This window comes from Pinus tabuliformis, chromosome 3_1 (assembly GCF_031772625.1).
Source record: "Pinus tabuliformis cultivar Carrire ecotype Pingquan chromosome 3_1, CPIR1, whole genome shotgun sequence".
NCBI lineage: Eukaryota > Viridiplantae > Streptophyta > Pinopsida > Pinales > Pinaceae > Pinus > Pinus tabuliformis.
Genome location: NC_142301.1, coordinates 237911995 through 238056173, shown reverse-complemented (window position 1 = coordinate 238056173; position 144179 = coordinate 237911995). Strand labels below are relative to the sequence as shown.

At 35.8% G+C, this 144179-nt stretch overlaps 1 pseudogene; it reads left to right on the top strand.

Annotated features, from left to right (window-relative positions):
* Window positions 1-63483: 63483 nt before the first annotated feature.
* On the top strand, window positions 63484-112173 carry LOC149186679 (glyceraldehyde-3-phosphate dehydrogenase A, chloroplastic-like; annotated as a pseudogene).
* Window positions 112174-144179: the final 32006 nt, after the last annotated feature.

The window sequence follows — 144179 nt, the reverse complement described above, 5'->3', positions numbered from 1 at the left end:
AAAAGTGCTGTAACAGCAGTCTTTAAAACAGAGTTTTACAACCAAAATGATTACGGCAATTACAATAATAAGAGCTAATCTTTAAGCGTTGGAGAACGCTTTATTTATAGGCACAGGGACAAACTGTCCTCTGCGTAAACTAAGCAACTACAGGCCTAACTAATTAACTACGCAGCAACACGCAGGCAGCTCCGTGCACATTTGGAGGAAACGGTCATCATGGGGAGTAAATCTATGGTTAGATCCTGTCCCTTGCTGTCTTTGTGGCATGGAGGAAGTGCCAGCTGTGATTCCGTGTCTCAGTTGCTCACGCAGAGCCGTGCCACCGTCTGGAACTTAACTGTTTGACCGTGGGTACTCCTGCGTTGACCGGGGGCATACGTGACTGATTTGGCCCAACCAATAGCATACGATCCATGTGGACATCCATACCAACATGCCCATGTGACTCGTTCCTGGAGAAGACACGTGGAGTATAGCAAACAACAAAAAGGCTGCGGAATCTCTGAACAGCTGCGGAATTGCTGAGTAGCTGCGGAATTGCAGAACAGCTGCGGATTTGCTGAACATGTACCAAAATTCTAAACAAACAATCAATCATTAGCACAGTCAATCAAATCATGTTAAAAGACATATAATGCAATGAATTGAACAAGTTGATGGAGGAAATGATGTCAGAAGAGAGAAGTGAATAGGGAAAAGCTGTTGGGAGGACAAGTAAATGAGTACAAGGTTGAGGCTCAACATACCCCCACTGCGAGGGTGTTGCATGTCCTCATGCAACCAAAATTTTATCATAATCTTTCAGTTCACATGTTCAGATGCCTCTGCCAAGACATCCAACCTTCTCCTTTTTCTTCCTATTGCCACATTTGTTCTTGGTTTGTTAACCAAGCATCTGAATTTCAAGTTGACCAAGGCTCTGCTCAATTTCCTGCATTTCCTCTTCAATTTCCTGTTCTTTCTTTGCCAAAGACCCAAATGAAGCATTGTGTTATCGTGGATCATCTTGTCCACGTTTCTCTGTTCTTTCAGTGCTTCATTTTCCTGTTTGATGTGACGGTTTAGGACCTCTAGCTCAAATACTTCTTGCTTCAAAGATTGAACCTGCTGTTCAAGGGGCAAGATAGTACTAGGGCCAGCAACAGATTGCTCTAATGTTTCTAAATAATCATATGCCTCCTGCTGGACAAGGTCAATGTCAGGTGTTTGCCTTGGCCTAAATTAAAATCCTTGAAAACTGCTTTCTCTCTCTTGCTGGAGAGGACTTTCCTCTCTTGGAGGACTTAGCTCAATAGCTAGCCGAATTGGAGTCTTCTCAGGTGTGCCCAAATCAATGAAATGGGACTGTTTCTCTTTAATCACACTCTTTTTCTGTATAAGTCTACTGCTTCTCCTTATTTGTAGGCTCGTACTTTTTGGTTCTTGCTGTTTTTGCTTTTGTTTCTTTTTGGAGCTGGCAGTTTCATGAAGCTGAGCAAGCCTATGAGCTAATGTTTGGGTATCTTCTTCACTTGAAGGTTCAGGTGAAGGGTATGACTCTTGCAAAATAGCTTTTCCTTTATCCTCCTTTTGTCTTTTTGTTCTGCTTCCCTTTTTCTTTTCCTTTTGAATAGTTTCTTGAACAGTTTCTTGGGCAATTTCTCGAAGAGTTTTTGTAACAATTTCTTGGGCAGTTTCTTCAACTTCTACAGCAGTGTCTTGGGCAGCAGTCTCTTCTTGGGTGACTATTTCTTTCCCTTTTCTTCTACTTGTTTTTGGCACCCTAGGAGAGCTACTAGAGGCTTCTGCTGCCTCTTGAAAATGGTTTCTAACAAGGAATTTCTCCCATGTATCCTTTCTGATTTTTAACTGCTCCTCAATCAAGATTTCAATGAGTCCATGGTGATATAGGTGGGGCTCAATGTTTCCCACATTTTTCTGAACAGTGGCACTCATTTTCTTCAGACTAGCCAGCAAGAAATAAGGAAGATTGATGGTATGTTCACCCATAAAATGCATCATTATCTTTGTATGATAAACATACATTATACCAAATCTGCCTTCACATGTTAAAAATTTCTGAACTAGCAAAAGTAAGGCAGTCCATTCCTTTTTAATGACACTTACAGGTATTCCTTTGGTGAAGATAGTGGTATCCATACCTGGATTTTTCAACATGTTCTTCCACTCCTGGCCTTCAACAGTTCGATTTTTGAACCAACGTTCCCCAGTATGAGGCAAAGCAGTTGCTTGAGCCAAGCTGCTCTCGGTGACAGTGAATTGTAGGTCTCCAATCTCCACAGCATTTGTTTTTCCATCAAACGACCGAGCAAAGGCCTTGGTGACTTCCTTGTGATATCCTTTGAACTTCTGAATAAATTTTAACCACTTGGCCTTCTGCAGGGCATTCTTCGTTTGTGGGTAACCGTCTAAGAACTTAGAACCTTTCGGCTCTGCTCTTAATAACTTGCCCATTTCGGTTACCAGCTCTCTTGCTGCTCTAACAGCGTTGTTCGAACACGGAAGAGAGAGCTTATTCGGGAAAACAGTGCTCAGCAGTGGGTATTACGGCTACAGCAGAATGGTCAGCAGTGGTTTTACGGCTACAGCAGAATGGCCGTGATGCAATTACGAAACTGGTGGTCAGGGTTTTGAGCGGAGAGGTGAGGAATAGAACAGAGTATGTTCACGGTGAAACAACGTGATGAATGAAACCGGAAGTGAAAACGGTGAGGGCGTAAATAACAATGCGAAGATGAGGTTATGCATGCGAGGAGCAGAGTTATGGGTAGAGGATACAACGGCCGAATCCCTGAACGTCGGGTGGCTGCGTACACTTGGCTGCGGAATAACCAATTGGAGAGCCGTGGTACAACAGTACACGTCACTCTGGTACGAAGAATTGATGAGAGAGAGCAGGCCGTATTAAGTTCAAATCACAACGATTAGGGAACCGTTAGGAAGGCAGTGAGGTGGATTACGCAGTGTAATGGTTGAGGATTATGAGGAGTGGACGGGGATCTTGTCAATCATTACATTACATGCCTCCTACCACAATCCGAAAACCATACATAAATGATATAACTGTTAGTTAGAAATTTTGAACATACCTTTGTATAATTGCATTTTGATCCCTAACCTTTGATTTATTGCTGCCTTTGTATATGCCATATGTCCTTGCTCTTTTAATGATGCTGGTGCTTTTGACTGCAGATTTTTTTCTTTTTGAAACAGAGTTTGTTTTCGTTGCAGGAACAGAGTGTATTAGCTGCGGAATTTTGATATCAGCTGCGGAATTGGCTCCTAGCTGTGGAAATTGCAGTAACACTTTTCTGCCTGCACAAAGAGGATTAAAACAACTTGACTGAATGGAATAGTCCTGAGAGGGAATTTATTGGTGAAAATACTGAAAGAAAATGAGGTGGAATGAAAATGATGAGATGGATGAGATGGATGAAATGGATGAGATGGATGAGACGGATAGAAAAAAGAGAGAAAATATAAAGCGTCAGGTGACCCTGATTTTCACTTCATATTTTCTGCATAAGACTGCCAATCCAAGATTGGTTTTCAGGCTTATACAAGAGAGATTTTTTTTTTTTTTTTTAACTGAAAGAAACAAAGATCAGGCTGATGGAGGAGAATAATTCTTCTCCACTAGCCTCATTGCAGAATCTTCTTGGAACAACTTAACAAATTCCTCTCTTGAGAGTGGCTTATGGTAGACTTTCAATCTATGGCCATTCACAATGAGAGGAGTCTGAAGCTCATCAATGGTCTTCACTCGAACTGCTCCATTTTTAAAGACTTCATCAATCTCATATGGCCCAAGCCAATGAGTTTGAAATTTTCCTTTGAAGTCCTTAAACTTGGAATCAAACAATAGTGCCCAATCTCCCTTCTGAAACTTTCTTTCTTTGATGTGTCGATCATGCCATTTAGTTCTTTGGTGCTGAACTAGATCGGTCCTTAGAATTGCATCTTGTCTTATTTCATCTAGCTCATTTAGCTGGTCCATTCTGTGTTTTTGAGCTTCTGATAGGCTCATCCCCAATTGAACTGCCATCTTGAAGGTCTTGATTTGGAACTCAATGGGGAGCAAGACTTCTTTCCCATAAACAAGTTCATAGGGAGAATGTCCTGTTGTGTTTCTCCATGTAGTTCTATAGGCCCATAAGGCTTCAGGAAGCCTTTCCGCCCAATCTCTTCTATGAAGATGAACAGTCTTGGTGATAATGCCCTCAAAGACTTTATTTGTAGATTCCACTTGACCATTTGATTGCGGATGGTATGGAGTAGATGTTTTATGCTTGATCTTGTATTCCTCCATCAGCTTCTCCATCAATTTAGATGTAAATTGGCTTCCTTGATCTGTCACAATTTCTCTTGGGACACCAAAACGAGTAAAAATATCCTCAAAAAGAAATTGAACAACTGAATTTTCAGTGGCAAAAGGCAATGCCTTGGCTTCTACCCACTTAGTAACATAATCAGTGCAAACCAATATATACTTCTTTTGCCTAGATGGTGGATTAATAGGTCCAACGAAATCTAGAGCCCATTTCTCAAAGGGTTCGATGCATACCTGTGGCTGTAGTGGCATTTCATTTGAAGGAGTTGGTCTCCCAACTCTTTGGCAGCTGTCACACCTTCTAACATACTGCTTTGCATCTTTAAAGAGAGAAGGCCAATAATATCCTAAAGAAAGGATTTTATAGGCTGTCCTCTTGTCAGCAAAGTGTCCGCCGCATGGTTCATCATGACATGCCTTAAGGATGTCAGGCATTTCATCTTCCCGAACACATCTTCTGATCATATAATCTGGCCCTGTTTTGAACAATTCATTAGAAATCCAAGAATAATGTGAACTCTCCTGAATGATTTTCCTTTTCTCATTAGGAAATAAGTGTAGAGGTAGCTTCCCTGTAACTAGATAATTAGCAATATCTGCATACCAAGGAGTCTTGGTAGTTACTGCAAACAAGTATTCATCTGGAAACTTATCTTCTACAGGAGAATCTTCGTTAGTGTTTTGGATTCTAGACAAGAAATCAGCTACTGTGTTTTGTTTCCCTGGTCTATCTAACACAGTAATGTTGAATTCTTGTAAAAGTAAAAGCCATCTTGTAACTCTGCCATTAGTAATAGGTTTGTTCATGAGATATCTAATTGCGGAGTGATCAGTATGGACAAAAGTTTCATAGCCGGTTATGTAGTGTCTAAACTTGTTGATTGCATGAACAACGGCTAAGAATTCTTTTTCAGTCACAGTGTAATTTAACTCGGTGGGAGTCAAATTTTTACTGGTGTAATAAATGGCATAAGGGACCAAATCTTTTTGTCCCAAAACAGCTCCTAGAGCTGTATCTGAAGCATCAGTAGAAATGTGGAAAGGGAGTTTCCAATTTGGCCCTCTCAAAATGGGTGCTTCAGATATTCTAGTCTTTAAAGTTTCAAAGGCAGACTGACATTCAGGATCCCATTTGAACTCACAGTCCTTGGTAAGTAATTTGAAAAGAGGAGATGCTATCTTAGTGAAGTTTTCAATAAATCTTCTGTAATATCTAGTAAACCCAAGAAAACTTCTAACATCTCTTTGGCAAATTGGAACAGGTAACTTGGAGATGACTTCTACTTTGGATCTATCAACTTTAATTCCATCTCCTGAAATATGATGTCCTAAAACAATTCCTTCAGTGAACATCATAAAACACTTTTCATGACTTAATGAAAGATTTGTTTCTTTACATCTAATTAGAACTTTTTCCAAATTTTCTAGTGCTTCTTCAAATGTATTACCATATACTGTGAAATCATCCATGTAGACCTCTACACAATCATGAATTAGATCTGAAAAAATTCCTAGTACAGCCCTTTGAAATGTAGCGGGTGCATTGCATAATCCAAAAGGAAGTACTCGGTAAGCAAAAGTTCCCCAAGGACAAGTAAATGTGGTTTTGTCTTGATCTTCAGGTGCTACCTGAACTTGATTGTAACCACTAAAACCATCCAAAAATGAGAAAAACTTTTTACCTGCTAAAGTATCTAATACTTGATCAATAAAGGGCAAAGGAAAGTGATCCTTCAAGGTTGCTTTGTTTAATTCTCTGTAATCAATGCAAACCCTCCATTTACTGTTCTTTTTGGGTACTATGACCAAGGGAGAAACCCATTGGCTATCTGAAATAGGGTAAATGAAGTTTACATTGAGTACCTTCTGGAGCTCTTCTTTCACTATCTCCCTAAGATTTGGATTCATCCTTCTTTGAGGTTGTCTGATTGGTCTACTGTTTTCCTCAATGTAGATATGATGAATGCAAGTCTTAGGGTCAATACCTTTCATGTCGGTATACTCCCATGCAAAAGCAGTAGAATGTCTTTGCAAGACTTTGGTTAGCTCTTCCTGTTGGAATTTTTCCAAGTTTTTGTTAATGTTTAATGTTTTTCCTGGAAAGATTTCAATGGCAGAACTACCAAATTCCTCCATAGAGAAAAGAGACATTTGTCTAGATGATAGACACTCTATGTCAGAATCCAACTGAAATTGTGTAGAGTCATATTCTAAAGATGGTTCGAAATTTTCTAATGTATTCAGAATTTTATTGTCTTCACTAATCTCAGAAATGGTAAAGACAGGTTGTATAGTATCTTCATCATCAACCCACTCATTATCTCCTATTTCTGTAATTGCTTTCGCTGGAGGATACAAATTGAACTTCTTTGTTGAATTGCCATCAGAAATATACATGTCCCCAGACCTACAACTTATGAAAGCATCAGCTGTGGCCAGCCAAGGTCTTCCTAAAATAAGAGGATGTCCTCCTAGATTGTTCTTGGGAGTTAAAATCATAAAATCAACTGGATATTCCCAAGAGTCTAGGGAGACTGGAATGTCTTCCAATACACCATCAGGTTTAATGATCGATCTATCTGCAAGCTGCAGTAAAGTAGGTGTAAAGAGAAGGTTAGGAAGTTTTAACTGGTCCATGGTCTGTCTACTCATAATGTTGATAGCAGCCCCTAAATCAATCAAAGTATTTGGTATTTCTACCCCATTGATATGTGTTTTGACGATTGGACTACCGGGGTCTACATATTTCTGCATGGTAATCTTTCCCATCATAATGTCTGCAATTTTTCCTACCAGGTGGATCTTTCTGGTATCTCTTGGTTTCCTTCCTGGTCTCTTAAGGCTCAACTCCTTTATTGTTTTTGCTAGAATGGGAATCTCTTTAATGGCTTGTAACAAGGGAATCTTGATACAGACATTCTTCAATTCATCTAGAAAATTATAGTCAGGCAACCAAATTTGCTTTTCCACTCCTTTGTCGATTTGTAACCTTTCAGGAAAAGGAGGTGTGGCCACAGATGTAGGTTGCTCAACTCTGGGAGTTGTGGGGGTTGATTCTTTTTCTTTTTCTTTTTGTGTGTTTGGGTGTTGAAGGGATGCTTCAGAACCCTTATTAGCTCTAAGAGATTCTTCCTCAGAAATGCTTGGTTGTTGAACATTTATAGAAGGTTGATCTAAGATTTTACCTGATCTGAGTTGTACTTCATTGAGAGGAACAATCATATAGGTAGGGAATGGTTGACCTTCCATCATGTAAGCATTTTGAGGGTTCCTATTATTGGGGTTTGGCAATGGCTGAGAAGGAAGTTGATTTGACTTCTGCTGGGATTGGAGCAAAAGTTGAGAATTTTGATTTTGTGGAGGAGGTTGTTGTTGTTGAGGAAATGGTAATGATAGTTGTTGACTTTGATTTGGAAGTTGTGGAGCTTGCTGATTCTGAAAAGATGGAGGATATTGATAGAATTGAGCAAATCTCCCATAAGGATTTTGCATGCTTTGCATCCATGCTTGAAAAGGATTTTGAGGTTGAGGCCAAGGTTGTTGCCAAGGATTCCAATTTGGTTGGGTTGAAAATTCATAGAGTTGTTAAACCCTTGATTTTGTTGCCCCTGCCACGGTCTCCTTGCAACAAAACAGAGAGATTCAAGTGTATTTGGATCTTCTTGAAAGACTGCTTTGAGTCCAGGGATTGAAGGACAGTCCTTGGTCTCATGAGTTTCTGAGCAAATTACACATGTTTCTGCAACGTGTGCATCCAAGGGACATTCCCTTAAAGCATGTTTCTTTCTACATTTCGGGCAAAAGATGGCCAAAGCCTCGGCTTCTGTTTTCTGTTTATTATGGATCTTAAGGGTGTCTAATTGTTCACTAAGACTCCCTAAGATGTCAATTTTGAATTCATCAAGCATATTGCCGATCTCAGCCCTACTTACTGATCCAGTTGCAGATTTATTTGCTCTGAGGAGGGAAGGATCTCTAGGCCCTTTTTGAGTTTTTTATTTGCCCCTTGAGAGATGGATACATAGCTCTGCTATATCATTGAGTGAAAGTTGAGATATATCTCCTTTCCCCATCATGTTCAAGATATCTATCCATTCATCTCTAATGGCTTTTAATAAGAGGGCTTTCAAGGTCTCCTCATCCAAGTTACTCGTTTTTGCTCTTTTCAGGTTATATTGAAATCTTTCAAGTAAATCTTCTAAACTCTCATCTTCTTTTTGTACCATTTTAAATACCTCATCCTTGTGATTAGTAGGCATACAATAGTCTAGGTACCTATCCAAAAATGTTTGTTTCATTTCATCCCAAGACCTAATGGATTGAGTGAGTAACCCCATGAACCATTTCAAAGCTTGATCTTTCAATGTTGAAGGGAACAATTTGAGTTTTTGAGAGTCATCTAGATAGTCATAAGTTCGACACACGACTTCAAACTCAAATAGAAATGTTTCAGGGTCCTCAGTTCTTAACCCATGGAAGTTTGGGAGGACAGATGGTGATATGTTTTTCATAGTGGCTCGGGAATCCTCATCAATGATAGGAAACCCAAATGAGTTATTCCCATCTCTATTTCCTCCAATGTGACCTCTACCTCCTCCATTGTTTCCTCCTCCTCCTCCTCTACCTCTACCTCTACCACCTCCTTCCTCTGTCATAATGGTTTCCCTAGAGACTTCAGAATCTTCTAGTTCTTCTACAAAGGGTGAATGAGGATGAATTTCTCCCTCTTCTTCAGATGATTCTACTTCTTCAATTACAATTGGTCTTTCTGTAGAAGAAAGGAAAGGATCTCTTTCTGATTCAAATTCAATAGAAGGTGTGGGAGAGTCAATTCTTGCCTCTTGAATTCCAGGAATTCTAGGGCTAGGAGTATCAGTGGGAGATGAGGGAGGTGTCTCTTGTCTATTCCTTGAAGCAGATGGACTTGTGAAAATCGAACTTCTGGCTGTAGCTAAAAACCTTCCCCTAGAATCTCTAGCTCTATGCATGTCATTTTTTTTTTATTTTTTCCTTCAAGTCAGGCTAATAATTCTTTTTCTGATCTTCCAGGTCACTCTAGGTGCAAGAAGAGAGCATACTTAAGAAACTATTAAACCAATAACTTTCTCTTTTCTGATCCTCCAGATCACTCTAGGTGCAAGAGGAGTGCATACTTTGAGAGGTTATCAATTTCCCTTTCTTGAAATTTTCTTAATTTTTTTTTAGAATTGGCTACCTAATTTCACTTCTCCGGCAACGGCGCCAAAATGTTTGGTCAATTTAGTGTTGTCTAAATTGCTATCATTAATTGTCAACCCGGGGCTCGTAAGCGGATGAAGTGATATGTACAGTATGTACTTAAGTAACCTTTCCTAGTTCTTTTTGTCGTTTTTAGATGATGTTTGTGGTTGATTTAACTTCCTAAGATGGAGTGATGGATTTATAAACAGATGAGTGTGTGTGTGTGTATGGTGATTACTAAATGCTTCTAGAACTTTTTAAAGAGAAAGCTTGAAAAGTGACTTGCAATGGAATTGAAACTTCGAATGAAAGCAAAGCATTAAACAAAATGACTAATGGCACTAGTCCACTATCTATGCTGCTGATAAGAACAAAAATAGCATCTATGTTAACTCAATGGAAATTGAAAAACACTACTTTAACTGCAAAACTTAAATGACAAATCATAACACTTCATTCTTTCTTAACACTCCGCCTCTAGCTGTAATTGTTCATGTGAAAAACAGTTAAGAAGAAATCAGTAATATGAGTCAAAAAGCTAATCAAACCAAGCTGCCACTCAATGATATTCTGGTCCAATAAAAGTTAGATAATTATGATAAGAAGACCATCGAAAAGTTAGTAAGCAACTTGTCAAAAACTTTAGAAAGTAAACTAGCAATGAAACTGTGTAAGCAAAGTAAAAATCAGCAGCTAAGACAAGACAACTTCAAATACCATCAGTGAAATAAAAACACACTATCCCGGGCTCTAACACACCTGCATAAACAAACTGATCAGTTCTAAAAAGTGCTGGAAATGTAAAGGCATGAAATCAAACTGTACATTATTATACATGATCAAAGAAATGAAAAATTGCAGAAATCAAACTATACATTATTGTACATGTGAAAATGAAAACAAAGAAAGGCAGGAAAATAAAATTAAATGCTACTGTACATAGGTTGTGATAGATGGGGGCCCTCCATCCACTCAACCAGCTAAAGATCAGCTACGCAAAGATGAGCAGAAACAATCTTCTTCTATTAAACCAGCATGTCAAAATACAGTGAAAAAGTGTTGTAACAGCAGTCTTTAAAACAGAGTTTAACAACCAAAATGATTACGGCAATTACAATAATAAGAGCTAATCTTTAAGCGTTGGAGAACGCTTTATTTATAGGCACAGGGACAAACTGTCCTCTGCGTAAACTAAGCAACTACAAGCCTAACTAATTAACTACGCAGCAACACGCAGGCAGCTCCGTGCACATTTGGAGGAAACGGTCATCATGGGGAGTAAATCTATGGTTAGATCCTGTCCCTTGTTGTCTTCGTGGCGTGGAGGAAGTGCCAGCTGTGATTCCGTGTCTCAGTTGCTCACGCAGAGCCGTGCCACCGTCTGGAACTTAACTGTTTGACCGTGGGTACTCCTGCGTTGACCGGGGGCATACGTGACTGATTTGGCCCAACCAATAGCATACGATCCATGTGGACATCCATACCAACATGCCCATGTGACTCGTTCCTGGAGAAGACACGTGGAGTATAACAAACAACAAAAAGGCTGCGGAATCTCTGAACAGCTGCGGAATTGCTGAGTAGCTGCGGAATTGCAGAACAGCTGCGGATTTGCTGAACATGTACCAAAATTCTAAACAAACAATCAATCATTAGCACAGTCAATCAAATCATGTTAAAAGACATATAATGCAATGAATTGAACAAGTTGATGGAGGAAATGATGTCAGAAGAGAGAAGTGAATAGGGAAAAGCTGTTGGGAGGACAGATAAATGAGTACAAGGTTGAGGCTCAACAAATCCTTTGATGACATACATACCTATGTGTACATTTTCTCCATGACCCATCTGCCAACAAAGTGTTGAAAAAATGCAGCAAGAATGTCTCAATTTAATTTTTTCATTGATTAAATTGAGAAAAAATTAATTTCCACATCATAGAAAAATTGGAGGTAGTTAACTGAGGTGACATAGAACTTGTCACTCAGTTAATTTGAATTAGGGGCATGAAGTTTAGTTGTGTGTAGTGATTCCTAAATTTTAGGAGCCTAGGTTGAGTTTGAGTTGTAATTAGTTAAACTAGTTCTAATTGTTAAAAGAACTAGTTGGTGGTTAGTTGAGTAGTGTGATCTCATTCCAACTCAGTGATCATCCAATTAATTGATCAATTAGCCCAAATTATCTCATGCGTGCAGAGAATTCGAGTTACCTAGTTGAGGTGTAGATTCCAAGGTAGTGTACTATCAATTGTAGAATATTCCAATGTGTATAGGTGGTGCATGCAATCAGAGATCAAACCTTATGTATTGTGCAGTAAATTGAGGCAAAAATACCTAAATAATACGATCCCTATTTCCCTAGGAGTTGCGCAAGGAAATAGGGGCTTGGAGGTCTTGAAATTTGGCTAAGTGTTATCCGGAATCAATTGGCCAGGAAGAGAGATAGGCTATTCAATTGTAGGTTGTTCTCGATATTGAGCAAGAATATGTAATACATCTCTATTCTATGATTAATGCAATGCATATAAGAAGGGGTTTTGAGCAGTTACTTTCCCCTAGATAAACCTTTGTGTATGTGTGTTATTTCTTATTACATGTTTATGATTTGTTTTTTAGATTGTGAATTGAATTCCGCAGAGTAGTAGAGTAGATTTGAGTCTTGTGATTTAGTAAATTTCATGAAAAGTTTCAAATATACACATAATTTGTACATGGTATTAGAGCAGGATTCACATTAGAGAATAAATTTCGAAGTTTTTTCTCAGAAGTTTTGAACTTATAGGATTAGTGTAGTAGAAATTATTTAGAGCTAGAAGGGTGGCTTTATATGGACTAAGACTTAAGTATTCCCTTGAGGACAACTCAAATTCTGTTTCTTGGAAGGAATGCATGGAGGTAGTGTTGGAAGACAATGGATTGAAGGAATTTTTTGAGAATGACATTCCAAAACCAGGATCAGCTGATGTCCAGGAATAGCAGAATGCAAGAAGTGCGTAACCAAGGCAAGGAGAATAATATTGGAGGGAGTATGGGATCATATTGTCACAAGTTTCCATGGGAAAGAAACTCTTTATCCAATGTGGAAGGCCTTGATAGATCTATTCCAAAGTAGCAACAACCACAAGAAGTCGGAGCTGAAGGATAAACTTTTAAATAAGATGCAGAAGAATGACTATATATTCAACAGAATCTAAGTGGGTTCACACAGTTTCATGATGAACTTGTAGGAGTTGGTGTTATAGTTTTAGATGATGATTTGGTAAGCCTATCCCTTCTAGGCCTTCCCAAGAGCTGGCATAGCTACTAAGATTCGGTGAATGGGATGGAGAAACTATCAAACTTGGAACGCTTATGGTATGATTTGGTATAAGAGGAAATAAGGCATAATACTAGAGATGGGACTTCATCGAAGGAAGAGTATGAATAAAATTGCAATTTGGTTGGAAAGGGGAAGGTGGGAAAAGGGAAGAAATCTCAATCCAAACCAGAATCCAACCAAGGGGGCAAGAATAAAGACTTGTCCAAAATAAATGCTTCCATTGTCATGAATTCGGGCACTATGCCATGAAGTTTCCACATAAAAAATCAAGCAAGAAGACCTTAGGAGGAGCGGTAAGTGAATCTTTGGCTTAACTGTTTGAGCTTGACTTCACCCTTATCGCATGCATGGCAAGCACAATGATGGTGAGCATTTGGTGCTTGGATAGTGGTGCCTTTTCCACATGACAGGGAATAGAAATTTTTTTAGTGACATGTAGGAGAAAGATTTTTGGATGCATATCAAGATGGGAGATGATGGAAGGTACAACGTGACCCAGATTGGTACATTCATCTTTCATAAGGAGTTGAGCTCCCCTCTCAGAGTCAAGGATTTCATGTTTGTTTTTGGCCTGAAGAAAAATATGATCTTTGTTGCAATGTTGGAAGACTGTGGTTACAATGTGATCTTCAGAAAAGGGAAAGCATTCTTGAGACACATAGCCACAGGACAGGTGAAGCACATTGTGGTTAATGTGAAGAACTTGTATAAGCTAGATGTGGAATACTGTGTTGCATTAAGAACGAAGATGGAGAAGGCGCGGAGCCATAATGTCAGTGAACTTTGGCATAGAAGATTTGGCCATTTACATCATGGCACCCTGAAGATTATGCAACAGATAACCATAGGCCTCCCCAAAGAAGCACTTGAGCAATAAGATACATGCAAAGGGTGTACCTTAGGGAAGTACACAAAATCCACATTCCATGATCGAGACAACAAAGAACATGCAGTCCTTGGAAGAATCTGCTCTGATGTTTGCGGACCTTTCTCGGCAGCCTCCACTGCCAAGCAAAAATATTATGTTATCTTTGTAGATGATTTCTCACGGAAGTGTTGGATCTTCTTCATGCAAAAGAAGGATGAGAAATTCTCCAAGTTTGTAGAATTCAAGGCACTGGTTGAGAAAGAAACTAACAAGAAGGTGAAGGCTCTCAGGAGCGATAATGGACCTAAGTACATTTCGAATGAGTTTAAAAGATTTATATGCAAAAGAAGGCATTCGGCGAGATTTGATAGCACCCCACAACCCACAACAGAATGGAGTGGTTGAGAGAAAGAATCGTAGTTTTGTGGGAGTAGCGAGAGCGATGTTGCATGACTAAGGCCTACCATTGCATTTGTGGGAAAAGGCATTCAACATATAAATATACTTGTAGAATCAGAGTCCTCATTGGATTCTAAGAATGATTACACTGAAGGAGGATTTCTCGAGGAGAAAGCTAGATGTGTCTCACTTCAGTATTTTTGGAGCATATGTTTACTTCCATGTCTCCAAAGGTTCTAGGAATTATCTTGAGCCAACAACTGAGTTGGGGGTATTTTCGGGTTACACAAAAACTCCTCACAACTACTCTGTGTACTTACCATCCCTCAGAATGACAGTTGTGCGAAGGGATGTAAAATTTGATGAGGAGAAACCAATGTGGTGCTCTCTTGAGAGGGAGCTTCAGATTCCACTAGTAGAGGAGCTTTTAGTTCTGAATGAGGAACCTCTGGAAGATGTGAAGCAACCATAAGTTGAGGAACAGAGAGTGGAGACAACCATTCAAGCAAAGCCATCCAGAGAAGGAAGAAAACAAATGAGAGAAGCTAAGAGGCTATTACGTGATGTTAGAGAGACTGCGGGAGCACCCACTTCACAATGCAGGCAGAGAAGGTCACTAGAACAATACATTGGATAGATGGCCCTAATGACTGAGCTAGTAGAGATTGCGTCATCCTATTTCGAGGAATAAGTAGATAAAAGTATATGGGTTGACGCAATGGTGTAGGAATGTGATTCCATTGTAAATAACAGTGTTTGGGAAGTGGTCCCAAGATCAACAGATAAATTAATTGTGGGTTCAAGATCGCTCTTCTAGGTAAATCATGCAGCAGACGGAAGCATAGAGAAGTATAAGGCCATATTTGTGGCCAAGGGATTCTCTAAAGTTGAGAGAATCAACTATGAGGAAACCTTTGCTCCTGTACCAAGGTATTCATCCATTAGATCAATTCTTTCACTATCTACACAAATGGGGTGGAAGATCCACTAGATGGATGTAAAAACAACATTCCTCAATGGAGTTATTGAGGAGGAGGTTTACATTGAGAAATCGAAAGGTTTTGAGACCTTGGATAACGAATCTCATGTGTGTAGACTCAAGCAAGCATTCTATGGTCTCAAAAAAGAACCCTGTGCTTGGTACACTAGGATCGACAGCTATCTCATAGGTTTGGGCTCCACCAAACATGAAGCAAAGGAAAACCTTTATCATATCTTGGTAGAAAGTAAATTGTTGATTATTGTCTTATATGTTGATGATTTGATTTTAACAGATGATGATAAGCTGATCAAATCTTGCAAGGAGGACCTTACAAGAGAATTTGAAATGAAGGACATGGAACTCACACACTACTTCCTCGGATTGGAAGTATGGCAAGTAGATGGGGAATTGATTGTCTCTCAAGGAAAGTATGCAAATGAGATATTGGATAATTTTGACATGGAGAGTAGTAAACGCATGGTGACACCTCTAACAATCAGTTGGAGGAAAGAGGATGCTACTTCAGGTGAAGTAGTGGAAGCTACCATTTATCGATAGCCAGTGGGTTCACTAATTTATCTTGTGAACATCTGACCAAATATGTGCTATGCAGTCAACCAGCTTAGTCAAGCTATGGTTAGGCCAACTAAATTATTTTTGAAGAAAACTAAGCATGTCCTAAGATACCTTGGAGGCACCACCTAGTTTAGACTATGGTACAGAAAGACTGAGGAAGTGAAGTTGTGTGGCTTCGTAGATGCCGATTGGGCGGGGAGTCCATCAGACTAGAAGAGCGCATTAGGAGGAATTTTAGTGTTGGGTTGGTAGCAGTTTCCTGGTACAACTAGAAGCAAACATCAGTGGAACCTAGCTCACTAAAAGAAGAATACACGGCTACCAGTGAAGCAGGATGTGAGGCGATCTGGATGGAAAATATTCTTATAACACATATTTCATTAAATTTGGAAGTATTCTATTACAAGGCCTTCAACAACATTCATTCTTTTGTAAATCGCCATATTAACTTAATTCAACATAAAAATAATTTAGTAATTTCAAATGAAGTAGAGATCATGAATAGGTCAAACATGAGTTGTTATGTACAATAGTATCAATACACAATAGGAATGTGAAATCAAACTCTTAGAAGCAATTGATTCAAGCTAAATCATGTTAGTATGTCTAACATCCAATAAAGATATTATAGTTATGGATAACGAACTAGATTCCTCGATGTTTGAATTTTGTGGCTGACAACTCTAAACCCCTTTCCCACAACCTATGGAGGATTTTTTGATTGAATGATGTTGATGAGAGGATCTTAGTGTAAATGGAAAGGACGTGCGTCCCTTGCATTGCATTGAAACTAGTCTACTAAAAACTTAGTAAAATGTTTTGTGTTCAATTTCCTACAGTCCCTTTGTGCCTTTATGAAGCACTAATGAGGGGGTGATCATTCGTCTTCATAGCATCCAGGCATCCATTATAAAAGTTATGCATTGTTGATCTAGGTATTTCACGAAGGTTAGGCACCATTGATCTATCTCCAATCAAAGCCAAGTACATCAAATGAGAGTTCTTAAATGGGTATTTGAGTCATTCCATTGTGATGGACAATGCCACAAATTGAAGTAAACAAGAATTAGCGGTCTTCTTGTAAGTAGTGGATGCAAGAGTTTTCAAAGATTAGTATAGTTGATGGTAGTGTGGATATTTATCTCTCCTTGTCAACATTGTCAAAACCAATAATAGTCTCGATGTAATAGCACCAACCAATTGTACGGAAAACCATGATCAATCATTACTTTCACTAAGAGGAGAAATGATAAGAATTTTTAATGAGGAAGAAATAATTGTGAAACATAAATCATGGATTTTAGTTGAAATTTATGTAAGTCCACGTGTTCTTTAATTATTAAATACTTAATCTAAATACGAATAAATTATCATTAATATATTGATTTTACATATTAAATATGTATTAAAAGGCATTCATCTATGACACTTGATTTTTCATGTAGTCTGAATAAACCACTTAAAGCTCATTATCAATTAATTCTAATTAGTTTTGTAAAAGATATATCTTTACTTACGTTAAGAGCTTTTTATCAAAAATAAATTACATTTATAAACTTATATCAATACATATAATTAAATGGAATTGAATAAATAGCTTCTAAGTCTTGTTGGATTCTATGAGATTATTTTAAGTACAAATAATTTATTTTAGAATTGAAATTTACAAAATGTTAATCTTGATGGGAAAATCATGTCAAAAGGTGCAAAAAATTTGAAGACATCCATTTGTGGCCCATCTCTTGAATGAGCTTAAATAGTCTACTTAATGCTCATTGTAAATTCATTAATCCATGTTTTATTTGAAAATGCATTTTGTTTACATGGATTTTTATTCTAGAAATAGCAATGTCACATTTATACATTCATATTAAACCACATGATAGTTAAATAAAAATCGATTAATGGTTTCTTGACTTATTGACTTATATGGCATGATTTCATATAGAAATAATTGATTTAAGAATGCACAGTTAGAAAAAGTTGTTGATTCAAAATAAAATAAACGAGTTAGAACTCATCAACAATTGATTTTAAATTATTAATTTTCTAAAAAATATATTTTTACTTACATTAAGAACTTGATTTCAAAAATAAATTTCATTTATACATACATACATACTAAGAATTTAATACATACTTATCTTGTTGGCTTCTATGAAATTATTTCAATTACAAATAATTTATTTAAAAATTGAAATTTACCAAATGTTAATAGGGGTGGGAAAATCAAATGTCGTATGTTGCAGAAGTTTAAATTCATTTATTTATAACTTGTATACTAAATGAACTTGAACGATATACTTAACATTCATTACCAAATAATTATTCCATGTGTTGTTATGAAAAACATTTAATTTTACATGGAGTTTTATTTCAAAAAAAAAGATGTCACATTTATACACTTATATTAAACCTCATGATAGGAAAATAAAAGTCGATAAATGGATTTATATAGGCCACTTAGAACTCATTATCAATTACTTATAATTTGTTTTTGTAAAATATATATTTATTTACTTACATTAAGAGCTACATTTCAAAAATGCATCACATTTATAACCTTCTATCAATGCATATAACCAAATAGAATTCTTCAAGTCATATTGGTTTATATGAAATTATTTAAATCACAAATAAACTATTTAAGAATTGAAAATGACAAAATGTTAATATGAATGAGAAAATCAATGTCTTATGGTGCAAAAATTTTAAATAAAACTAATTTTGACCCATCTCTTTAATGAGTATAGATCATCCACTTAACACATTGTTAATTAATTATTCCATGTTTTATTAAGAAGATAATTTTACATAGAGTTTTGTTTCAAAGCAATACAATATGACATTAATACACTCTTAATAAGTTAAGTGATAACGAAATACATGTCAATAAATCGATTCCTTATTAAATTATGTGAGATGAGATGATTGCATATACAAATAGTTGATTTAAGAATATATAAAAAAAGTTATGGATTAAAAATCAAATGCCCTACAATTTAACGAGTAGTATTCACCTATGAGCCTCACCCATTAGCCTAAAGTTTCCACTTAATACTTATTATCAACAAATTATAAGACTTGTTTTTGGAAGAAATGCATCATATTACACAAATATTATATATCACATTTATACAATCATATTAATGGACATAACTAAGTACAAGTCAATAATATAATCCTAGCTCAAATCATATGATTTCAATTTATTTAAAATACAAATTTACAAAAAAATAACTTTTAAGTAATGAAATTAGATGCCTTACAGTTCAAAGACATAATTCATCCATGATAGTGTCTAATCAAACCTTGATAGTCCACTTAGCAATCATTATCATTAATTATATGTTTTTTTTAAGAAATGCAAAATTATTTACAATAGATTTTTATTTCAAAAATTACAAATCACATTTACGCACTCATATTAGTGCATTTTATATGTAAACAATGAATAACTGACTTTGTGCCTTATTGATTTTCAATATGATATGATTGCAGTTACAACCATTAATTGATTTAGGCATATAAATTTATGAAAATTATGGATTAAGAAATCACATATCTTATGCTTCAAAAAGTTCAAATCATTCACGTATGACACATTTCCCATTGGCCTTAATAGTGAAAAATGCATTGTGAATAGTGAATAGTGCACATAACATTTATCAAGTAAATTATTATACTTTCTTTAGCAATAATTACACCTTTGTTTGCAAGGATTTCTATTTCAAAACTTATATTTCACATTTATATATTATGATTATTGATGCATATAAGTAAACATACGTCATTAAAAATAAAATGCCTCGATGGTCAATGCAAGATAATTTAAATGACAAACAATTCATTTAAAAAAGCACGCACACATCTTAGAAAAAATTGATATAACAAAGTCATTGCAAAAGAAATTATAAATAATAAGAAATATACATATTAATATAATTGGCAATTCCCATATATTTCAAAAAATATAAAATCATACAAATTGATTCAACAAAAACTATGTCTAAAATGTATCAAAATTTTGGAATGTACTTTTCAACAAATTTATAAAGGAAATTATCTCCATCCAATACAATGAAGTACATGTTCTATTAAACATTCGAATGTACTAATGTTTTTTATTGATAAGATGAAGTGTCTTAAGAAAGGGGAATAAAACTTGCATAAGCCAAGTATCTTGGTCTTTTCCTGTATAGGATTTTATCAACATGTGGTTTGATCGATAGATATCCAATGAATTGAGAAGTATGCTTTGTTGTATCTATTAGCAATACATTTGATTCTTCATAATTATCTCCATATTGGGACCACACATCAGTCAACGTTTTCTCATAAAATTGTCCTATTCTCCTTGCATCCAATTTTGTTTGCAAATGACAACGAGACCTATCCGGTGCAAATTTAAAGTCCTCTATATCAGTGTTTGATTTTTCTAGTACTTTTCGGATGTACTTGTCAGTGACATTTAATGTCCATATTGCGACATCATAATTTTTTAAGCAACATTTTCATACTTGACTGAAAAGGCCTTAAAAAATAGGACCCATCACCAAACTGCCAATTTGGTTCTCTTTGAATATGAAAATTTAGTTCATCTTTGGCATATGATTAGAAGAATACTCCTCCCATTTCAAATATCACCATCTTTTGACTTGTAGTAATGCTCATCTGCATCTACACTGCAACCACATGTATGATATTAACACATCTCCACTTCAGCACTTCATTGATTAAGGACATAAAAACCTACCAATTTAAAAATGATGTTAATATTTATTATGAATTATTTCCATTTGTATGCAAAGGGAATTTTACAATGAGTTAATAGTAATCACAAAATACAATTACAGTGGCCCCATTAAAATGAACAAACTAATGATATGTTTACTTTATACATACAACATAATACCTTTATTTAATTAGTATGGAATAAAAATATTCTAAGAACACATTGGCCCACCATTTAAATCATTGGTCTTAATACTTATAATGATTTCTTTAATTGCAATTGAAAAATATAATTACAATGGTCTAGTCAAAGTAAACAAATAAATTATACATTAATTTCCACATACAATATAATACAATTTTTAAATTTCAAACCTAATTATTTATATGCTAATTTCTAGAGTCTCTACCTTAGTTTCTTTTGGTGCTTCTTTTAGTACAAATTGTATGTTTATTGTTGGTGCTACCTACAACCTAATATAGTTTTTCAACTTACATGGATTAAAAAATGTTATAAAAATACAATGGGCCATCCTTCACATTACTAATTTCTAAGAGGTATAATGATAACTTAAACCAAAATTGAAACAAATAATTGTAATGATATAATTCAAACAAATATACCAGTTATCTATTAATTTTCACATTTAATGTAATCCATTGTAAAAAATTCTATAGCATGGGAAATTTTGATATGAAAGCATTAAATGGCCATTCAAATCAATAATTATTATCAACACAATATCTCACCAAAAATAAGGAAAATAAAAGTGTTTTGCTTTTAGTAATGACAAACCAAATCAACAATTATTTTATTAGTGGTGTGAAATAAAACTAATAATTCGTGATGTCATACATATAATAACATGAAATAGACATCGGTCATATTAAGGTACTTCTAAATGTAATTGAACATCTTTAAAAGTAGCTCGCACATCTGTAGCCTTCTTGAGTTTATGCAACATTCTCCATAGCACATTGATCAACCAATTATCCTCTTGATTTGTTCCAATGATTGGAGGGGCAAGAATAACATTTTCTTTGGGATTATCTTTCACGCTCTCAAGTGAACAATCCAGTATAATAGTATTGGTTGCATCATATTGGGTATGCATTTCCCATACTTTTCTCAATGATTGTGTGTATAACTTTGCTTGGATTGTTAATGACCTTATGTCCCTTTTGTGGTTTACAATCTTAAGAAGTCCACATAAACACAAGTTTATCTTGAATGTTTCTGAAACCAACTTTTTTAAAACTCTTGTTGTGCTTTCTTTCAAAGCTGTCGTCCAAATTGCAATGTCAAGATATTCATTTTTGAAACACATTTCAATAAATGTTTTTGCATGTGGATGAATCCAAAATCATTTTTTCTCTATTGTGTAATCAACATCAGTTCCCATTTTCTAAATATGCCCTTTGTTTGTTGCTTCATCATTGATGCTATGATAATAAAAAAATGTCCTTTAGTTCAAAAATAACTAATTTATTTTCAGTTATTTTGACTGCAACACAATGACAAATAATCTAGTCAAACCATTTTATTCATGTTATAAAAACTACTAAATAAATTGTTGAAACAATACACTTACCTTCAGTGGTTTTTTCACCATTTATAGATGAAATAATAAGTTCTTTTATCGTCTTGATAGAACTTGGAGTAAACATATAAAACATTCAATCAACTGCCAATAGTACTTCTTATTAAACATTCAATCAAATACCAATACGAAAAAAACATTAGTAATGAAACCTTTAAAAAGAAACACACCCACACACACCTTTAACACTATTTTGATTGTTAATTTTGTCCTTTCTATTAGTTCCTATAATAAAAATGTACAACGTTATCGTAGTTACAAGCATTAGAGTTCAAAGAATAATAAAATAAATAAGAAGACAAGTTATAAGTATTTGCTATGACATTATCTTCATATTTGTAACTTTGCACCTCATCATCATCTTTGTTACCTTTATTTTTCTCTAAATTAAACATATAAAATATTTTGAATTGTGAAAATGAATAAAATCATTAAATAATAAGGAAAACAAGTGGACAAATTATAAGTACCTGATATTATATTTTGTCCTTGATTAAAGCTTTGTTTCACATTCATTTGATCAATGTCTTTGTTCTCCTTGCTTGTCTCTATAATAAACATAAAAAAAAAATGTTATAAATTGTGACAATGAACAAAATTCATTAAACAACTATACAAAAAACGAATCATCTTTAATTGTCCATATAATATTTTGGTCTTGATTGTAGTTTTGTGGGACATTCCCTTAGTCACTATATTCATTCTCTTTATTTCCAACTATAATCAACAAATGAAATGCTATGATTCACGATAATAAAAATAATAATTTAGATTAAAAAAAAGAGTTACAATGATTAATACACATTTTTGTCCCCATCATTCCATGGTCATTGTCTTGATTAATTTCATTCTTCTCATAATTCCCTATAATAGACATCCAAAAATGTTATGAATATGGAAATTAAATATGAATATGGAAATTAAATAAATTCAAAAAGTAACAAGAGAAACAACCAAACAAATTATGTACCTGGTATGATAACTTTTTCTCCTCCTGTTTCCATTTCTAAACTTTTTTCAACATCATAAGCACTATATTGATTATTTTTTTGCTTCCCACATTCATCATTCTTTGTTTTAGAATCTCCATCATTAGTCATTTTAGTAAACACTTTGACAATTAAAAATATAAACAAAATATTATCCAAAGTATTATAAGAGAAACAACAAAGAAACTATAGTACCTGAATTTTCTAAGTAGTTAATAGATCCTGGATTTGATAGTTGAAAATATTTGTAATTATTCAACATGATTATCCTTTGTGACTCTGTTTTCACAACACATGCAATTCTTCTTCCATATGTACAATAAGCCTTGATTAAATTTGTCCCTTCATAAAGAGTAATAACCACTTTTGCATCACTACATTGTTGGTGTTTTTCCAATAAGTCCATTCAAAAATCATAATCTCTCTCATTTTCATCAAAAGTGTCTGCAAATGTGTGAAAGTATTTTGAAGCTTCCAAAATTTTTAATTCTTAAGTATAGAAATGTATAGTAAAAACTATATCATAACTATACCTGTTTTGAGACTTATATTCATAAATGCCACTAGTCATTTTATAGTTGAACTTGGAGTTCTTTATGGCAATTTCCAAAAACTTGTGTACATCATTACAAAACCAAATTTCTATTAAGAGAACTATAGTAAATTCATTCAACTCATTTTTTCCATAAGAAATCGAAAAAAAATCAATATTATATCCTTGTGGAATGGTTCTTTTTTCAAAGCAAGTGTATCCGGAACAATAAGGTTAGTATGTAAAACTGCTTGCAACTGACATTGGAAAAGAGTGCAAAAGTGTTGCCAAAATATCAAAGCCCCCAAAATGACAACCAAATTCAAAATTGTTGTCAACTCGTTGAACACTTGTTGATCCATTTATCATTCTATCAAGGACTCTACATGCTTGTGAGAAAGGGATTGTATCTTTGTATTATGTGTTCTTTTTACATAAGTAAACCCCTCCACCATGTTGCAAAAGTTGGAAAATATAATATCGTTAATTTCATAATTCTCAAGAATGTTAAATGTGGTAAAAGTATTCTCATTCAATTTCTCATCATGACTTTGACAATATGTAACCATTGCCTCCAATAATGTTCTGTTGGTTTTCAATTTAGAACAATAATCTTTTAATTTTGTGGCATTTGTTGGATGATTAAGTGGAATAAAAAACCAAATGGTTTCATCCAATAGCTTATCTACTACTGAAGAAATTTCTTCCATGGTTAATCCCTTATGGGCCGAAGAGTACATGTTGTCAAATAATGTAAACTATTTCTCTTGTAGTTCTCAAAATCAGGTTGACTTGGAGAACACTTTAACGTTCCTAGTTGGTAACAGTTAAAAACAGTGTACCATTTATCCCAAATAGGTTGATCAAGATATAAGAGAATTTTTTTATCAAAAAAAAATCTAATTGGACACTCGAAGAAGGTGCACAACATTTCATCATCGGCCTGATAAAATAATAAATATAAGCTAATCAACAACCATTTATTAGCATAATGTCTAACCATTGTAACAAAGTATAAACTAATTATAAAATTGTCATACCATTTAAATATTTTGGTGTCATGTTTCTTGAACATTCTTTTTCCTTGGATGCTTCCTTTGAATTCTCACTAGCTTCATAGTCTATGGTTTCTGATAATAATAAATAAATAAATAAATAAATAAGTAAAAAATTATTAACATAGTTTCGAATTATTGAAGAAAGTATGAATTTATAAATACTATAACTAATCGCGTCATTGTATGTGTAACAAAAATGAACAAGAACAATAACAAGTGTAGAACTCACAATAATAGCTAATCATGGTGTTGATTAGATTAAAGGAACCCCCAAATAATTTATTATGTTCTTTTAATCGTGACTATAGGCAAGTCATCACCTACTAGCTTTCCTTCTAGCACGAGCATAAACACATTTCCAAAAAACATTACATTGTGAATAAATAAATAAAACTGTAGAGACTACAACAACATCATATTTACAGAAAATTTATCTTTTATAGTCATGTATATTCTTATCTTGCTTTAGAAACCATAAAATCAAAACACAATGAAAGAACATTAACTATGGCAATTATTATATTTTCTTCTAGATCTTCGTCTAGCACAAATAAAAAACACATAACAACATTGCAAGGTGAAAGAAATAGAGAATGTGATAGAATTACTTCTAGCAGAAACACAAGCATATTGCCAACACGAATGTTGCAAAGAAAAAGAAATATTTGTATCCTAGATTTCTTTTTATCACAAACACATGGATATTGCCAATAAAAACATTGTATGGTGAAATAAATCTAGCACATGTTAGAATTATTTTGAGCATGAACACATGCATATTTCCAAGAAAAACATTGCAAACCGAAAGAAATCTAGCACAAGCTAGTTTTCCTTCTAGCACAAACACAAGCACATTGTCATTAAAAATATTGCCAAGGCAATGGAAATGTAACACATGCTAGACTCCCTTCTATCGCATAAAAGAAGATTGCCAACAACAACATTGCATTGTAAAGTAAATGTAGTGCATGCTAAATTTCCTTCTATCACAAACACAAAAACATTGTCAATAAAAACATTACAATAATAATCTTTCTTGAGACATCTCCATGCTTATGTAATTTGACATTGCCTTTTAGAGACAATGAGGTTTTAGTCCATGCCTACATAAACTATTGTTACAATATAAAAAATGTTAAACCCTCAAATGATTAGAAGGCCCTTCATATGGAATATGTGGCCTAAGAATGGGATATGGTACAAACATAAGCATGTTTCCAACAACAACATTGCATTGTGAAAAAAAACATTCTATATTACCCTCTATCACAAACACAAGCACATTGCCAATAAAAACATTGCAAGGTGAAATAAATATATCGTAAGTTAAATTTCATTTTAGCATAAAAACAAACACATAACAACATTGTAGGGTGAAATAAATCTAGCATGTGCTAGAATTACTTTTAGCAAAAATACAAACATGTTTCCAACGACAATATTGCAAAGAAAATTAAATGTAGGACATGCTAGATTTATTTCTAGTACAAACACAAGCACATTGCCAATAAAACATTGGAAGGGGACATAAATTTAAGCATTGCACACTTCCTTCTGGAGGACAAAAAAAAAAACTCATATCAGCATTGGTAGGTGAAAAAAATCTAACATGTGCTAAATTTGCTTCTAGCACAAACACAAATATGTTGTGAACAACATCATTACAGCAGGGTAAAGGAAAATCTAACACATGTTATATTTCTTTCTAGCACAAACCTAAGTAAATAACATTATTATATGGCTAAATAAACCTAATACATGTTGGATTTACTTCTAGCACAAACACGAACATATTACCAATAACATAATTGTAAGGCAAAAAGAATCTAGTACACACAAGATTTTCTTCTAGCAAAAACAAAAACACATTGCGAATAATAACATTGTAAGATGAAAGAAATCTAATGTGTGTTATATTTCATTCTATCATAAACACAAGAACGTAACAACATTGCAAGGTCTCATAAATCTACTATGTGCTAGATTTACTTCTATCACAAACACAAGCATATTGTCAACAACAACACTGCAAGAAAAAAAGAGATCTAGCGCAAGCTAAATTTCCTTCTAGCATAGACAGAAGCATATTGCAAAATAAAAATATGCAAGACAACATTTGATTTCCTTCTAGCACAAATAACTATATTGTCAAAAATAATATTTCATTGTGAAAAAAAATATAACACGTACTAGATTTCCTTCTAATGCAAATTCACAAACATATTGCCAACAACAACATTACTAGACAAAACAAATCTAACACATGTTAGATTTCCTCCTATCAAAAACAAAAGCACCTTGCAAATAAAAACATTACAAGGTGAAAGAAATATAATGCATACTATATTTCCTTCTAATGCAAACATAATCACATAGCAACATTGTAGGGTGAGAGGTGAGCGAGAATGGAGCTAGGGTTTACTTTACGTGCAAACGGATCTCAGGTTTCGACAGCCACTTTTGGCTGCTTGGCGAGCCCGAAGAATAGACACGAAGACCCCTGTGCAAGGAAGAAAGGACTGGGCCGGGCCTGTGCAGCCACTCCTCTTGACTTACCCAGCAAGCTCCCTACGGACTACCCCCCGAGGTCATCCTCATGCAATCGCTCGTTGTCCCAGATGGTTCCGGCTCCCTGACGACTATGGCAGACATCAAAAACTGGGCAGCTTCGAACACAGGAGACGGATTTTGATGGGGTTCTGCTTTTCGATTACACAGACAAACAGGCTCGGCCTTCTCTTGCCCAAGGCTGACTGCAAGGGGTTCTGCGGTGGCCACAGGTGAATTTAGCGCTCCTGTCACCCTCCAAAATATTAACGCCCCTGAGTTCTTTGTGGCGGTAGGGGGACTGAACCATTGCGGGCTCCCCAAGAAGCTACAGGACAACCTTTGTTGCGATGAAGGGTTTTTGGCATACCCCTGCTTGGTTGGGCCCAAGACACTCTGTTCGGTCCAACTCTTGGAAGATCGACCCTCACCATCCTGCACGAATAGTCTCTACCTTTAAAGGTGGAGCTGCCTCCTCGCCCCCGAAGGATTAGTCAGGACTTGTGAACCAGGTAAGCCCATTCTGTTTTCAATTTTTTTTAAAAACTCCAGATGGCTTTTCAGGCATACTTTGGGTCAAAAACACAGACACAGTTCTAGATCTAAAACAATGCATCATGTCGAAATTCAGATACCCTGGCCATTCACAGAGCTTGATTTTTGAAGGAAAAATACTACAAGACCAACAGCCTTTGTCGCTATATCATATTCATGTTGATTCCACCATCATTCTAAACCTGAGAATGCACGGGGGGGCTGCATCCAAGGGTAGAACAGGGCTGGGAGGCAACACACAGTTAGGTTCAGGATCAAAACAGAAGCAAGCACATGAGGGTCTATCATTCAAGAACATTCTACAGGGGAAAAAGAAAGCCCCTGAACCATCCAAACAGGCAGGAAACACTCCAAACCCCTATATAGTGAAGCAGCTGAATTACAACCCAAAATTAAATATTGATTTGCCAGAATCTGATGAGCAATGTGCCTCCCTTGAATCTCTAGAAATTATTTGTCGATTTAACTGTTTCTGGCCAAAACCAGTAGAGCTCTTCCATTGGATTTTAACAAACTGGTCATTAGAATGCGACATCCACCTCTTCTCCAAAGGATTCTTTGTTGTAAAATTCCCATCCCCTGAAGCTAGAGACAAGATTCTGCAGGAAGGACCATGGTTCTGGGGTTCAACCGGCCTGTTTACCACTCCCTGGTTCCCAGACTTCGACGCAAACACCATGGTCGTCTCCAAAATGCCAGTCCGGGTCCGAATGCACAACTTTCCCCTTCATTTCTGGGAGGACAGAGTTCTGGTTGGTATTGGCAACAACCTTGGACAGTTCATAAAAAAGGACTCCCAAAGAATAGAGGAAAGAATTTTCGCCTACGCACACATATGCGTAGAGGTAGACCTCAACAAAGGACTTTCGGACAGCATCCAATTAATTCACAATAAGCGAATTTGGACACAAAACTTGGATTATGAGAACACAGCTTTTAGATGCAAGAATTGAAGACAAACAGGGCATTTACACAACATGTGTCCAGAAGCCAAAAAGGACACCAGAAGGAAAAAGAATCTCAGGAAAAAACCCAAAGGTTGGCAATACCCCCCACTTGAAACTGAAGAGGAGCATGAAGCTCTGGATGAACCATCCCCACAAGAGGAAAGTTAGAATCCAATGGAACCTGTTACACAAGGGAGATCTCCACAAGACTAATCAGATGCAAAGAACCACAGGGTGCAGGCCGACTTGATCCCTGACGAGGGGGACATCAGTGGGAATAAGCACAACCACACATCAGATAACTCAGATTCTGACAAGGACATCGCCAAATTGGAGGCAGGAAACCATCTTGCTCTTGTCTCTTCGACGCCATCCCAAGGGGAATGGTGCAGGGTAGAGAAAAAGAAGGGGCGAAAAGGTTAGCTTCCCCCACCATGTATTTTTATCTTGTTTCTTCTACTTATCTCTTGCCTATCATTTGGTCTCCGACTTGATGATGCGGTTTCTAGCCAGTACAACATGTAATTTTGTTATTTATTAATCAAAATTATGCTTTTTTTCTGGAAAAAAACATTATAGGGTGAGAAAAATTGCAATATATTTACTTCTAAAACAAACATATAAATATTTCCAATGACAACATTACAGGACAAAACATATCTAGCACAAGCTAGGTTTCATTTTAGCCCAAACAAAAACATATTAGCAATAACAACATTGCAAGGTAAAAAAAATCTAACATGTGTTAGATTTCCTTTTAGCGCAAACACAAGCACATAGCAACATTGTAGAGTGAGAAATCTAGCATGTGTTAGATTTATGTCTACAACAAATACAAGCACGTTGCTAACAACAACATTGTAGAGTATAAAAAATCTAGCCTATGCTAAATTTTCTTCCAACACAAACACAAGCACATTTCAATTTGAAAGAAATCTAACACATGCTATATTTTATTCTAGCACAAACACAAGCACATAACAACATTGTAGGACTAAAGAAGTCTAGTGCATGCTGGATTCATTCTATCACAAACACAAGTAGATTGCAAGCTAAAGGAAACAAAACACATGCTAAATTCCTTCTAGCACAAGCAACCATATTTCCAACAGTAACATTTCATTGTAAAATAAATCTAGTGCATGCAAGATTTCCTTCTAGCCCAAAGATAAGCACATTGCCAATAACAACATTGCTAGGTGAAAGAAATCTAATGTGTTTTAGATTTCCTTCTTGTATAAACACAAGCAGACAAAAACATTGTAACGTGAAAGAATTATAGCACATGATAGATTTACTTCTAACACAAACACAACCATGTTGACAACAACATCACAGGGTAAGGAAATCTGGCGCATGCTACATTTCTTTCTAACACACAAAAGCACATCACAGGATGAAACAAATCTCCTGTGCTAGAATTCCTTCTAGCACAAACAGAGGAACATAACAACATTGTCCCTAGGGTTAAAGAAATATAACACACTAAATTTAGTTCTAGCACAAAATGAAGTATATTGTCAATAACAACATTGCAATAAAGAAATCTAACATGTGCTAAATTTCCTTCTATCGCAATCACATGTAAAATTCCAATAACATTGCAAGGTCAAAGAATTCTATCATGTTTCTTTCTAGCACAAACAACCAAATTTCAAACCACAAAATTGCATTTTGAAAGAAACATAGTGTGTGCTAAATTTCCTTCTAGCTCAAACAAAAGCACATAAAAACAATGTAAGGTGAAAAAAATCTAACATGTGTTATATTTACTTTTAGCAGAAATGCAAGCACATTGCCAACAACAACATTATCAAGCAAAGAAAATCTAACACATGCTAGATTTCATTCTATAATAAACTCAAGTGTACTCCTAATAACAACATTGTAAGATGAAACAAATCTAACAAGTGTTAGATTTCCTTTAGCACAAATAATAACATAACAACATTATAGCTTCAAACATATCTAGTTCTTGTTAGACTACTTTTAACATAAACACGAGCATGGTTCCAACAACACTGTAGGGCAAAACAAATCTAGAATGTGCTATATTTTCTCCTAGCACAACCACAAGCACATAACAAAATTGTAGGATTAAATAAATTCAACACATGTTAGATTTACTTTTAGTACAACCACAATTATATTGCCAACAACAACATTCCAAGGTAAAACAAATTTAACACAATAGATTTTCTTCTATCGCAAATATAATCATCTTAGCAACAACAACATTGCAAGGTACAATAAATCTAACATATGCTAGATTTCCTTCTAGCACAAATACAAGAGCATAACAACATTGCATGCTAAAAGAATTCTAGCACATGATGAATGACAAATATTATTTTTTCCTCCAAAAACTTATTGAGTTTCATTTTCATTTGTTATTATATTGTTGAATACCTATCTAAGAATGTTTGTTGAATAGGATCATAAAATTATTGAATTATATCACATCCTGAATGATTTTAGTGTCATGGATCTTTGAATCAATGTAATTCTAGGAGAAAAAAATCTGTATATTCCTTGAGGAAATGAAAAATGTAGCCCTCTCAATAGGCATGTATCTAATACCTAGATTAATATTTGTGGGTATTATTTGTTACAGATATTCATTACCTGATATTGCATTGCGTAGGTATTGGATTTATAGTTTGTTTCCCCCTTGAACTTATCTTCCGAGTCATGATACTTCTCCATTCGAACCACATATTTAAGAAATAAGTTCTCACTCTTTAGTTTTGCATCTAGAGACAATGTATTAATTTGATCACAATGTCAATTTTCATCAATGGTGATCCCCTAAAAGTATCTCCCTATGTGAGGAATTCTAAAATAGGGGCATCATCATGAAAAAATATCTAGTTTGTAATATTGTTTGGTATAGAAGGCCTAAAAAATTGTTCATTAGAAAACATGTCCATAGAAAATTTTCCCAGTGGTATAAATATAGGAGTTGTGTTTGAAAGTAAATTTGCATTTGCATTTTGACTTCAATGTACATAATTAATATTGAATGTATCAAAATTAGAAATAATAATCCATGCCTCATCTATATAATTCTTAAGGTGATTAAAATACAGTGAATTGAATTTCCTAAATGTTTGATAACTATTTGTAAATCCCTATCAGTTGGAGCTATTTAACTTCCAAATCTATCACTTTTTTAAGACCTTGTATCAAAGCCTCATACTTAGTGACATTATTTGTGCATGGGAAATCCAAGCGACAAGACATCAAATATTTGTATCCTTTAAGATCTCTAAGAGTGCATCTAGACCTTTCACATGAACTCGACTTAGAGCCATCAAAAAATAAAAACCATACATTCTAATTTACATCTAAATTTACTAATTTTGAAAATAACTTTGTACATGTTCTTGCATAATATATAGATTATTTAAAAAAAGCTAATTTGAGTGAAAGATCTTAGATTGATTACACACATCTACAAAAGGTGAACATTCAACAATAAATTTCCAAAAAAGAGAGTCAAAATAGTAGTTTAAAAGTGTAGAATTAAAGAACACATTTGAATCATTCAAATTAGTGATCGTGTGCTTCATATACCTCTTGCTTGTTATTTTAATTTGATTAGTATTGTCGTTATATGGAAGCCAAATATGTGACCATTCTATCAAAAAAATATCCATTTATTTTTTCAAACCAACCGTAGCTTAGTAATAAAGCATATGACTCAACCACTATTTTGGATTAGAAAAAAGTTTGAGAAGTACACACTTTAATTCACTAGCACTTTAACATTTGAGCATTCTAGTTGAACTTTGGGTGAGCTGCAATAAGTGGTAAACTTTTCGCGACTGGATCTCTGAATTGTGCTACTAGGTTTACACAAATTCAAAGGTGTAAAGTCATGTTGTTCACAACTTTAAAAAATAACAATGACTGGAACCCCGACATCCAATGTTCACATTACACGGGCAAGGGTTGCAAAGTCCATGTTGAACAATCCCCTTCAATCTCTTCCACCAGCCCAAAGTAAACCAAAAGGAAAGCATGTAGGAATGGAGTCAAATATTTATGGATCCAGTGTTGTTGTTGAACCCCTTAAACAATGTGCAGTGTTATCAAATGTGTCTAATATCTCTAAGGAAGCACCCTTGATTGATTGCTTGAAAAAACCAAAAGCAATTAAGGTTGTATCTCATAATGCTAATGCCAAGGGGAGAGGCCGAGGATTTCCTCGAAATAACAAGAAGATTACTCGAGAGTCAAAGATTAAAAAAGAGACTTCACCAGCTATTTGTAATGTTGACAATGCATTTGCTGGTAATGCAATCGGTATTGATAAGGAAAATCTTGTATCTCTCTCCAGAAAGGAAATCATTTTCCTTTTCTATAGGGAAATCCCTTTACTAGTGAGGGAAGGATATTCCTTTCCTCTAACTCAAGGAATCACCTACCCTGTATAAAATGAAAGACCTTTTCTTACAAAAGATTAGAGAAGTATAAATCTCAAAAATAAATATAAAAGTAATTTGAAGAATGAACTTGAGAATTGGATGAAACATGTGCTTGAGAGGATATCCTAGAAAGAAGCAAAGCATAGTTAATCATTAAAAAAGAATGACTTCTGGAGACAAAAATTATAACTACCGCTACTACAAAAAAAATACTTTTGGGGGGTCGTAATCTGCCCCAAAAGTGGGAATTAAAAGCAATATTAACATTAGCTGCAATTTTTTAAAACCTCCATCACACCTCCTCCCCCCTGCCCCTAAAAGCATCACCTCTAAAATTCAAGCCTTTTAGGGGCGGTTTTTTAAGAGATATGAACTGCCCCCAAATGTGTCACTTTTCAAGGGGGTTTCCAAACTTGAAAAGTGACTTTTGGGTGGAATTTTTTAGAACCCCCCTCCCTTCAAAGCATCACCTCTAAATGTCAAGCCTTTTAGGGAAGGTTTTTGAAGAGATAGCGTTGATGGGTAGCCAAAATGGTTGGTTGAAGCCTATCTGCCAAGTCATTGGCCCTCTGTTATGAGGCGTTGGTTCAATTCTCCTTGGCTTCGTCAGGGTCAAGCCCCAAAAGTTGGGTCGATTAGGCATGAGGGCCCTTCATGTGGGCTAGACTAAGGGCGTTGTGAGGACAAGCAAAAAGGTTTTTTAAGAGATATGAACCAGCCACAAAAGTGACTTTTAGGGGTGATTGAAATAGCCCTCAAAAGTCATCTTTCAAGGTTGGTTGTAAATCGCCTAAAAAAAGTCACTTTTGGGGGCGATTTGAAACCCCCTCGAAAATTGACCTATGTGGGAAATTTAAAATCCCCCTCATAGCAACGTACAAGGGCGGCTTACAACCCCCCTTGTAGCAACTTATGAGGATGGTTTAAAACCACCTTGTTGCAAAGTTTAGGGACGTTGGGCGCCCCCCTCGTACTAACTTTTGGGGGCGTTAAGAGCCCCCCTCGTGGCAACTTGTGGGGGCATTAGAAGGCCCCCTTATAGTAGACTTTACATACTTTCACATTTAGATAGGCCCCCTTATAGTAGACTTTACATACTTTCACATTTTTAGATAGGCCCCCTTATAGTAGACTTTACATACCTTCACATTTTTAGATTGTGATACTTTCAAACTGTTATGTTGGGCACGAGTGAAGAGGATCAAAAAGTTGGGTAGTTGTATCCAATTGAGGTTGGCTTACATGATGCATCACTGAATTCATCAAATCAAGGAGAGTTTGCAAATCACATTGAATCAGCTTTGCACAAACCTTCATTCGAGCATACAATCATCTCTTTGCATTCACTCCATAATGAAAGCACTGAAGAAAATGGATGATGTCATTGAATATAGTGTTGATCCTGATGTATTCTATGGGAATTTTAGGAGGTGTTTGGGAATGTTCTTTCTGTTTTTTTTATTTGCACTAAAGGGCATGGCATTATCAAAGCATGAAGGGGAAAAATCTTTGCATATTTCCCAATAACAACCAAGAAAGTTGAAGGACCAATCCCTCCTAGCCTCATCCCTTTACCTCTTTGTGTTATGTTTCCTTGCCAACAAACCCCTACGCTTTATTTCGACAACCTTTGGCAGGGTATCACTGGTAGTAGAGTTTGTTTAATTCTCAAGGAGCTTTCTCTCCTTAACACAAAGACATTCAGGTATATTTCCATATAATGAATTTTCATTTAGTATCCCGCGGTTGGTTTGGTCTCTAACTCTTTGAGTTTGTAGTCTATTGGGTTGTTAGTCCATCTATCATATTTACTTTCCCTCCAAGTGCAGCCCTCAAGTCCAATATTTTCCCTAATGTTTTTTCTCCTCACTCTTTCGTCCCGAGGGAGAAATGCAAGGGGTGGTCAAGGTCGTAGCCAGGGCCAGGGTTGTGGTAGTGTTATAACTCAAGCTCAACCTTGAACTACCCGAAATCAAGGTCGCAGAAATAACAATGATTTAGACTTGGAAGAAACTCTGTCTTAGCAAACTAATGCACACCCACATGCTCGTTAGATTATTTTGGGTTGGGAGAATGAATTGAAGCAGGAAACATATAATGAATTGGAGCTAAATGAATCGCAGGATCTCATCCCTAACCCAAGCCATACCAAAGGCCGATACACCCAGTTCCGCAGACATTAATGTTCATAATGATAAACCTTGTGACTTATTTAGCTGAAAGTCTAAAATATTGCTCAAGCACCCTACTCCCAACAACTAATTTTACTTTGCTGATCATAACATGATTGTTTCTCATTAATTATCACTTCACAGTTTTCTTTGGAGATTGAACAAATGCAAATGGAATACAAGACCATAGCAATCTCAATTCTGGATTTGAACATTTAGAACTCACTCTTTTTGTTTGTTTCTCACCAATTATTCCAAAGCCATTAGATTTCTATGCTGAAGTTTTAAATATCCCATAGCTTCCATGAGAGAAAATAGATTTATGTACTGAATTTGCCTATGGATTTTAAAAATTGAAGTTGCCTCGTCTTATCAAGCAACCTAGCCATATCTTCCACCTCATACCCTTCTCAGGTAACACTCAATTTAGGCGATTTCTTCAGTCTCATAATGCAGCAACAAATGTCTCTCTCTTCTCATGAAACACACACCTAATTTAGGCAATTTCGTGAGTCTCATAATGCAGCAATAGAAATAGATGTCTCTCTTTCACCAAGTTAAATCAATAAAGAGGTAATCCAATTTGTCCAAGTGTCTAACTTCAAACTTCAGGGATTAACTCATAGTGTGTCATCCTTATCTCTTCACATACCCTTCGTTGCAGTTAAATCAAACCAGTCTCAAGCCATCTAGGAGATCCTGGAGACACACCTCCACCCACTGATCCCTTTGGAATTCCACATGCTTTGCAAAAAAAAAGTGTTTCCTCCAACCACTATCATGATTCATGGGTTTTGGCAAGCAGGCACCTAGGAGAGGACATATGTAATAACAATCCATTTACCACACAATAAAGCATGGAAAGAGTACTATGATCAAGCTTCACAGTTTTTTGGTGCTAGCAAAGGAGGTTTCCCATAGTCTACTACAACTCAAAGTGCATCAGAAAATTTGATATATGAATGAACCTATGCTTCATAGATTTGCATACATACATAATCAATTATAGGCATGAGGTATACAAATCAATTTACAACAACTCAATTTTGGATACATAAATTATTATCTTTGGATATTCAAACGAATTTATAATTCCTTGTGTATATGTTTTCATAGTTATTCATGTTCTTACTCCAATTTTTTGAAATATTTTTGGATGTTCCAACGAAGTTACAATGTAATTTTTCACAATTATTCATATTGTTACTCAGACTTTCTCAAAACAAACTATATAAAAAAAATTGAAACATCAATATTTATAGTGAACACTCCACTTAGTCAAAAACAGATAAGAAAAATATCTTACCCTTGCCTACAGGATTGGAGGGTGGGGTACTTTCAAACTTTGTTACATGGGAAAAAATGACATCATACTGCACATGGGTGCATATTCAATTTAAACCTGGGTAGTTATTCACATCACCCTGGTTAAATGCAAAGCCTAATCAACAAGAAATGTTGCATCAAAAGTAAGTGCAAAAAACCCAATCCAGATTCTGTTATATGAGGAGAGATAGAATCGTTCCATGTTAGGAAGAAATGATAGCATCGTTGATCCAACAAGTGGTACACTAAGCCCAAGATAAATACCATTACTTGGAAATTGATGGTGACCATAAACTTCAAAGGGGGAGGTTTAAATCTCTAAGATCAAGTTCAAAGATTTGCATTACAAAGGAAGCTACAGTACAAGACATTGTGACCTTGGGGGTCAGTTTGCAAGTTGTATAAATCAACTTCTGAAAAAAAGATAGTCCTGTAGGGTGTTACTGCAGGTTTGGAGAGTAAATTTTTGAAGGTACAAGGTGATGGTTTGCAAGTGGAAAATGTGTGATTTGTTTCAACTCTTGGAGAAGGGTTTCTTGCAAATATTTTGCATATTCTCAACTTCTTTGCATTCAATTGCATATTCTCAACTTCTTTGCATTCAATTGCATCTTCACATATATGATATGTCCATAGAAACAACCTCAAAACCCCGTGAAAATGTTCATACTAATGGTGAATATCATATTTAAAATCATGTTACAAGTTTAGGATCCATTGCACGAGGAGATAGTGGGGATTGGGGCTGCAATAAGTATAACGATGTCTACTAAGGGCCTTACACCTGCACAAGGGAAAATTGTTTGCATATACAAGGTAACGGTGTAAACATGTGAATCACATTTGACCCCCATGTCCCCCTGTTGTGTAACACAACCCTCCCCCCCACCCCGGTATTTTTTATGTAGTTTGACCGAGTCAAAATGATTTGAGGACAGGATAAGACAAGACATTAAAACATCTCTACCATACTGGTCTAGAGAGCGGCTCTTAAAGCAACTAGAAATATCAGGGTTCATGTGAAGCACATCTTAGCAAAAATAGGGCTTTCCCAAAACCCAACTTCCCAATCCCATACATTTACAACGATTATCCAAATTTTCCTATACTTTTCACACATATATATTCCCATCAAAAGTTATGGCATTCTTATGTAGACCTTGCACATATATAACAACAATGTACTTTCTATATCTAAGATTTCTACTCTGACTTCTCTGTAATTTCAACCTATAACAATCTAACTTTCCCCTTCCTAAACGTAACAAGTATCCCCTTATTTGGATCTGCTAGTGGAGGTATGCTCAATTTGCCAAGCCCTGTTGCTTTTAGTCTCTCCCGACAGCGGGAATTTGCATTGGCTGAATCTCTGTGAATTTTGCATCAACTGAAATGAAAATTGGACCCATAATCTTCCCAGAGGTCTAATTTGCTATGGACTAGGTTCACTTTAATTTTATCTTGGCATCCCTAATAGTTTTAGCACTAGGTAGTAACACTAACTTGTATTGACTGCACCTCCATTGTTCTTATGCCTGAGGAAAGTTTAACCAAAGATTGTCACCAGTATCTTCTATCCAAAATTGTAAGCATCACCTAAAACTGGAGGTGGTCCCTATAAAAAATTCACTTATTGCTTGAAGGTGTCAAAACAAGAAACCCCTGCCACAAATTATCAAAAATGGAGCACACATTGATAGAACAACATAATAAACCCAACATAACACATATATTTATGAAATAACAATAAAATGGCATTATTCGTGAAAGAACAAGTGAGATAAATAATGATTACATAAACAGTGGGAGGCACCACTTCCAAAAGAGATGGGTTGCACGCTGCTTGCCTTGGGAATGTAAAGAGGCACCCTACCGCAGAAAATAGGTGTGATCCTCTGATAACAGTTTTCAAGAAACTAAAGCATCAGTGTCCATCATTTTATTGCACATATGATGGCACTCAATGTACAAAAAGGGTTGCCCTGTCCCAGCAATTTGGATAACCACATATAAAACATGTAGATTTAGATTGACTCTAAATAAACCTGCCGAAACAGTACCCGTGTATAGCACATATCATGGACAGTTTGATTAATGCCCAAGATTCGCCATGTTGACTTCAGGAGTTCAAGGATTCCAATTAGACAACTTTTAAGCAAACTAGACAGAGAGACTGATCAAATACAATTCATCCTATGTAATGTCTATTAAGAGAGATTGGTGAACAATGTATGCGATTTCAAAAAATATATGTTTATATCACATCCAATAGCATGTCAAGTCTTGGCAGAATACAAAATAAATAGAAAGCATCGAACACAATATGGTGCCTAGGTCAATAGGAGCTGGACAGGAACTCACATCATCTTTACCAGTACTAAGAAACTGCTAAGGTTTATTGACATTCTCCAGCTTATATATATACATATATGGGACCTAACAAGCCCTGTAAGTAGTTACTAATCTGTAGAACATGATTCTCCATAGAATCATGAGTTCTAGACCTCACAGGAAAATAACCAATCATTTCATAGCAGTGACCCAAAACATTTGTCACAAAAGTATGTCTGTGTAACCTCAACTACCTTAAAAATTAAAACCATCTAGTATGGGTTATATGTTATCAAGCTCGCCATGAGTAATATTACACCAATTTATCACTACCATAAGAACAAAGGTCATACTTCTTGCTAATATGAAGCAGAGTTTTGAGAATTCAGAACAACAAGATAGAGCAAAGCACACACTCAGAGATATATTGTCACCAACATACACATCAATACAACAACACTCATAGATGTATTCATATATGCTATATCACACAGTTGTATACATTTTTTTTAGAAATCTAAGTGTCATCAAGACGTGATCATCCTTGCACCTTAAGAAGATGTGTCTCATGCAGTCATTGGACACAGTAACAATTTCAGGAATTATAACATAAGGTCAGCTAGAGTGATAGACACGTATCTCTGGGCGACTAAGCCAGAGACTGCAACTCTCCTCCCAACCTTAGATTGGACTGCACAGTGGTCCTCCTTGCAGTCCAATAACCCCCAATCCAGATTCTAGAGCATTGTGAGAAACCTGCTGATGGTTTGCTTGGCTAGAACCAGGTCCCGATAGGGCTGACCCCCTCCACCCTCCAATTACATCATGATACTTAATTTATTCGATCTCACATCCATTTTTGAGACCTTATAAAAGCTTCTACACTCCCAAGAGCTATATGTCTAAGTGTCATCCAAACCAGGCTTGGATATACTGTCATGTCAAGATGAATGGGCTTGCCACTGTATTTTCTATTAATTTTTGTTACATTAGCTCTGCATTCAAATACTTGCCAGTGAAAGTAATGTGGGTTGACTGCAATTTTAACCCGGACTAGGAAAATGGCTGCAAGGCTGCATTTATTTTCCATATTCGAGTACATGGAGGCATGGCTTGACCCTACCCTCCTCCTTCAGGGCTCCTGATATTTCTCAACAAAATATGGCAGTGAAAGTTTGCTACCTATGAACAATGAATGAAACCAATATCTAGTGGTAACAACAACCTCCAAACACATTAGAAGGCAGTGAAGTTACAGGGCTAACCTGGGCATGACAAGGGTCTCTAAGATGCATTTGGTGTGGTGAGACTCCCACAACACGTGGAGATATTTCCTTAACAGAGGCTGATCATGATGCTAGCTTGGTTCAAGGTTCATATACTTACTCTGTTTGTTCTGCTGCTAGGTATGCATATATATGCTCTTAGGTATACTACTAGATATACTACTGGAACTAGAACTGCTAGTGCTGCTTCAAAAAAAAATTAGTGAATTAGCAATAACATAGTAGTGAGCTTGAGTGGACCCTCAGGGGGACTCTACACCAGCTGGGATCCGTCCAAGTTAGATATCAAGCACACTTTCACAACCCATCACTGGATACTCTACACCAGCTAGGATCCGTCCAAGTTAGATATCAAGCACACTTTCACAACCCAACACTGGATATTCACTGAGTTTGGAAGGAAATAAACTTTAAATAGATTGCAGATCTATTTGATTGAGAAATATTCGGAACAACATGCAGATTTAATTACACTACAACACATTCCTTGCTGAAAAATGATCCTTCAAATAGAATGCAGATCTATCTTATTCCCCACTATTTTCACCATCTTCCCATACACTATCAACAACTCGCAAAACAACAAGGAGATCAATACTTTTCATTTCCAGAGAAATACCACCTACCACATTATCAATAGTTTCAAAAGGGAATCAGTTTCTTTACACCACAGATGGAAAAGTTCCTTTAACGGGTACTCCTTTGGGGATCCTATTATTAGACTTTGTGGGTGGTCCATTTATTGGAAACACCAAATGAACCCTATCAAACTTGCAATCTGTGCCTCCTCCTTGTAGAGTTATATAAAGTGTTGTAGAACCTTTCTCATAATTCAACCTAGCTAGTTGTCTGCCACTGCATTTTTACCTCAAGATATCACTTCTTTGGAAATGGCTCTAAGGTTTGCATAAAATTATGAACCCATAGTTAAATAGGAACCTCCTATATCTCCTAATGACTTCGCAGCAATACATGTATCCCATTGGATTGGAAGTACCACCGAATTGTAGGGGTTGGTTGACAGAACTGGATTCCAAAATGTCATTACCTAGTGGAGCCCCAATTTCTGGTAGGCCTTTATCATTAAGTACCTCTATCATATCATGCCATGAGTGAAACTTGATTTGATGTGCTTACCCACCATTACATGGGGGTCTTTTCCAAATTCATATACATTGTTGCAACCCTTTGCTCAGGCACAATCTACTCCACCACTTGTTCCAAAGATTCTTTCATGGTGTCATTTGTGCCATTAAACTCAATATCTTCTTAAGCTCTGCACTAATCCACCTAACTATTTTCAACATCATGCAATGGCAATAATATTTTACAGTCTATTCAAGAGTGATTAAAATCTATATTTATCTTTTTCCATAGATCAGACACTGACACACAAGACAGAGTTCTGAGTCGTCATTGTGCTCATACAAAATAAAAATTCAACCTTTCTTAGACAAAGGCACAAAAAGAGTTGACAATCGCAGGCATAGTAGAAAACATATTCACATTTAGGATCACTTTTGACAAATGAGGTCCATTTGCAGAGTTTAGTTACTATCCATAAAGGAGTACACTGGTGATAAAGCTCGGTATAAGGTCATACTGAGTCATTAGCAAAAGCCTTATGGCTATCTCTCTGGAAGGAAGTACTTTTGACTGCATCCTTACTAGCACTGGAAACTTCTGCATCATATGTAGGTCCATATTTTATAAGTGCCTTTGTACTTTTTCTAGATGGAAAGAAACAATTTGAAAGTCAAGGCTATGTGCTAGTTTGTGCAATTTTTGTGGAAAAGGTATTAGGATCCTTGTCACAGCGACAAGGGCATTACAAACAACGCCAGTTAGCTTCACGGACTAAAGCAACATTAACAACTATTATATACAAGAAGGGATTGTTGCTCTCCAGTCAGTCAAGACAAAGGCATACACGTGGACAAATTATCAACTACAAGAGTACAAATGTTCAAAATGTTGGAGCTTTTTGTTGGCATATGCATGGTATTTGGATTTTACCTCTTCAAGTTGTTATGACCTTCATTATTCTACATCAGAGCTTGGGCTTGACAACATTTTCAGGGTTGGCAACCTCATTGGCAGTTACGTTGCCAAATTTCCCAATTACAAAATTGCAACAAAAATTCCAAAACAGAATCATGGAATAAAAGGACAAAAGTACTAAGGCCACATCGGAGACATTAAAAATTAGGAGGATCTTAAAATTGCTGGCTTGGGAGACAAGATTTCTTTGGAATCTAGAAATTTTGAGGCAAGCATAATGTAGTTGGCTATAAAAATACGTTTACGCATCAACTATCACAAAATTTCTTTTCTCTGTTACACCCACATTTGTCTCTGTTTCAACTTTTGGTACATGTATGCTTATAGGAGTGCCTTTGATAGCAGGGAGAATTCTTTCTGCACTTCAAACCTTTGAGAATTCTTGAGTTGACTGATATGTATACGAGATATAATTAGATATGTATACTTTAGAAAACTACAAAAATAAATATACTTCCAAAAGTTACAGAAAGAATTCTCCCTGCTGTATTGACTGATACGTATACTAGATCTACTCTCCACAATATTGGTGCCTATGAGTGTCTTGGTATTTGGATGGATTTTCTACAAATCTACAAGTCAGGAGCATTCATGTTCTGAATGCTAATAAACCTAATAGCATGGCAGGGGCTAGTGAACCAGGCAGAGAGTAAACCCCGCAGGTCAAATGTTAAATGTTTGGTATGTTCTATGCTTAAGAGCAATTTACTTCAATTTTCTTGTTAGCCCAATATCAATTTCCAGTTTAGCAATCACATCAGCATGATAGTAAAATGCAGATAGAACATAAACACAAACATTAGAATACAAGCCAAGACAAGAGGACACAAGATGTGGCACCAGCCAGGGACAAACCCCAATGTGGGGAAACCCTTGATCAATTTTTCTTATATTCTTCAATAGTTCAGCACAGAGAGAGATGGTACTAATATACAAATCTGATATTTTATGACAACAACAGTAAAGCCTTCACCAGAGAAGTCAATGTTGGTCAAACAAGACAGAATCTTCCTCTGAAGATCATTCATATGGCACCAACAAGATTCTCATTAAACTGAGCCAAACATGGTCAAACCTTGACCAAATACATCTCCCAGAATGTTGTTGTCTTTGTGATGCACTTGCTGTCACTTCTTCAAGAGTTAGGGAATCAACCTTCAGCCCTCATTCTTCACACAATCAATAATGCAGGCCTTCTTAAGCTGCAGTGTATCAAGGTGAAACTCCACCACTGCCACGCTTTCCAAGTATGGTTTGATTACCCTTAATGCAACCCTTAGAACAAGATTTGTTGCTGGCTATGGCCTGCGGCCTAGCCCAGCAGCAAGTTAGGCCTATGGTCCTCCATCAAACAACTTACAAACACCATCAATGCAGTAGTATCTAGCCTACAAGAACTCGACTTGCTGTCAGCACATTCTAGCACCCAATCCGCATATGTATCTAGCCCTACGCTGATCTGTTCTGAACCAATAGGGAAGATCCCTTCAACATACCACCTCGCCTTATTCCTGCAGCTCCCCTACCTTGCAAACAATCCTGAAACCATGCCTAGGAACAACCTATATCACTGCGCTGTAACATTAAACTGTTACACCTTTCTTGTTCTGGTTCATGGAAGCATTAAACTGTTACTCATCAGTGTTTGAGTCTCTAGATGCTACACTTAAAAGGAATATCATAGATCATATGAATATTGAAAAATAATGCCTTGCCCGAGACATAGTGAACATAATTTCTTGTGAGGGGGAAGAAAGTATTGAGAGGTATGAAGCCGCACGAAAACAGGGCGCTAGAATGACTATGGCAGGCTTTAGTGTGTATCCTCTTAGTGCTAATGTTAAGGACACAGTTAAATCTTTGCTCCATCAATCATACTGCAATAGCTAAAAGACTAAGGAAGAAGGAACTATGTATTTTGGATGGTTGGACATCTGCTTGGAATTGAGAAGCAAGGACTGTAAGAAGGTTCTTATACAATAATTTCTTACAATTTGTCAATACCATTGCAGAAACTGCATATGACTTTCATGTGTGTCAGGGAAGAGTTCAGAAATTTGCTTCCTTACGAAGGTAGAGAGGAAAATGCTAAGGCTTGCTAAAATCAACGATATGCCTGTCTGCACAGTGGGAAACAAGATAGAGACAATTACTATTTAACTTTCAGGAACTTATGCTTGACTAGCTAAAAATTATTGGATTTTTTTTCTCATGATCTTGAGTACAGACTCTCATAATCAACTAGATGAAAAATCAAGTCTATCTTTCAAATGTTTGAACCAAGACTGTATCACTGATATTACAGCAATAAAATAAATAATTTCAGTTTATAGAAAGGTAGCACAGTGGCAACATACTTGAATTTTTGGGGTGCTTCGAACAATGTTGTCCTGAAGATATGATTCCAGGTTGTTTGCAATTTTTAATTGGCGCGGTTAGCTCTAATTTTGAAACTTTGTTGGCTCTGTTGCAGGTATCATTTTGCATCAATTCTTCGCCAGGCATTTTTCTTGGACTCGCTAAAGGAGTCTCATTTTCCGCATTCTTCATGTGAGTAAACCTTTGATCCAGCACTGGTTTTCCATACAAACTTTCAAAGAGAGAAACTGGAAGTTCAAAGCAGGTTACAAGACCTCCTTATATAACAGACACAGGTGATAATGTGGCAAAAGTTCTGAACTTCAGCCGACGCTAAAGAAAACAAAGAGCTTATGTTTGAAATCTGTAACGACGTGCTTGGACAGCCTATTCCTCTACGTTGCTATCTTGTGAAGGATAGTGTTTCCCTCCATTGGTCCATTGGTTTTGGCTTCTCCAGACACTAAAGAGCATTAGAGATTGTATTCCATTGCGCAAAGATGCGTTGAAAGGGAAAATCTGCCAGAGCATAGTATTTCATGTTGAGGTCTCAAATTCTTGGTTCCATACAAATAGAAACCGCCAAAAGATATCTACGAACCAGCTGAACATTACAAATTTTCAGTCTCAGAACGTTGAAGTAAATCTGTAAAGAATGTGGCATTAGATTTCTTAGCTTAGTGAAAGCCCTAATGTTCTATCCTATTTGTCAGTCATAAAAATCTCACAAAAACCTGTAAAGTTTGTGCCATTGTGTATGCTTAGCCTCTAAAAGCCCTAGCTTTCTATCTTCTTCTGTGTAATTTGAACATAACACCATCAAATACTAGAATAATCAATGTCCATTCTCAAATAACTTTGAAATGTGGAGAACTGAGACATAAATCATTCAATCAAATTACAAAATCATGATCCTTAACTCAATGCACTTCTTCCCAAACTCTGCTGTTTTTTTTAAACAAAATTGAGCACAGCCTCCTCTAGTCCATTTATAGAGAGCCTTAATTTATGAAATCTTGCCTGTAAGCCAAAATAGAGTCAAAAATTTCCATTGAAAGCTCAGAATAACTGAACTGGAAAGAACCCTTGAATATATCTTAATGATATTTTTTTATCTCTGATTCTTCCGCTTAAAACACTGTTTTGAGCATGGCCTCTTTCGACAGATTTAGTTTAGAGAATACAATGGATTATTTAATGAAATATTTCCAGAAATCCGAAATATGGCCAATTTTTCCAATCAAGAACTCAAAATAACTGCATCAGGAGAAAGCTTATACGATTCATGACGACGACAGGAAAAATAATGGCGCTTTGCAATTTTAGCACCCTTTTGCAGAAAATTACCTTTTCTGAACTCGTTTTGACGGTGAAGAAACACAAATGAATTGTTGGAAGCCATGCACGAAGAGATCTAGTGGCTCAGGGATCGATTCTAGGCAATGCTTATGCGATTGCAAACCAATATTGTTCAGATGCGGGCTTGCGAGGTCGAGGGATACATGCAATGGCGGCAAACTACCAAGAGGCTTTGAATCTAAGGGCAGGATAGGATGTTTACTGTCCAATCATGTCATCGATGACCATAGATTTGTCTTTTAATCAAATGGATTTTCAAAGAATTTGGAATATTTTACAAATTTTATTATTTAAGCGGAATAATTTGTTTAGTTGGATGTTTTTTTTTGGGAATTGGACATTGCACATTATTTAAGGAGAAAGACCATTGCCATACTAGGGTTTACAAGTGGTTTTTAAGGCTCAGTAATAATATAGACTATGAAAATGTACAAAACCACCATCAAGTGCTTTTAAGGTGAATAGTTGGCTTAGTGATGCTCATGAAGACCATTTAAGGGATGATTTTTAGGGCCTTAAACATTGTTCAAGGATGAAAACTGGTTCATGAGGGCCCAAAAGAGGTGTAACATAATGTTCATGGTCCATGTATAAGTTCCCAAGCCACTTTAATACAACCCCTAAAAAGAAAATATTTTTCATAGATATGTTGTATGGAAAATGTTTAATATTTTCCTTTAGTGACTAATTCATATTGACTGCTACTATAGATTTGGGAATATATAGCATGAAAAAGTGTTCAAAAATTTTCATGTTATATGTTGATGCCTATTGCTACACTTGTTATCTTGCAACCTTTATTCTTCTAGAAATATATAGTTTTCTCATATAAAACCTCAAGCCATAGGCTTGGTAACACCCTTCAAATAATCTTTACTCTCATTTATTAAATATTTTGTATTTCCACTTTTCAACTTCATTCACAAAGAAATAAAAATCTAGTTAACAATGAGTAAAATCCATCAAAAGTGCTACCTAAAGTCGTCGTTATTTTATCTATTAGATATGATGAAACTATTTACGAAATAGAAGATATCAATATGTGACATAGTAATCATGACCATTTATGGGAATTATTACCTATAATTATTCATCTCATACATTAGTTTGTTTCAATTACAAGAGATATTGAATAATCAACCCATGTTCATTTACCAATGATATAAAAAATAAGATGAGATTCTAGTTTCTTCTTTAGAAATTCTCATTTTGGATAGTCTTGAGTAGTGGTGTTTTATTTGAACTTTGGTATTGTTTAATTTTATATTGTAACTTCTCTCCTATACATATTTATTTCTCCTAAAATTGCAAAGAGGATCTTTGGACTACATGCACATATAATTGAAATGGATGAAGGTGTCAAATGGGAGGCTGGTGAAGAACTTGCACTTGCAACTTTAATAGTGGATATTAACCATGCAAGATTGAGTGGTTAATATGTTGAGAAGTATCTTTAGTCATTGGAATTTAATCTTCAAGTCAGAGGGGCCATATAAGAGCTCCACCATTTTCTATTGCACATGTTTAGAGATATTAAATTCTACATGAATTGAAAATTTTAAAGATTTGTGTCCAAGAGATCTTCAAATAAAAGAAAACGACATAGTTTCTTTGCAATGTGAGCATTTATTCATCTATAATTAGGCTAGGTTGGCATAAGATTTGTAGGGAGGATATCTCAAAGGAGAATGTTGTTAAAAAGGTCTATAAAGAACTTCAAAAGAGGGTCTTGTTAAGCTTATGGATCCCAAACTTCAAAACCCCCCAAAGAGAAATTTTAATCTCCCTCGATAGTAGTGTGACCCAAGTGAATGGAGGGAAGCTTTACAAAAGAGAGCTAGAAATATTATCAATTCAAGTAAAGCTTTTAAAGGTTTAATCAACAGAAAGACATGTCCAGGACCTCAGATTAAATATCAACAAAGATTCCTGAGTGAATAGACTAATCATATTTTAGGCTAATCAAAACCAACATTTCATCCTGTGACAAGGCCCCCTAAATGGCCAATAACATCATTAGATAAAAACTCCCAATGAGGGAGAGAATTCTATAGTAATTGGATCCCCTTTTCCCCATCTGCCATTGATTCTTGTATAATGACAATATGAGGGTAGTGAACTTGATTAAACTGTTTATAGCTAAGTTTTTTATATGGATGGCTAGTGCCTTGCAATTCAAGGATAAGATTTTCAGTTTGAAAGAGATTCAACGCTTGAAGCTCTAAGGGGAAAAATGATATATATATATATATATATATAGAGGAAAATTTCAAAGTTTGCATATTTATGGTCCATTGACAAAAAGGATTTTCCCCTTCTCTTGGGGACATTTAGATGATAATCACTATGAGGCCCCAACCCTCTACTAGAGTCTAAAAAAGGAATGTTTGATGAGTCAAAAAAGGGGGAAACAAAAAGGAGAGCAGAGCATCATACACTGTAACAAGGGGGGAGGCTAAAGAGGAGGAGGGTAGGAAGGAAACAAAAGTAATAGGGGGAGAAGGGGGAATATAGGGGAGGGAAGGGATGAAGGAGAACATCAAGGAGGAAATAGCAAAGGAGAGTCCTGGGAGAAAAATTAGGTTGTCCCTAAGATCCAAGGGCAGGAAAGTGATTCATGGAAGGACACTAAAGCACAAAAACACAATAAGAGATAAATAAGGAACTAGAAAAAGGAGGTTGTTGCTTGGGGAGGGAGGGCCCTACTATGAGGTTGGAGGAGCTTATCTGATAGTGTATAACAAAATCGATTGAAGTTGAAGATCAGGAGCACTCTTCATTGCATGACACAAGGGAGAAAAAGAGGCTCGAGATTATGATATTCGAGGAGTCGCTTGAATGTGTGGAGTGTTGAGAGGTTTGTCATTGATGCCAAAGAAAGGGCCATTGATGGATTAGAAGTAACCCTTAATATGTTGCATGTCTCATGAGTCTTCTTGAGAAATGTTCAAGCCTTCTTAAAAGACTGCCACCAAGGAATTCATTATCCCTGAAGTTGACTATAATCCCTTGCCTAAAAGAATTCAGGATCACACGGTGTGCTGAGCAAAAGCTTCAAGGCTCTCATAATTTGTACCTTATATGAGTCATCTACAAATTTGTGAGCATACTTTTTAGATTTATGCATAAACCATGTGAGGGACATTGGTTTGTTGCAAAAAGAGTCATGAGATACTTAAAGGGGACTCAAGATTATGGGCTTAAGTACACCAAGGTGGATGACTTCTATGTTGTTGCACATTCTAATTCATACTTCAATGAGGACAAGGAAAACATAGTATTAACTTCAGGATATCTCATGAGTCTTGGATCAACAATGGTCTCCTGCATGGGGCTTCACTCAATGAACCTCTCACATCTCACATGCGTTCGTGGCATACTAAATGATACCCCTAATTTGATTACATATTGAAAAACACCTGTATAAATCACATTATATAACCCCATTATGAATGAACGTGGTATGGTATTGCTACCCAAATGAAGCCCTCGTGGTCTCCTAGAGGCCATGTAAACAATCAGTTTCAATAGATTCAACAACAAAAGAAGAATATGTGGCATTTGCAGAAGCAACAAAAGAAATTGCGTGGCTGAGGAAAATAATTGAAGGCTTGCAAGAGAAACAAGTGAACTCAACTCCTTTACATTTAGATAATACTTCTTCATGGAGAAAATTTCAAAATTTGCATATTTATGTTCCATTGAAAAAAAGGATTTTCCCCCTCCCTTAGGGACATTTAGATGATCATTGCTATGAGGCCCCAACCCTCTACCAGAGTCTAAAAAAGGGATGTTCGACGAGTCAAAGAAGGGGGAAACAAAAAGGCGAGCAGAGCATCATAAACTGTAACAAGGGGGAGGCTAAAGAGGAGGAGGGTAGCAGGGAAGCAAAAGTAATAGGGAGAGAAGGGGGAATAGAGGGGAGGGAAGGGACGAAGGACAACATCAAGGAGGAAAGAGAAAAGGAGAGTCTTGGGAGAAAATTTAGGTTGTCCCTAAGATCCAAGGGGGAGGAAGTGATTCATGGAAGGACACTAAAGCACAAAAACACAATAAGAGATAGGCAAGGAACTAGAAAAAGGAGGTTTTGCTTGGGGAGGGAGGGCCCTACTATGAGGTTGGAGGAGCTTGTCTGATAGTGTCTAGCAAACTCGATTGAAGTTGAAGATCAGGAGCACTCTTCCGTGCATGACACAAGGGAGAAAAAGAGGCTCTAGATTATGATATTCAAGGAGATGCTTGAATGTGTGGAGTTTTGAGAGGTTTGCCATTGATGCCAAAGAAAGGGTCATTGCTGAATTGGAGGTAACCGTTAATATGTTGCATGTATCATGAGTCTTATTGAGAAGTTCGAGCCTTCTTAAAAGACCACCACCAAGGAATTCACTATCCCCTGAAGTTGACTATAATCCCTTGCCTAAAATAATTCAGGATCACACAATGTGGTAAGCAAAATCTTCAAGGCTCTCATAATGCGAGGAAGCAATTGCATAGTAAAAATGAAATAGAGTATGAATAGTGTAAACATGTGTGTAGATCAATAAATAATAAACATATGTATGTCTATGTGTTGATTGTATGCATATGGTATCACAATCTCAAAGATGTGTATGGTGAACTCTTATCTAGTGGGTATTTGATCCGACCTAGTGAAGGCAGAGGAGCATTAGTCATCATGGTTGATCACATGACTTAGAGGCTTCAAGTGTCCTTGAAACACTTTGTACCTTACACGAGTCATCTACATTCTTTGCATAGAAGATGACAATTGAGGTAGTGAACACATTATCTGATGATGGTTGGATGTGATTGTCCAAACATGGGTTGGGGGATGTCACTATTTGTATAAAGTCTTTGTCAAATTACATAAACCTATATCATCGTTAAATAGCCTATGTTCAATAGACATGAGCATCTTGAGTGTAAAATCTTCCCTACTTTTACAAGAGGTTTATATGGTAGACATCTTGAAGGAATGATTTTGATTAAGTTTTTGTTTTGTTTTTTTTTTTTAAAGTATAGTTAAAGGCTTCAACCTAAGAGGATTGATGTCCTCATATTGACCAGGTTGGTGCCTGGATTGGCCTAAGAGGTTTTTTGTCCTCATTCAAGGTTAGCGCCTCGAAGAATTAAAAAACTTATATTACAAGTTGGAGCCCATTGTTATAAATGAGAATGAAAGTCCTCACTATATTTAATACAATTATTATTTTTGTTCTACTTCTTATGTTCTGGCTTAACCTTTTAATGAACATAATTTGACAATTATAAGAAGTATCAATTCACCCCCCCAGTATTTCGAACAAGGGTTGAGACATATTTGGACATACCAAAGCCCATGATTATGTTGTTTATGTGATAGATAAGTATTTTCCACCTGCATGTCCGCTGAGACCCTCTCTCTGGCACTGTAATTCTATAATGGTTAGAAATGGCAACAAAACTACATGTACAAACTACTTGCAATATGTTTCAACATATATTTTTCTAAGTTGATATTCAAATCTGTCACTAGGAAATTAAGAGATTTTGCACTGATTTTTTCAAACTATTTATCATTCATAATTTTAAACCCTCATCATATAGCCTATATCAACAAGCTCATCTGCTCTCCAAGGTCACCTTCAAATAATTAGGAGGTCGAGAATAAGGGAGTGTTCTCCAAATAGATTTGTTGACCTGAGAGTGCAATGTACCAATTGTGCTTTCCACATACTCTCGAGGTGGGACATTCCTTCAACCAATCTAACAAACTCTTCAAAATAGAAACATGTGCCAAGATGGTAGCTCTCATTTAATAAATCCATATCTATTTATAATGAGGTCATGATAAGCTCATTAGATTCTACTTATAATGGTTGTTCCAACTTACACCTCAAGCCTTGAAAATGCTCTTTCTAAATTCAACTTAGCTCGTAATCCTCCCAACATTGCCTCAATTATGGTGGATGTTTAAGGGTTTAAAACAGGTCTAGATTGGTGCATTTCTATTCTTAAACCGCTTGATTCATCTTCCAACTTATGTTGAATCCAATGATCAATACTAGCATAAATGATTCCCTCCAAGAGACTCCCATAAAAGTACTTAAAGCTGGGCTAGTGTTTTCATTCCCTCCAAAAATCTAACAATTTTGAAAATACATCTCAATTTTTTAATTTATATATTTTACTAAAAATATATTTATATTATCAAGATATTTTTTTTTAAATATATACAATTAATATATATTGAATCAATAAATTTTGATTAACCCATTAAATTAAACAAAATAAAATAATTAATAAATATTAAATCATTAGATCCTAATTAACACATTAAAATTATGTAATTATTACATAAATCAAAATCGATCGGGCACTTTTCAAACAATTTGGTGGGAAATTTTCAAATTTCAAGCGCTTCTAGAACAATTTGGTGTTGAAGCATTTTGGGACACTTTTCAGCAAACAGATAAACTGTTCGAGGAGCATTAGCTGGTGTACACATTTACAGATAGATGATTAACTTCACTATCCTCAGGAGCATTGTGGAGCATTAACAGGTGAGGTGCTTCTGGCAATAACCCTTCCACACCATAAGACATGTTTACAAGCTATGTAGTTACAACCATTCCTTCTACGAGGCCCAATCTTCCATGGATTTTGCAAGGCGCGATCTTCCATGGTTTTTGCCTAAAACAGGTATTTTTTTTCTTCTTCTCAAAAATTAGCTCTTTGAATAAATTATCATCTCCAGTAGGTGAAAATGGAAAACATTTCTCCGGTCTTTCCTTGATAAGGATTACGCTTTTTCCCTGCATAAAAAATAGGTGGTAGAACTGCAGGGCACTTCAATTGACAAATTTTCCTTTAAGTTAGATTGAATACACAAGCAATTGCTCTAGTAATGGGAAATTTAATGCTCGAGACAATAACAGGGGTCAAACTAATTGACCCGAAGTTTAACCTTCAAAACTAGGACACCAGACAACCTGAACTTTAACCCTACTTTCGGAACAGGACACCACGCAGAAGACACACCGGTCTAGATATGCTCTTTAGTATTCCATGCCAGCCATACCATCTCTCATACCTGGGACTTCCTTCTTATCCTTTAGAATCACAACAATGATGCACTCTGTTGTGGTTAACAATGAAGACACACTTGCAGCATCAACCAAAATAGCTCTGATCACTTTCAGGGGATCAATAATCCCTGCCTTCACCTTATCAATGTATTCACCTTAGTCAGCATCGTAGCCAAGGTCAAGATTATATTGCTCAGTAATTTCCCAACAACCACTACACCTTCCACACCAGCATTTGCAACAATTGTACATGAAAACATCTTCAATCGTATATGCAGTTTGACCTTCCTGAGGCAGAGTTCGTCATTTTTTCTTGAGGCAGGGTTTGGACCCTTTCCTGAAGTAATTTGGGCCTTCACTTCCTTATTTTTATGTGATGCCAATTCATGCAGATCTATAGACTGAATTATAACATCCTTGACAATATCTTAGAGATCGTTTTCTTTCAAAAACAATGTTACCTTGGCTTTTGATGACACCTATCTGGAGGCACCATCTAATTTGTCCTCAAATCTGAGACTTGATGCTGCCATCTCTGAGATCTATTTTACAAACTTTTCAGATATGAAAATAAAACAACAAAAATATACCCGCAAGAGTGGTTAGTCCTTCAAGCAACAATAATGAAACCCTCTAACTGCTGGTCTTTGATTTTGGTAGTTGATCTATTGTTGTAAACCCTTGAGGATCTCAATTAGAGATGATCCTCTTATACCATGTAAAATTTTTCTAATTCAAGAGGACAATTGTCCTGTGTTTCTTTCTCAAATAACTCAGATCTTGAATTACTTTAATAACTGAATAAAATTCTGAACATGCAACAGTCACACATATAACTGGAAAACCTAAATAGTGGACTCAGAATAGCTTTTCAAGTACACACATAATTCTGTCCTTCAAATCAGCTTATCATTAATGATCGAAACTTACAAGGACACGTCAAAACTGAGGCTTTCAGCTTCTTGGACACTTAGATCTGCTCTATCTCCTTGTTGGATACTCAAACCCACACTTTACTGAATTTCTATACAACACTGTTCAATATGGATTCTGATCTGACCTTGGCTCCTCTCCTGTGCTTTGAATCTGCTCAACTGATCTTTCTCTGATCTCGTCTTTTTGATGTTCAAAAATGTTTGCATACAACTTCTCTCATCTTGTTCTGTTTATGCTCTCGGACTCTAATTGAGAAAATTAATCTCCCTTATCTTAGAAACTAATCTCTTTAATCCGAGCAACCACCTTTTCTCAACAATTATGTGTGCAGCTAAGATTAGATCAAATAAAAATCACTAATATTCTGAAAATATCTAGAAAATTTCATTTAGATTTTTAAGAGTTAGGAGATCTAGTGAAATTATCTTTCACTTTTATTTACTAAGTGAAATTACAAGATGGTATTATTTCACAGTTTTACTAGGTGGTCACCAAAAGTTGTCTTGAACCACTTCTCACACATGCACACCTTACATGTGTAAGAAGTTCCTACATGAGTTACACTTATCGACATACCCTATATACCTTGTACCCAGTTCCAAATCAAAGCAAAGGTCTTAGCAGAATGCCATTTCTCACAGGCTGCTGGTCACACTGGCTTCTTTAAGACATATAACAACAAGAGTAACTTCTTTTAGAATGGGCTCTAATAAGAGGTGAAAAATATTTGTTGCTTCATGTGAGACTTATTAGAGGAATAAAACGGAGATTGTGAGAAGTTCAAGACTAATGTATGCCTTGCCCATTCTAAATAAAAGGTGATAATGATAATCCATTAACATTGTCTTTAGAAGTTTGCCTCAGGCTGGAGGGAGAATCTCCATCTTTGTTATTTCTAGGGTGCTACTGACAAATTCTCACACGTTGTTGAACTATTCATGCCACATGTTTATAGGCTTCATGGATTTAAGAAAAATCAGTTTGGAGTTAGAAGAGCCAACTAGGTTTAAAGAGAAATTTAAGGCTGAATGGCAGCTTTAGGGTAACAAAAATTAGTGGTATTAATTTGAAATTTTAACAAAATAAAGTTTATTGTGTAAAATTGGTTATCCCACATGCAAGAGATAAGTGAGATTGCTTGAAGGCTTTAGACGGGCTCTTAAGCTTGATACAAAAGTATATTTGGGAATGTTTTCATGTGGGTAATTTGTGAGAAACAGATTCCCAGGTCAAGTGCAGTGTCCATATTCCTCTTGGACAGGCATGGATTCACATCTAAATCTATCTAGGAAAGCATTTTGGGGTAATGCTTAAAAAAATGTGCCTCGAGTGGCTTCACCATGGAGCAAACTTTCATTGGCATAAGGTGTGAATTTTGAGGGGTATTTATTGGCGCCTAAGTAACCGGATTCATTAAAAAGGGGCCATGTGTTCGAATCTTGCAAATCGGACACGATTCGTTGGGGATTCAAATCCCATAAGGGGACATGTCGTGTCCTAACGGGACATGTACAAATCCCGTACGTGTCCCATTAGGACACAACGTGTCCCAATTCTGGGATTCAAATCCCCAAAAATGAAACCCACTTAGGTACACACGCAAGCTTGGGCAACTTTAGCAAGATAAATACAACCAAATGGATCGTTCTATAGTGTTGCAAGTTAACTGCATTCCATTGTAATGTTCCCATAATGGGGATGGATATGCTTGCTGCACAATGATAACAGGAAGCGTCTTGTCAAAACAAAATAAAGTTCACTATGGGTGGCTATTGGCCAAAGAGACCACTGACCACAAGCTAGGAAATCAGACTTGCATCGATACCACTTGTGAGATAACCCTGCAATATCATAATACGCCATGGAGAAAAAGGGAAATATTATAGTCCAAAGGTTAAAAAGGAAAGAAATTATACAATATTTGTAAAAGATACAACATATTACATGCAGACAAGAAGATTATCATATATATAGGATATGACAAACCCAGATATCCTAATGGATGCAATTCTACACAATAGTTATTTAAAATAATAATAATTATTAGATATGTTGCATCAAACTAAGAAATATCAATGTCAATTTCAATAGGTTATTATATGACAAGGAATACAAATGTTGAACACAAATAATACTTGAGGTCCTCAAAAGCTCTGTCTAGCCTAAGTCCACATCTATATGCATGTTTGCTTTTGGTGAATTGATTAGATGGATGAGCACTATTCAACACCTACATGAATTCCTTTAGAATTTATTAGAAAGCCAAGGATAAGAGATTAATGTTTAGCTACAAAGGTATTGGCCTTGTTCCCATTCATCCTTACTCGGAATTAGCAAATCCAAGGAACCATAAAAAGAAACACTAGCTTGGATTTATCCTTCATCCATCAATTGAGTGATTTGCCTCTCTAATTTGGCATTCTCCATGATCGAAGTACAGTAAACAAATACATTAGGTTACTATGAGTATCATTAATGAGAATTTGTGTAAGAAATATCTAATTTTTAATATATATATATATATATATATATATATATATATATATATATATGTATATATATATATATATATATATATATATGTATATATATATATATATATATATATATATATATATATATGTATATATATATATATATATGTATATATATATATATATATATATGTATATATATATATATATATATATATATATATATATATATATATATCTGTATATATATATATATATATATATATATATATATATATAACGAATCCTATGTGTCTTGTTTTGGGGGGTCAACGTGTCCAAATCCGACACTTGAATCCCCGTATCCTACGAATCCTGAATCCCTGTGTCAGGTGACTTAGATTGGCACAAGGTGTGAAATCTGAGGGGTATTTATTCTGCCAAAATTGCTCAGGACATGCACCATGGAGCAGAGTTTCATTGGCGTAAGGTGTGAACTTGACGGGTATTTATTCTGCCAAAATTGCTCAGGACATACACCCAATCTAATCCCTTTAGATCAAAGTGAGAATGGAACCCTGGTGGACAACAAAGCACTTGTTCACCTCACCAGTGAGTCAATCGTCCATTGGCAGGAAAAGCCATTTTATCCTATATATTGTTGAAGCATTTTCTTTTTCATATTAATAAAGGCTCTGTTTTGAGGGTTTTCCACAAATATTTGAATGTCGTTCTTCTTTATTGTCAAATATTCAACGTTTTATTCCAAAATTTAGAATTTTTTGTTTGTTTGTTTGTTTTGTTCAGATTTCAGGTATTTCAAAACATTTTTTTTCCTGGGGAAATGTATCATAATTTTCATTATCAAGGAAAATTACATGTTGTAAATGCCATAGGCATATGCAGAAAAGTGACCATGGTCATCTGAGAATTGTTTTGTATTGTAGAAATCTATACAAAAAACCCAAAGAAGGGTGTGCTGATAGTATCTGATCATATACATTATTATTTACATATTCAATTTTTTTTCAAAATTTCACCCATGGTGATTACTGTTCTATAGACAAAAAATAAATAACATAAATAGATACATTACGACTTGTCAACCCTTTGCAGTACCTGATCGATGTATGGTCTATGGAAATATTGGTAGATCTGTTTTGGTGTGTGCTCCCTGATCAACCATTCCCCTCTAGGATGATGCGTTGCCACCTTTGAAAGCCAGTCTGCAGGTTCATTGTGCTCCCTGTAGATATGAGCACATGAAACATGATCAAAATTTGTTTTTAAAAAGAAAACATCATCCAATATGGTTCTTAGTGTATACGCATGGCATGTAGAAATGCATTGAACCAGTTAATAACAATCTTGGAGTCCCCATAAACTTGTAAATATCTACAATTTTTTTTTATAGCAAAATATAAAAGATGAGGAAGTGTAAGGAGCTTCGCAAAGTTATTTGTGCCGTCTCCCAACCCCATATAAATATGGAAATAATGTGTTTCAGATATATGGAGGATAATGCCACCGCCACAACCCTGTTCCTATGTTGATTTGTCGAAATAGGCCCAAGGGTATGCTTTGTCTATGACCTCCGAGATGATGGTTCGAATCTTGGCAACTTGTTCATCAACCAGAATTTCCATATAACCGTTAGAAATCTTAGGAATAGTCAAAGGCTAGACTATATGATTCCCACGAAATATGTTGTTGTTCCTTCTCATACATATGTGCGAGCACACCATTAATGGAAGATTTCGGGATCTTGGGTTTGGAGCTTCAGCCCACCATCGGTTCCAGGTATTTAGTATACCATCGCCAATCCAAGTAAGTGATAAATTAAGAGTATGTAACACCTGTGCCTAGACCTGTTCTGTTGTAGGGCAGGAGAGAAAGAGATAGTGATTTGATTCCTCCTCCTCATGACATAATACACACCATGTAGGTCCCTGAAAAGATCGTTTTCTGAGATTAGTTCCGGTTGGGGTTTTGTCCATAATGATGTTCCACATCAAAAGACGAGTACCCGATGGGCCTTTTAGCTTCCATATGCTGCTCCACCAGTTATCCAAAGAATCAAGTTTATGGCTAGCATGGATAATAGGATATCCATCCTTTGGAGTATAGATCCCCTTCTGTGCAAAACCCCAAAGCAGTTTGTCATCCTCATCCCTTAGTCTGACATGGGATTCAATTAAAGCCGCCGAATATCTCCTCCACTCCATATGCCACTGATCTGGTATATCTAGGTTCTCCACTGTTATATGTAGTGGTGTTGTATAGGTCCTCGATCTGTTTGATGTTTGCCACTCCATTATGATTTAGGAAGGCAATCAAGCCAGGAGGGAGATGGTGTGAGTTGCCGCAACCAATCCATGGATCAGTCCCAATGTGGATAGACATGCCGTTGCCGATTCGCCAAGTAAGATCCCTCCAAATCACTGATATTCCTTTCCTATTCCAAGTAGTTAATATTAACCAGTGCATGACTGTGTGCAACCATATGTATTTATAGGTAACCACCTTTGACCAAAGGCTCTTGTGCTTCAGGAGAAGCCATCCTATTTTGGCTGCAAGTGCTTGAGCAAAGGTAGAGAGGTTCTTGAGGCCCCAACCCCCCCATTTTTTGGGAGTTGCAATTCTACTCCATTTGACCCACACATAGGGTTTTCCCTCCTTGTGACCCTTCCATGAGAAGTGGCAGCAAACTTGCTGAATCCTTTGTAATATACCTGGGGGATCTAGGCCAGAGACATCTAGAAGACTGGTGTTGCTTCCAGAACCGATTTAATGAGCACCAGTCTACTTGCTTTGGATAGTAGATGAAGGCTCCAAATATTTAATCTTCTTTCCACCTTGTCAATCAACCAGGACCAATCTGCAATTTTGTATCCATCTGCTTTTATCCTGAAACCCAAGTACTTCAATCGATCCTCCATTGTCAGGTTTTGGAAGAGGACGTTTTGGAGTGCATGATAGGTCTCCTGTTGAGTACAAGCTGAGAGAGATATAGTGGATTTTGCCCCATTTATTTCCATCCCTGTTGCGGCACAAAAAACATTCAGCACTTCAGAGAGAGTGTTGTTGTCTTGAATGCCTCCATCTAAGAAGATGAGCATGTCATCCACAAAGAGCAGATGTGTTAGAGTGCATTGCTCCATGATCTTGAGACCCTTGAGCCTCTCGACTCTTTTTTCTGATGCAATCAGCTTGCTTAAGCCTTCCATCATAATAAGAAAAAGCAATGGGGAGAGAGGACACCCCTGCCTGATTCCTCACTTCGCCTGAAAGGAATGGGAGACTGATCCATTGATTAAGGTTCCAAAGGATACAAATGTAATGTAACACATTATCCATCTAATAAAAACTAGTAGAAAGCCCAGGTGAGTAAGGATCATCCTTAAGAATAACCAACTGACCCAGTCAAAGGCCTTTGAGAGGTCAATCTTGAGCATCACCCCTTTAAGCTTCTTCTGTTTGATGGAGTGTAAGGCCTCTTGTGCTGTGTCGGTGGCCTCAAAGATTTGTCGATTGTGTAGGAAGGTAAACTGTTCCGAGGAGATGTTGCCTAATAGGACCAGCTTGATGTGGTTAGCAATCATCTTCGCAATAATTTTGTATAGGCAGTTGCATAGGGATATAGGCCTGAAGTCATTGAAGGATGGTTGGGAGTCCATCTTGGGAATGAGGGCTATATAGGTGGAATTTATAGGTTCATACATTCTGCCCGATGAACGAGATTCCTCGATCACATCGGGTAGATCCGGTCTAATAATGTCAAAGAATGTAAGATAGAATTCCATGGACCAACCATCTGGCCCTGGACTTTTGTCCTTCTTAAACCACTTCAGGGTGCCCTCCAGTTCCCCCATAGTAACAGGTTTTATGAGATCCTCCACCAAGTCAGGTTCCACAAATCTGGGAAAATTCCCTACAATGCGAATGATATCAGCTAGAGGTGTGCCTGGTGGGGCTTTGAACAACTACTTGAAGTGAGTGTTACCCGGCCATGCCAGTTGATTATAAGTTTTAGCAATTAGACCTTGTTTCGTAGGCATTTTCTAGATAATATTGTTGGATTTCCTTCCATTTGCAAATTTATGGAAGAATTTTGTATTTCCATCCCCCGCTTGTAACCAAATTGCCCTGCTTCTGAGTCTCCAAGTTTCTTCCCGATCCAGCAGAATCTTTGATCTCTGGGTTTCCAAGTTCACAAGGTGTAGTTTTGCTATTATAGAGGTGTACCCTCTTCCCTGTTCATCCGTTAGAGTGGCCAGCTGATTTTTAGTGTCACCAAGGGTATGTTCCTCCTTAGCCTTTTTCCTTCTGGCCCAATCTATGGATAATCGCTTGAGTTTGATCAGGTTACTATAGAAACCCTCAGCCTTCCTCTGGAAATTTGGTAAGGGATGGGCCTTCAAAAATTCCGAAACCAACCTGACATATTCAGGGTCCTTTAACTAGGTCGAATTAAACTTAAAAGGAGCCCTAGGTTTTTTGAAGGAGCCAGCCACTTCCAGATAAATAGGGGAATGATCCGATATTCCTCTAGTGCCCACCCACTGTCTGAAATTTGTGAGGGAAGTAAGCAGATCTTCATGAATGAGATACCTATCTAGTCTCCTCCCCATAGTTGCATCTCCAGTCCTTCTGTTGTGCAAGGTTGGCAGCTTCTTGTTCATAGGGACATCAATAAGACCATGTAGCTCCAAAAGGATGCTGAGTTGATCCGAGAGTGGATCCAGCTACGAGTGGTGTCCCCAGAATTCTTCATGTCCGATGGAGAAATTAAGATCTCCCCCTAGAATAGTGGATTGGTCTATCCGGGGATTCTCAAGGAGCTGCTGCCAAAAATCCAATATATTGTGATTGGGTGCATAAATGTTCATAATACAGAGATTTTTGCCCAATTCAGCGGAAAATATATTGATACCCAGGAAACCTTGACCTCCCCAAGCCGATGTAACCTTGATGGTTTGAGGGTTTATCCTGAGAGCTAGACCCCCGGATCTCTCAGCAACATCCAGGGCTTGAAAGTGCCACCTTGGGATGATAGTTAGAAGGGTCTTAACAATCAGCTTAAAGCTACCTAGAGTTTCTTGAAGAAAAATAATGTCACAAGGCTCACAGCTCAAGAGTCTCTTAAGGGATGATTTTTTAGAGGGACTAGCTAATCCCCTACAGTTGAAGGAGAGCCTCTTCATGGGGGAACATTGCCAAGGGTGTTTGGTGCTCTAAGTACCCTTTCAATGGTGTTCTGTCTACCCTGAGCTACATCATCCCCAACAATCTTAATGGCTTTGGACATCTTGGAAGGCCTCCCTTGAGTGGGTTTATGCTCAACATTTGAGGGTGTGATACCCAATCCAAGCGAGTAAGGGATTGCCTGGTGGCGGGAATAGAGGTTGTAGGAATGTGGACCTGAAGCAGATGGCGAAATAGGATTGTGTTGGAGCCCCTGTCCAAGGACAGCTGGGGGGTGGTGGAAAAGATAGGCAATGGGTGATCAAGTGCACAGGTAATGGGAGAGGTAACCAAATAAGGTGAAGATGCAGATGATGCCAATGAGAAAAAAATATTGATTAAAATTCAGTGCAGAGGATAAGGGAGAAGAAATTCTACCCGATGTAGGAGCAACCTCCACAGTAGACCGGCATCTAGTCATAGGAGGGGAGATTGGCGACATCTGGGAAGCGTTGGATGGCTGAGCAGTGACCCTAACCACATCCTTTGAACTATCTAGACCTGTGGGCTGCTCATCCATAATCGGGTCTTTCGTCTAGCGATGTTTGGTTCCCTTTGTAGCAGCCGGAGTAGTAGGCATGAGCAGTGGGTATTCTTTGAAAAGATGTCCAACCTTATGGCATCATCTACACCTCAATGGAACACCTTCGTAACCAAGATTTTGTCAGCGAGAGAAATACCTTCAATGTAGGGTAATCTTTTCCTCGAAGCCTTCTTTGGTGTCCAAATGAACCAGGATGCGAGCCATAGTCATATTCCCCGACGTTTCATAGGACTGATCATGTTCCAAATAGGTACCTAGTGTGTTGCTTATGCGCTTAAAAATGACTGGAGTCCAGTATTGCATCGAAAGGCTTGGTAATCGAACCCAAATCGGCCCAGCTCCCATCTGTTCCCTCTCAGGATCAAATAAGGGATCCCATCTTTTCAGCAGAATAGGGGCTAATTCGATATGCCATAATCTAGAGAGTATCTAGTATGTGTACTCTTCCCTGTGGAAATGAAGGGCAAACCATCCTCGCGCAAGCACCTGCATGGTGGGTAATTCTTTGAGTAAAGAACCCCAAACCTCCAAGGTCCAGAGATGAAGTCTCTCCACAGTATAGTTCCGCCCCCGAACTCGGCCCACCAAGACCTTTGTGGCTATATTAGCAACTTCCCCCATCGAGAGGTCTTCGCCCAAGGATAGGTTGATGTCCATATCGATAGCTTTTAGGCACCTTCCTTTCTTTAGCTTGCCAGATCTTCAAGCCGTTAGATTGTCCCAAAGATATCCTCCTATGCCCTGGTTAACCGTCTGTGGTGTGGATGGGGTCGATTTAGGGTTTGGTACCGGGGAGCTGAAGCATCCAGAATAGATAGGGGTGCTGGGAGATGGGCCACCAGGGTTAAGGGTGCTACCAGATAGTGTAGGGACAGGGTAGGTAGCAGTCCTAGGAGGGGGGATGCCAGAGGTGGAAGGGTTGTAAGGCAAGGCAGAGATGTGGGGTAGATGGGGCAGTGGCACGTCGAAAGTGGGCAATGGTTGTAGGCAGGTACCGAGGAGATTCAAGGTAGCTGGGGAAAGCGGTGGCTAGTCCAAGCCGGAGGCATCTTCGATGTTGATATAGGGTGGAGGATGGGGCACAGATGGCCCAGGTCGGTCCAGTGCAGAGCTAGGAGCTGACAAAGGTCGTAGAGATGCAGCAAAGGACCAAAGCTTGACACGGTGTGATGGCGAGACCAAATGACCTCATGGGGATTGGGGTCCTCAGTATATCCCACCTTGTCCAGGTCCATTGCAACAGACAGGAAAACAATCGATGGTGGTTACGGACTGCGAGGAAGGCGGGAGGACCACAGGAACGGAAAATGCTAGAGAGCCCGCGGGAAGGAGGTAAGGTTGGACGGAGTCTGGCGAGCTGTGGAGGTTAACCTTGACTGTCAGGTGCCTGGCAGCAGTGCCACATTAACTCCATTATCGCCGACCATCAAAGCTCTGCTAGGGTTTCTTTTCCTCTTCATTTTCCGCCATCTTCAAAATAATTATTTGTTTGTGTTCTTGTCTATATTTTTGTTTGGAATAATTTATAAAGATACAACAGTCAGGTGGTTTCAGATTTTAGTTGTTTCATCAAGCATATTCCAGTATAATACTGTTTTCCAGCTTTGTTTATCAGACAATATTTGTTCAGGAACCTAACATGTCATATTTGGCCATGATATAACTGTTTACTATTTTAGTATTACAGTGACTTGATCAATGGACATAAGGTGCTTGTAAGAGATTAACTGCATACATGAGATACATTTTGGGCCTGTTTGGGTACACCAAACTTTTTTTATAAGATATTCAATACCTGTTCAGGTACACCAAACTTTGTGTATAAGATCTCCAATAAAGAGAGTTACTTTACTTCATTGTTACTCTAGAATGAAGTCTTTTCTCTTAACCGTCATTAACTCTATCAGTATTAACTATTTAACATGTTCTTTAATTTGTTTAAACCATCAACAGATTGTTGTTGTAGTTGGTGCATTTTTAGTGGGAAGATACCATTTTGTTTGAATGCTTTATTTAGTTTATTTTTTACACAAATGTTCTTATGAACAGTATTTCTATGGATGTCACGGTTTGTTAAAAGTGAGGACTCATAAATAGTGAGCACCTTATTCACATCCACCTACTCATTCTTTAAACTTTATATTGAATCACAATGCATGAAATTCCAGGGATGCTCCTCGTTTTAGTGCTCGTTCTGATTACCGAAAGAACAGGGATCTTGGCAATGATACAAAATTGCCTGTTATGAGGAGCTGCAAGTATTTTTGGCATGCACTTTCAGGATATACGACTGGTTTGATTGCTGCTCTTGCTGCAGGAATCTTGACACGATTACCACAACCTGCACTTCCATATTTGGTATTGATTAGCATCATGCACTTTAAACTGGATAACTTGCAAGTTAAAAATATATTTCTTTGGCATCTTCATTGTGCTCTGGTATTCCTCAGTTACAAACTAGAAAGTTTTCATGTCATTGCCTATTTTGAGAATATGAATGAACTTGCATAGATTCACCTTGAGAATATCTTATTGGGAACCTGTTTTAATTTTTTCTTGTCAGTTCACTCATTTATTTCTTCCATTTTCTTTTTAGTATCCTTAGATGAAATGGCATTTTTTTAATTTTTGGAATGGGTTATAGTTGTTAGGAAGTATTGAATAGTTCAGAGAATTCCTTCTTTCATGTATGAATGTAGTTGTTTACCTTTGGACACATATTAATAGAAAGTGTATTCTGTCTCCAATTAAGAGATTTCTGGAATTGCCTTGCACTATATTATAATCAGTATTTTGACCTTCAATCAAAATGAACAAGTACGTCTTCCATAATTTTCCAGAGTTCTAACATTAGAAAATACTCTGACTGCATTTGATTTCATGTATAAAATGTATTTTCCCATTGGATGTTACATGGTATTTCTGATGCCCACCTCTGGTATTGTTGTCATTTGGAGTCAATGAGTTTACACCAGATTCTTTGTTTAGAGACTTGAGGTGTTTGGATGTTTCTAATATTGTGTAATTGCAGTGATGAATGGAACGATAAGTTTGACCCAAGTAATGGTAGAAAACTTTTGTTTAAGGTCCATTTTTGTCGATTTAACTTCATCCTATTGCCATTGAAAAATTAGAGCCTTCAAGGTCACGCACATTTGATCCAGAAGACTAATAATACCCACAAATGGTCATTTCTCATTCAAAAATTGAACACACAGTGAAGGGAATTAGAAAGATGGAACCTGATTGTTTTATAGTGGTCCACTATAAGTAACGTCTTAGAGTCTGTTTATGAAATATAATGCCCAGAAATTGATACATAGACACAACACTTCATAACGGTGCTTGTATCACCATCAAACCCTAAACCCCATAAGCTGAGTGGTCAGAGCAGCCAGATCTTGTTTATGACTAGGTTGAGAAAACATCCTCTTGCTGGTTTCAAGATCATTTTGACCTATATCATCGATCATTCCAGAGTGCACCTTTTCCAGGCCCCAAAATTGTCCCTCAGCGTTGAATTCACGTGGATTTGTTAGAGGTTCGTTGTCTACATTTCCTTTTAAAAATCTAGTGCATGAATGATTGTCCACATGTTCATGAAGAAGAGAACATCTTTGCATTTGATGTGGTCCAGAGAGAAATTTTTTATTTGGTCAAGTCTGTATTCTTCATCAATTATTTTCTTGACATCGTTTTCATTCTCAGCACTGTAGTTGTATATGTCATCGAGGGTTTCATTACAGGTTTCATCAATCTTCTGGGTTGTCCAACTTTGTTATTGTCAACAATAGAGCCATCTAGAGGTGGAAATGGATCTGTATGACTGAAAGCTTCAATAATTGTGTGTTTATAACATACCCTTTGTTCGTCTACCAAGGAATATCCAATGGATCTGTATGACTGAAAGCTTCAATAATTGTGTGTTTATAACATACCCTTTGTTCGTCTACCAAGGAATATCCATCACATATGTCAATAACATTTTCTTCCAGATCAGTATTGACAGTAAAAGGAAGAGACTTCCCTATCCCATCAAGATTGAAGAATAAATTCAGATTGTAGGCATAAAAAATAGCAGGACTGTCGGATTCCATGATATAGGATCTTTGAGGATTGAACTATAATATTAATTGTTTCTTCACTCAGATAATAATAATGGTCACATTATTACTTTGCTGGCTTTGAAAAACCTTGAGTTTATTGACCTCAAACTGTAGGAAATCATGATTACTTCCATTTATTTCTTATACGATCATGATTAACATCAAAGTGCAACGTGGGGGTTACATTACTCCTCAAACTCACAATGAAATGTTGAGGTGCCAAGTATATTAGCATGAAAGTCTACAGCTCCCTTAATTTTAGTGTCTATGAAAATAGAATTAGTGTGATTGAACTATATTTCTGTGACCTCAAAAGTGTTTTCAGGATTTAAATTATCAGCAAGGGAAGCATGATCTTCATCATCCTTTTCATATGGTTGATCTTTTGGGGTAGAAACATGGTTTCTACCTGTCTAGAACTGCATATGGGTTGTATCATTGGTGGAAATATTAAAAAATTCTTCATTTCCTCTGTTTATCACTTTGTCATGTAGGAAATCATGACTGGCATCCTCACAATGGTGAAATTTTTTATCATGCTCCTTGTTTTCATGCAAGTCATTCATAGAATCTAGGACAAATACATCAACACATAGTTGTTCTTTGATGAGGATGGGGTTTATTGTGGGGCCACGTTGGTCACAAGTAGCCTATCCATCAAGAACTAATCTTGTGAATTTGAAGTTTCTTTTTCAGTGATACTGTTATCATCTTCAAGAGAGGTGGGAGCTTCTTCTTCTTGTACGTCTACCACAAGGTCTTGAAAGGTATTTTCATATCATCGGAACCCAGGGCCCCAATGCTCGAGAAAACCCTCAATTAGACCAACAATAGAAGATATTCCCTTTGGACTACTGGATCTAACCCAAGCCTTCTGTTTTTCCTCAAGATAGTATAGAATTAACCTCATGCATAACGTATATATATTCTTTTGAGAAGAGTATATATATTATTTTCAACCCGTGTCCTTGCCTTGCAAGACCTTGAGAGGGGTATATAGATTCTTCTCAATGGAAAACAGTTTCCGTTTGTATGATTGTTTATGATCTAATCATCTGCAGAATATCATAGTGCAAGGATTGTTAGGGGATCTATATTCAAAAGAAGGCTTGAAGATAATATCCACTATCAAATCAACCAAGGGTAGGCTTAAAAGATGAAATTGAAAAACATTTTACTTCTTAATTCTCCCTACAAAAGAATTTTCAATTGCAAAGACTAAGCACAAAGAATATTGTGTGACTAGTCTTTGACCTTGGGTAAGCTAGCTGCTACCCTCTCAAACATGATCAATGATGATGGTAAGTCTTGGGATTAGACAGATTCCAATGTGAATTCTATAATGCTACCTAGTACTTTGTCAATCCAAACATGTTGTATAGGTTTACAATGAATCCATCACAAGAGCAATCATTGAGAACCAATAATTTAAGTTATTGATGTTATGCATAACAATTGTTGTTAAATTCGATATTCTGCCAGCATGCCATGCAAATTTTGTTTCTCAATGTGTATTCATGTATTAATTCAACTGTTTTCAAACTATTTTATGTGATCAATGATATGCAGAGGAACTTTCATGGGTGCTTCAGATCCTAAAAGGCTGAACTTGCATACACAGGAGTTTATATATAAAAGTGAAGATATGACAGGAAATAAATTCTGTCATGCTCTAATAACCAACTAGGGTTTTGGTGAACAGCCTTTTGAAAATATAGTCTAATGGTTCTTTTATGTATTTGTATTCCTGTAGCAGGATAGTTCCAACAGGATTTGATTTAGACAACTTCCAAGAAAGCCATTAAGGTAATTTTTACATGTATTAGCTACAACTACAGACTATTTTAGCACACTTTGTCTTAATGCTCTTTGTTTGTCACTAAGGATTAATGAGGATCACTGTTTCATTGATAGCGTTGTGCACAAACATTAATGATTAAATAGGTTATTTTAATGATACCACAGTTGTGCATATTTGTTGTGATTACCCTTTTGTTCCCAAAATTGGTTAGATCTCACCAAAATCATCCTACACCTTATTCATCTTTCCACTTTATTTTCCCCAGCAAACAATTCCCTATCTAATGCATAAGGCTTATGGTGGGTCACACCATCTTTAATGACGTGAATTTGTGTCATACATTATGACAATACTGTTTCTTGTGTCACTTTAGCATAGGTGACATATCTGTCAGAGGTTGACTGCAACCAGGAAAAGCCATTTTGGGATATTGTGATTTGATGTGAGCTATTATAGGAAAGGTCCTGAAGGGCTTGCCTTGGTTCTGTTGTTAAAATGTTAGGTCATTAAAGTAATGGTCAAATTTTGAAATTAGTGTACATGAAACAATTGTGTGTGGTGTAATTTGAGGGTCTGTAAAATGGCAAGTCAATAAGAGGACAAACTTGGCTACATATGTGGTGAGAGAGAGATTATAGGAAGTGAAAGGTTATTGGGAAAATAAAGAGTCATAGGAATTGGAATGTTTAGTGTTAAAAGCTCTATTATGTGTTCATGTGCTTCCAAATCCATTTTCTTTTGCTCTGTCTTTGTAATAAAATTGTCAGTGTCTCATTTCATAGTGTTTTTGTCTTATTGAATGATCTATGTGATCCAGTTCCAGTGATAACATGATGCTAATTTGCTTCAATTTTGACCTGGCGTCAGAACTGAAGCATGTGTTTTTGGAAAGCAGAAGATGGATAGCTTTGAAATATCTAAATTGAGAGAAACACAAATCACGAGTTAATTCATAGCGACATTTGTGGTCCTATCAAAACAAAATCACTTTGAGGATCAATCTACTTAAGCATCTCTACCATGTGAGCCCTAGAACTCTTGTTTCTAGGAAAAAGCAAACTATAAAAAATAACAGTTTCTGGGAATCTATTGAAACTGACTCTGTAGCAATCCCTAATCACTATAAAGACCTAGATACACCTGTCATCAAATATAGACCCTGAGATATATTGACTGCTCAACAGATTATGAATCTCAACAATAGATTTTATTCAAGGTTGAATATGCCAGATGAACGTATTGTACTTCTGGAAAATTGAAGCCCATACATCATCAAGATGTACCCTGACTGTCATACATAATCGTACTAATAGTAACATATTCTGACTTCCCAGGATATCAAAGAAACTGCTTTAATATTCTATACAGTTGTAGACATATGGCAAATACTTTGAAAACCTTGGTAGCTTTGCTTAAGCTATTAAGCAAGCCTTCGAACTTCTGATCAACAAGTCTTCCATCTTTCATCTTCTTGCACATACATCTTGTCATATGAGTTATCAATATTGTAAATCAGCTATACAGAATTTTGACAAATCTCACTCAAAGACAAACCCTTTGCACCACGAAGAACATCGACTTTCAATCTTGATGTGCATTGTACTACCCTGCAATCGTTATTTCACAATTGTGTATGCAGTAGTACTGACTCATGTATAGTGATCTCAATGTCAAGACTTTCACAATTCTCAGCCTTTGCAAAATGCATACAACACTTACTCTCAACAAATGTAACTACCTGAAAGTATTGTCAATAGAATATCTGGAGAAGCAATTGAAGTGACCTTTCGAGCTATTGCTTTAGAGAAAATGACTTGATATTTCAATCTCCAGAAGGGATATAGCAATATTCAATAGTAGTAAGCCACCAATCAATTATGATCAAGTGAACAAGGTAATCATCATAGTGTTCCAAGGGTGATCTTCACAAGATGAGAAGCTGAGGACATACTACCTCAAATTATATTCTTCAGATTTGAGCCACAAAGGTATTTCAACTAATAAAATTAGATCTTCAAAGATTGACACAATACAAGGGTGTGATCAACTTGAACCCCATATGGTGCTTCTGTCATTTATCTTCATCCTCAGGATTGTGCCATTTATATTTATATCATATACCATCAGCTACAGGGTTTACTGTGCTAAATACTTAACCTTGTCAATGTTACTTCTATGCAAGGTTCTTGTCAATTTATAACCTAGATCTAAGGAGATATATCATAGATACTGATTTCAGGGCACTAAGATAAGGTCGTATTATGGGAGCAAGCTGTCTCTAGCTAGATTATAGTTCAGACTACTTCAAATAATAATCACAGGTGAAAGCTTGATTAGTAAAAAGTTAATGAAATCTGAATTATGTTATACTACGAGGTTACAACAGTACAAATATGTTATAGATGAGAATTGTAGTCACTATCATGGGATTTGCAGAGTATCAATTTCCATGTGTCATACCTTATCCATCGTATCATGGCCAATATGTAGTTTAAACAGACCATTTTACATATCAAAGTGTTGTGTAGATATAATGAGTCATTGTCATGTGACTGGAGAGATCTGTAGTGATTCTTATGAACACCAGGTGGGCCAGAGTTTATAGAATGCAAATCATAACATGTGAGTCATAGAAATAATGCAGGTCAAGGATCTTAAAGGGCTGAAACACTTCTGTAATGATGAACCGGGATAATGCCAATTATTGAGAAGGTTTGATGGCAAACTGTTACAACCTTGTTTATTTGCTCTTGGACCCCTACCTGACTGTGGCCTTCCGCCAAACACCTTTGTTCCAATTTGCTAATGGTTTGGACTATTATTCAAACAAAAGATAAGAGTCACAGTTTCCCATCCAAGAGATCGAAGGCCTGTGGCCTCCTGCCAGCATTTCGACCTCTTGTCCAAGGCTGTCAAGGCTTGCGACCTACTTGTAACACACAGCTAGGGCTGTGGCCTGCTGTAGGAGAGAAAAATCCAACTATGACAAGCCCAAACATCATGCAGAACTCCTTCTCAGATGCATATTCCTAGGCTGAGTGACTTGGTGCAAAGTCACTACAATATATGTCATTTATAGATCAAAAAATGTCAAAAGATTTGCCTTGTATGGATCATACTAGAATAACTAAATTGTTTCAGAGATATGGGAATGACGACCTTATATTGTTTGACCTGTCATAGATAGCATACCAATGCCAAGCAAAGAAATTACACATTATATATCATAAGTGGGATCACCCATGACAATCTTTACTTCAACCTAATCTAGGTGAATTCGAGGGGCCTGCTCTCATAATTACTTTTGAAGAGATTGTGCTAAGTATGGAGGAAATATGCATTCTCCATCTTAATCCTCCATGGAAACTTCGAGGTCAAACCCTTAGCTATGGCTCAGGCTTACTGAGTTGTTACCTGCTATGTGACCTTCCATTGATAGTTTCTGATGGATTTATTTATTTATTTGATCCTTTGGGTTTGGACCTTAATACGTCTTTGAACCCTGGTCATTTTATACCTTCAAGATCACCAAGTGCAAAAATGTATTATTTACGAGGTAAAGATTTGCTTGGGAGGTTCCAAGATCAATTTCTTCCACTTTCTGTTCGCAAAACTCTTTCGTGGGGCTCATCTGATTCTACAATTATTTGTATACCTTCGAAGTCTAACTCTACAAAAGACGTTGTTGAAAGTGGTGATCAGAGAATCAAATGATTACTTAACAAATTTAAATATCATGGTTTTGTTGTATTGTTGGTTTTTATGTCAGTTGAACAGGTGTTATTGTCAACTCGAGAAACAAGATTATCATTTCCATGACAGAAATATGATGTCTCTGTGGGTCCCATATTTTCCATTCTAAGGAGTTTATTTCCAGAAAAAAAAGTGGAGAAAATTTAAAATATCAAATCTATTTAGTAGCTCAAGTGTTGCGAAAAAATTGCATACTATAGGTGTACGCATAGTTGAAGATGGGAGCAAAATTACTGATAAATGGCTTGTTGCCATTACCCTTGGCTCCGGAAAGACAAGTGTGGCATTGGACAGAAGGTATATGTCTTACAACTTGGCTCAAATTGTTGGTGTTGCTACAAATGTGTCCCAGAATGGAAAAACTACGAGGGTTTGTTTAGATAATTGCATCTTATCCCCCCTTCCATTGAATTTCTTAGTCAGCATGCTAGTGACGATCATTGTATGTTTTCTTATATGCCACAATGCGGGGCGATATCTATTTGGAAATGAAACCTTTGTAATTGCTTTAGGAAATAAACATGACACACACAATCAACTTATTTCCTCTTGGAATAAGGAATTGATGGCTTTTGTTCACGATTCCTATGTGGAATTAATGGTGGAATTTCAAAGACTTAGAAAGGATCCTTTAACTTCACCTGTGGTCTTATCTATTGCTCAAGTTGTGAGTGGGATCTTGCAGATCTCTACTGATAAAGTTTATTCATTTTGGCCACAGGAAGCCTAAAACACTATCTCCTAATCAACTTGAATCTATTGAAGGTTTTATGAGTACTTCGAAAATTCCAAATGTTGAGTGGCAATGTCTGATAAAGGGAGTTATAAGGCCTTTTTACTCACGTCTTGTTGAATTACTTACTTGTTAGGCAAAAATGTTGTTGTTTGGTTGTGTTTGTGCTATGCGTAAATCTAACACGTGTTAGATTTTCTTCACCTTGCAATGTTATTGACAACATGCTTCTATTTTGGCTCGAAGAAATCTAGCATGCATTAGATTTTTTTTCACTACAATGTGGTTGTTGGCAATATGCTTTTGTTTGTGCTAGAAGTAAATATTGCCATGTGCTAGATTTCTTTTATCTAGAAATGTTATAATGTGTTTGTGTTTGTGCTAGAAGGAAATCTAGCATACATTAGATTCCTTTCACCCTTCTGTGAGTTTATTGACAATGTGGTTGTATATGTGTTAGAAGGAAATCTAGTGTGCACTAGATTTCTTTCACATTGCAATGTTGTTGTTTGCAATTCAATTGTTTATGCTAGAAGGGAATGTAGTATGCGTCACATTTCCATCACCTTACAATGATGTTATTGGCAATGTGCTTGTGATTGTGCTAAAAGGAAATCTAGTATGTGTTAGATTTCTTTTGCCCTAGAATGTTGTTGGTAATATGTTTGTGTTCTTGCTATAACAAAATCTAGCATGCGCTAGATTCTTTAGCCCTACAATGTTATGTGTTTGTGTTTGTGCTAGAAGGAAATCTATCACACATCGGATTTCTTTTGTCTTGCAATGGTGGTGTTTTTGGCAATATGCTTGTTTGAGCTAGAAGTAAATCTAATATGCGATATGTTTCTTTCACCGTACAATATTGTTATGTGCTTGTGTTTACGAGAGAAGGAAATCTATCATGTGTTAGATTTCATTCACCTTGCAATGTTGTTATTGGTGACATGTTTGTGTTTGAGATATAAGTACAAATAGCATGTTAGATCTAATTCACCTTGCTATATTGTTATTTGAAATATTCTTATGTTTGTGATAGAAGAAAATATAGCATGAGATAAATATCTTTTACCCTACAATATTGATGTTGGCAATATGTTTGTGTATGGTGGAAGGAATTCTAACATGCACTAAATTTATTTCGCAATGCACTATTGGTGTTAGAAATGTACTTGTGTTTGTACTAGAATAAAATCTAGTATGCAATAGATTTCTTTTGCAATGCAATATTGTTGTTGGCAACGTGCTTGTATTTGTGCTAGAATGAAATATAACTTGCATTGGATTTCTTTTTCAATGCAATATTGTTGGAAATGTACTTGTGTTTGTGTTAGAAGGAATTCTATCACACGTTGGATTTCGTTTGCCCTACAATGTTATTGTTGGCAATGTGCTTGAGTTTATGCTAGAAGTAAATCAAGCGTATGCTAGATATCTTCCACCCTGCAATGTTGTTTTTGACAATGTGATTGTGTTTGTGCTAGAAGAAACTCTAGAATGTGTAAGATTTCTTTTACTTTACAATGTTTTTGTGAGTAATATGCTTCTATTTATGTTATAAGGAAATTTAGCGTGTGGTGGATTTCGTTCACCTTATAATATTGTTATTGGCAATGTGCTTGTGTTTGTGCTAGAAGGAAATCTAGCATGTGCTAGATTTATTGGACCATGTAATGTTGCTTCTAGAAATATGCTTAATTTTGTAGTATAAGGAATGATATTGATTGTTAGCTTTCATTTGAGGTGCAATGTTGTTGTTCGAAATGGGCTTCTACTTTTGATAGAAGGAAAGCTAGCACATTATATTTCCTTCATAATGCAATGTTGTTATTAGAAATATGTTTGTCGTTATGCTAGAAGGAAGGTTAGAATGTGTTAAATTTCCTTCATCTTGCAATTGAAAATGTGTTTGTGTTTGTGATAGAAGTAAATCTTGCATGCGTTAATTTTTTTTCACAATGCAAAATTATTGTTGGAAATGTGCTTGTATTTGTGTTAGAAGGAATTATAGAATGCACTAGATCTTTGTTCTTGTGCCAAAAGGAAAACTATCAAGATTTCACCCTCACCAAGGTTAGTGCTCTGATATTGTTCTTTGCAGTGCATTTGTGATTATGCAAGAAGGATACCTAGTGATTACTAACATTCTTCTGGACACCATTACACTTATGCAACCAATGCTCTAGGAGTGACATTGTTTAAATAATCACAATGGTTAGAGTTATAGCTTTTGATGTGCATTTTTATTGAATTTGGAACAATTTATGAAGATCAATGATAGTGCAAAATAATCGTATATAAATATATGTTATTGTTGGCACTACATTTGTGCTTGAGTTGGAAGGAAAGATAACGGTATAGCTTTCCTTTTGGTACAAACACAATAATCCAATCATAATTATTTGATCCATGGAGAAGAATGTGAGATTTGTATAATTTTGAAGTTTATGAATAAATGTCTTATTGAGGTATACTATATTTTTCTTCCAATGCAATTTCTTTGCTTTTAGAATAAAAATGAGAATTATCTAGTATTTACAGTAACAAAAATTTTATTTGGAAGAAAACCTCTAGTTTGGCTTTCGATTATCAAGTTCAAACATCAAACATCTTCACTAAGTGAAATATAAATATAATTTCTCCTTCTCATGGGGATTTTAGGCATCCTATGTAGCATCGATCTTGGAATTTCTTATATTTTCCAAAGGACCATGTTTTGGTTCTTCAGCTTCTACAAATTTCTTTAGATCATTATTCATACACATGCATCAAGACTACAAGTGTCATATCTAAAATTAAATAGGAACTTGGTGGTTTGATATGAGGTTATATTTTTCATTCTATGATATTATCTACATCTCTAATTGCCCAGTCTTCATATTCATATATATATATATATATATATATATATAATATATATATATATATATATATATATATATATATTTGTGTAATTTGTATGTAAAGTAATTTTTGGTAGTAGGCACTAGATGGTGGGAAACAATGTTTCATTATATATAATATGACTACCATACTATTTAAATTATTGCATCTATATTACTTTTTTGTAAGTTGTTTTTTTGTGAAAATATAAATTCACACTTTACATGGTTCAACCTTTTGATTACATGTTACGATTTAATTTTTGTTACAGAATTGATACAAGCTACAATGGAAAATATAATTTTGGCAAAAGGGGACTATGTTGATCTCCTTATTAGTGATCAGGTCATTGGGCTAGGAAGGGTCAAATTTGCAGAGTCTAGAACTTATTATGTTGGAGAAAGGGTTAATGCAGGTTATGTTACAATTTTGATAATTGGTATCACTCAACCACATTTGATTGATGAGGATGTTAATGAAGGGGACATACATCCATGGAAGATCATAGATTTGAGACACAACATCGGTAAATCAAAATATTGAGGCATGTGAAAAATATTATTGATAATATAGTAAATTTTTTATTGAGTAAATACTAAACTTATTTACATTCGTTTATAGGTGCAAATGTTTCTTCTACATTTTCTATTGGAGACAAGGTAGATCTTCTGCAACATGGATTGAAGTTGGGTGAGGGCTCCATATTAAATACAAAGCTTGGGCATAAAGTGCATAGAAATATGGTAAATAAAGGATGCATAGTGGTTAAAATTGAGAAGGTGTTAAAACATGATGCTCCTCTACCACATCCAACAGGATTTGAGCATACATTAGGGGGTACATTGGAATCTTATGAGATTTGGCTAGAATCAGATTTGGAGCCTCACTGTCATGATCATGCCATAAATATTCCCCAAGATAGGGTTAGATTCATATGTACAAAGGTTTCTCTTACACATGAATGCATGGGAATAAGCATGTGCATTGCCAAAGGAATGCTAGTTAATGTCTGCGAGGAGCACATTGTTGAGGGTGAAACACTAGGTGAAATGGACTTTGGTGTTTTTTTGGAAGAGATAGATGGAAATTGTGAGATATAAAGAATTGGGGATAATTCTATATACTGTTTGGTTAGATGGCCAATAAATAAATTGGTGGACAACAAAGGTGTGATATTAAGGGTCAAGGAAAAGTTAAAGGAGCCACCCAAGGAAATGGTGATATGGGATGTTATAGAGGACACAAATCCCTTAAACAAATGGGATGGGTATCTTTGTAATGAAAAAGATAGAAACTCAATTGATATGCATGTAACAAGGCAATATAAAAGGATTAAACGAGTTATGGCTACAAAAAAAATTGCAAAATGTCAAACAAAAATAGATGAAGTGAAAGCAATTCGACTTTTGGCAGCAGGTGTATGTTGTAGAAAAGATTGTCTTCAACATGTGGATAGGAAGGCCATTGCAGGTGCTAGGAGAGGTATGAGATAAATAAATAAAAATGGTATTAGGGAGTTTGTCTTAAATTCACTCATGTCAAACACAGTCATGTGAAAGAGCCATGGCCATGGCCTACCACCTATTGCTAGAAATGTAAAGGACATGAGATTTAATGGGAATATTATTTGTAAGAAAGCCTGGTATAAGATACATAAGATTCCTCAAAGCACATTTTATAACTACCAACATTATTTCCAACATGGATAGATAAAAATTATTCATGGTAACACCAACACATGCAAAGCACGAGCTCACACAAAGGCAGCCATAGAAATATTGCACAAAATTGTAATGGATAATTCAGAATTCTCACCAAACAAAACACGTCAAGTTGAAGAAGATGGAACATACTCTCCTTTAAGATTGCTTCCTTCGACTTATACACAAAATTCTTTGTTAAAAGAGATCAATGAGGCTCTTCAAAAGCTCAATTACCCATCAATATCACAGTCAACAATAAGCAAGATCTGGGATACTAAGTTTCGAGAAGTGGCATTATCGAAGAACACCAACTTCAGTAAATGTGGTGAATATATTGTGTTGAAAGCACAAATGAAGTCAAATACTACAAAAGAGTTGGAAGAAAAGGCACGAGGTAGGTTGAACAAACATAACAAGATTGTTATGTGTGGAAGATAATGCTACTATGCCCACATAATTATGTTAGAGCAGTTTCCAAAGGAGTATATGAGCATTATCCATGATAAAATGGACGAAACAAAGACTTCAATCCCAAGGCTACGTGTCAAATCAAAATCTATTGTAGGAACAAATTTAGGTTTGTCATTGACAGGTATGCTGACACATGGGCATAAGACAAGAGGTTTTGGTCATTTCTCTTTACCATTTGTACATATGGGATCACAATTTACTATTACATCCCTTGCAAAGTGCTTAAGGGACCTTGAAGACCCACAAATGGATATGTATGGTGATCTACTTTATGAAAGTGGAAGTTCAAGAAACCCACTTACAAATGCATTACTTAACACCTCTATTTACTCAAAATGTCAAGTGTACAAGGATGATTTTATAGCTCATCGAAGATCAAAAAGTCAAAATATTGATTTTAAACCTCTTCCTCGACATTTGTTGTTACAGTTGGACAATGCAGCAAGTGATAATAAGAATCGCTATCTTTTCATGTTTCTATCACTTTTAACTGCACTAGGTGTCTTCATCACTATTGAGGTTGGGTTCTTGCCTGTGGGGCACACTCATGAATACATAGATGGAACCTACAGAAGAATGCCTTCCAACCTAAAAAGTAAAGATATATATTCTTAACCTGAAATGATGGATACATATCGCATAATTGAAGAAAATCGAGTGTTTCCACCTATACTTATTGACAAGGTCTATGACTTCAAAAGTTTCCTTAATGGATACACCAAGGAGGGAAAAAATGCACTAGTTGGACATCTTAATGTCTAATACTTCCAATTTCTTGTACCCAATGATGTTTCAATACTAAGGTACAAAGAATCAATTAGAGATACTCAGTGGTCAGAACAAGTTGAGTTATGGAGATGATGAAGGTTGACCTATAATTCCCATAGGGAAGACATCTTTCTAAGCTTCCAAATAGAATGATGTCTATTTAAAAGAACTAAACGAAGGGATAACATCATACATAAAAATGTGGAAAGACACTATCGGGAATGAGGATTCACCAACTGTTACAGAGGAATGGAAAAATAAAGTAGTGTATTGGGAAAGAGTTCTTGATACATTAGATGGAATCTATAATGATCATAGAATAATAGATGGAAGTGATTCATCTTTTGAGGATTTCTGGCCCAAGAGAAGGCAAAGCATTGATGTTGATTGTAATGCACTCCATGTAATCTCAAGTATTATGGATGGAGATTTTGATAATGCGATAGATGAACCAATATATGTTGGATCCAAATGAAAAAAGCCAAAGCCAACATTCAATCCAATGATTGATGTTGAGAAAGGAAGGATGTTGCTAGTTAGATCAGGAAATGAGGATGCATGAGAGATGATTTGGATGGAAAAATCCATCTCAGATATCTTTAGGGATAATGAAATTGAGAATCTTCATGTAAAGGTTGACTAGTGGAAGCCTATGTCAGGGAAATACAATGGAAATTTTTTAGAGCAATATTGGATACCAAATCCTGATGACACAGAACTTGGTTCTATTCTAATTAATACCATAGTGTGGGCATGGATGCCAAAGAAAGAACATTGCAAGAACAAATATCTTAAGATTAGGTTTATATGATTCATGAATGTAATTTTTTTTTGAAGGATCTATTAATATACATTCAAATACACTTTTCAATATTTGTTGTATATAAAATATTACCTTCATATTATTTTTTGAGTTTTATATTATTTAGTATTTCAATGTAATCATGTGTTGATACAAATTACATGACATTGCCATAAAATATTTAAGTTTTCAAAGCTTTATTTGACCAACATGACTTCTCACCATATCAAATATGCATAATCAAATTCAATAATACACTTAAAAACATCTTCTAAACTTGGTTTACTAAAACAATAGTGGGGTACCTAATTAGTATTTTATTTAATATAAATCATTTAAACACTTAATGAATAGATGCTAGACACTTGTAATAATGTTTGAAGTGAGTTTTCCTTAATATTCCTTATTATAATTGATATAAATCAAATTTGCTATTTTGTTGCACTTTAATTTATAAAAAAAAAAAAAATTGATCATTGAACAACACAACTAGACTTATAAAATATTTCCTCTTATAGATTTTGAAGTGGTGCCAACATTGTACTATTATAATAAATTTGTACTCAACTTAGGAAAAGTAGCTAGTGTCAATTTAAAATGGTCAATAATAGTAAGAAAAACAATATTAATATATTGTTAAAAAACTTTATAGGTAAGATTTCTTTTACAAAATCTATTATTCATGAGTCAAATTTAATACATAAATATAAATATTAATGATAATAGAAATGATGTAAGGAATCTAAGTTTTAGATGAATGTTAATATGTTCTTTTCAATACAATATCCTTAAACACTACAGGAATAAAAACTAAACATTTGTAATAAATAGTTTAGTCAATTTTCTCTCTTTCCTTTTGTATTCGAAAATAATCAAATTGTGTTACTTTGTTACTATTCTAGTTCGTGATTGATTTTAATCATTAAAATGATTAGTAATTGAGTCGAGAGGCTCATCCTACAACCCAGTATGAGGAGATGTGTAAGTTTGTCTGTCCGTTTGTGCCCCTTTAAAATAAAAATAATGTTTAAATAGAAAAATAAAAAAATGAATATGTTGTAAAGTAATTAGAAGAAAAAAAATGTGTGAATTAGATGTTTAAATATTATACTTTTAAAAAATATTTCAACTAGAGATTCAAATAAACTATTTGAAGATCTATGTTAACTAATTTATGTCAATATCAACTTCATATATATATATATATATATATATATATATATATATAAAGTTTTTATAGTTAAAATTTTTATTGGTCTTATGTATACTCTATTTAGCATTCAAAAATACAGTTTCAACAATGAAAAATAACACATTGTATTTTGCACTCTAAAAATGTTTGCACGTGAAGAAATTTGATCCCTACATTCGTACTTAAGATGGATCTATGTTGGTATATATTGGACACATTACTATGATCATTTGTCATTAAATAATTTTATACTTAATATGTATCTTGCATATTAATCTATTATTCATTAAGTAAGCCTCAATCAACTTAGTTTTTAACACAAAAGTACAAATAATAAATAAAAATAAATTATGCTACTACTCACATTCAACATTTAATTTGATCCTAAAAAAATATTTTCTCCTCAACTCTAAAATGGTGCAAATTTCCTACAATAGTATGAAATGATGATGGTGATAATGATGATTATCATCCACTAAGACCAAATATGGTATATAAGAAGGCAAAAAGGTATTACCCAAAATTATTTCGAATTTTATTGTTATGCTCAAAAAGCATTAAAAGAAGTGTTTCAAGCTCATCATAATTTTGTTTAGTTAAAAGATCAAGAAGGTTGGTAGCGTCACAAGTATTTTGAAATTTAAATCCAATATGAGTATAAACTCGATGATCTATGAGATTTTTTAAATCTTCAACGATATTACTAGTGTTGCAAAGGTGATAGACTTTTAAATTGTGCCAACATTGTCTTAGTAATAATTGTAACTTAACACATACATGATATTTAATATATCGGATTATCATTAAATGGGTTAATAATAGAAAAATACACATCATTCTTTTCATAAAACAACCTTAACAACCTTATATTTTAATACAAACCATAAAAATATTAAAATAGATAATGTAAGGAATCCAAGATTTAGACATGAAAGATTTGCTTTTGCAAGTTTATATGAATTTGTTTAATGAAGTTTATCATGATAATTTTTTCACAAAAAATGATGAATATCTACATTAAAATTAGCGAACTAAGTGAATTTCTAATTCCCCATTTTGAAAAAACTTAATCTAGATAAAGTTATATATTCTAGATCCACTGAATACTTCCAAATTTAATGAAATATGTGTTTATAGGTTAATGCTACAGATCTGCTTACACTTAAGTATTGGATTAGATTCCTGATGTTTACAGTTGGGTTTAGCAGATATTGAAATTCTTTGGGATAATTATCAGTTCATTCAAAAATCAATAATTAGAGCATTGTGAAATTGACATGTTCAGCACTTAACAGGCTCCCTTAGGTCTCAATTATATTACTTAAATGCACTAACTTTAATCAACATGGTCAATTTTTTATTTTCTATTTATAGTATTTTTGTTGCTTAGGTGAACTTGGTGATGGGCCTCTAAATTAGACATAGATTAAGGCCCATGCCTCTAAATTAAGCATAAATTAAGGCTCATCTAACCATCCTTCAACATATTAAACCTCTCTCTTTGCATTAGATAATATATTTTTAACTTTAATATATTCATTAGGAAGGTTTATGAATAATTGTATATTTGTGCCTAATATTATTTACTTTTGTGGAATATTATGAGAATATTGGGCAGATTATGAAGATTTAGAGGAGGAGATAATTTAGGGACTTCTCCCTACTACAGGAGGATCACTATTAAATAATAAATCAACAAGATATTATGGAATTATGGCACAGATTGTGGAACTCCAATGATTGAGAAAATCTAGGAATGTGTTCCCTCCCATTTAATGCAGATTCCTAGTATTGGGAACCAGATCCACTAATCAAGAGATTTTGGTGGGGAAAGCTTCTTCCATTCATGGAGAATGATTCCTAATCATTTTGTATAAGTACCAAGTCGAATTTTCCTCTAGGGATATATTTTCATTAGTTTCCTTGTGGAGATAACTCGTATTTCTACAGCTCCATTGTATTTTCTTGCAGGGATGTAATTATATTGATGAAAATAATGAAGATTGGTGTCATGCTCAGCTTCTAAATCTTGTTCTCCTCGGTAGGTCTCTGATTTTCCTTGGGCTTGGCCATCCCATGAGCCTCATAGCCCTTTTGTATCATTTTCTTTCCTTCTTTTCACTTGTTCTTCACAAGGATCTCTTGTTTTTATTTCTTTCTATTCAACATTTAGTATTAATGATTTATTATTGTAGGATTGGGTTAAATGGATGATGTATGTTATTTTTCAAGATCAAAAGCATCATTTCATCCTTGGAAAATATTTGGAAGGTCATAGTAATCATTGAGCTACTTGGATTAGCTTTCTTACTCCCAAATCTAGATTTATGGAACTCCTTTGTGGCAAAGAACAATAAATTTCTGTTATTTTTTAGAGCATGCTAATGAGCTATTGGAAATAATACTGAGAAGGGGGGCGGGGGGTGGGGGGCGGTGAATTAGTATTATCAAATCAAACACTTTTCATTTTCATACTCAGATACATATACTCTACTTAAGTTATGGGAACCTGCGTATATACCCAACTGTGTCTAAAGCAACCAACGTATATCAGTAAACTTATGATTCAATTAATCCATTAAATGTTGATCTTTAATCAGTGCATCAGAACTTTATTAACCATAAGAATAGTAAGCAGGTGCAGTAAAACAGAATAGATCATCACACACATGAACACAAGATATAAGGTGGAAACCCAAGGTGGGTGAAAACCACCTGCTGCAATTCGTCTCTATCTTCTTTTAATAAGAAACTTATTTTTACAATATTTATGTACTGGTACAGTCTTATACCAGTATGCAGGCTTTTACGTGCAGAAGGCTAGAACCTTCTCTCATTCTCCAGCTTCTCCTGGAAGGGAGTTACAACCCCCTTAGGTCTTGTACTAGCTGATGTACTAGTAAGTAGGCGCTAACCTATAGAAGGCTACAACCTTCTCTTTTCTTCCAGGGACTACGTTCCATAAATTTTTAGACTGAATCCATCAATAACATCAATCAAACATCAAATGTATCTGCATCAACCAATCTCCTTTGCACCAAACAAAACTGAATCAAACTATCACTTCTCTGAATGCTGTAGCCAGAAAATAGTTACAGTAACGTGTTGTGGTAAAAACACAACCCCCCCATTATTGGTTCGTTGAACTCAAATAATGGGGACCCTTTCTATAAAAATTTTGGTTAAACACCTTTTTGGATTTTTATTTTAGTTGATTGCCTTACGCTTTTGTTAATTTTTCGTTTTCCTTAAATTCTTGTTTTGATTGCTTTGTTAGAATCGATTTTTTATAAGCTTCCCATTGACGCTTGTTTCGCCTCATTTGGTCAACTAGTTTGAAAATGGCACTCCTTTGAAGTCTCATCATTTATCTAGCCTGGGTTAAAAATGCATAAAATGTACAATATTGCATTTTGTAGATAAATTTGTTCAATAATGCATTCATTTTAAATATTAACCCGTAGTGAGTTTTTACTAACATTTTTCCATATAGCCAAATCATGAAGCAACCGGATTTTAGTAATTTACTCCAATAAATTATTAATCTCGAAAAATCATAATTTCAAAGTGGCTATAATTTATTTTTCATTTTATTAAAAATAGTTGTAGTTTATAAAATAAACCAAAATAAAAAAAATTAATCTTTAATATTAAATCTTAAATTAATTAAATTAATTATTATTCAAAATATAAGTAATTTAATTAAATTAAAATTTAATATATAAAAAATATATAAAAAATAAATTATAATCGCATCGGAAGCATTGATCGCATCGGGAGCTTTCAAATGACATGTTTTTAAAAACCCTGATGGACCCATACCCCCGACGCCGATGGCCGATATCGCATCGGGGACATTGGCCTTGTAACACTTTTGAAAAACCCATACACTCATTCCCGATGCCGATGCGATTCCCCGATCATTAACAAACATTAGCGTAAGTTTTATTACACATGGGTTTTAAGTTTTGTGTTAGTTTGAGATTTTTAAAAACACTCATACGCATGAGTGAAGTTAATAAGTAGTGGTGTAGGTTAGTATTTTTTTAACATTAGTTTATATATTAACATGTTATATGTAATATTATATTAATTAAATTAATTAATAATATGTAATATATTATATTAATTAAATTAATTAATAATATTTAATATTTAATTAAGTTAATTAAAATTTAAATATCATTTAGATTAATATCGATTAGTTTTTAATTAGAATAAATTTGTTTATAAATCGCTAATTAGATATCAGTTAGTTAGATTAATAAATAGGTTATTAATAATTAGTCTAGTTTATAATTAACAATTAATTTATAATTAATTAAAATTCTAATTTATGATTTAATTTTTAATGAGAATTTTGATTTTTAGCCCAGCAACAGAATTTCCAGATTCATGCCAGAATTGATCCATCAACGTTGGAAGCTCATAGAATGAGTTATACTTGGCCAAATGAGGCCTAGGACGGCTCATTGGAAAGAGAAAATCAAGGAGAATATTTCTGAGGAGATTTCATTAACAGTTTGATCATTTGTTGGGCCAAAAATCAGGCAGAAGATCAGGCTCCGAATTTTGAAAACAAAATCAATTTTCTGAGTTATTTTCTTCAATTTCATTTGTCCAAAGCCTCTTCTAATTGCAGATCCATTGGTCAATAATATCCTTTGCCAATCAAATCATTCCAAGCATCAATACAGAGCTTATATTTTATTCTCAATTATTTATTTGAATAGAATTTGATTGAATTTGATTTAAAGGCCAGCGATGCTATTTTGATTTTATGGTTGCATTTTAATTTATTTTTATTTCTTTTTGCAGGAAAACAGTGGAAGAAATATGGAGAAAAAGATCTTAGTCAATGAGAATGCTCCAGCAATTGAAGATCAGAATTTTGAGCAAGTAAAATTGGATTTGGCAGATTTCTCTTCACCAAACTTTCCTCTCAAGAATTCTTTCACAGACAGTATAAGTAATAGATTGCAAAATGGAATAGGGGCTGCTCTCCTCTGCAACTTCAGACTTTTGAAAGCACTATTGTAATAGAAATTCAGAGTTGTAGGAGAGAGGAGAGAAAATCTCAGATCTGGGGATTATTGAGGATTTTCCCTTTGTATTTTGAATTATACATGAAGGGCAAAGTTTGCACTATTGTGACTTTAGCTTTGAAAGTGGAAGTTCAAGCAATGTAAAGGGATGTTGGAGACCAAGGACAGAGAAATGGATGCAATAAATTGGTATTTCTAATACTATTGTTTCAAATATCAATTTTATTTTTGTGGTAATATGAATGTGTCATTTTATTCATGTTTGTGCACTATTGTCAAAATGGGTAATTTGTGTCAATCTTGTTATCATGTATCTCTGTTTTTATGGATTAATTTCTCATTTTTGAGTAACTTTTTACTCAGAAATCTGTCTTATAAAACTGATTTATTGAATGATGTTGTGTTGTGAACTATTTTCACATATCATTATTCAATTATTGGATTTACTGATTTAATAATTAATATCATTTTTGTGAACTACTTCTTGAATGTTATTGATTTATTATTTCAGTTAAAAGGTCTCAATAGAATTTGTTTTTGATATCCATAATATCAGTTAATTGAATTACTTCATTAACATGATATTCATTATAAGCAAAGCATGTTTAAATCCCAATATTTCAATTATCTTGCTCTTAGTTGGGTTAGATCTATATCTACCTAATTAAGATAGGATTTAGATTAGTTTCTTTTGCTTGCATCATAGAATAAGCTTGCATTTAGAGTAAATTCTACATTCTTTTAAGTCCTCTCCTCAAAGAGGCAAAATTTTAGTTGTGGCTTGGCTGAACCCAAAATCAGCTTAAGGGTCATTCTCTTGCCTGATCAGCAAGAAGAAGTGATCTGATATCCCTGTCTATTGGTAGGTAAAGATACATCATAAACCAATAGCAATAGGGAGAAGGTAACTGGACCTAGTTGAACAGTCGGAGCCACCACACCAAACGGAAAAGGAGCTGCTTTAAGGTCCGGACCGGGTGGTTATCCCCCAATGTTGTTGCAGCGATTTTCGAGGCATCAACATTTTTGGCGCTAGAAGGAGGGCCTGAGAAATTTGTCTATTGGAGTCTTTTCAATTTTAATATTTTATTTATTGTGATGGCTCCTCTTAAGCTTCCAATTTGGAGTTGTATCCATGGACGTGCATCTTCCAATACTCCACCCGAAGTGGTAAGACTCTTATCTCAGGAAAATTTTAATGGTAAGAGAAATTCTTCTGCTTTTAACCATGTCTTTCAATTTATTCAAAATGTTTCAAATTACGATTTTCAAGGAATTGATGAAGGCATTTTATGTAGAATTTTTACTCTCACATTTGCGGCAAAAGCCCGAAACTGGTGCAAAACTCTTCCAGTTGCCTCAATCCATAGCTGGGATCAATTTGTTACAATTTTCATTTGTAAATTTGACGGCTACGATTATGAATAGGTATGTGAAGAAATTAAATATCTACGAAGGTTTAAAAATGAGTCTGTTAATGATTTTCATATTCGATTTCACTTGAATTGTTTAAGATTTAAGGACGAAGATAAATCTACGGAAGAAGAATCATTAGATTGGTTTAAATATATTTGTTCTCTTCCAACCATTCCCAATCCATATGAAATTCATTCAAGCTTTGTTCCATCCCCTTCCAATACAAATGAGAGTCCCAATTTGGATGTGCAAATAAATTGTGATGAAGTGGTTTCACAAAGCTTAGAAGATATTTCTAATCAAATGCAAGAAGACAACAACAATAATTTTGGAGAAAAAGCCGCCTTGAAATCTGAAAGCTACTTCGAAGTAAATTCAGAAAATCAAATCGCAAATCAGCAAGTACAAGCAGCAATCAAAGTAAATAAAATGCAAACTGCTGTACAAATTTCTGAATTTCTCCATGATGAGCAAATGCCAAAATCAGAGAAGCAAAGCAGCGTTCTTCAAGAAAGCATATGCACGCAAAGGAATGATCTGCAATCTGAAATTTAAAATGAGCATAATGCACAAGAGCTCTCAAACAAAGACAGTTTTAAATGCATTGTTTCAGGTTCACATTTTTCCCTTTATCCTGATATTTTCAATCATGGTAATATTTTTCCTCCTGGTATTAATGATATTTCAGAAATTAAAGAGGATGATTTAAATAAATTACCATTAAGTTTTTATCAAGATAGAGAAGCAATTAATGATCATTCTTTTGCCATTAATGAACATGAGATTTTTGTTCCTCCTTGTTTTGGTATATTGGATGAAATTGAACGGAATTCTAGAGAGTCTTGTGAAGTCATTTATGATGATTACTCTGATATTGAGGATGTTGATTTCAATTATTCTCAAGAGAATCCTCATGATAAAATTCAAATAACATCTGATGATGAGGAACGCTTCAATTTAGGAATTATCTCAACTAATCCTCATTTTAGAGCAACAAATTATCTTCATGATTTCACCATTCAAGAAATCATTCCAATTTATGATTCATATCAGGATCAAACTCCCATTCCTATTCATAATCATAATTCGTTTTCTATTTCACAAGTTGGAATTCAAAATTATTCAAATTCCATAATTCTGGCCATCCCTTGTGAAAATGAAATCATTTCAAAATGATCCCAAATGTGCTGTAACATTAGTTGTACAAATAGTGATTTCATTTTAGTTTTTCTTTCACAGCTATTTTGTTTAAACTTAGATTTATTTTCTGATTTTATTTTGCAAAATTTTCCCACTTTTTGCTGGCATATTGAACACCTTACTATCAAACACTCAATTGATGCATTGCCCAATTGGGAAATTCAAGTTTCATATTATAATCATCAGCATCGAAAGATATTAATATTCCAATTTATGTCAATGCTAATGTTTCATCAAAAGCTTCTATCTTTTCAAAGGCAATGTCAACAAGAGAATGTATTTTTGCAATCTGGCCAGCAATTCAATTCAATTAATAAATTACCATTTTATTTAAAAGGCTTCCATCCATTTTTCATTGACTCATTTGAAAATTGTTTCGAAATTTTTCCTTTAAGGAAAATTGTCAATGATTTAACATTTGTATATAACACTAACAAATTTTTTCAGATCAAAGAATCTAAAAGCTTATCTTCACAATCTGGCCTGTTATCTCTTCCTTTGAACATTTCTCAATCCTTAATAGAAATCCATCCAAATTTTTATGATCCAATTGGTAGTCAATTGGAAAGGAAATTTCAGGAGAGAGAGATTTTAATTAAGTTCCTAACATCAACTGTACATTCTGATTTCATATTTATTTTTCTTAGTTTAGTCAAATCTGTATTTTTATTACTAACATTTGAACTGTACATAAACGCGGGAATAAAAATGAAAGAATGGTTACACTGGAAATATGACTATACCTAGTCATTTTCATGTATATGGTTAGAATAGGAGTAGAATTAATTTAGTTAGTTTGTTTTATGTAGTTAATTTATTTTCAACAGTTCTGTAGATTAAAAATAAAACAAAGCAATCAGCCATTCTCATACATGTTCAGTGAAAACATTTTTCCCTATCAGAAAATTTTAATTCTTGCTTTCTTTTTTCTAATTTCTTACAGCAATACCTCTACTCTGCCTATTCTGAATAATCTCTTGATTAAATTCAATTATAGTTGCACTTGGTATCAATTGCCTCAAAGCCACTTTTCTTCATTTCGGGATTTCCTTCTAAGATTTTCTTTTGAAATTTATATGGTAAGGATTTGAGGATATAAAAGCTTCATGATCCCATTATCCCATGAAATGTATGACTGTCCATGATAAGCTTAATTCTAATTCAATCATTATTAGTCAGTCTAACCTTTCATGGTAATCATATGAAGTTCATATTATCTTCCTCAAAATTTTCCAAACTCTGATCTTAAGGATGTCCATTTTGCCAAGTGCACACATTCAAATCTGTTTTGATATTTTTCTACAATTAATGGCTTAATCTCATTCTAATCTTTAGTTTATTATCTGATGTTGTAAAATGCATCATATTCATTCACTAAAGACATTATTAAATAGTCGCTATAACAATACAGATTCCTCTCAAGTTATTCAGAATAAGTAGAGGGAATAAATTGCTGTCTCAATTCGAAAGGGAAGTTTATTTTTATATTTATTTCTGGTAAAGTTTATATTTCCTGAACATGAATAAACAGATTTTATTTAGGCTGATTGCACATTTAGATTTAGAATAAATAATGAGATGATTTTGAACAAAGTCAAAATTTTGATAAATCAAAGGAAGAATTTGAAGATTCGTAAGGTAAAATTCGCAAACAATTTCCTTCCAGGTACGCATTTACAAGTTCATTCTCATCTCTTATTAGTTTCTCTTTTCCTTAGTTTATTTTTGATTCGTGTTCTATTTTATTTACAGGTTTTCATTGGTTTTCAAAAACTTGAAGTAAGCAGTAAACCCATTTCAAATTTGCAATAGGCTCAGGGAAATTTTATTTGTGATGCATTAGAATTTAAGCATTTTTTAATTTTGCTTTTATTCACTTAGAAAACCCAATTGACATTCCAAGGAATATCATAAGACCATTCGCATCATAAGATTTCATCAGAAGTAATTTTTAGCATTTCTTTGCTCATCAAAGACCTCCAATGTATTATCTTACTCATATGCCATATCGCATTTCGCATATCGGAGGTTTGCAAGTGAAGTATACTTCCATGATCAGTGAATCGCTGATCTCCGATAAATGACTTTACCGATATTGCGATGACCACATAATTATGGACCCGATATGAAATTCGAATCAATTTTATAAAAACTATCGCATCCACTCAATCGAAATAATGGTAGGAGCATAAATTTAAAGCGGTCGATGTCTCGGATCCGATATGTTATCAAATTTTCATCATAAAGTTATCAGGTCCACTCTTCATCACATATCGGCATATCTAATATTGTTGCCGATCGCCGACTAGACACGTCATTCATCGCATATCGGCATCGCAAGAATCATATCATGTTATATCGGGTACCAAAAGTTTGCCAATCGCTGATATCGCAATCGCTTCGTCGCATTGTTATTTATGCTTACATCAAATCTCTGATTCTGCGATGTACGATGCACGATGTGGGAAGCACAGTGTAAATATGCCCCGACCCCCGATATAATATTTCTTTAATGATGTGATCGCTCCATCTCATAGCACAACTTCTCATCGCATATTTTCATATCGGCGATTCGCCGTTGCAACCTTTGATGCAATAGCTTCTAATGCATGCCTTTCAGCCATTAACATTTAATCGATATATGGCATAGCGACAAAAATGAAGTCTTGCAAATTAAAATTCAAGCATGGTGAAGAAACATGTTGTGTGGATCATCCGATGAGGCGATGTGTTAAAACGAGCTTGGGTAACCACTATGGGAAAAAGGCAATTGATGACAAATTTGCAGGATACAAAAAATCATTTCAATTTCTCATACATTTTAGTTTTAAATATATAATTCCATAATTAAAAATGGAATTCAAGACCTCTATCTTCATATTTAAATTTTATTATCTTGGATTTGGTCTTGATTCTGAACAATTTATCAAATCATGGAGTTTATATGAAACGTATAATATTCTGAGGAATAGTCATTACTGCAAATTCTCATTCTCATCCCTGATGCATTTCTTATAATTTCAATTTCCTTGAATACTAAGCATTCCATTTTTACATTTTACCGCTTACTTTAGTTTAAATAAAATAAATAATGATTTTGGGTTATAGGATTTTGGTTAGTGTGACTTCTTCAAGTTTTTAATGTTAATTAAAATAAGGAGTCAGCTAGTTTGGAGAAATTGATACCTTTCAGGTAAGATCAAAAGCAATTATCCAATGGTAAGATTCATGTACCCACTTTCATTAATTTCCATTTCATCACTCTAGTTTCATTTTTGTTTTTAAATTATGCTGATATAAAACTCTGTTTTGCAGCTCTCCATTTGAAGTTTCCAAGCCTCCGCCAGATCATATTTTCGAAGTCCAAACTTTTCTCCAAGTTTTATTTCAATAAGCAGCAATAATCTTCATCAAAACAACTACACGAGGAAGTTTCTGAACCTTTAGTTTGTTTCTTTAAGCATTCCTTTTATTGGAAAACAATTAAGATGATGCTTGGAAACAAGAAGATTCATATTAGACAGAAGGTATTCATTGTGGCTGAATTTTACAATCACTGTTATCTAAAAGCCTAAAGCATTCACAACTCTGCAAGGTATTTTTTTCTAGATCTCAACATAAGAAGGAATGATTACATGCTTATTTTCTTTTTCTTCATATTGTTAGAGACATTGGTATAAACATTCTTATTTGAGTTTATCATGCTAAACTTGGATTTTCCTTCCCATTTTTAGAGATTTCTTTGTTTTTATTTTTGTTCGCTGATTTCTTTTCTCATTTTAGCATAAGAATTCTTTTCCTTCGGATTTCAGCTTTGATTTTGGTGACTTTGCCATTATTTATATGGAAGGCCTATTTGTTATCTAACAATGATCAGCATACGTGGAGAAAAATTGTTAATAGTCACCTATTAGCTGTTTCTTAAATCTCTTAATGAAGTTTGATTTTCTTATTATAGAGGTAGACATACTTAAGGAAGAGATTACCAATCAAGAGAAGTTGGCAAAGTATCATAAAATCTGAAAAATTTCTTTTTCATCAAATTGTAATCATTTTGAGATTTCAAAATTTCATTAGGATCTTTCAGAGTTCTATTATCAGTCAAGAAAAGTTATTTTTAACCAAGTAAAGACACTTTACAGCAAAGCACCTTTAACTCTGAAATTGTCATTCTTAACTCTTAAGGAGTCAATGATTCTCCCTGTCCCAAAAAGTCTTATTTTTCTAGAGTATAATCCAGAAATATATTCAAACTTAAAAGATAAGAGGTCTCATCATGAGCCTGCTTACCATGATCATAGGGGAAAAATAGGCTGACATTACCAACATTGCTAAACAAACCAGGGTAATGACTTATAATTGCAAACAATTATAAGACAAGGGGTCTCATCACGAGCCAACTTGTTCAGTCCGATTATAGCCAGTGAGTGGCATTGTCAACTATCTGGCCACCAAACCAGGACAATGGCTTTTAAGATTTATAACAAAAATAAAATTCAAAAAAATAAAAAATAAAATAAACATATATAAATGGATTTATCTCTAGATCAATAATTCTTAAATAGATGGGATTCTGAATCAGTTATGATTAAAAGGTAACCCTGCCGAGATTATAGATGTTTGCTGGCAGCAGTGGCTCTACCTATGACAAAGGAGTATATTTTAAAAGCTAAGCTGTAAAGTGACCCCTGCTTTATCTCTACAACTAATTAAGGACTGATATAGAGTTTTGAAATATTTTAATTTATGAGAAATTTTAAGAAAAATTACAGTTAGATGACTCTGGTTTTTATTCAGACTAACGAACCTAGTCAAGCATTTCACGCAAAATTTTCTCTTCTTTAATTATTTTTACTTTAATTTTAGGAAAATCTCATTCATAACAAAGAGAGATAACTGGTTCTTCTCCCCTGTGTCGCCATTGTTGTGGTAAAAACACAACCCCCCCATTATTGGTTCGTTGAACTCAAATAATGGGGACCCTTTCTATAAAAATTTTGGTTAAACACCTTTTTGGATTTTTATTTTAGTTGATTGCCTTACGCTTTTGTTAATTTTTCGTTTTCCTTAGATTCTTGTTTTGATTGCTTTGTTAGAATCGATTTTTTATAAGCTTCCCATTGACGCTTGTTTCGCCTCATTTGGTCAACTGGTTTGAAAATGGCACTCCTTTGAAGTCTCATCATTTATCTAGCCTGGGTTAAAAATGCATAAAATGTACAATATTGCATTTTGTAGATAAATTTGTTCAATAATGTATTCATTTTAAATATTAACCCGTAGTGAGTTTTTACTAACATTTTTCCATATAGCCAAATCATGAAGCAACCGGATTTTAGTAATTTACTCCAATAAATTATTAATCTCGAAAAATCATAATTTCAAAGTGGCTATAATTTATTTTTCATTTTATTAAAAATAGTTGTAGTTTATAAAATAAACCAAAATAAAAAAAAATTAATCTTTAATATTAAATCTTAAATTAATTATTATTCAAAATATAATTAATTTAATTAAATTAAAATTTAATATATAAAAAATATATAAAAAATAAATTATAATCGCATCAGAAGCATTGATCGCATCGGGAGCTTTCAAATGACATGTTTTTAAAAACCCCGATGAACCCATACCCCCGACGCCAATGGCCGATATCGCATCGGGGACTTTGGCCTTGTAACACTTTTGAAAAACCCATACACTCATTCCCGATGCCGATGCGATTCCCCGATCATTAACAAACATTAGCATAAGTTTTATTACACATGGGTTTTAAGTTTTGTGTTAGTTTGAGATTTTTAAAAACACTCATACGTATGAGTGAAGTTAATAAGTAGTGGTGTAAGTTAGTATTTTTTTAACATTAGTTTATATATTAACATGTTATATGTAATATTATATTAATTAAATTAATTAATAATATTTAATATTTAATTAAGTTAATTAAAATTTAAATATCATTTAGATTAATATTGATTAGTTTTTAATTAGAATAAATTTGTTTATAAATCGCTAATTAGATATCAGTTAGTTAGATTAATAAATAGGTTATTAATAATTAGTCTAGTTTATAATTAACAATTAATTTATAATTAATTAAAATTATAATTTATGATTTAATTTTTAATGAGAATTTTGATTTTTAGCCCAGCAACAGAATTTCTAGATTCATGCCAGATTTGACCCATCAACTTTGGAAGCTCATAGAATGAGTTATACTTGGCCAAATGAGGCCCAGGATGGCTCATTGGAAAGAGAAAATCAAAGAGAATATTTCTGGGGAGATTTCATTAACAGATTTGATCATTTATTGGGCCAAAAATCAGGCAGAAGATCAGGCTCCGAATTTTGAAAACAAAATCAATTTTCTGAGTTATTTTCTTCAATTTCATTTGTCCAAAGCCTCTTCCAATTGCAGATCCATTGGTCAATAATATCCTTTGCCAATCAAATCTTTCCAAGCATCAATACAGAGCTTATATTTTATTCTCAATTATTTATTTGAATAGAATTTGATTGAATTTTATTTAAAGGCCAGCGATGCTATTTTGATTTTATGGTTGCATTTTAATTTATTTTGATTTCTTTTTGCAGGAAAACAGTGGAATAAATATGGAGAAAAAGATCTCAGTCAATGAGAATTCTCCAGCAATTGAAAATCAGAATTTTGAGCAAGTAAAATTGGATTTGGCAGATTTCTCTTCACCAAACTTTCCTCTCAAGAATTCTTTCACAGACAGTATAAGTAATAGATTGAAAAATGGAATAGGGGCTGCTCTCCTCTGTAACTTCAGACTTCTGAAAGCACTACTGTAATAGGAATTCAGAGTTGTAAGAGAGAGGAGAGAAAATCTCAGATCTAGGGATTATTGAGGATTTTCCCTTTGTATTTTGAATTATACATGAAGGGCAAAGTTTTCACTATTGTGGCTTTAGCTTTGAAAGTGGAAGTTCAAGCAATGTAAAGGGCTGTTGGAGACCAAGGACAGAGAAATGGATGCAATAAATTGGTATTTCTAATACTATTGTTTCAAATATCAATTTTATTTTTGTGGTAATATGAATGTGTCATTTTATTCATGTTTGTGCACTATTGTCAAAATGGGTAATTTGTGTCAATCTTGTTATCATGTATCTCTGTTTCTATGGATTAATTTCTCATTTTTGAGTAACTTTTTACTCAGAAATCTGTCTTATAAAACTGATTTATTGAATGATGTTGTGTTGTGAACTATTTTCACATATCATTATTCAATTATTGGATTTACTGATTTAATAATTAATATCATTTTTGTGAACTACTTCTTGAATGTTATTGATTTATTATTTCAGTTAAAAGGTCTCAATAGAATTTGTTTTTGATATCCATAATATCAGTTAATTGAATTACTTCATTAACATGATATTCATTATAAGCAAAGCATGTTTAAATCCCAATATTTCAATTATCTTGCTCTTAGTTGGGTTAGATCTATATCTACCTAATTAAGATAGGATTTAGATTAGTTTCTTTTGCTTGCATCATAGAATAAGCTTGCATTTAGAGCAAATTCTACATTCTTTTAAGTCCTCTCCTCAAAGAGGCAAAATTTTAGTTGTGGCTTGGCTGAACCCAACATCAGCTTAAGGGTCATTCTCTTGCCTGATCAGCAAGAAGAAGTGATCTGATATCCCTGTCTATTGGTAGGTAAAGATACACCATAAACCAATAGCAATAGGTAGAAGGTAACTGGACCTAGTTGAACAGTCGGAGCCACCACACCAAACGGAAAAGGAGCTGCTTTAAGGTCCGGACCGGGTGGTTATCCCCCAATGTTGTTGCAGCGATTTTCGAGGCATCAACATAACCAGACACCAATCCTGAACCCAGAACACTGCAGCAATAAACAGAAGTAGCTAAAACATATTTTGTGAGACGTACGCTACTTTAATATGTGAAACCTGCGTACGCTTCTGTATTAAGGCAAACCTGCGTATACAATGTTTTGAATTACTGGACCCACGTGTATACGCGCCTTTGCTATGCTGAACCTATCTATAGATCTATAAAAGATAATTTACCCTTTTCAATTATTCAGACATCAGTTATACCCAAATTATGAGATTTATAGATCAAGTCATGCGGCAAATATAATAGATCAAAATCACACCAACATACTTCTCTTCAAGCCTTAAGATCATCAATAGAACTTATCCTTCTCCTAGCGCTCAGGTTCCTCCTTGATTTATATCTAGCTATGCACCATAACCCAATGACCAGTATTCTAGATCTTACACTTCATAAGATATTCAATTCTTGAGTGAATACCTTTGCCTAATGATCTCCTTCCCCTTTTTATAGTCTTAGGCCTTACTCAATACCATGGTCCAAAACCACTTAGAACCAATACCTGGGTTCAACACTTCAGATGCGATACCGTGGTCCAAATCCATAGGTCCAAATACCATGGACTAAAAATAAGTTTTCCCACATGTACGTGCTTTTCCGTGCATGAAAGTGCGTGCATACGCATACGCGACTTTTTATCGACTATCCCGTGTGTATATCCGACTTGGTTAAGTAGAAACTATGTATATCTCTTTTTCTTTTATTCTGAGAGCCTGAACATGTGATATGTCATCTGAGTCAGTTGCCATCGAGGACAACACATGTGTCATAGTGTCAAACCTGTGTCATAATGCCAACAATCTCCCACTTTGGACTTGATGGCAACCCCAAGTCACTCAAATTCATTCTCCCCCTTTGACATCAAGGGAAAAGGGTTATGCTCCCCCTGAATACATGCCGAAATCTCTGCTCTCCTGTGCTGTCCATTCTCCCCCTGACTGTAGGCAAGGTCTTAAAAAAAGATGTTCTACAAGAAAGAACATGACTGTATACATTATAAATGACTTTCCTATCACCAAGGACTCATATATACATCCATCTCCCAACCAAGTGGGGATATACCAATATTGATTCATCCACCCAACCAAGTGGGGATACACCAAAGGTTTACACATGATAAAACAAGAACATTACATCATCCATCCTAGGCATAGTGGGGAAACCAAAATAGGTTGTTACATGACCTTGATAATAAAAGAAATACATGACATAGAGACGAACTATCTACAACAAGACTATGATAGTTATCAACAACTATCATCAGCAACATCTGTCAATCATCATTCAGAGCAGCAACCATGTTCTCCCTCAATACCTATTCCACCTAAAACCAAAAACAACTGTGAAATTGAACCAAGATCTTCTAAGATAATGCCAACAATGCATTATTAGAAGTATATGCTCCCCCTGAACCTATGCCAGATGGTCTTTGTCAAACCCATGTCAGACTCTTTTATCCTAAGTCTAGCCACTATTTTTCTTCAAACCAACATATACGTGACTGTACCCACAGAAACTAGCATATGTACGTGGATGCTCCTCATGAATCTCGTGTACAACCCCTTTTCTTTGAAACAGATAAGTTTGCTGAGGTATTCAAATGTCTCCCTGGGTAGTGGTTTGCTGAATATATTAGCAACCTGTTCCTTGGAGGGAACATACTCTAGTTTGACCTTTTGTTCAAGCACTTCTTCCCGGAGAAAATGATATTTGATAGGTATGTGCTTGGTCTTTGAATACATGAATGGATTCTTTGAAATAATGATTACACTTGTATCATCACATAAAGTGGAGATAGGTGGAGTACAAGTGATTTGAGAGTCTTGCAACGTTTGCATCATCCAAAGGAATTGTGTACAGCAAGATGCAGCAGCCACATATTTTGCTTCAGCTATAGATAATGCAATTGAAGTTTGTTTCTTGCTGAACCAAGATACTAATCTGGAACCCATAAAGAATGCACCACCACTAGTAATTTTTCTGTCATCCATGCTTCCTGCCCAGTTTGCATCTGTGTAAGCATGAATTGTGAAATCTGTATCTCTAGGATACCATAAGCCATAGTTTTGTGTTCCTTGAAGATATTTGAAAATCCTTTTAACCACCTGAAGGTGTGCTTCTTTTGGATTTGCCTAGAATCTTCCAACTATTCCCACTGCATGCATGATGTCTGGTCCGGTACCTGTCAGATAGAGAAGACTACCAATCATGGATCTATAGGTTGGTTGATGTACTACTACTGAATCATCATTTGCACTAAGGCTGCATCCTGTTACCATAGGGGTACATACTGGTTTCGAATCTTCCATGCCACATTTTTTCAAGATCTGCTTGAGGTACTTGGTTTGTGATAGAAAGATACCTTCTTTGTTTTGTTGGACTTGTAAACCAAGAAAATATGTCAGCTCACCAAGAAAGGACATTTCAAATTCTTTCTGCATCACCAAAGCAAAGTTTTGACTCATGGCTTCTTCATTGCTAGCAAAGATGATATCATCAACATACACAAAAAGTATTATCAATTTATCATTATCAATTTTTATATATAGATTGTTATATGCTGATCACTTTGAAGAACCTTGTTGATGAAGGTATTTCTCCATACGATAATACCAAGCCCTTGGAGCCTGTTTAAGACCATAGAGTGCCTTCTTAAGTCTGCATATAAGTTTTGGATCATTTCCAAGGATGAATCCATCTGGTTGCTCAATATACACTTGTTCTTCTAAGTCTCCATTTAAAAAGGTAGATTTCAAATCCATTTGATATACTTTGAACTTTTGAAAGCTAGAAAGAGCAAGGAACATTCTTATGGCGTCAAGTCTAGCAACCAGTGCAAAAGTTTCTTCAAAGTCTATACCTTCTTGTTGAGCATACCCTTTACAAACAAGTCTGGCCTTGTTTCTAATAACATCTCCATTTTCATTCAGCTTGTTTTTGAATATCCATTTGGTCCCTATGACATTCTTATCATTAGGTCTAGGAACTAATTCCCAAGTGTTATTCTTTTCAATCTGCCCAAGTTCTTCATTCATGGCCTTGACCCAACTTTCATCTTTGCATGCTTCACTTACATTTTGCGGTTTAGTGGAGGGCCTAATCTGTAGGCGATCAATGAATCACTCTCCGGGCGGGCATCCCCCACCTTGCTTACGGTCACTCAATGCTAGATAGCTTGAAGCTTCTGTTATAGTTCTTCTTGTTTGAACCCCTGCCTCTTTCTACCCCAAAATTTGAGTCTTTGGATGGTTCTTCTGAACATACCTGGATGGAGTCTTTTCTTCTATTCTTATGTATTCTTCTGGTGCCTCATAGGTTTCTTCTTCATCATTAGTCTGATTTGAAGTTGAAGGATAGTTCTCTTCATCTTCAAAATATTTGGTTTTTATCTGCTTTGGATTGTCACCTGCTTCTTTAACCACTACATCAATACTTTCAACAACTTTTTCATGTTTTTTATTGTAGCACTTATATCCTTTACTTCAGGAAGAGTAACCAAGGAGAATGCCTTCATCTGCTCTAGGTTCAAACTTGCCAAAATTTTCATCAGTCCTTTTGATCTAACATTTGCTTCCAAAAACTTTGCAGTATTTTACCGTAGGAGTCTTACCATACTAAAGTTCATGAGTTTGAGTGTTGTTTACCAGAATGTTTGTTTTATTGAGAATAGTAATGGCAGCAAATGCAGCTTCACCCAGAAGGTTGCAAGAGTTCCAAATTCATCAAGCATATCACGAGCCATTTGTTGAAACTTTCTGTTCATTCTTTCCACTACTCCATTTTGCTGAGGAGTCCTTGAAGTAGAGAATTCCCTTCTTATTCAATGTTCTTCACAAAAGTCGAAAAATTCATCCGAGTTAAATTCCTCTCCTCGATCAGACTGAGGCATTTGATTATGTGATCTGATTCATTTTCAACCAAGGCTTTGAAAGCTTAGAACTTTTCGAAAGATTCATCTTTATGCTTCAAAGTCCTATCCAACACATCCTGGAAAAGTCATCAATGAACAATATAAAGTATTCTTCTCCTCAAGGTGACTTTTTCCTTGATGCACCACATAAATCAGTATGGACAAGTTCAAGTCGCTTACTAGATGATCCTTCCTTCACAGGGAAATTAGTTCTGGTTTGCTTACCAAACTAACATGATTTGCATATTGTATTGTCTAGAATTCTGATGTCAAGGAGATCACGAACTGCCTGATATTTACATGCTTCCCTTATCTGGGAGAAGCTTAGATGCCCGAATATTCTGTGCCATAGCCAGTGTTCATCATTCTTGCTTAGATAGCATTGTTGTTGTCCTCCCTTGAGTATGTATAAATTATTTGGAGTTCTTATGCCTTTGATCACTATTTCTCCTGTATCAAGCTCATGAACAATACATCCATTTGATCGGAATATTACCTCATTTCCTTGATCATACATTTTGCTAACAGTCAATAGATTATGCTTTAAATGATCAACATACATAACATTTCCAGCTTTGACTTTTTGTTTCAAAAGAACATAACCTTTACCTTTTATGACTGCAGGTGTGTCATTTCTGAATGAGACCTTCCTTTCCTTTTCTAAGGCACTATATGACTGATGTTTTTCTTTATCACCTGTCATATGTTTCAAGCATCCACTGTCAATGTACCACTAATTTTCCTATCCTTCCACATATAAGGCTATACCACATCTTTCTGGTTGCGGTTCTTTCTTTCTCCATGTTTTGGGACCCAATGAAGGTTTCTCCTTCTGATATGTTTGCCAAAACTTACTCCTGCATTCAGAATCTTCATGACCGTAGTTGTTACAAATAGAGAATTCTATTTCTTTTTCAAGAGCAGAAAAGTTATTGTGGGTCCTCTTCATCATCCCAGTCACAATCCTTTGATTTCGTGCTTCTCGAGCCATGATGGTCTTGTAGTCAACACATTGAGTAGCTTTGTGTCCAAAGTTATGACATGAAAAGAATTGGCCATTAAAGAAATTCCTACGATTATCAAATCTACCATCCAGGTGATTGTAGTTTCCATTGACATTCATTCTTGAGGCAAATTGAGAATGATTTAACTGTGGTTGGCTGTAGCTTCTGATCATCCTTGAAGTAAATTGACCCTGATTTAATTAGTGATCTCTGTTCATCCTTGAAGTAGATTAACCCTGATTTACTTGGTGATTTGCTTTATGCCTTTGCTGACGATTGTCAACCTGTTCACTTCTCCTTGCTACATCAAGATAACTTTTGGAGGTGGATGGCTTCTGTGCTTGAGATGCTTCTTCAGAATATCAAGACCTATCTTGATTAGAGGAGAATGCTGCACTTTGATAATCTCATTTAAAGTTTCAGATCCTTTAGCAAATCTAAGATTAAGAGCTTTTGTTCTCTCAATATCTTTTCTAAGTCCCACAATTTCACATTCTAACTTTTCATTATGTTTTTCCCTTTCAGCAAGTTGGAAGGTCAGAGTGTCTATGATAATATTCTTTTCTTCTAAACAGATTTTAAGTTTAGAAATTTCTTCATAGAGGTCATCTTCATCTATAGCATCCAAGAAATCATCATCCTCAAAAGCCATCAAAATTCTATAATCATTACCATGTTCATCTTCATCACTATTTGAAAGTCCATCGTTGTCTTCATGTGTATAATAACTCTTCTTACTTACGTTTTGTTTTCTGTTCCATTTAACTGGTTCCTTACCTTTATGAAGCTTATCTTTATGAGGACATTTGGCAGCATAGTGACCGACTCTTCCATAAGAAAATCATTTGAAAGGTAGCTTACCTCTGAATCTTCCAGAACCTCGTTGAAGGTTCTTGAAGAAGTTTGATTTTTCCTATCCTTGTGACATATGCCCTAACTCATTGTAGTCTCCTTTGAATGTGGCTTCTCTCATGTCTGATGGCCCCCCTTTTCTCATTTCGAAATCAGTTAGGATTCTGTGCAACTGTGACATCGTAATACTCTGAAGATTCTGATTTTCTTCTATGGAAAAAACTTTTGATTCAAACTTAGAAGACAAGGATCTTAGAACCTTTTCAACTAAAGTAACTTCTTTTATCTCTTCACCCAAACTTTTCATGCAATTAACAATCTCATCTATTCGTAAGAATTAATTAGCCACACTTTCATCATTGTGCATTCTGAGATATTGTAGTTTTGCATGTTTTACCTGATCGTCTCCTTCATAGCTTACGATGATCTTGTCCCATATTTCCTTGGCGGTTTTGAGCTGCATAACCTTGACGAATTCTGATTGAGATAGAATCCCCAATAGAGTATTGACAGCCTTTGCATTTGTTTCATACTACGTTTTACCAGCCGTATCTATAGGAGTTGCTGATGGAAATGTGTATCCTCCTTCCACAATATCCAAAACTTCTGCAGCAAGAGATTGAAGATAGGTTGTGGTTCTTACCTTCCAATAGACGAAGTTGCTCCCATCAAAGATTGGTGGCCTGATGGATGCCTCTTTTTCGTAGTTGCTCATGATGATAGATCTTCCTTCAAGCGATCAAGCTTCTTCTGAAGGACCTGCTCTTATACCAATTGTTGGAAATAATACTGAGAGGGGGGGGGGTGGGTGAATCAGTATTATCAAATCAAACACTTTTCGTTTTCATACTCAGATACATACACGCTACTTACGTTATGGGAACCCGCGTATGTACGCAGCTATGTTTAAAGCAACCAACGTATATCAGTAAACTTATGATTTAGTTAATCCATTAAATGTTGATCTTTAATCAGTGCATCAGAACTTTATTAACCATAAGAACAATAAACAGGTGTAGTAAAACATAGCAGATCATCGCACACATGAACACAAGATATAAGGTGGAAACCCAATGTGGGTGAAAACCACCTGTTGCAATTCGTCTCTATCTTCTTTTAATAAGAAACTTCTTTTTACAATATTTTTGTACTGGTGCAATCTTATACCAGTATGTAAGCTTCTACTTGCAGAAGGCTACAACCTTCTCTTGTTCTCCAGCTTCTCCTGGAAGGGAGCTACAACCCCCTTAGCTCTTGTACTAGCTGATGTACTAGTATGTAGGTGCTGACCTACAGAAGGCTACAACCTTCTCTTTTCTTCCAGGGACCACGTTTCATAAATTTTCAGACTGGATCCATCAATAACATCAATCAAACATCAAATGTGTTTGCATCAACCAATCTCCTTTGCACCAAACAAAATTGAATCAAACAATCACTTCTCTGAATGTTGTATCCAGAAAATAGTTATAGTAACTAGACACCAATCCAGAACCTAGAACACTATAGCAATAAATAGAAGTAGCTAAAACATATTTTGTGAGATGTATGCTACTTCAATATGTGAAATCTGCATGCATACGCTTCTGTATTAAGGAAAACCTCTGTATACGTTGTTTTGAATTACCGGACCTGCATGTATACACGCCTTTGCTATGCCGAACTTGCATATAGATCTATAAAAGATAATTTACCCTTTTCAATTATTCAGACATCAGTTATACCCAGATTTTCATATTTATAGATCAAGTCATGCACCAAATATAACAGATCAAAATCACACAAGGATACTTCTCTTCAAGCCTTAAGATCATCAATAGAACTTATCATTCTCCTAGTGCTCAGGTTCCTCCTTGATTCAAATCCAGATATGCACCATAACCCAATGACCAGTATTCTAGATCTTACTCTTCATAAGGTATTTAATGCTTGAGTGAATACCTTTGCCTAATGATCTCCTTCCCATTTTTATAGTCTTAGGCCTTACTCAATACCATGGTCCAAAACCAATTAGAACCAATACCTGGGTCCAAATACCTGGGTTCAACACTTCGGACGAGATACCATGGTCCAAAGCCATAGGTCCAAATACCAAGGACCAATACCATGGACTAAAAATAAGTTTTCCCACATGAACACGCTTTTCCGTGCATGAAAGTGCGTGCATACGCATACACAACTTTTGATCAGCGATCCCATGTGTATAAGCGACTTGGTTAAGTAGAAACTATGTATTTCTCTTTTTCTTTTATTCTGAGAGCTTGAACTTGTGATCTGTCATCTGAGTCATTTGCCTTTAAGGACAACACCTGTGTCATAGTGTCAAACCTATGTCATAATGCCAACATGAGCTTCAATCGAGTTGGTTCCACTTACATTAGATCAAAAAAAAAATCTAGTTCATAACAAAAATCACCCCATTGCATTTTCACTTGATTAAGTGAGGCATTTTATAGCTTTACTAGCTCACTAGTTCTCGGATTTCTAGATTTTTGACTAGTAATTTTCTGTTATTTTTTTAGCATGGGTTAACAAAGGTATTTTTGAGTGATTCCACTTGGAATGGGGACCTAAGAAATCCTAGTCAATAAAAAAAATCGTCCCATCAAATTCACATTTGATTTTCTTGGTCATTCGATGAATTATAATTTCGTATAGTAAATCTGTGACATATTGTAGTAAAACAGGGGATCCTATAGGAGAACTAGGGGATCCTATAAGAGAACAAGTACATCCTGTAGGAAATCCTGTACTGACCTGTTTTGAGCCCGAATGAGAAAAATCATCATTGAAGCTAGGATTAGGCCTCTACTTGACCTCCATGTGATCAAGACCATTTTAACCTTGTTCCTCCATACCTGTCTCCCCTACAAAAGAACAAGTGAGGATTAGCATTTGCATTTATAAAACAAAAATATTAAAGAAAGATTATTTTTTATTTACAAATGCACATAGCAATAAGTACTCTCTAGATTAGATTTCATGCTTAGATTAGTTAAAACATCACATTTGACAAATAGGGTTAAAATAGGGTTCTTTTGCAAGCAAAGTGTGTTAATAAGTAGATAGAGGATTTCATGTTACTTTACAAACATGTTTAAATTCATTCTTTCATTCCTACAAATAGGAAACATTTCGTTTCTCTTATGAAATCAAAGGAAGGACACATTGTATGCTACACATATAGTGCCGATACCACTTAATTTTGTACTAACCCCGGGTTGATAATTAAAGTCGGTAGCCTTGGGAGTTGCAGCATTATTGTTGCAATACCGAGGCTCATCACTTTTTTGTGCCGTTACCTGGGAGGTGTCAAAGTATGCATTTTTTTCTTCCCTAGTTAATTCATTTCTTTTTACTTTTTGAAAAAAAAATATTTGCATTAGGAATATTTCATTTCAAAAATAGAAAAGTGCATTGCATAAGTGTTTCCATTCAATCATAAAAACCAAAAATTCTCCAACACCAACCCACCACCCCATTTGATCATGTGGTGCAGTAAGAGCCACATCACCATTCACTTTTGCAACTAGAAGAAGAAAATTGTAAAGAATGTAGAAGAAATGGATGCAAATGTTGAAAATGAGGAAGATCCCCTCGGATTTCCCTTTCAAGATACTGATGGTAGGGTACAAATGAAGAACATCCCTCCATCTTTTCTTCCAAAATTTAATGGTCTAAGGTTAGAGGATCCAGAAACCTTTCTCTTTGAAGTTGAAATTGCTTGTAGATCTTATGGTTACTTATTAAAATTCTCAAAAATTGAGATTGTTTCTGGCAACATTGAAGGATAGAGTTCTTAAATGGTTCATGAGTTTAGGGACTAATTGAATAATATCATGGAATGATATTCAAAAGATATTTCTAGAAAAATATAAAGATCATGATCTTAAAGAATAAATCTTTATAATGAATAAAAAACAAGACGAGAGTCTAAAGGATCTAATAGAAAGGTTCATATATAATGTTAAGAGGGAAAAACTACATCATTTGGGATCCAACACACTAAAAACCCTCTTACTTAGAACAATTAGGGATGAATGGATTAATCTTCTTGATCTCATGAGTAGAGGTGATGTATACCAATTATAATTTGAAGAAATTTGTGAAACATGCGAACATGTATCAACAAGAAGGGCGAGAGTAGGTAAATTAGCCTCAAGATCGGTAAGTCAAGCTAAGCTTGGAAATTTTCTTGATAGCTTTAAAACATAAATTCTTAGCAATCTAAGTGAACAAGTAGAAATGTTAAGAATACAAAATGAGCAAAAAGAAGATGTTGATATTCATGTTGTCCATGCATAATCATATGATGTTAAATGTGCTCCTCATTACCAGGATTGAAGGAAGTTCACCAACAGGACAATGGAGCAAGTCAATTACCAATGCAGTTATGTTATGTATCTCCAAGAGGACCATGGCAGCCTAGTCAACCTAGTATGATGCAAGAGCCTAATCCACAATTTCAATTTTATGGATATCTACCTCAAAGTAATTGGAACACACCCTTTCCTTGGCAACATTGGCCATCTCAACCCCAAAACCATTCTTGGCAATAAGGTTGGCAAGGGACTTATCAGAGCCATCCACAATATCCTTAGTATTTTCCTCAATATCCTCCATACCCAACTCCATGTTATCCCTACCATTCACCTCCACCACAACCACAACCCCAACCACATCCATCTCAAATATCCACTCCCACTCAACTACCTGTACCACCATTTCAAAACCCACACATTGAAGTAGCTAAGACCACTTACAATGCTGAGGTACAACACTTCCAAACATCTCCTCTTGAGATCAATGGAATTCACCATAGCTCAGGAAGAGTATTGCAAAAAATAGATTACCTTGATATCATTGAAGGACCACATCTAGAAGAAGAAGATTCAAATGGGAAGACCACAGAATCATGGGTTGTACTTAAGGAAGAGTAGACATCAAAATCAAAGATCGAGAGAGCTCCCTCATGGTTACCATCAAATCCTCCATGTATTCAAGAGAAAAATCAGAAAAAAGAGGAATATTTGAAGGTCATGGTAGAAGAAGACATGAGGAATGATCCAGATAAGCAAGAAAACCAAGGACATCAAAGTTATATTGAGGTTTGGTTCTAGAAAATCAACAATATGGAGCATCACTTTCTTCTTAAACTATGCTTGATCCTTTCAAAGTCAAAACATTTGGTCTTTGAAATTCATGTACATGTCAAAGCATACATTTCAAGCCTACACATCATTTTTTCTGTCATCTTGATGTACACATGGCTCCATTGGAAGTATTCTTATACTTGAAAGTGATTTTTCTTTTCAAGTAGGGTAGGGTAGAAAAAAAAAACAGAAAAATATGAGAAAAAAATAAAAATCTTAGGTCAAAACCCCCTTTGAGGCACCTCAGATTGGCTCATTGATTGAAAACCTCGATAAGGTAGTAAATGGGTTGTGAAAAAAGGGAAAAAAAGAGAAAAAAATAAAAGATCCTAGGTGGAAACCTCCTTTGAGGCGCTTAGGCAAACCTACTAGTTGAAAACCTCATTGAGGCAGCTAGTAGGCCTAGAAAAAAATAAAAAAAATCCTTGCTCCATGTATCTCTTTGATGAATGTAGGTGCTCTCCAACATCTACAAGGAACAAAAACAAGTTGCCACCAAAGAAAGAAAAAATAGGTCAAACCTAGTCAAAAGAAGTCAAATTTTGACTTTCTCCTCCTTTGCTCAAATGCTCCAACAAGGCCAAGGCCATGCCAATCCATCACCCTCATCTATTTCCACCATCCACCCATCATTCTCAATCTTTTCCCATTCAATTTGCTTGTTGTCCTCAAAAACTACAAGGTTTTGTTTTACTACAGGAAACAAAAATACATAGAGCAAAAATTTAGTTTTCCCATAACATGAAAACCATGCATCCATTTAAAATTTTGTTTAATGGGGAGATGCATATGGATGATGGTAACATTCCCAAGCAATTTCAACAAATTCCAGTGCATGGTTTCCAAGAAATTGACCTCCATCACCTTCATCCATGTTTAGTTTTCCTCGAGATTCGTGCATCCATTGACCAGATTATTTTTATTGGAGGTTCATAATGATGATGGCAAGATGCTCAGACATTTTCAGGTCAATGCATTATATTGTTTGGGAGATATGGACAAAACAAGTCTGCTACAAGACGTTTTCTTGAATTACTACAAGAGTTTCTTGTAGTACTATAGGAAGTTCTGAAAATCTACAAGAAAGGCAGTCCGATGGAAAAATTATGATGCAGACCTATTTTGGGATAGGAAAAAAGGACATTGACTTCACCACATCTCAGCCAACACCCATCATGACCATGTCACTCTATGGCCACACCTTCCACTCATTCCAATACCTATTTACCCTCCAACAGAGAAAGGACACAAACATTAAAAAAAAGGGCAGCTACAACAGCCTATTTGGAAGTAACAGTAGGCTCCAGGCCTAACCTTCAGCACCATGATTGAAAGAGGAGAAGCATAACTACAGGCACAATGAAACTCCTCTAGAGCTCAGCAGCAACAGAGGAAGCCATCACCTACACATCAACAAGAAGACAACCCATCAGCAAAATAAGATCAACAAAAAAGAAAAAGGCAGTCAAGAAGATGTACCTGAGTCATGAGAAGCACAACAACATCAACTCAACAGTAGCATGCATGTCTCTCCAACAACCATCAGGTAGGTACAGGTATGCAATATTCTTGACCTATTCACTTGGGCATATTGTAGTTAGAAATTTGTTGTCAATGCATGAGAGATGAGGTTTTATAAGCTAAGGATGGGTCAGCAATCTCAACCACCTTCAACTAGTTAATTGCAGCTCACTCTTTCACTCATGCAATGTTGAAAAGTCAAAATTATGAAGGGTGATGATTTCAAGGAATGGGGACAACAATTAAAAGAAGAAATTTTTGCAAAGGTCAAGTCACCACAACATTCCAAGCCCTCCATCAACTTCATATTCACTATCTATCCATCATTCATCCATCCCATTTCATAATTTCAAGAACAAACCCTACACTCTATCTCACCCTGAAAGTTTCTTGAAAAAAACACAAACAAAGCATCCTCTCCATTTTAAAAAACGTACAACATTTCTCACCATTCCCATACGGTTTAAATACTCTGAAGGAAGAAGGAATGATTGCTACAGGAAGACAAAATGCTACAAGAAGGAAGAAAGGAACAAATTGTGCTAAAAAAAAAGGCCTGTGCCTAAGAGAGACTTGATCAAAATATAAAACTCCAAGGCCATTAGGCAATCGCCTAGGCCACAAAGGAAAAGAAGAAGGCAAGCTAATGGTCTCAAGAAACAATGATTTTTCTTTACACAAATATGTTTTTGGGCTTGTCCTTACAGAACTTACAACCAATATTCTTAATCAACAAGAGAGAGGCCACCAAGGCCATGAATGAGGCACAACAAGGTCACCAAGTTGCTCACATGATGAGCAACACTTTCACCAGGGGGTATGATGGGCCTCTAAATTAGACGTAAATTAAGGCCCCTGCCTATAAATTAAGCATAAGGCTCATCTAGCCATCCTTTAGCATATTAAACCTCTCTTTTTGCATTAGATAATGTATTTTTAACCTTAATATATTCGTTAGGAAGGTTTATGAATAATTGTATATTTGTGCCTAATAGTATTTATTTTGGTGGAATATTATGAGAATGTTGGGTAGATTATGAAGATTTGTAGGAGGAGATAATTTAGGGACTTGCTCCCTACTATCGGAGGATCACTATTAAATAATAAACCAATAAGATATTAAGGAATTATGGCACAGATTTTGGAACTCCAATGATTGAGAAAATCTAGGAATGTGTTCCTTGCCAGTTAATGCAGATTCCTAGTATTGGGAACCAAATCCACTAATTAAGGGATTTTGGTGGGGAAAGCTTCCTCCATTCACGGGGAATGATTCCTAATCATTTTTTATAAGTACCAAGTCAAATTTTCCTCTAGGGATAGATTTTCATTACTGTTCTTGTGGAGAGAACGCGTATTTCTGTAGTTCCATTGTATTTTCTTGCAGGGATGTAATTGTATTGATGAAAATAATGAAGATTGGTGTCGTTTTCAGCTTCTAAATCCTTTTCTCCTTCATATTTCTCTGAGTTTCCTTGGGCTTGGCCATCCTAGGAGCCTCAAATCTCTTTTGTATCATTTTCTTTCCTTCTTTTCATTTCTTATTCACATGCATCTCTTCTTTTTATTTGTTTCTATTTAGACATTTAGTATTAATGATTTCTTGTTGTAGGATTGGGTTAAATGGTTGATGTATGTTCTTTTGCAATATCGTAAGCATCATTTCATCCTTGGAAAATTTTTGGAAGGTCATAGTAATCATTAAGCTACTTGGATTAACTTTCTTTTTCCCAAATCTAGATTTCTGGAACTCCTTTGTTGCAAAGAACAGTAATTTATGTTATTATTAAGAGCATGCTAACGAGCTTAAATCAAGTTGGTTGCACTTGCATTAAATCACAAAAACATTCTAGTTCATAACAGAAATTACCCAATTTCATTTGCACATTATTAGGTTAGGTATTTTATAGATTTGCTAGCTCACCAGTTCTCAAATTTCTATATTTTCGACTAGTAATTTTCTATTATTTTTTTAGCATGGGTTAACAGAGGTATTTTTGAGTGATTCCACCTAGAATTCGGACCTAAGACATCCTAGTCAATAAAAAAATTGTTCCCATCTAATTTGGATTTGATTCTCTTGGTCATTTGATGAATTATAATTTCGTATAGTAAATTTGTAACATCTTGTAGTAAAATAGGGAATCCGGTAGGAGAACTAGGGGATCCTGTATGAGAACTTGGGGATCCTATAGGAGAACTAGTACATCTTGTACGATATCCTGTAGTAGCTTATTTTGAGCCCGAATTGAGAAAAATCATCATTGAGAACTGAAAGAAATCATAATAAAGAATGAAAGACACGACTTACAAAAATATAAGCACGTGCATTGAAATTTGCTAAGCCTGTGCATTGCAAATTTTCTTATTAGCATATTTTAAGCATATCATTTAACTATTTCAAGTTTTGGAGATTTTGGACAAACAATTTTTTGTCAAATTGCGATATTATGTTATTTAAAATGTGTTCTGGCTTGCATATATGGATTCGACACTTGAGAAAACCCATAGAACACTCAAATTCTTGAAATATCGCAGTTCAAACTTACAATTTAAACAAATTCATACTTAACTATGAACAAATTCCACTGAAAAATATGCCCATAACAACTCCAAAACCTATAACAAATAGACTACTAGCAGAGGCAACAACAACTGTCGCTGCAAAAATATTGTTAAATCTGTATAATACTGGGTAGCCTTCCAGGATTATTATATAGAGATAATTGATGCTTCTCAGCTCATGAGGAAATGCTTCATACTGTATTTGTAGTGACTATGGGATTGATTTAGTCATAGAAGGCACTAGCCTGTTTGTTGACAGGGAAGGTTGCAAAGAAGGTTTTGATCACAACTTCTGGAAAGTGTTATATTACTACATATGTTTGTGGTGTGAATGAGGAAAAATATAATCCCGCAGAAGAAATTATTAACAATGCCTCCTGCACTACTAATTGCATGGCTCCTTTCGTTAAAGTTCTGGACCATAAATTTAGTGAGTGTCATATGTTTAAATAGAATGAACAATATATTCATTTTTTCCTCTATTTCATGTTGAAATCTAACATATCATTTCGTACTATTGATCACCATAGTTTATCTGGATTTAGAATGGCATTGTTTAGTTACTATTTGAGGACATTTCTTTGTTCATGTTCAATATGCTTGCCAATGTACACCTAAATTTGTTTAGTGCAGGAATCATCAAGGGCACCATGACAACAACTCATTCATATACTTGTGATGAGATACTTCTTGATGCTAGTCATAGATATGTTAGGCGTGCTAGAGCTGCAACCTTGAACATTGTCCCAACATCAACAGGAGCAGCAAAGGTAGTGGCACTAGTTCTCCCAAGTTTGAAAGGGAAACTGAATGGAATTTCTCTGAGAGTGCCAACACCCAATGTATCAGTTGTTGACTTGGTTTTTCAGGTGGAGAAGAAGACATTTGCAGAGGAGGTGAATGCAGCATTCCGAAAAAGTGCAAATAAAGAGATTAATGGCATCCTTTCACTGTGTGATGAGCCTCTAGTGTCAATATATTTCAGGTGTTAAGATGTCTCCTCAACTGTGGATTCATCACTCACAATGGTGATGGGAGATGATATGGTGAAAGTGGTTTCTTGGTATGACAATGAATGGGGTTATTCACAGAGGGTTGTTGATTTGGCTGACATCGTTGCCAACAATTGGAAGTCTTAGACAATTAATTTCTCCTTGCTCAACCTAAGTTGCTACATAACAAATATGGTTGGTTTCGTTTTCAATTATTATTTTTCCATGAAATGAGCCACTTAGTCTAATATATGTAATGTATGTTTCATGTTGTTTATTTCATGAAAAAATTATGAACAGTTTTTCAAATTATATTACAATTTTTTGGTTTTTGCAAGGTGCTTTGCATAATTCTTTTTCCCCTCTATTGGTAAGGGATGCCTTATTCAACTTACTGACATCATAGTTTCAAGCTCATAGTGTGTATTTATTAAGTTTATTTTTTGAATTACATTCTGAATCATAGAAATTTTAGATAAAAAAATTATTCAATTTGTTAATTGTTTTGAGAAATTGTGTATCATAATTGAAACCACTCATCTTGGTAAGTGGTACTTGGATTTGGAGGAAAAGATAACCTCCTTGCAACTAAATCCCTTGTGATGCTTCACAACCATCAATTTTCACTCAATATCCATCATTTGATAAAGTGCAAGGGCAAGTTATGTGCCAAGAGGGAAAGGATGTGGGATTGGCCTTTCTTGTCACCTTGGTCTATGAAGAGGGAATAGGTAGATGAGTGATAGAGGATTTGGGATCCTTTTCCCATTTGTAACAAAAATGGTGGGTGGTTTTCCATGATAAGTGGGCCCCCAAAAAAAGTGTACACATTATGATAAAAGGAAAAGAATATATGAGGGAAGGAAGAAAGAGGAGCAAAGAGAGAGAGAGAGAGAGAGAGAGAGAGAGAGAGAGAGAAGGGTGATTGAGTGATGAAAGTTCAAATAAAGGTGGCCAAGGAGTTGATGCTGCAACTTCTTAGGGTGACATGTGGACCTGAGGTGGCACATCAAAAACCACATCGAAAACATCCCAGATCAACAAAAGTTTCCCTATGTTAAAAAAACAAAAATAAATAAGTTTGGACACAAAATCTTATTTTAGCCATAATAGGAGAAATAAACTCCAAGTTATATGAAAAATTTGGGTTAAGTCTATAATGAGGAAAATCATAGAGGTGCCAATGAGGGCCACTAACCAATTATGCACATGGTCCTACTTCGTATCTTTTGTTGAGCATTATCTTCTAGTCCTACTTCATATCTCCAGTGTTACTACATGCAGTGAGAAATGATGTGTATGTTAGGTATCTAGTGAGATGCCATGCTTAACCGTTGGTACTCATAGATCATCATGTATAGTAAGGTCAACACCAATATATATTCCTTCCTTCCGATATTTTATGATAGGAATCCCCACATCATACTTATCTTTATTAAATGATTGTGACAAAAATGGCATTAATTGTGTCTCGCTGCTTCCAAATGCTTTGATCATTGTGAAGAAAATGATCAGGCAACCTTTGCAAGGCCCTGGTAGCATCTTCAAGTTCCTCATAGTCATAAGACTATGAACTCAGTCTTGAAATGTATCTTCTCATGTCATTTTTCATTCAATGGTATAATCTATAGGGAACTCTTCACACAAATATACATAGAGCCTCCATATAACAAAGTAGGATTCTTACAAATCTTGTGAGGAGGAAAAAGGTTTTTTCTTCAGGGCTCCCCGTTTAATACCCAACATAATTGAGGGTACCAGTCTACAAAAAGGAGATTCACCTCTGAAATGATGGAAAGGGTTTCTCCCTTGCAATAATTTCTTAAGTGAACATTTTGGATATTAACTTGCCATTATGGGTGTCACTACATAAATGCAAAATTTTTCAGAATAAAATAGGCATTCTAGTTTTTGTCTTCATAAATTAGAAAGTACTACTAAGCATGTATTCCATAACGTCTTCCTATTCTTCAGTGTAAATATTGTTTTACAAACATTACCTACCACCTCCATATATGCCCAACCAATATTGGAAAATGTTTCATAAAATTCCTCAAATCGAAGGTGTCAATTTAACTCCCATAATGACTTTGTATACCCTATCATTAAACTCCACCAAACTACAAACTGATGTCATTTGAAATAAAATCTATTTCAATTGTTCTCACTTTTTCTGCATTATCCCACCTTCCATCTGCAACATGAATGCTTCATAGAAGTTCATAAAATTCAGAATTTCCAGGCTCTAAGTTGCAAAGGTGTTCCACTTAACTCACCTACCTAAAAAATGCAATGAATTCAGGATGCATCAAACAGGGACCTACACAATAGGATCATTTTATAGTGTCATATTTCTTAAGAAAGTCTCGAGACTATCTAAAATAATATGAATGACCAATATGATCAACTATGCAAAAATACTATTTCTGGCACAAGACTTCTGACTTGAGCTCTATGAATGTTTTTCCAACTCTATCCATGAGTTTTGGATGACTGCAAGTACACAAAAGTAAAAGAGAGAAAGAAAGAAATACTTACATCCTTATACTTGTTACAACAGATATAAATTGAAGGTCAAGTGTAAGGAAAATCTAAATCCATGCAGATGTTAATATGATATTAGCACTAACTATAGTCAATAAATTAAATTAATTATTTGTTAGAAAGGAAAGAATACATAGATTAAGAGCACAATAAAGATGTAACTAAAAGGAAGACATATCCTTAAAAATACAAAATTAGCTGTCTAGGTTGGAGCACAAACACCTAACTATATAACAACACAAGGGATACCATTGAAGTATGTCAAGTGGAGGGATGGAATATTGGGAGCAAAAGATCATATTAATGAAACATATCAAAAGTTTATGTTGAGCTTAAAAGATTTAAATCGTTGAAGGGTATGGATAGCCTACAATAATATTCCTACCATTGACCTTTGGAGAGTTCATTTCACATAGCAATCAATCAGAGTCTTTATGGTTGCTTAAAAGTAACCAAATGTTATTATAACAAGCATATATGTTGAAGAAAGACAAATAATCAACTAGAAGAGCTTGAATGTTTGTTCATTAAATATAACCTACCTCTAAGATCAAAATGGATAAGAACCAAACTTTTCTCAAGCCATATTTATTCTTTGTGCCAACAGAAGCAGGGTGCTTGATAGCCCAGGGTGGGGGAGATCCCGATGTGTGGGTGTGTCACTAATACAACAAAATGAACAAAAAAAAGACCTGATGTATTATTTATTTAAAGACTTCTACATAAAATAAAAATGAAATGACATCATATTTATTTCAATTTCTATATTTAAATTTTAAGCAATTACAAACTAACATAAATCCATCTTATCCTTAGGTCTATTAAACATCGATAGGGATAAAAAAAGGCAAGGTGAAAACCTCAAACATATTTTCTCGCACCAATGGATATTGTTTGAACTAAAATTAGGGGGTTGTAGCTATACTTGTACAGCTTGTTACACCAAAAAAATGGGATAATTCTATCTCCAATACTCATATCCATCCATCTCCATCCATCTCCATCCATCTCCATCTCAAGACAAGTAGGACGGTGAAAGTTTTTTTTCACAAATTCCATTCTCTAACGTAGCTACTTGGAAACTATTTTACAAACTAATTAGATAACAAGATACATAGATAGATAATACATAATTTTTCAATAAGCCTCAAAGGAAGTACCCAAACTCGACAAGCAAGGATTGTAATCCCAATGCTTTATTCCATTTAAATTCTTGTTCTCGCATTTCTTTCACAGATTTCGTCCCTGTTGCAACTATCATAGAGCTTAATGTTTGTTTAACTACACTTTCATAAATGATAGTTCGAATGTCTGCCTTTTGTAACCCCTAGGCCAAGGGACCATCTTCCCTCACTATCTCTAATTATTGTTCCTCCCATGGATTATGAATTTGTTGTTTCACCACTTTTCCCTTATATTTCTTCTCCACTTTTGCATTTTTTGCCTTTTTTTATTTTTTGCACTTATCTTCTTCCTGTTAATTTTCTAAGGACTTCTTGTGGCTCATTTTCCACTCCTTACTCATATATTTATATTCCAATACATGATAAATGTCTTTATATTCCATATCAGGAACATACATATTTCAGTCCTCGAGGGATTGCTTAGACAAATAGGCTCATAGCCATTAAAAGAAATACTCATTATGAGTTCAACACATTGTGAGATGTAGGATTTCTCCCTACCACCTATGCTAAACCTAATTGACATTCCATGAGAAATATATTTATATTCCATATAAGGAATATACTTATAATGAATATACTTGTTTTGGTTCTTGATGGATTACTTAATAAGGCTTGAAGCCATCAGAAGAAATACTGAGTATGAACTTTGTTAGCCCTTTACAAAGACTTTATTATTCAGTGAAAGATTCACAAAGATCTTATAAGATTTTATAATTCAGTGAAAGATTTGCCATGATTTTACAAGATAATATAATTTGGCGAGAGATTCACCAAAAAATTATATATACATATTATATTATTGATAAAATCGCCTTCCATTTTTTCCTATGTATCATGGGTATTTTCCCATTTATTATACATATAAAATTAGGGGCACTCTTGTTATAGCTCCAAATCTCGCTCTTATGGTTTGTGATGCTGCACTCATGGCCTAGGGCAACCCCTCCTTCCAGACCTAGTAAAAAATTTAAAAAACTGTGTTTTATCCCTTATACGCGACATTTCACTGAGTTAAATGCGTGTATATGCGGGTAGGCATATACCCAACCCGCGTGTATGTATTAAAACTTAAAAAATATAAAACTCCTTAATTTCGGGCAGAGATCGCGAGATTTACTTGCTGATCACTTGTTAGTGCCCGTGGCCCAACTGTTCCCAACCAACTCCCAACTAAAAAACTACTTTGGGAGAGGTATAAAAAGACCTCAATGGGAAGGCCTAAGGGAGGAGAGAAGAGAGAGAAAGGTTATTATGCTGAGATTTTTCCCTGACCAGGTCTGAAGATCCTTGTGCCTCCTGCACTTCCCCCATTTGTACAGGAAACCTTTGTTTCCTTGTGTGTTGATGTTCATCCACTACTTGTGACATCATGGAGTAAGTCATGGAAGGAGTTTTGTTAAAGGCTTGAGGCTGGACGAATCTGGAAGAAAGCTTTGCTTGGAGCCTGCGAAAGGTGACTCAGGTGAAATTATTCATTTTCTGTACTTTATTTGTCTATAATAAAAGAAACACATGTCTTGGTTCCTGATATAAATCTTCTTTATGTTTATGATATTCATGTTGGAATTCATATGTGAATGGTTGTTTAAATTTCATAACTAACTACCTTTCTTTATAACATGAAGATGGTTTCTTTATAAGGTTTTGTCCATATACTGCTGTGTTCTCCGGAATTGGTTGTTTTGCAGGACAAAGGAGCAAGAGGAACTTGAAGAAGGGTTTGGACCCTAAAGGACCTTCTCAAACGTAGGACCTAAGGTACACCCCCTTATCATAGAATTTTCTTATAATAGCTTAATGGTTGTGTGAATGTGTGTTTCTCTGTATAGACAACTTTCAGTCTACTAGGGTTTCAATCCAAAAGCCCTAGGGGAACATTTCCCTTAACAGAATTGGTGACTCCACTAGGGACAACATTGTTGTTGTTCCTAGTTTGGGAGTTTTCAAGCCAATCAGGTCTCAGCTGCCTGCTTGCTTGCTGTTGCTATGTGGTTTGTTCTTGAATTCTAAGTTTTGCCAGTTTCTTCAGTTTGTTTTTTATTTTTCTTGAAATCTTTTATATACGCTGTTTTTCTTAGTTACAGAGGCATATATACACATGTTTCCTTAAGTGAACCCGCGTATATGCAGGTTTCCTTAGGCACAGTCGCGTATACACGCAATCTGTACATAAGTACAGTCGCATATATCTAGCAATTTTCAAGATTTTTAAATCTTTTTACCTCTGAAGGTCTGTCTGGTGGTTTGATTCAGTCTGAAACAGTCACTGTCCAGTATCAGTTGTTAGTTTTACAGCAAGCATCTTGTTCCAAATTCTCTCTGATTGTAAGGAGTATTGGTCTTGTTTTTGTTGTTGCAAGCGTCATCGTTTTTTGCTTAAGCATGCAAGATTTCTTGCTGGGAATCTTGGTTGCTCTGATTCATCAGGGCAGGAAGATTGATCTCAATCTTTGTGTTAAATCTTGCTTTTGGTGACTCGTTGTTTGCTTGACAAAACTACTTTTTGTGACCATCCACTTCTTTGTTTCATGAAAGTTGTTGATTGATGCTTTCTTGAAATTTATCTTTTTGATATTTTTGGTTTTTGTTGCCAAAGTTTTCATTGCTGCTTTTGATTGTTAAGAGCATCCTTAAACACATTTCTTTTTGTTGAGTTTTCATCCATTGTGTGGTGTCAACTTGCAAAAGTGTTTGTTGCCTACTCTTCAATCACAAAGTTTCAGTTTTGTTGAGAGCATTTTTGAAAAGACATTTTTGTTGTTGCTTTTGAAGAAAACTTTTTGAAAAAACTTAGTTTTTCTTTCTTGAACTTGGTTTTGATTTGGTTTCCTTTTAGTGAATGAAAGTGATTTTGTTTGTCTTGAAACTTCTTTTTAGTGTTTAGACGAAATGAATGGTAGCATCTCATATTCCATCTAGACATTTTAAGTGGCAAAATAAAAATTGATAAGTGAGCAACTTTCATTTCTTGATTTTAGAGTAGTTTTGAATCTCGCATTAGCATATATTTTTTGCATTAGGATCGATTTGCATATCTTTTTAGGCATCCATAGCTTTGTTAACTTTTGTGAGTGTGAAGCGTGAATTAAAGAAAGGAAAAAAAAATTGTTTTATTTGAAGTTCCTCTGAACACTGTAGAGATTTCTTTTCATCGAAAAACGAAAACAAGTGTTTGCATGTAGTTTGGTTTTTATTAATTTCTTTTGCATCAAAACACCACTAGTTTCACTTCCATTCATCCCGTGACTTAAAGAACAACCTATTTTAAAATCAAGCACTAATTAAAATTCACTAATTTTTTTTTTAAGTTAGATACACCAACAAGTTTTACGATTTTAGGGCCTTGGATTAGGCGAGTGGAGAGTTAACTCTCCAAGGCCATTTAAACTATCAAACATAGGAGTCTGAATAGTGAGTAAAAATCCAATAGCGTTAGGAAGACCAAGAAAGCTACAGATCTGGGAGTTAAGCACGAGGGTCTGTGAAGATAGTGAAGAGAGATACCCCATCTCCTACTTGTCCGAACTTACCTCACGACTATTCCGCCTAGATTCTGAGACGAGTTGGTATCCATAGTTACTACTCCTAGGGATCTACATAGGTGGCTGCGAAGGGGAATCCCGTGGCACCTGAGGTCAACATTACATCACTCTCAACGGTACTACTGGAGGGCACCCTTGCGAAGCTTGGGGGCTTGGACCGGCACAGGCTATTGTTAGGAGGTCAGCATAACTTCCTCTGTTACCTTCGCTGATAGGAATAGGCCCTCATCATCCCAGACTATCTTTGAAAGGCCCCTTAATTCACTTTATTGTATTTTGGTGTTCGGTCCTAATCACCCGGAGCGGAAATACTTGGATGTTGTTTGACTGGCTGATATCTTTAGGGACTTTATAGTGTGTGCTCTATGCTCTTAGTTGGCCTAGCTTTCAATTTATTGAGTCTTTAGTTAGATCATAACAAAAAATTCAAAGTGGCTGACCGATCACCTAGATGGTCTCGAAGACTTCGTGGTCTTTCGCCACCAAGTTTAGAGCCTTCTCCTAGAAGGCGCAGAGGTAATACTGCTGGTGGGTTTCATCCCACGGCAATTGATGCATCGGGGATTGATCCTCCTATCGGGGGCATTAGTGTTTAAGCAAGGCGTGGCACTTCCGCAGAACAAGAGAGGAACACTCCAGTTCTTTCTTGAGTTCTCTTTCAAGCGGAGAATAACATAGAGGTAAAATAACTCTCAGAGTCATTAGCGGCTCTGAATTCCCCCCTACCATCTAGCCATCCAGATGTATTACAATACATTGAGACTCCGACACATAGACCGTCAAGTCCAAGTTACGCTACGGGCTTACCATCGATGACCACTACTGGAAGCATGGCTTCTACTACAAGTGCTACAACTATGCAGACTCCAACATCGGTACAAGGGGGAGGAACGATTTCCATCTCCTCTGCTTCTTTGTTTGGATCTTTTTCTAGCACATCTTTAGTTGGGTCTACCTCCATTCCATCCACGAGTGGAAATTCCCAAACCAATGCTTTTGGTTCTGGATTCTTCCCATTTGGCACCCATTCACAGGGTATTGCATCAGTTCCATTTAGTGTCGCCACGTCCATGATGGGTGGATCAGCTTCATTTCAGGGCTTTCCTTTCGGAAGTGGTCATATACCACATTCCAACCTGATGATAGGAAACATGCCTTTTTCTTCTATAGGACAAAGCAACAATCCTTTCCAAGGTTGGACTAACCCTGGGGTTAGTGGCACGGGAACTGGGAATCTGTTTTTCAGCCAACAAGGGAATAGGCCGTACTTCACAGTTAGTTCAATTCAAAGTATTCCTCCCTTAGCTTCGGCTTGGAATCCGTATCAGGGGTTATCAACTCCTTATAATCCTTTAGGAGGAAAATTTGCTGGTTATGGAGGCTTTGCGGCCGGAGTTGGTCAAACTCCGAATTTTGTTGGATCACAAGGCTTGCCTTTTGGTTCAGCCAGTTCTGCTGGTTACTTCGAGCAGCCTGGTTATTTCCAAAATCCAGGCCAATCTTTTCAAAACTTTGGGAGCTCCGCCCAGTCTGGGTGGAATCCCCAAGGTCCTCCTAGGCTTCCGTTTCTGGCAACTTTGAACTTGCAAGATCTCACTAAGTTAACAAACGATCCAATCAAGTACAATCCGGCCTGGCCTCCGGTCCCAATCAAACTCCCTTCTGACATTCCAAAATTCGAAGGGAAGAGCGGTGAAGACCCAGGCGACCATGTAACCACATTCCATTTGTGGTGCTCATCGAACTCCCTTATCGATGACTCGATTAGGTTGATACTTTTCAGCGCACCTTGACTGGTAATGCGGCCAAATGGTATATAGAGTTGTTAGGGGGAAGCTTTACATATTTCGCTGACCTAGCTAATATTTTCTTAAATCATTTCCAGTTGCTCGTCCGTTATGATGCCGGAACTGAACTTCTGGCCACTTTTCGTCAGGATAAGGCAACTCACATTTCTGACCATTTTCAGGAATGGTGACGAAGAAAGAGGCTCATTAAAGCCTAAATCCCTCCGGAGTATCGTCTCGAATAGTTTTTGAAATCGTTACAACCCGAGATCTCTAAGGATGTCTCCATGTCTGGAGTCTATTCTGAGGAGCAAGCCATTTTTAGGGACCAGCAATTAGAATTGATCTATTCTTAGTCTAGGATCCTACAAAAATACTTGCCAGATGCTCCTGGGTCTAAGGTTGACATAGCCAAGTCGAAGCCAAGTCCCCATGCAGATGGTATCGTTGGGTCGGTAGGCACAAATGCGGTGAACTTGTTGAACCAATTGCAGCAGTTGTCTTTACAAACTGCTTCTAACAACCAAGTCACATCGTCTAATCCTCCAGCTTCCCAAACCTCTTCGATTAATGTCGTCCAATTTGATAACCCCAAAGGAAATCAAAATTCCAATGGGAAAAAGAAAGGAAGAGGTAAGAAAAAGAACCAGGATGGGAAGGCTGACGAAAATAAATCCGGCAATAATGCTGGTGGTGGTAGAAATGAGTCTAGAAAGAAAGTCAAGTTTCCATGCAAGTTTTGTAGTGGAGACCATTTAACTCACCTCTACCCCAAGATTGAAGATGCTCAGTGCTTATTAGGGCAGCAAGGGACTTCTAGTTCTCAGGCTGTGTTAACCAACCCTTTTCCCCAAGGGCAACAACTTCTTGCTAGCGCGAGTTCAAACCCTGGAACCTTCGCAGGGGGCAACCAGGAAGGGGAAAAATCATCAAATGTTTTCATGATGGGTTCTAACATCCATGTGGCTACTCGATCACATGATTACGGTGAAGCCGAAACTTCCAAGGACAAGACTGCTCTTGGAAATACCGACCTTCATATTGAGCATCCCCCTTACGAGAATATACCACGGATACCGAAAGGTTCCTCTAAACGCGCGACTATTAATCATAATGCTAGGACCACCCAGAATTACTCCACTGTTGAGGATCTGGCTCAGAGTCCGTGCGCCATGTCCGCTTTAGAGGTTCTCCAGTCGTGTCCGGCTCAACGAAGTGCTTTACTTTCCGCGATTGGGGCAGTCGATCCAACTAACTCTTTAGTGCTCACTTTTGACATGTTAAATGTCAAAAAGTGACTCCCACATCATATGGCTTTTCAAATAAAGTCTTCATACCGGAAAATTAACATTTTTCATACCATTATCGATGAAGGAGCTTCCACGTGTGTCATGTTGATGTCATGTTGGAGGGCTATTGGATCGCCTTCGGCTGTTCCTTCACCTACCGTCTTGACTGCATTTGATGGTCATTCTCATAAGCCGCACGGGATTATCTCGGCCTTTCCTATATGTGTTGGGCGGAAGGTGGTCAATATTGAAGTAGAAGTCATAGATGCTAACCTAGACTACAATCTCCTCTTAGGAAGGAACTGGGTATATGAAATGGACTTCGTTGTTTCGACTCTGTTTCATGTCATTTGCTTTCCTCATGAGGGGAAAATCATTAAGGTTGATCAATTGGATTATTGTCCAGTTGATCCTCAAGCAAGCTCTGACTCTACTGTTCCCTTAGTGGATAACCTCCATCTGCCTACTAATAATTTAGGAGTGGGGATGTATTCCTCATTGATGGGTACCTTTGATCTTCCCTCTCCTTTTGCTAGAATCAATGTCGTTTCATCATCTAAGGAGTCTCCTCGAGAAGAGTTCTTCCGAACTCGTTATTTTTCAGACCCTTAGACCTTGCCTTCACCTATGCCCACATTAGTTGAAGGACAAGTAAATGGAATGGCATTCCCTATATCTGCAGCTAAGCTTAGATATCAGTCTATCATCAACTCTGCAGACCACCACTCTACTCCTTTTTCCGAAGAGGAGTTAGATGGTGATGTGGACCCGGCCTGGAGCCTTGATTCTACCTCTGCCTTGGACTGCTTAGATTCAGTTTTACCTTCTGAAGAAGCAATCCTCGAAGCAATGATGGGTATAGATCAACCTTGGGAAGACTTACACCATCGTTCATACTTTCTTCCTCCATTGCATGAAGTAGAATCTAGATTCTCCGAGCTCTTTACTAGTGATGTTTGTACAGTGTCAAATCCTTTGGCTCCAGCACACATTCGTGCCGAAGGTAATATGTCAGTGATTTCAAAAACGATACCTATAAACATCTCTAGGGACCCTAACGTGATTGAGAATCTCTTCATCGGAATTGAATGTTCCCCTGAAGAAATTCAAATTTACACCGACCTTTTCAAGAAATTTCCAGATGTATTTGCTTGGCCTTATGAAGAAATACCTGGCATTGACCCATCTATAGTTCAACATGAGATTAAGACGTATGAAAAAGCCAAACCGGTTCGTCAAAGGCTTCGGTCAGTTAACCCTAGGAAAGCAGCAACTATCAAAGCTGAAGTTGAGAAACTGCTAAAGGCGGGTTTCATATACCCTGTTCCTCTTACTGATTGGGTTTCTAATCCAGTCCCTATAGATAAAAAGCAAGGAACAATCTGAGTATCCATTGATTTTAGGGACCTAAACAAGGCTTGTCTGAAAGATAATTACCCCACACCATTCATTGATTAGATTATCAACGAGTGTGCGGGTAATGAGATTTTTTCCTTCATGGATGGTTTTTCTGGTTATAATCAAATTTCTATCTGTCCTGAAGATCAACATAAGACAACCTTTATATGTCCCTGGGGTACCTTTGCATATAGAAAGATGCCTTTTGGTCTTAAAATTGCTGGAGCCACTTTTTAGCGGGCCATGTCATATGCTTTCCACGACATCAAACATGTCATCGAAGCTTACTTGGATGATCTCGCTGCTCATTCTCGAAAGAGAACTGATCACCCTAGTCATCTTCGAATGGTTTTTGAGCGATGTATTTTTTATAAAATCTGGTTGAATCCCAACAAGTGTGTTTTCACGGTTACGTCCAGTCGGTTGTTAGGGTTCATTGTGTCAAATGAAGGGATTCCAGTTGATCCCTTCAAGGTTGAGGCAATAGATCAGTTGCCTCCCCCATCCTTAATTCGACAACTTCAAAGTCTTCAAGGGAAGGCTAATTTCTTAAGACGGTTTATAGCAAACTATGCCGAGATCACTAAAGGGTTCATGCATTTGCAATGGAAAGGAGTTCCATTTGTGTGGGATGATTTTGCGCAGCGGTCGTTCGATGCTTTGAAAAAGGCATTAGTCTCTACCCCGCTTTTGAGTCCACCAGATTATGGTAGAGACTTCCTTTTATATCTCGCTACAGCAGAATCAACCATTGGTATGGTTCTCGTTCAGAAGGACGATGATGTCCATGCTGTCCAGCAACTCCATCATTATATCCTGTTACGCAAAACTTTTGTCTTAGCGGCGGTCAATCCATTTCAATTTGTCCTCAGTAGGTGAGTGATTGGGGGAAAATATAATCGATGGATAGTCATTTTGCAAGAATTCGATCTCGAGTTCTTGTCTGCCAAGTCTAAGAAATCCATGGTTTTCACTGAGCTAATTTCTGAGCTGCCTTGTGGAGAGGATATTGTTTATGAGGAAAGTTTTCCCAACGAACATTTATTCCTCATCTCTTCACTCGACCCTTGGTATGGAGATATCATTGTCTATCTCCAGACTTCGAAGTTTCCCTCTACTTTCTCCAAGGATGAATGTCGAAAATTACGTCACCAGGCTAAAAATTATGTTATCATTGGTGATACATTATACCATCGAGGGGTTGATTCAATCCTTTGGCACTATTTAACCTTAGAGGAAGCAGAGTTAGTGCTAAATGACTGCCACAGTGGAGCTTGTGGTGGTCATCTATCAGGGCTTGCTATAGCCCAACGCATCTTACGCATTGGCTATTTTTGGCCTTCACTCTTTAAAGACTGTGTGGAAGTGGTCAAACGCTGTCACCCCTGTCAAATTTTTACTCGAAATATGCGCGTGTATCCAGCTCCTCTTTTTCCTGTCGTCACCGTTAGTCCCTTTACTAAGTGGGGTATTGACTTCACAACTTGTAATCCACCTTCAGCGGTGAATCACAGGTACATTATCGTGGCTGTAGACTACTTTACAAAGTGGGCCGAGGCCATGCCCACTTATAAAAACGATAGTGACATGGCAGCGCTGTTCCTTTTTAATCAGGTTATCTCAGGATTCAGTATCCCGAGAGAGATTGTCACTGATCATGGCAGTCATTTCCAGAATCAACTGATGTCTGAATTGGCCCTCAAATTGGGTTTCTGGCAGGAGCATTCGTCTCCTTATTATCCTCAGGCCAATGGACAGGTCGAGGCAGTCAATAAAACTCTTAAGACGATCCTCCAACGAAAAATCGATAAAAATCGGTCCAATTGGCACGTTATGTTGTATTCGGCTCTTTGGGCATACCGGACCTCCGTAAAGACTGCTACTGGTTTTACATCTTTTCAGTTGGTTTATGGGATGGAATCTATCTTTCCCATTGAATGTGAAATTCCATCTCTTAAGTTAGCTGCTGAGCTCCTTCCAGAGACTTCGAGTCTTGAAGAGTGCCTCCTTCACTTGGAACATCTTGATGAGTAGTGTCGAGATGCCGCCACGATGAATGAGGCTCATATGAAAAGGGTTAAAACGTAGTATGATATATCTGTCCGTCCTCGAGTCTTTTCTGAAGGTGACCTTATCTTGGTCTATGACCAAGATAAAGACACCTTGGGGGTAGGAAAGTTTAAGCCTATGTGGTACGGTCCTTTCATTATTAAACGAGTTTTAGAAAAAGGGTCATATGAGTTAATCGATTTTGAGGGAAACAAGCTGGCGGAGCCCCGAAACGAGCTCTACCTAAAGAACTACTTTGCTTAAGTAGGAGTTAGGCAATGGCTTCTTTGTACATTATGTATATTTGTACATATATCATCGAGAGTTTTTTGATATCAGCACTTTTTGGTCTGTTGTGGCAGGTGTTGATGGATGACTTGGTCTATTTTGGATTCGCCGATGGTGCTAGTCGGCACACTCGGAATCTTGCTTCCACAACTTGGGTACTCTATTATCCAACTTGTCAATTGATGGTATCAAGAGGCGTATGCATCGATCCCGCTTCAAATAATACGGCTAAGTATACCGCAATTATTAATTTACTATCCGAGGCAATTTCTCACGAGATCGACTCGTTGGTAGTTTATCTTGATTCTCAATTGATAGTGTCACAGTTAGACAACATTTATCGGGTAAGGGATCCATGTTTATATCACCAGTATTTAAAGGTGAGGTTGTTGCAAAGATCATTTACTTATATTAATTATTTTCACATTCCAAGATCTCATAATTGGTTAGCTGATTCTATCACTAATCAAGCATTAGACTGGCACATCAATCATTCATCACAATAAAATAAAGCATCAAAAAGTCGAACTGTATATCTCTCTCTCTCTCTATATATATATATATATATATATGTCTCGAGTGTACATATGTTTGTCCAAAAAATATACAAAATTGGGACTCAAATGCCCATAATCATGTCCGGCATATCTAATGCCCCGGCTCAGGATGAGCGGCTAAGTAGGTAACTATCGCATTGGCCACACGCCGAAAAGTGCGAACCCAGTCACGTGGCATGCCAACCACATGACGCTGCATATCCTCAAGAAGGTCCTCTATGGCAGCCATCGGTACTCGGCAGCTCAGTCTCGCCAAGTGTCGCTAGACGTTATGTAGAGTTCGTTCTATATCAGCAGTCGCCTCTTCGGTTCCTCGGCCGTGCCGTCCATGCCACGGGAACCCATTTGGTCATACTGGCCTAATATCTGGAACATGATCATCATATTAGCCATTTGAATCCCATCAAAAATATTTTTCAAAATTCATCATTATATTTAAAAAATCCAAAAAAAGCATAAAATCAAGAATTCTTACCAATGTTGCCCCATGTTGCGTTCGGTGGTAATGCTAGATCAAGATCTCCTCGGAAATCTAACCCAGCATAGGGGTAATCATCTACGACGATGATTTACTGATCCCACCAGGTGAAGAAGTCATCATCAAATGCAGTCTGTGGTACTTCCCCACCCCTTAGATGTTTCATCAGATCAGCCCACCGGCCCATGCGTGGATCTCGTGGGGTGCTGATGGAAACTGCTACCCTAGGGCAGAGTGCGGGGACCTTCTCAAAAATGAAAGAACACAGGATAGTCCCATATCCAAAGTTTTTGGTCTATCCCCTCTTGATATAAGTGAGCTAGCTCTTCATGTTGGCCAGAAGAGGAGTACACCAGTCAAATATAGTGGTGAGACAGTCAACTGCAACACTCATGGTTAGCCGTGATGCCTGATGCAGAGAGGCTGATCCGTTCACTCGAGCTATGGTGAACAGGATTATCCTCAGTGATAAACTCACCACGTGTGTGATGGAAATCTGGCTCCCAACCTTCTTGGGATGTCTCGGGCAATATATTTGTACGTAGTCCTCGATCGTGAGACTGCTTCGTGTCCTGCCTCGGGAATGTACTACCTCTCCCCTTCGAGAAAGGCCCATGATGAAATAGATATCCTCCACTTCTATCCTGAGTGGCATCTGGTCAATCATAAAGGCATCCTCCTCGACATCCCAATAATCAATGATCATCTCAAGCAGACGTGTGTTTGCTTTCATATTCGGTAGTTTGAAGAATTTAAGCAAACCACATCCCCGTAGGGCTTCCAAAGCATCAGGATCGTTCATGACTTCATTATCCACCACTGCATGCTCTCTTTCTCACCATGTGACCGGCATTCTGAGCAAAAAATGATTTTTAACCATTAGTTTTTTGGTTAAAAATGTTCATGGCGTATACGCAGGTCCCTGTGCACACAGTCGTGTATAGGGCCTGCGTGTACACAGATTTCATATTACCAACCCACGTATCTGCCGCAGTGAAATTTTTGGCAAAAAATTCAACGGTGAAACATCAATTAAAAATCTTAAAACTAGTCACAATCAATTGCAAGCTAAGTATAAGAGTTACCTGGAGGTTTTTGAAGAATTTGAACGGTTGAATTTGGCGTATGGAAAGTTTGCTCCTTTTGCTCCAACTCTTTGCTCTCAAACTCAAATGGTGAAAATGGTGAGTCCAAAATCCCTTTTATAGGTTTTGAAAATGCAAAAAAATTTCAAAATTTTATTTTGTTTGGCCTCATGTGACTTTTAACTTGGGAGCTTGGAATGTCGAGAATGGTTTGTTTTTCAGGACATTTTGGATGTTTTTTCGACAGTTTCAAGATAGTTCCATGACTGTCGACCCGTCATGGCAGGTATCGTCTTGTCACTGGAATATAGGTTAGGGACACCATTTTTCCATTGCATTATGCATACTAGCCTCCATTTGTCGATACATCTGCCATAGGGCCGACCCCATCATGTTATGGTTCGTAAGCCATATTCACTCGCCGATTCTTTAAATCATGACACGATGGTAGAGCCATCCTTTACATGGGCATCGTAGTTAGCACCTCACTGACATTTGTTGCCCATGCTGCTCCGATTTGAGTAGGCTCGGGAGTCCTCTATAGTCCCGCCATGACTTATGCATTGAAGACTCATTCCTCTTCGCTTCTTTGCTTCGTTCTGGCCTTATACCCTAGAGGCTCCTTTGTGTTGAGTTGTACTACTGCATTGCATGTTGACCACTTGCACCTTTTGGCCTAGAGTCAGCTTCACTTGGACTCGTGTTTAAGCCAACTTTTGACCATGATGACTGCAAAATCAACCTTGCACGCCTTTGACTTCTGCAACTTGACACACCTTGACCCGTGGAAGGAACGCACCTTTGAGTGTCACTGACTAGTTTTCACCTCCCTGCATTGAGCATAGGAATGTTCCATTCCCAGGAACTAGATCATCTGTTTCACCGACACTCGTTCTTTCCACTATACCATAGCATTCTTTTATTCTTTTTTAAGCTTAACAGAAAAAGACAAAAAAATTAAATATTCCAAAAAAGTGCGGGAACAGGACAATATTTCCATTTATTGTTGGCAGCTAGAGTTAGTCGTGTCGCCCTTGAACAAAGCACTCAAAGCAAAGTATCCTCTGTTTGGGCGGGATTTAGTTTGACTTAGGGATGCCGTAACCTTGTTATTGAGTCTGTTCTCCCCTGATTGGTTATCTCTTCCAATCATATGGAGGGTTCGTTCGTGCCTCCTGCATGACGAACTTATACAGAGTCATCATATGCTGCAACATAGTCACATTGAGTCGTGCTTTTATTCAAGGGAAGTTAGCCTGAGTCGTCCTCTCTGCGGTGTCTCTTGACTCATTTTTCAGTTGGCCATCCCTGGTTGTCGGTATCATCTCTATCATTACGTCAGCTATATTGGTCCTTTACTCGCACTAGTTTGAGAAGGTCTCCATTGACTTCTTGCTAGCGGGTCTCGTCCTTATCGACGACGACACCTTCCTCTGAGGACAGGCCTAGAGCTACACCCTGGCCCTATTTTCATTATGATAGGTCACCTTATGCTCAACATCGATCAGTATCATGGGTCTTTGACTGAGTGGTTTCCCTTGTGTTCGACATTAGCTTACATTATCACACATTGGGATTCGTGCAGTACCTTGGTTTCCATTTGACCCTATTGGTGGATACCTCGCCTCTGTGTCAGCTTCCATTATTGGTTGGTTCAGAGGGTTTCTGTCGTGCGCTAGCCAAATCTTGTGTACGCCGGAAACGTACTTCGGTTGGGTTACTACATCTCTTTCGTCTGATTCCTTCCACATTATTAGCCTATGGGTTACACTCGCGCTAGATTGATGAAGGATGCCTTAATGCCTTCCTTCTAGCAGATCTTTCCCTATCGACTCCGACTCATTGCTCTGGGGCAAAGATCTAGAGTCCATTTGGTAGTACCTTGGGGTTTGCAGTCATTAGTGGCAGATCCTTCGCTATCGACAGTGGGAAACCATCATTGTCTCTTGATCAATAGATTCTTATAGGTGTTCGACTCCAGCTCATCTATTCACACTTGTTAGATTGTACTGGGTACCTTGACGCTCATTATCATTATCGGTGAGTAGTCTCACGTTTGTTAACAATATACATCAATGACCGGTAATCAAACGATTTCTCACATGGTTGACTTCATATCATTTATTCCCATGGTGTAGAAATGTACCACAGTGGTCGGTGAAGACCTCAGGTTTTTTCAGCATTCATTGGTTCACTTGACAGTTGCTCCTGTTGCTGCTAGTTGATACCACTCCACCTTATATGTTGCAGTCAGTCATGGCAACATTCTATATGCTAGCACCTGAGTTTGCAGTGTAGTACCATCCTATTCCATCATGTTCAGTTGGTACCTTTCAGGGTTAGTGTTTGATATCAGTGATCCGTTGCATCTTTCAGCATCACTAACAGTCTTATATGTGATATTCAGACATGTACTTGTTCGATCATGATCAGATGATCGATTATGTATTTTCCAGTCATTTATACTTGTATACTTAGTGGATCCGATTGTACTTGATATGTGGGAATGCTTTACTTTTTCTAAGCATGGGTATGCCTGCCTCAGATAGTGTTTCTTTCTAATCTCCTTTTGTGACTTGGCAGGCTGGATTCTGGTGAAGTCCTTCTCGGTTTTTGACAGATTTCCTTTCCATGTACTTGCTTAATACATTTCGGCCATCACGTACCCCTTCTAACCCCATATATTATGGGGCATCTGTTATAGCTCCAAATCTCACTCCTATGGTTTGTGATGCTACACTCATGGCCTAGGGCAACCCCTCCTTCCAGACCTAGTCCAAAATTTAAAAAACAGTGTTTTATCCCTTATACGCGACATTGCCTTGAGTTAAACGCGTGTATACGTGGGTAGGAATATACCCAACCCGCGTGTATGCATTAAAACACTTAAAAAATATAAGACTCCTTAATTTTGGGCGGAGATCGCAGGTTTTACCTGCTGATCACCTGTTAGTGCCCGTGGCCCAACTGTTCCCAACCAACTCCCAACTAAAAAACTACTTTGGGAGAGGTATAAAAAGACCTCAATGGGAAGGCCTAAGGGAGGAGAGAAGCGAGAGAAAGGTTATTATGCTGAGATTTTTCCCTGACCAGGTCTGAAGATCCTTGTGCCTCCTGTACTTCCCTCATTTGTACAACAAACCTTTGTTTCCTTGTGTGTTGATGTTCAGCCACTACTTGTGACATCATGGAGTAAGTCATGGAAGGAATTTTGTTAAAGGCTCGAGGCTAGACGAATCCGGAAGAAAGCTTTGCTTGGAGCCTACGAAAGGTGACTCAGGTGAAATTATTCCTTTTCTGTACTTTATTTGTCTATAATAAAAGAAACACATGTCTTGGTTCCTGATATAAATCTTCTTTATGTTTATGATATTCATGTTGGAATTCATATGTGAATGGTTGTTTAAATTTCATAACTAACTACCTTTCTTTATAACATGAAGATGGTTTCTTTATAAGGTTTTGTCCATATACTGTTGTGCTCTCCGGAATTGGTTGTTTTGCAGGACAAAGGAGCAAGAGGAACTTGAAGAAGGGTTTGGACCCTAAAGGACCTTCTCAAACGTAGGACCTAAGGTACGCCCCCTTATCATAGAATTTGCTTATAATAGCTTAATGGCTATGTGAATGTGTGTTTCTCTATATAGACAACTTTCAGTCTGCTAGTGGTTTCAACCTAAAAGCCCTAGGGGAACATTTCCCTTAACAATTCTTAAAATTTTCCATGTCAAATATCCCTTTTAATATCTCAAACCATGATACTCGTGTAAAAATTGAGAGAAGTTTTTGTTAATGGATCTGTTTTCCACAAAAACCTCATTTATATTTGGAAAATTAGTTTCTAGTTGTTTGTAAACTATGCTAGACGTTACTTCCTTTTACAATAAAAAATAAAGTAAAACAATTATTTTTGTCGACATCTTCTAAGTCAGGACTCATTTGATAAATTATCGCTCCTTCGTTGATGTGTACTCCATCAATGCTTTGCTTTTGACATAAAAACTTTGAATTTTACATTTGGCATTGATGCTTTAGATGTTAGCGTTTAATTGACCATTTTTACAAATATGCACTGCTACTCTGGTTGTTAGTGCATTTTTATTTTCAAAAATTACAATAACTCTAATATTCTATCTATTGTTGCTTTAACACTAATTTTTACAATTTGGCATTGACACTGAAACTGTCAGCGCCTTAAAATTGTCTTTTACAAATCAGCGTTGATAAGGAAACTATCAGCGCCTCAATACTATTAACTAAAATTGTGATAACAGTTGGCTCCACGGGGATGTTGTCTATCATAGATGGTGACAGGAATTCTTATAGACCAGAGGCCCGATCTATTGGGCTGATCACATCTCAACAACTGCAACTTATAACCTGCACTTATTCTGCAACTGAAAACCGAACTGTAATCAAAAGTAAACTTAAACTAGAATTCTACATGCTATAAATGGAAATTTGAAACTGCTGAAAAATGAAATTGAAGGTTGCTAGAAAACATGCTCAGAGTGTTGAGCTTATTGGCACACCAACCTATCCAATGCAACCAGTCAAGTATCTGCTCAGATAGTATGGCTTTTTGACTATTCTTGAACCTAATACAAGAATGGCCAATATAATGGTAAAGGTGACAGATTATGGATTTGCTTCTCACACCCAAAACATGGCTGGAAATTCAAGCTAAAACAACTCTCCATATAAACAAATATGGGATCATAAAAGTCATATTTTGTTTGATGATGTTCAATGTATTTTGTGACTAGAATATCCTGCTTGGACTGTTCATATGTGCTCTCTTTATCACACCATTGCTCTAGCTACGAATTGTCAAACTCATCCTCAAAAACATAACATTCCTCAATCAAAAAATCATAGGGAAACACTATATCCTCTTTTTTCAATAGAAAAAGGCTTTCAAAGGACTGATTATGATATTGGGAATTATGGGATTGTATTTGAACCTCTAAGACCTCAATAACCTTCTCAAGTTCTCCAATGAATGTTTCTAAAAAATAGATCTTATCCTCAAAAGAACATTTGCATGAATGTAAATACATAGGTAAAAACCTTGAAAAAGTTGCATCAATCTGGTCATCATCAAAACTATCTCAATATTCCTCAAAACCTTCAATAGAAATAGGAATTTTAACATACCATGACATCTCGATTGACTAGGCAACTGGATCTGCAGTTCAAGCTTTGAATTCTTCGGACAATGGAGCTAGTACTAAATTTGTGACTTCTAGAATCTGCCAATGGAGTCGCTAGGTGAATGATGTACAATTGAATGGTGTCTGGCTGTTGTTCACTATCAACAATCAAATCGGGATCTTGTCGTTCTCCTAGGGAAAATTTCACCCTTACTTCCCCGACAACGACACCAAAATGTTATCACATAGAGAAAACCCTGGCCATGGGAAACAATGTAACATAACCTATAACCTCTTTGGGATTTAATTTGGCCCCTCAATTCATAGGGGGATCTCTCCTTAAGCTCAACAATATTAGGTCACAAAGATAGTAGTTTTGATAAGCTATGGCGAGAATTTTGAAAATTGTTGATGTTGGTTGGAATTTGGAGAAAAAGACATACCATTGGGAAATAGAGTCAAATAATATGAGCTAAGAAAATTTTGAGCTTGGTTTGTAAGGATTCTAGATTCCAAAGGCAAGCATTTGAACAATATGCTAGACATTAATCATCCATAACATGAAAGGAAGAAAATTAATACACTCAGAGCTTTAAAAATAGAGCATCATAATGAGGAACTTTGTATTTAACTCATCAGATGAAAGACAAATATGTGAATATAAGATACAGAGCACTATGACATGAATTCTACATCTAATTATTGATTCAGATGAGAATGTTAAACACTCAATGAATAACAAAGAAAGAAAACAACACTAAGAAACATACCACAAATGTTGAAAAATGAATCTTTGGTACAAAACCCTTGTAGTTCTATCCAAAAGTTCTTATATTAATCAAATGCACATGGTTACAATAGGTTTTGTCTTCAAAGTCCAACCTTGTACATTACAAAAATGACAGTCTTTATAGACTACTTGCAAATTGTTCAAGATCCAAAAATAATGGATCTCAAACCTATTCATCTATTTATAGATTAATAAATCTAATAATCAAGGAGATAATATTTGAGCCCGAGTCAAATTGATGAGGTGGCTATCTAACTGATTGGGCATTTTTTTGCTAAAAATAGAAAAAAAAAATCTAGCAAATTTTTGAAAAAGAGACTTTAAAAATCCATTCAAAACTCTCAAACTGTGATAACTGTGTAAAAACTAAAATTGTTTTTTTTAATTTATTCGTTCCCTCCAAAAGCCTCTTTGGTTTTTCAAATATTTATCCCTAGTTGCTCGGAAACTGATTTTTGAAACAGTGACTAAAAGAGGAAAAAATTGAATTGCAAAATCCTGAAAAATATGCTTAAAATATCCCTTCGAATCTCTCTTTTAGATTTGGAAAAATCATTCTAAGTTGTTTGGAAACCATGTCCAAAGTTAATGCCTTTTACAAGAAAAGAAGAGAGTAAAACAAAAAAAAATTTCTAACTTCTTCTTAGTCAGTGCTCATTTGATAGATTATCGCTCCTTCGCTGACATGTACTCCATCAACGCTTTGTTTTTTACGTGAAAAAAATGAAAATTACATTTGGTGTTGATACTAGAGCTGTCAATATTTAATTGAATGTTTTTACAAATACGCGTTGCTACTATGGTTTTCATCGCATTTTTATTTTCAAAGATTACAATAATGTTGATATTCTATCTGTCAGTCCTTTAACATTGTTTTTAGAATTCGGCATTGACACTAAAATTGTCAGCACTTTAAAACTGTCTTTTAAAAATCGGGGCTGCCACTAAAACTTTCAGTGCCTCAAAACTATTAACTAAAATTGTGATAACAGTCAACACCATAATTAAATATACATTTAAAAATCATAACTTTTCATGCTTATTTTTAATTAATATTATTTCAATAATACAAATAATAATAACGTCACAATTGACTACAATCTCGAATGTTTGATAATTACAGTTATTTAATGTACATTTAAAAAATATATCAAAAGTCCTTTATGATAAATTACAAACAAGACAAATATACAATTGATTGTTAGTTACAAATTACTGTTTTATGACGATAGAATTTAGAAATAAAGATACTTTGTGAAATCTATTTGTAAATTATAATATTAGTTCGTAAATTATAATATTATTTTGTAGATGTATATATTAGTAAAAATAATAATTATCTTTAGGGAGTTGGGGTATACTCCTAAGTGCTCAAGGTACCTATATGTCTTTTGTGATTGTGGTCAATTATTAGGTTCTATTATTATTATTATCATTATTATTATTGTTGTTTTTTTTTTTCGTTCTTTTAAAAAAATTTATATGATGTGTTATGGTATGTAGTAATTATTTTTAAATAATAATAATACTATATTTAAATAAATTGATATTGATTTCTAATTGTATTCACAAACCAAATATTGAAATTTAGTTGTGAAGTAGTTACGTCCTTTTTTCTCTTTTAATTAAATTGATTAATTAAAAATAATGTCATATTTAATTGTTTAACATTTGTGTAAATGTTTAATAAGATTGATATATGAAATTAAGTTATTTTTTTTTAAATTGATTTTTAAGATAGAATTTGACATTTCGAATATTAAATAAACATGCTAGTCAATTTAACATATGAAATATTTAGTCATAATTAAATATTATTATAATGACATGGGTAAAATAAAGATGGTATAAAAATGAATGTAATCCTTACATATTAAATGGTATTGTAATTTTCATCTATTTCAGCCTTTATTCAAGTACTTACATGATCTTCCAATTAGTTGCACTTAAATAAACAATATGGATTGCTATTAATCATTTAACATAACCTTTATTTTCTATTTAATTACACCGTAAGGCATTCCCTTTGAGAAAGACTCCCCTAGGTGCCACCTTGCACCACTCTGCACCTTCAAATTTAATGTTAGACAATTGAACAATATTCAACCGTTAGATTAATAGATAATTAATAGTTAATAATAATTTCAGGTTAATAGTGAGTTAATAGTTAATAATAGTTAACAAAAAAATTAGAAGTTTAACTCATAGGAAACTCATTTTAACCGTTTTCCTTTCGTGTCTTCATATTGAGAGAGGGAGATAGCAGAAATGCACTTGTCTTTCTAAAATGATGCCTACTTTCTCATAATCGCCTAAATAGAATTGGGGGATTGGTTAGTTTTAACCACCTTTTCTTAGGTTAGGTGCATGGGGACACTACGAAAATGAATTAACTCATGCGACTCTTTACACACAGAGCAGAGGTCTCCCCTTAAACTCGAATTCACACTCATTTGCGTGTCCTTTGAATTAATCACACTTACTTTGTACCTAGATAGGTGGTGCATTCCTCCTTGCCAATATTTCATATTTCCTATCACTGGCTCTGAGAAGATTTCCATGTGGAGAATTTGCATCATGAATATCTAGTACACGAGGTAGGGAAAAAATTTAATGTCATGGAAATCACATTGACCTCAAGAATTGAATCTGGGACTTATGTTACGGTTTTATTTGCTGATTTTATTGTTTTTACAGAGTTCATTGTTATGGTTTATTTATTGATTTTATCATTTTTGCAGAGTTTGGTGTGTGAAGGAAGGGAGAATGAGGTTCTGGTAAGTAATCTCCCTGAAGACGAAGTCATTACAGGTATGAAGGTTAAGTGTTCCAAGATGGGATGGTTGTTGAAGTCCATTGAAAATTTAAAGAAACTCAAACAGATCATGGTCCATGACATTGGGATACGACATGCATAACCACCATTTTTTTTAACCATTTATCTAAATTCAACTTTGGGTTATGAACAAGCTTTTTCTTTCTTTTGCAACTTTTCCTATTCTTGAAGTTGTATTGCTACTATTTTACAGGGAAAATTTGTCGGTAAGGAATTCGAGGAGGAATGAGAGTGGCCAACTCCACTTCTCTGCCTCTTTATTTCTCGTATCTACTTGACCGACTGTTGGAGCCAATATGGCTATTCCTTTCCCAGAATCTACATTTATTTCCACTACACATCTAGCAAAACCCTAGTTCATGTCCTTCATTAAAAAAATCAGATGCTCACTGCTGATAGCAAAATATCTTTCTTCTTTCTTGCTCCAATTCACTATGGAGATAATGATGGGGCTAGCAGTTAGATTATAGCAAGGTAACTACCAGCAACAATGAATCCCAATCAATACATGATAAATAAAATTTAAAGTATGGTGAGTTTTTTTTACTAGCTTTACTCTAGCTATGCCGAGAATGAATCTATCTCAAGTCCCAAACAATATTCTTCATACACCACTCAATCCTAACTTCCCCTCTTCTTATTCTATCTTGCACCTTGACACTCCTCATCCTTGCACAAATTTAAACTATGAGGCACAAGGTAGCTATTGCATATAGGAGCATTTAGATCTGATAAGAAAAGTGTGATACTCTGTTGTAATTTTCTCTACAAATGTGATGGAAAGTGTGCCCTGAATGTTGGAAATTTCATGGTTAATGTAGTATAAGCTAAATGAAAATTTACAGTCTTCTATACAAGATCAATAAAGTTATGCCCAATAGCTAACACCACAGAGAAATACATGTTCGCCAATTCCACAGTTACTACCAAATATCTCTCATCGTTGGAGTTGTTTTCTCAATAGACTTTTGTTAATTCTCTTGAACTGATGAAAGCCACCCCTATCGCATATAGGAGCCTTTAGATCTAATAAGAAAAGTGTGACACTATATTATAATTTGCTCTGCAAATGTGATGGAAAGTGTGCCCTAAATGTTGGAAATTTCACGGTTAATGTAGTATAACCTAAATGCAAATTTACTTTCTTCTATACAAGATCAAGAAATCTATGCTCAGTAGCCAAACACAAGTAGAAAATGAGATATTAGTGACTAGGTGATTAAAAACGTTAGTAACCACAACTTCTACAAGTGAAATACTACCAAAAATGAGCAATCTTGAGTGACCCAACTAAAAATGACTAACATAAAGAACTAATTTAGCCCTAGTTTAAAATATATGACTAGATAATAAGTAATACAACTAAAAATGACTAACATGAATGACTAATTTAGTCTAGGAACAAAAATATGACTACCTAACAAGTACTATAATAATATGAATCAGTCGTTTATGTTAGTCATTTTAATTGTGTCACTTCAACAATCTAAACTTATAAGTGATAGGGGATTCAAATGTTGTTATAGATTGGTTGAAAGGTTATACTTCCTTAAACACTTTTTTATTGGATCAGTGGATGATTAGAGTTATGGAGTTGATTAAAATATTTAGGGTTATATCCTTTGATCACATTCACAGGGAATTAAATTCAAAGGTTGACATATTATCCAAAATGGGAGTGGGCTTATAACTGGGTCAAATACATTATGAAGAATACCTACAAGGAGAAGTGTTGGATAATTAGGAGAAGATTGAACACTTAAATTTTGATGCATATCTACATTTCTTACTATCAAGGTCATATCCATTGAACTTAGGATACCAGTTTTTAACTTGGATATCAAGTTGTTTATCTAGTAATTTGAACATACATTATGAACATAACAGTACTAGACTTTTATGAAATTGTTTTGAATCCTATGGGGATTTTGATATTGCCTGAACATTAGATGTTGCACATATTATAATATCACGTGATACATGTGAACTGAATTTAGTATATGTTAGATGATGTAAATTATACCTTTGCATTAACATTACTATAAAAGTGATGCGTTTGCCTTATTGGAAAAAAATTATGGAAGAGGTTTGATGAGACCTTGCCTTGGCCATTTAAGACACTAGGTGTAGGAAGAGATTGCTTTAGCTACCACATTTAGCTTGGTATGTATATGATATTTCCAATGTTTATTATTTTTATTATTTTTATTATGATCACTTAAGCACTCAAGTCTAACTCTTGATGCTTTGGTTATAAGTTCTAAGTTGAGTTGTTCCATGGTGTTTCATAATTTTACTCAAAGAAGTGTGTCATTTTAATGGTTTGGTTATATATTTGGTGATTTGAGTAGGTTCTACACATAAATGTTATTGTACCCCTTATTTCCCACCAAACAAATTCCACTCTACCTTGTATTTTTGGCGGAAATAAAATCTTATTTATTGAACTGGAGTTAAAAAGATACATGGTAATGAAGTCTAAATTTATGATAATTTATTTTAATTTCTGGATTGCGACCAATATACCAGTGGTTTGAAAACATTCAAATAATTTTTTATGGAAATATACTCTAACGGTGACTTTAGATACATAGAAACATAAGTGTGCATAAATGGAAATAGGGTTTCTTATTTTTATTCGGCTCTCATCTATCTGGCGTTTCAATTATCTATCTTCACAGCATCTCGAATGTAATCATATGAAACATCTTTGTCCCATCGCTTGGTTAACGATTCGGTTTGGACATAATAACTTTGCAGTAAAAATAATGCTCTTTTTGTACAATAACAGTCACATGGAGGGAGGGATCATATCACTTGTCATTGCTCCTTCAAAAATCTCATTTGATGGTATTACATAATTCAAAGTCAAAGAACATCTATTAGGGTTTAGGGTTTTATGAAGGTTTGGTGGTTGCAAGTTAAAAACCTCGAAGGAATCTATTCGTGTCATGGTTGGCAATATTTGTCTTCCTGAAACAATTGTCCTCCTTTTGATATATTCAAAACATTGTGGGTCAATTTCCAACTTTTAGTTCATCTTTAAAAGCACGAGACTACCATTCTGGTACAAATTAAGGTTTTCTTTATCCTGTAAAAACTTTCCCATTCTCACTTCCAAACATGAAGCCACAGATAAATACCAAAGATAATTTTTGCACATTCCATTTGGAGCTCAAACTAGCACTCCACACTATTTTACTATGGAAACCAAAACGAAAAATATGAAATTAACATCTCACTATGATCCATACATTTGAGATTACCAAAGGTCACAGGTAATTGGTGGTCTAGTTTTTAGGGCTTGAGTTTTTGTTGAGGAAGGGATGTAAACCTCATATCAATAAGCAATAATGTCTCCCTTGAACTCTTGGCTTGCTTGTTCTCCTTAAACAACAATTTTTCGAGACACATTGTCCAAGAGGGATCTCAATATCATTCAACACATGATATTTAGTTATTGGGTCCTAACACGTTTGAATTAGATTGGGTCAGGGAAAATATTTTACAAATCCTTATGCACCATTGTATCATTGGAGCATGAGTGTAGCTCTCCATGTAATTTTTTAGACATAGTTTGTGGCATACCTTTTTGGACTTGAGTCATCTGTGGGGTCCTAACACTCTTGAATCAGATTGGGCTAAGGCAAAGATTTTACAAATCATTATGCTCCATTGTATCATTGGAGCATGAGTGTAAGTCTCCATGCTACTTTTTATACATAGTTTGTGGCCCACCTTTTTGGACTTGAGAATGTTCTAATACTGGTCTTGTTTCTACATCATACATGGAGGTGTGGACGAGATAGTTGAGCGGGACTTTCATCTTCCTTATGACCTCCTTTGAGGATATGGACTTCACTAAACCTATTGAGCGAGATCATAATTTTTGGTTTTCAAAGGTCTCATGTCTTGCTGTGGTCATTTCGATGATGGATTGCCTCCCTCTTTTCAGGTATACTTTGGATATTCTTAGACATATTTTGTAGGATAAACATGTTATGAACATGTTCATCATAGATGACATATACAAGTAATATATCTAGGTCTCTTGGATTGACCCACTAGGATTACTGAATCCTAAGATGACCTTTTATTCATTGCTTAGAGACATTTCCTCTTTGTTTGATCCCCTTGTTGTAACACTAGATGCATGCACTCTAAGATATCTCTAGGCTAGTTTTAAGTGGGGTTACATAGTATTTTGTGGAGGCTAAACAATATATTCCTTAAGAGAATAGGATTTTCTAATTGTCATATAGAAGAGATTGAGATGGAACATTTTCTTTTTCGTTGTCCTATATACTACGCGATATAGGGATGGTTATGTTTCCTTTTTAGTGAATATGAAAACCCTCTCTCTATGTTTTTCTGGTACTTGGATCACAGTGCTTAGAATTTTTCATGAGGAAGGCATTGGTCCTCCAGCCTTCCACAATCCACTACTTTATCAGACATTACTTGGACAACCGCATCATTTTACTGGGTGTTCTTAGTAGATAAATTCTCTGAGCAGTAGAGCCACAATACCCACTAGCGAGTATAGAAAATTCTTGTGTGTCGTGTAGCCCCACCTAGTTTTAGTTTGTTTTAAACATCATGTTTAATACCCACATCCCATGGTTAATTGTTGATATAACATGAATATACAATTTAAAAGAAACAATGCTAGGCTACCACTACTCTTTCACTTATACACATAAATTTTTGGACTCTAGTTTTTCGTCAATCTCATACCTTGGAAAAATCCCAAAGGGGAAAGCTAGTTTTAAGGAGGATTTTATTTTTCTTTTCTTAGAGAATTAATTACAATATTAATTACATCATACGGGGTACTTATCTTTCCCTTTTGTTATCTAGGAAATCATGCCAATGTCGTTGAAACTCGTTCACTATCCAACAATCATTGCTTTAGAATGTGTTCCACTGATAGACTTTCTCTGCTCATAAAATCATCATTGTCCTTGAAACTAGCACCGTGAATTTCATGCCACTAACAGACCATTGTCCCTTGAAATTCATGTCACAGCTCAGAATTTCCTTCCTCAAAATCTATGCCACTGGCCTGTAAATTTCTCCTTCAAATTGATGCTGACAAATATGCTTTTGTTCCTTGATAAATGGGTTTTTAGACTAGGATTAAATGTCTAGAAATGTGTACAAACAGACCACCTATTCAACCTATAAATCTACGCTACAAACCTCTGCCTGTTCCTTCTCTGAATTTGTGCTTCTCTTCCAGCCTAAACTTGGTCTATTGATGGTAGGTTCCTCCTCAATTTAGTGTTGTGGAATCTCACCAAGCTGCTATAGGTCTTTCCTCAAGAAAACATTTGTTATATCAGCCTCTTCTCCTCCTATTCCTCTCCTCTTCTATTCTCCAACACTTACACATGAAGAATGAATGAGCCCTTTTCCTTCATCCTCCTCTTTCGTCTCAAGGGTTGAGATTAGATCCCAACTCTCCTTGATCAATGGTGGAGAGCTAATCTCCTATTGAACCCGTTTTTATTCCCCCCCCTTCATTAATGAGCCTCCCTAGGAACTTTAATAACTTGTTTTTGTACCATGTACTTTTTCACATAAAATCACTTTAAAAACATGAAGTCACTTTAATATTATGAAGTACATTGTACTATTTGTACCTAATAAAGTGACTAAAAAGTCACATGACTTTAATAAGAACATAATGTCACACTAAAAAGTAGGTTCACATGTTTTCCTAGGAAAAAGGAAAAAAGCACTAGGAAAAACCTCCTTAGTACCTTTTTTCCCAACACCATTACATAGTTCTTGAACTAGATCTCAAGGAAAGTCTCATATTTCCAATAGGAAATCATCTACAAAGATACAATTGGTTTCTCTCTCTAGCACATGATACATTGTGGTCTAGTGCTTTCTTTAGCACCTCTAGACAATATTTTGTCACAAGTTTCTTTTTTTCTCTTCCTACTCAACGAGCATTTGAGTAGATGACATGACACACCATGTATCAGTGCTTTCTCTAGCACTTCTAGACAATATTTTTTCAAATGTTTTTTTTTATCTTCCTACTCAAAGAAAATTTGATATTGCACTTGTAAAAGATTCATCATGCTCTATTTTCCACTTACTTTTCACCTCCAAAAACCACACGTGAAAGTATTAATCCAATAATCAAGTACTAACCCTAAAAAAACCTTAGAGTGACTTGAGTATATCGCCCATTAGAATATTTATGATAGTCCTCCTCACTTTAGGTTAGTACTTGTTGGGGAAATTACATGTCTAATAATTCCAACATTAAATTATCAACTCGAGACTCGTAAGCTTCGAGGCACAATCGCAGGTAATGCCAGATCAGAGCGTCTAGCCTAAACTAACATTATGAAATACAAAATGAAGAAACCTATTAAATATCATTTCTATTTATTAAGACTTTGAATAAATTGACCTATTTTAAGAACACAGTCATCAGCAAGGAAAACAACTAATTGATACAATAAACTGTTCTACACACTACTACAAATCCTATAGTTCAGGTCACACTTAATCACTCTTATGAAAGAACACACCATTCACTTGTTGTAAAAGAGCACGTATCTGTGCTATGATAGCAATTCTAACCCTATGACTAGAAGGTACTATTCATTAAAAGAAACTCATTACAACTAATCAGTGAAAACCTTCAATTCGAAACTCATAATCTAGATGAAATAAATCACTTGAAAGAAAAATCATTCTTTAGAATCATGAAACTCATAATCAAAATTCAGAAGTAAATGAAAACTAGATCAAACTATACTAAATTGATGTATCTACTACAAAATTAAATTCACACCCATATTTACTCCACAGAGGAATTCTTACGCTATTAAAAAAAAAGCCTTTTAATCAAAATATATTTATTTGCTGAACTAAATCCTAGGTTAAAAATGTTTTGTTTTACAATAATTTCAAAAGGACTTCACACCATTCGCAGTTATTTTACACACTGACAACATTAAATATACAGTCCAAAATCTAAGTTTTGTTCTAACTTAGAACGATATCAATCAAACCTTCAGGAAATATTTAACTTAACCTTTCTCTCAAACAATTTAACTCCAAAACCAATTAAATTTAAGCACATTTAGTTTTGCATCCTAAAACATTCCCCACAACATTGTAACATTATGGACTTCGGCTAAAATCGATAGGGTATTAAACTCTTTCGTTCTTGAATTATGGAAATTAC